General features: G+C 31.1%; 9 protein-coding genes and 3 long non-coding RNA genes across 17 annotated transcripts; 4 read left to right on the forward strand and 8 right to left on the reverse strand.

Moving 5' to 3' along the window:
* Positions 1-16,988: 16,988 nt before the first annotated feature.
* Positions 16,989-18,751, reverse strand: LOC121118661 (uncharacterized). Its single transcript, XM_040713252.2, has 2 exons — positions 18,376-18,751; positions 16,989-17,951 (listed from the first exon to the last, which is right to left on the reverse strand). The coding sequence occupies exons 1-2, from the start codon at positions 18,699-18,701 to the stop codon at positions 17,492-17,494; spliced, it is 786 nt and encodes a 261-aa protein (XP_040569186.1). The 5' UTR covers positions 18,702-18,751; the 3' UTR covers positions 16,989-17,491.
* Positions 18,752-24,486: 5,735 nt separating this feature from the next.
* LOC121117603 (uncharacterized) lies at positions 24,487-46,008 on the reverse strand. 2 transcript variants are annotated; one of them, XM_071888894.1, is made up of 7 exons: positions 45,901-46,008; positions 45,547-45,661; positions 35,678-35,993; positions 33,687-33,870; positions 32,999-33,355; positions 32,167-32,485; positions 24,487-25,934 (listed from the first exon to the last, which is right to left on the reverse strand). In XM_071888894.1, the coding sequence occupies exons 5-7, from the start codon at positions 33,347-33,349 to the stop codon at positions 25,333-25,335; spliced, it is 1,272 nt and encodes a 423-aa protein (XP_071744995.1). In that variant the 5' UTR covers positions 33,350-33,355; positions 33,687-33,870; positions 35,678-35,993; positions 45,547-45,661; positions 45,901-46,008; the 3' UTR covers positions 24,487-25,332. The 2 variants fall into 2 exon arrangements, with proteins under 2 accessions (XP_071744995.1, XP_071744994.1); XM_071888893.1 differs by having other exon boundaries at positions 35,673-35,993.
* Positions 46,009-62,813: 16,805 nt separating this feature from the next.
* On the reverse strand, positions 62,814-64,370 carry LOC121118146 (inositol monophosphatase 3). Its single transcript, XM_040712688.1, has 2 exons — positions 64,062-64,370; positions 62,814-63,997 (listed from the first exon to the last, which is right to left on the reverse strand). Exons 1-2 carry the CDS (start codon positions 64,272-64,274, stop codon positions 63,173-63,175), a joined length of 1,038 nt encoding a protein of 345 aa, XP_040568622.1. The 5' UTR covers positions 64,275-64,370; the 3' UTR covers positions 62,814-63,172.
* A 4,842-nt stretch (positions 64,371-69,212) lies between these two features.
* On the reverse strand, positions 69,213-69,531 carry LOC121117729 (uncharacterized). Its single transcript, XR_005864230.2, has 2 exons — positions 69,394-69,531; positions 69,213-69,327 (listed from the first exon to the last, which is right to left on the reverse strand). It is a non-coding gene; the product is annotated as an uncharacterized lncRNA (long non-coding RNA).
* LOC121117727 (uncharacterized) lies at positions 69,291-82,492 on the forward strand. 2 transcript variants are annotated; one of them, XM_040712208.2, is made up of 10 exons: positions 69,291-69,466; positions 69,641-69,835; positions 69,906-70,055; positions 70,113-70,256; positions 70,326-70,614; positions 70,677-70,880; positions 74,946-75,238; positions 75,301-75,553; positions 76,875-77,130; positions 82,194-82,492. In XM_040712208.2, exons 1-10 carry the CDS (start codon positions 69,404-69,406, stop codon positions 82,258-82,260), a joined length of 1,914 nt encoding a protein of 637 aa, XP_040568142.1. In that variant the 5' UTR covers positions 69,291-69,403; the 3' UTR covers positions 82,261-82,492. The 2 variants fall into 2 exon arrangements, with proteins under 2 accessions (XP_040568142.1, XP_040568143.1); XM_040712209.2 differs by having other exon boundaries at positions 76,878-77,130.
* On the reverse strand, positions 82,475-87,730 carry hpo (serine/threonine-protein kinase hippo). 4 transcript variants are annotated; one of them, XM_071888896.1, is made up of 9 exons: positions 87,589-87,730; positions 87,267-87,528; positions 86,957-87,214; positions 84,094-84,489; positions 83,822-84,035; positions 83,633-83,743; positions 83,406-83,569; positions 83,165-83,339; positions 82,475-83,106 (listed from the first exon to the last, which is right to left on the reverse strand). In XM_071888896.1, the coding sequence occupies exons 1-8, from the start codon at positions 87,591-87,593 to the stop codon at positions 83,181-83,183; spliced, it is 1,569 nt and encodes a 522-aa protein (XP_071744997.1). In that variant the 5' UTR covers positions 87,594-87,730; the 3' UTR covers positions 82,475-83,106; positions 83,165-83,180. The 4 variants fall into 4 exon arrangements, with proteins under 4 accessions (XP_071744997.1, XP_040568145.1, XP_040568144.1 ...); XM_040712211.2 differs by having other exon boundaries at positions 83,406-83,743; XM_071888895.1 differs by lacking the exon at positions 82,475-83,106 and having other exon boundaries at positions 83,111-83,339.
* On the reverse strand, positions 87,651-90,489 carry LOC121117726 (uncharacterized). The gene is made up of 2 exons (XM_040712207.2): positions 90,213-90,489; positions 87,651-90,095 (listed from the first exon to the last, which is right to left on the reverse strand). Exons 1-2 carry the CDS (start codon positions 90,370-90,372, stop codon positions 88,027-88,029), a joined length of 2,229 nt encoding a protein of 742 aa, XP_040568141.1. The 5' UTR covers positions 90,373-90,489; the 3' UTR covers positions 87,651-88,026.
* Positions 90,490-92,756: 2,267 nt separating this feature from the next.
* Positions 92,757-94,697, forward strand: Prp19 (pre-mRNA processing factor 19). The gene is made up of 3 exons (XM_040712251.2): positions 92,757-93,413; positions 93,476-94,132; positions 94,223-94,697. Exons 1-3 carry the CDS (start codon positions 92,901-92,903, stop codon positions 94,592-94,594), a joined length of 1,542 nt encoding a protein of 513 aa, XP_040568185.1. The 5' UTR covers positions 92,757-92,900; the 3' UTR covers positions 94,595-94,697.
* Positions 94,698-96,477: 1,780 nt separating this feature from the next.
* On the forward strand, positions 96,478-100,984 carry Polr3A (RNA polymerase III subunit A). Its single transcript, XM_040712217.2, has 2 exons — positions 96,478-96,747; positions 96,812-100,984. The coding sequence occupies exons 1-2, from the start codon at positions 96,619-96,621 to the stop codon at positions 100,856-100,858; spliced, it is 4,176 nt and encodes a 1,391-aa protein (XP_040568151.1). The 5' UTR covers positions 96,478-96,618; the 3' UTR covers positions 100,859-100,984.
* On the reverse strand, positions 100,919-102,345 carry LOC121117738 (ribosome biogenesis protein NOP53). Its single transcript, XM_040712218.2, has one exon. It carries the CDS (start codon positions 102,343-102,345, stop codon positions 101,017-101,019), a length of 1,329 nt encoding a protein of 442 aa, XP_040568152.1. The 3' UTR covers positions 100,919-101,016.
* A 493-nt stretch (positions 102,346-102,838) lies between these two features.
* On the reverse strand, positions 102,839-105,047 carry LOC139905512 (uncharacterized). Its single transcript, XR_011780353.1, has 2 exons — positions 103,905-105,047; positions 102,839-103,779 (listed from the first exon to the last, which is right to left on the reverse strand). It is a non-coding gene; the product is annotated as an uncharacterized lncRNA (long non-coding RNA).
* A 21-nt stretch (positions 105,048-105,068) lies between these two features.
* Positions 105,069-107,319, forward strand: LOC139905513 (uncharacterized). Its single transcript, XR_011780354.1, has 2 exons — positions 105,069-107,031; positions 107,098-107,319. It is a non-coding gene; the product is annotated as an uncharacterized lncRNA (long non-coding RNA).
* Positions 107,320-144,179: the final 36,860 nt, after the last annotated feature.

The raw sequence follows: 144,179 nt of genomic DNA on the forward strand, positions 1-144,179 counted from the left end.
TTTTAATATATTATTTTAGTTCACAAATTCAGTTCACATAATTTATTCTGATTCCAACATTATGGAGGAGACTTCTTACATCCCATTTTTATTATATGTACTATATATATATTATATTATATTATTTTTTGTTTTTTTGTGTAATTTCATGTTATACTATAATTATCAATCACAGTTGATAAATTTTTTTTTAAATTTAATTATTAACTATGATTTATTTCCGTAAATGTTTTATTTATGTGATTATAAGTATTTACTTTATGCTGACAAACTGTAATAAATATTAAAATAAATGCTTGAATATAATGAATGGCAATTTTTACATGTTTCTTCATGTTGTTTTATGTCTAATACTACCTTGTATCATGTCTTTTCCTGGTGTATCAAGTATCCTACTTTTGGTTAGTTTTGAAAACACCAATAAATGTCTATTAATTATTTCACTACATCAAAATACTTTGGAATTATTTTGCCCACAAGCAAGAGAAGAGTCTCAAGAAGAATCCTGCTTTTGAGAATATAACTAATATTTGTCCTCTCTGGTGAGAATGTGTTTCGCGTGAATATAATCCTAACATCGTAGTTACCTTTAAATACGCCCCAATGCAATACATGGACTTTGAAAGAGCCTTTAGCATTTCCAAATATCTTCTCACCAATAAGAGGAACACATTAACATAGGACCACTTGATTATTCAGTGGAATAAGGGATAATAAAAATTCATAATTTGATAAAAATATTTTTACCCAAAATAAACCCTTTAATTGCATTTTTATTTGATTTTTTGGCCTTTTCCTGTTTTTTTTTAAAATTTGCATTTCCAGTTTTTTTCTGGATTTTTATTTACTTATTCAGCTCAATTTTTATGCCTTATTTGTACATAATTAGTGGTAAAAAGTTTGTGCGTAATGGGCATGTTAAAAAAAATAAAAACCAAAATCAAGATGATAACCGTCACAATTTGAGGAATGTTTTAGAGGATTCTATTTTTTTCTAGAATAGTAAACAATTTCATTTAGGCTTTTATCAAACTCTGGTAAATATCTTACATTAATATAAATTTAAATAACGTGATTATAATTTTATTGGCCTCCACAATGACAAGGGAATTAATTTTTATTGTTCATCATTATATTGAATCCTTGATCCTTTTGCAATTAATATTAAAATGAATACTTTCGATTTAATGTTGCATAATTATATCAAAGGCATACTCTTATTCATAGTAAAAAGATCTATTTGTATTTAAATCCTCATTACCCTAGACATCAAATGACTTAATAGGTCTTCTTTTTTTTTATTCGCTCCTACTAAATTTTCAAGTCCGTTTTTTTTATTACACATAATTTTCTAGTATACTTTTTAAAATTTGGTTACAAGGGTATTTTTTCTGAAAAAATCACCTAATTATCACTTTATTTGTATGCTTAAGTAAAAAACAAACGTACTTACAAATTTAAGTATTCACTGTCAAATCGTTTGGCTGTGAAACGTTAACAAACACACAAGATAGGCTACAATTCGTATAAATACTATTTCGTCCTTTTATTTAACTAGTAAATTGTAATGTACGGATGATATATTAAATACAAATTACGATTTTTTCTAAAAAAAAAAAAATAATTTCAAAACTTTAGGTATATTGAGCTAGCTCTAAATATTCATATAAATTATGCAAACATTGTCAATCATATTTTTTATCAAATATGAACACCTTCATATCTTTACTCTTTCATAAAAAGTGAAATAATTGGTAGCCTATTCATAAGACACACTTTAGTTGAAAATATAACTGAGTGGCCAATATTTATACCCTAGCAATGCCCTGGAGAATATAAGGTTGAAAATATAGAAAACTTTTTTCTCGTTATTATTTTGTCATCATTATTACATAGCTATAGAAACACTTGTCTTTGAGGATAAAATAATTATTTTCCCCATTAAGCTGATTAAAAAAATATAAATTTACACGTCATTCATAGTTGAAATTTAAAAATGGCGGATTGAAAATCTAGACTGACAGAAAATTTACGAGAGCAGAATTTAAGAGTTTGAATGACGCATTTGCTTATATTCACGACCAAATGATGATCTGCAGCCCCATGATTCATAATTAGAGAACTGGCAAAGTTCTTATGTTCGAGTTAAGGTAGAGTACTAGAAACTTTCAGGTTCAAAAGAGGCACATCAGCCAACCTTGCCCCCCACTCCCACAAAATAGGTCTTCCCTGCGTTTGTCTTTTCCTTATAAGCTCTTCAAATCATACTAAAAAAAAAGTACAAATCCATAAATTTTTATTTCTTAAAATTTTTTTGAAGTACTATTGGAACGGAACGCCAAATCATATTTTTAGCTTTACAGCTCATTAAATGCACGTTGTTCAATTTTGCGTTCCGTTTACAAGCTTGGATGTATCCATTCCAAAATTGTAATTAATTCATTGATAAATAACTTAGAAAAAATTATTCCTAACTTTAAGGTATAAAATTTTGGATGCAAACTTAATTTTAGATATTTTTCTTTAATAATGTTTTTAAAGAAAACTGTCTGTAACGGCCAAAGATCTAAGCACTTACTTAAAGTAAGTTTTTTTATTGACGATATATTTTATCCTTATTTTTTTAAATTTATTGTTTTAAAAGAGACATTTATTTAAACATTTGACTTCAAATTGATTATCTGATGCTGATAAGTTAGCAAGGGATGAATTGGTAGAATCAACGATTAATACTAACAGGTATAGAAAAGGGATAATTTTGAGTCATAAACCTATAAAATATGGACAAGGTCCAAACTCTAAACTTAAAAAAGGTAATTTTCACATTTTATGGTTAATATATTTATTCATTCTCCTATTATGAAAATACAAATATAAGTAAAACCGCTTCTAGAGCCATAAGAACCTACATAAAAAGTTTCAAGAAAATCCCTTCATTGATTTGGCCGTGATTGAACACAGACATTCACATATAATAATTGTTATATTTATTTTTTCTTGTTAAATGCATAATATTATATTTAAAAGATGTTTAAATTCAATGAATCTTAGAATAAATACACTAAAAATAAATTAAATCATCTTTAATATATGCATTATATTTTATACAAATGGAAATGTGTATAAATTTTATCTTACATTAAGGGAGACAAACTTTAAAATTAACATAAGTTTTTATATTGAAATCTGAAATAATTTTTTATCAAAATTATGTAATATCCATCCTAATTATCCATTTAAACAATTTTAGTTGTCTTTTTTTTTTGGGTCTTGATGATGAAAATGGAATTTTTCTTTGATGTTCTACATAATATTGAATCCCATTCTTGACAATAACAACTTTTAAATTAAGAGGTAATATGATCTCAATATTAAGAGGACATGACAGTTTAATATTGTAATATCTTTCCATGTCTTTATTCAGAGCTTTAACTCAGAAGTTTAAAAAAAATCTTACAAACGCCCCTGCACTTACAAGAATAGAAGTTTAGGCTTATTTCTTTCTTTTGTAGACAGCATCATAGATTTTCTAATACTATTTAGCGTTAATACATTTTTTCTCGGAAGTGATATATTATGGAGGCCTAAAAAATAAAACCAACTATCTATCAAGCATTAAACATATATATATAAATAATGATTCAATCTCAACTAATATGATATTTAAAAAAATTAAAACCAAGTTAGAGCACAGATCTTAAAGAAAAATGCTAGCAATGAATAAATAATAAATTTAAAAGTAGGTACAATTCAAGAAGTGATCGTTTCAAAACTATATTTTATCAAATTATTGGAAATTTTTATGTTATTATTTGTAATGACATTTTCCGAGCGCCTCCTATATTTGTAAAATATAATACATTTAAGAAAAATAAAAGAAAACTGAAAAGAGAAAATTTGTTTTAAAATGTGTAGAGGGCGTTAGATGTATATTTAATTAATACAGAATCTATATGACGAATTATGTATTATGTTATTATGTAAAATGGAGTATTTTTAATAAAAAGGAACCCGGTCTGCTTGTATTGACTGGGCTACTGTACAGCACCCACTCGCCAGCGAGATCCCACTACTGCTTGCCGCGGATACTTTAGACTGCTGGATTTCTCCCCTAGATCTATTGCATATCTCGTTAGACAACCTGGATGCCTCGGACTCCTCCAAGATACCCATGTTGACGCCAAGCTTAGTGCGGACGCCGGTTCAACGTGTAGCACTGCACAGCAGAACTCCCAACCTCAAACCATCCACAAATTCTAGCCTCCCAGTAGCTTGGATTACAGGGCCCGCCACGGACCCCAGCTGAAAAATAAATATTTTTTATCATATTTATTTTCTTATGAATTAAAAATAGGTTACTTTTTTTTTAAAAGAAACATACTCAAGAAAAGAACATTAATATCATTTTTTTTTATATACACAATATTAAAATGTATATATAACACTAATGATATAAAAAAATTAAGTTCAAAATGAATTTTTTACTAATTCAGAATGCTACGATAAATTTCATTTCATAAAACACAATTTTTATTATTTTTCTACTAAAAAATAATGTACTTACTAGACAAAATTATATAACAGATAAACTCCGGGGTTCCGATGCTAAAATGGATCCCTAAACATACATTAGCCTAATAAATAAGCGTTGCTTCTGTGCAAAGTTATGAAAAACAGGCTACATAGCAGAATCCAAGAGCCAAACTCGGAGAAAAAGCTACTTACTTCAGATATCTGATTTTGTTATTAACATACACTCTAGCCTATAATTGATTAAATTACAAGGAGCTTCTTTTATAAGGAATTACTTATAATTATTTAAATGACATCCTAAGAAAACAAGTGAACCCAGTATTTGAAGAGTAATCAATAACTAAATTACATATATTTGGTACAAAGTACTTTTCTAAGTCTTTATTCAACCTCAAAAAAGAAAAAAAGATGGGATCAACAAGATGATACATTATTATGTATTTTTACGTACTCTCCATTCAGTAAATAATACTGACTAATTACAATTTTTTTTTCATGAATAAATCAAATAATCTTTAACTCAAAAATATATGTAATTTTTGATGCTCAATTGAATTTATTAAATATTGAATTTAACCCTGAAAGGACCATTTGAACACATATTTTATGTTTCATTTAAAAAAAATATGGATAAAAGCATAGAATGAAAGTTTTACAACTGGTTATTAGCCTACTATTCCATATATAGGTCACGCAATCATTTAAAAAAGGGCAAAATAGTGTCTTACATAAGTGTTAAAATTTGAAGGAATGCCGGTAGAGCTCAGGTGCACTTTACTCACATAATTTGTCAATTTACTTCACTTTTAGGTAAGCTATGGGCAAGAAAACATTATAATAATATGTAATAGCATTAGAAAAAAATTATCTGAGCTAGTCATTGGTTCATATATATTCCTTTAGAAGGGAATGCTTTTATCATGTATTCAAATGACGTATATTAATGCTAAAAACATATTAAAAAAGTATCAAAATTTGGCAGAAAATAATTTGGTCCTTATAGGTTCAGTAATTTTCGGAGTGGCAAAATAATATATATGAAAATTTGATGGTGAATATTCATATTTAACGCAATATTTAAAATATTAAGTAACACTCAACCTTTCTTTAAATATCTCATTAATTATAGTAATTGTCCATTGATGAGTTTGATTTTATTTTATTAATCTATATAAATCTAATTTCCTTATTAATATGTACTCTTGAACATCTATTATAATGTACAGAGCTGGGAGAGCCCGTATCAAATGTGTATTTTCGAACCGGTACGTAATCCAGAAATGTCATGGACATACAAATATAAAACCGTCTGAAAAAAATGGTACAGACCATTGATACGGACTTAATCAAAATTTAGTCTTACCCCATACTTTTTTTCGATTAGAAACTTTGTGGCTTAGTTATTTTATGTTGAATTTGTACATAAACCCCTTGTTATTCTTCTAATATATGGGCAAGTGAGGATACTTGTTACAGAGGAGACATGTTACACTGGCAATAATATAAAAAAGTAAAGTAATCTAATTATTCTGGTCATATACAATTTGAATAACTTCCTTTGTTTATCAAATAAACATAAAACCCGGGTTGCCAAATGCTTAGAGTAATAGAAAAATTCCAACATTGATATTTTTAACACAAAAAGTAAACATTTTAGTTAAGTGTTTTTTGATATAAATCACATGTTATGATAAAACATGAGATTTTTTTTTTCATTAAATGTGATAGTCTAGCATGTTGTTCAATTAATTAACATGCTTTTAATATATTATTTTAGTTCACAAATTCAGTTCACATAATTTATTCTGATTCCAACATTATGGAGGAGACTTCTTACATCCCATTTTTATTATATGTATTATATTAAATTATTTTTTTGTTTTTTTGTGTAATTTCATGTTATACTATAATTATCAATCACAGTTGATAATTTTTTTTTCATTTTATTATTAACTATGCTCTATTTCCGTAAATGTTTTATTTGTTTATCTTATTTATGTGATTATAAGTATTACCATTATGCTGACAAACTGTAATAAATATTAAAATAAATACTTGAATATAATGAATGGCAATTTTTACATGTTTTTTCATGTTGTTTTATGTCTAATCCTACCCTGTATCATATCTTTTCCTGGTGTATCAAGTATCCTACTGTTGGTTAGTTTTGAAAACACCAATAAATGACTATTAATTATTGCACTACATCAAAAATACTTTGGAATTATTTTTGTGAGGTAACTATTTATGTCATGTGGACGGGCGTTGAATTATCTTTTAAATTGTGAAATTTATTTGATTTTTGTAACGTGTATGTAGGTAAGTTTCAGCAACACGAGTTCGTCTCCTTTGAGACATTGTACCTATCAATTTTATTCAGATACTGAAATAAAGAAGTGCTAGCTTTCAATTACTGCGTTTAATTCCGGAGACACTACATGTATCCTCACTCTCCCCCATAGTATACGTATATTACAAATTCATTGCATTATTTCACTATATTTCTTAATATTTATGAAAAAAAGTTTTTATTGTTATTAAACTGGTTTTTTAGGACCCCAAAGGACTGAAACTAATAATGTTGACGTCATGTGACAATATTTTACTCAGTTTCACTCAAAATAGCAATATTTAGTATAGCTGAGTTGCTTACTAAGCAACAATTTAGCTCATATCTATGTTAATAGAAATATGTAATTCTATTAACCTTGTCTCTTATGAACATTGGTACAGACAAATTTTCTGTAAACTTTTATTTCCCCCTATTATTGACATTTACGCTATAATGATAAGAGCAGCTGCAGGATATTCAGCCCTTTCTATCAAAATTCTTCTCTCATCATCTTCGTCGTGGGCATGAACCGGAAAAAATTTAAGCTGGTTAAGGCCTCAATTGTAGTTACATAAGACTGACGCAAGGTGGCGCTCAAGTGTATTGTTGCAACTCTTATTATCAGAGCCTTATAATAAGAGTCACGTTCGAAAATTGCTCCAAAAATTTTTAGAGACGCAAAATAATCCATTAGAAGACGTATCATTTCGTAAGGATATCAGACTGGTCCAATCACTTGTCGGCTTTTCTTCATCAATATAGAATGACTTGCATTCATTACAAGTTCAATCAAATTTAATGAATATCTATCATTACTGTAAAATATTAAGGTAATTAACATATAGGTGTATATTTACTCACCATAGTTGTCAGATAATCCAATCTAACACCTATCCAATCGATAAGGTTTTGTATTCCACGATTTCACTCTTAATGATTTTTTTCTTTTCAATATGGCGAGCATTAGATCCAAAAGCTCGTTCATAAACCTCATCTAAAGTACATTTTTTATTTCTTTTTTAGAATGCCACGCTGAGCTATAGCTGCTACAAACGCTTGTTGTTAAAAATGAGTCATTCGAAGATAATCAAACAAAAAAACAGACAATTTTGATTCATTAACATAGATTTGATAAAAATAAAAATAATTATGTTACTAACAAATCACGAGGGAACACAATTCATCATTAAAATAGAGGAGTAGAAAACATTGATATAATATATCACCTTAAACATGTTGGTTGTCACTTTGATTATGTTCTGGGGGATTTTTGTGTAATGAAGTTGGGCCTTTTTTCATTAACACACATTAAAAAAAGGCCTTTGCTACATACGACCAAAGTGTCACTACCTTGAAAATATCTGCCATGTCATCCTAGACCGTAAAGTTGGTGTACTAAAGGGTTAGGAAAAGGGATAAGAGATGTATTGCTGAAGAGTACGGAATTTTTTGAAAATAATACCTCTATATATGAAATTTTACGTATTATAAATAAAGTGTCTGGGCGATATTGAGACGTACTGTATCACTTTTTAGTTACATTCATTTATAATGTGGGATATTTAATTATTTACTTAATTACCCCTTAAAAGATTGATTATTCGAAATAGCCATCAATTACACATAAACATTATTAAATCTAAATTAGGCAAATTAAGGAAAGGGAAAATTTATAAAAAAATTAATCCACGGAGAGTTTAATAATCTAAAAGGTTTTTTCAGAGGCTATATTCTTCTTTAAATCTTTTTGAATCTCACCATACATTTTTATTAATATGCCTATTTAAATGATATTAAATCGGTATGAATTTTTAGTACCTTAATTTTTCAGCTTTTTTACAAGTTTCTGAATTATTTGTTAAGCTAAAAATTATTATACACCCTAGGATGACTGAAAAAGGATTACTTTAGGTTGCACAATTTTTTAAAAGCCCACCTCTAACATTGAAGCTCTTGAAAAAAAACTACTTAAAATGTGATGATTTTGTTGATATACTCAAAGTAAACGAAAATGGACTATATTACGGAATTCTAGAAACATGGAAGACTCACGCTTTTAATTTTTCTTTTTTTTCCTTACAGGTTAGGTAGGTTTTGGTGCTTTGTTCTTTTATTTAGTTTTTTATATTTTTCTATTTAAATGATATTAAATCTTGGTATGTAATTTTTAAATTTACTCCATAATTACTTTTTTTAACTATTATTATTAAATTAATGTAATTTATTAGAAGTTATTTGATTGTTTTTTCATACACCAATTATTTGTTAAATCGCTGGATAAAAAATGCATACCCTACCCTCTACACTCGTTCTCTTATGATGAATGCTTAAAAAGGGCATGCCTTAAAGCGATTACTAGGCAATCTTGTGGAGTCTAGGCACCTTCTAAGAATTCACGAGTTGCTCTCTTTATTTACAAGACGATGATTTTGTTACAAAAAGTCAGGATAAGATCTGGAAGAGTTGAAAAAACAGTCAAAATCGGTGGATTTCCTCTCCCTGTAATGGAAGAATCCTTCATTGTACAGATACCCCTTCTCATCAAGGTCTGTCATAGTGACTTCTCAAGAATACATAAATTCCTAAAGATCTTTCTATTGAATCATCGTATACTTCTACATAATGAACTATGGAGTTCCATAAAACGACAAAATAATTAACTAAAAGATCCAGTGAGGAACAGAGAGAGTTCTCATCCACCATTGAAGTTCTTGATCCTTTTTCTCTTCAAGTCCTCTTTACTTCTTCACCTATTCTAAGAACTCTATTTCATTGATAAATGTTCTTGATGTAGTATATAATGCAGAAATAACTCATCTCAATCACATTGATATCAATTCAATTTATATAGGTGGAGTTTGAGATGTATTGTCTCTATGGATAATTATATAACCTGGACACTTTAACCCTCATCCCTAATCAGTAAATTATTTAATAGTTGTGTGTCTCTTTTGTGATTGGGAAACAATGGAAGATGACTCTAGACTCGCCTCTCTTTTCTCGATAGTTTTGTCTGGAAAGCATTCTATTCTATTCTGCTATTACATATAAATATCTTGTTTCAAATCATCCTATATTTATATTATTGAAGTGAAGAGTTATACAAAGAAAAATAGAATGGAAAATACAGTGAGGAACAAAGAAATTTTTCATTTGCGACCCACAAATCCTTCATTGTAACTCTTGTGTTGAATCCTCCTACAGTCAACTCCGCTTCAACTACTACTTTAAGTAAATGTCTCCTTGGTAAGAGTCCTTTTGTGTCCTAAATGCCTATAACGCACGAATCATAACTAAATAGTCTTTATCACAAATATCCATTCCATTTATAAATTTTAATTCGTGCTATACTGCAAATATGGACGATTATACATCCTCAACACTTCAAGCATCACTTCCTATTTCATTAGTACTCGTAAGACTAGTTTTCCTTTGGAAAACTAGTGGAAGATTATTTTAAACTCTCTAAGATAAGATTATCCTCCTTTCTCCTTATTTTAGTCTGTAATGCATAACTCATTGATCCTACTAAAAATAGATAGTTATTGGGAACTTGTAAGTGACTATTTGCTTTAAAAAATATAAGTGACTTCTTAATTTTAATAGATTTCTTTTGGAATATCTAAATGTTGTTACAATTCCTAAACTTATTGACTCGGGAATCTTTTTCTTAACATCTAAATTGCTTGTTAGCATATTGGAATATTATTCTGTCGAAGATCTAGAATCTTTACAAAAATAAATAAATTTCTAAGCGTGTGCCATACGACCTAATTATAAGTTCCTAGATAGAAGACCATATAGTTAAAATGTATCAAAATAACAATACGATTGTTGGAGTATTAATTGAACAAATAAAAATAATGAGAACATCAATTGTATTCTCTAAATTTAAATTCCCTATTTATGAGTTCTCCATTATCTTATTTTTTTATCTTATTGATTGATTTGGTTTTATTTTGGACATGGAAATGATATTTTGTTATTGAAATTTAGACAACCGTCTTACACCGTAACACCAGACGTCCATATGTGCTGTAACTTTACCTTTCCCTAACCATCTTAAAAAACTTACTTATTCGTTTACAGTCAATGTGGGGCTATCATTTTCATGAAGAAAATACTTGTCAGCAAGATCTAAGTCATTATCATAAGTCCAAAAGTTCAAAGAGTGGAGATTTTTTTTCTTTTTTTGACGAAAATTGACGGGATAAAAAGGATGTCAAATAAAAAAAACTCTGCTTGTGTTCATGTTAAAAAAACTCGAAAGATTATTTAACTATCTTTTATCAATAAAATTTAGACTTATAAAATCTTTATTTATTTATTTATATTGTTGTATTCTACAGAGGCAAGGAAACCAATCATCTTCATTTTAAATCTAATAGAAGGTTGATTGTTCTCATACACAAATTATTTTTAACTTCTGAAAAACAGAAAGTATTCTTCTTATCCTGCAACGTAAAAAAAGCGCGAGTCTTCCATGAGTCTAGAATTCAATGACTATATAAAAGTAATTTTTTTGAAGACACCGATTCCAAAGCAATTTTGTACGATACATTTGTAAAAAAATAGATGTGTTTGTCTATAATCCACCATGCACAATTATCCAAAAAAAGTTGAACATTCTGCTAAGAAGATACCATAAATCATTCTTGACTATAATAAAAACAAAGTTGAGTGGATTGTGCAAAATGATGGACAAACATTTTATTACTCATTCTGGTAGATACTGATGGTCAATCACAGTTTGAAGCAATTTGCTTGATATTGCTGGAATAAATGAATCTGTAATTTTTAGTCCCTCAAGAGTAGAAAAACCTGCCTGGGGAAAAAATATTATTTGGCTTGCTGAACAACTCGTATCAGCGTATGTAGAAAGAAGAAGAATGATACAAAACTTGGGAAACAACGAAAAAACTGTCAAATTGTTGAGGGGTGTAAAAATATGGCAATCACAGTTTGAAAATAACTTTATGTAACTGTAGTAACTATTAAATATTTATTGATAATTTTTATTTAAAATATTACTAGAATAACTCTATATATATACTATTAATTGTAAAATATTTATAATATTGAAAAAGAAAATACACTAAATGAAAAAAAAAAAACTTTATAATTTACATTTATTAAAAAAAAAAAAACACTGGCTAAAAGTCGTAAACGACTTTGTCGTCATCCTAGGATATAATTTTTTCAGTCATCCCAGCGTTGAAGTGAGATTTTAAACGTCATACCTTCAATTTATTACTTGTCACTCGGATAAGAAATATCTTTATTGTATATATACATGGATACATATAAGGCTAATGTATATATATATAGGGTTGGGCAAAAGATAGAGTAAAATAACCGATATATGATTAAAAAAAGGAATAACGGTTGGTACTATTTATTCTTTTATGCTCATTCTTAAATAGATCATCGTGATGTTGGGTATCCTGTATAAGTTTGCCCGCACTCTTTCTATCTCGAAATTGGAGACAGTGACAGAGGATAGTTGAAATCCAAATCTCGCAACCTTTTAATAATCAGGAAATAACTTCGGTACGTCAAGTGAAGAAACGCGAAGCAAAAGAAGGATCTCAACTTTTTTGAGTTATCCGGATAATTAGCACAATGATGCCCATTACATTAATCCAAGAAGAAGAAGTATATCAGAAATAATATTCCCTAATTGGACTATTTCGATAGCTTTGGATAAAAACATTTTCTTTTGGAAGGATTGTGAATTAAATTTAAACGGATTGGAAATTATGACTCCTTTAATTTAATGTTTTCAATTTGTTTTAGAATGCTTCTTTTCTTTATTTAAGTATGCCTTTCCACACAATGAGACCTCCCATCTAATTTTGTGACCCTTCGAATAACTCGAAAAAGTCGCGATCCTTCTTTCGCCTCTTGTTCCTTCACTTGACGTACCAAAGTTATTTCCTTATTATTAAAAGGTTGCAAGAATTGAATTTCAACTATCCTCTGTCGCTGCCTCCAATTTCGAGATATAATGAGAAAGTATGACTTGCAGGAAAACTTATACAGGATACAGAGGTGTTTACATCCCATTCTGAATGATGAATTTCCTTTTATTTTTGCATATTTTTTCAAAAATCCATAAAAAAATTTGTATCTACAATATTTTCTCTGCATTGGTACTAATTTAAATATTAAAGGTTCTCCTCTCTATAAGAAATTACCTTACCTCGTTGGATATAGACAGAGTAATTCCAATTTATCCTGGCACAAAATTAAATCTTTTTATTACCCGCAAACGTCACACTTTTTCATTAGTTTTTTTTGTTTAGTCTGTGGGAACAATAGATGGCGTATCGAATTTGAAAACATTGTTATAACAAATATAACAACGCATACTTATTAATACTAAATAATTTATCTTGCTATTGAAATTATGACTATTGCAATTCAGTAAGACATTATAAAATTTAGCCACTCAATAAATAAAAGGATATAATTTACCTCATACATATTCAAATATTCCTAAGATCAAATAAAGTGACTCGGAAGTCGAAAAATATCAAACATATCGGGGACAATAATTTGGAAACATTATATTAAGGACAAAATAATGTAGTTATAACTCACGAAGTTTTATTAATTTGCTGGACAGCGATGTAGTTGATATCTTTAAGAATACGTTAAATCTATTATACTTTAGGTCTAAATCTATTAAAATTTATGAAAATTAATAATCAAGGTACTAAATAGTAACTAAATCGCTGAATAACTAGTTTGAAAAATAATCATATTATAGAACTACTTAATCCGATTGTGAAATTTTTTTATAGAGGCGCCTTCTACGTTTATAACATATCTATTTGCTAATCAATATTTTTTGTTCAATACTCATCACGTCAATACACTATTTATGTTAAAATTTACGCCGCTATTGTTCTATAAGCTGTCGATTTTTATGATTTTTTCTTCTGTTCTTTGTTTTGAACGTTGATTCAGGTCAGCTTTAAGCGACTAGAATTAACGGACCATGATCTTTATTACTCTTCCCATATTAATTATTATTATGAATATATTTTTATCAAATTTGTTAAAAAATTTAATGGAGTAACTTCTCAAACATAACCATGTACACTGTTAAATATTATATATATTTCAAAAGGGTAGTAGGGAAAATAGGAATAAACCGGCTGATAAATTGATTGACGATAATCCAGCCACTTTGATTGAAGTGAGTCCCAAGATATTGCGCTAGATTGTAAAAAAATAAGATATTTATTTACCAAAAATGGTCATAATAAAAAGAAAAGGAATATTACTTTCCATTAAAAGCACCCCTGCCATTTAATGAAATATGGGCACATTTTATTTAAAAGGTCACAAAAAGGCTTGGCCTTTCACAAAAAAGGTTGTTTTTAAAATAAAGTTAAACATTTATTCCTAAGAAACGTCACTCAAATCATAATACAAAATTTATATAAAAAAAGGCCGCTGCAAAATATTTGTTTCCTATATAAAAAAAAGAAAGCATTGATTAATGGTTCAAAAATATGAAAATATTTAAGAAAAATAAAATTTTCATAGTGGGGCTTAGACCTTGTTCAATTGATTCCAATTGAAATAGTCTTTGCTAAGCTGAGAACAATTTGAACAATTGTTATATAGTAACTCCATAATTGGAAAGAATTGGCAAACAAGAAACTGATATTGGGTTTTTTTCTGTTTCTTTTTGGTGAAAAAGAGTCTGAGATAAAATATGCTTAATTATTTAACCCAAATTAACTAAAACATTATACCAAATATTTATACAAAACTATATCAACAATAGTAATAAATTAATGAAGAAGCAATCTATTAATTTCTTTAACAAATGATATTCTGAAATCAATATTCCAAGAGTTGTTCATGATTCATTTTTAATGAGTCGAAAATATAGTCTTGAGTCTAAGAGCTCGAATCCAAATGGAGTCCTAAGTTTATTCACTTTGAGTCTGTGTTGAGTCTTAATCATAGTTTAATGTGGCTTTAGTGTTAATCTAGTCAATGTCTGGACTCTGAGCGTGTTCCTAACACAGTAACACACTGATTTATCCTGTTTATCCATCCATGATGCAAGCGAGTATACTGTAAAATTCTTTGTGGCTCTTATATGGTATATGTAAGTACTGTTGTGTCAGTCCTTATGTACGACTAAAAATTGAAGTCCCGTCCAGTTCAGTTTCGGTTTGATTCAGTTCAGTACTGCTTATCAGTGCTAAAACTTATTCAGTTTCGTCATTTGGGACGTCACTCAAATTTATTTCTTATTTTTTCAAATATTTCAAGTATTTCTTAAGGACCGGCCCAAGGACTAATAGGACCGGTTCTAGGGCTGAACTGGACCGAATAAATAAAGACTCACACGTCACTATGTGTAAGTACCCCACAAAAAAGTTACATTAAAAGATAGTGAAAATATTCACATGAAAATGTAAAAAAAAAAATCAAATCCGTTTTTTCAAAGAAAAAACCCCGCATACAAAAAAATGTTGATTACATAATATGATTAGAACATATCCGTAGACCACAAAAGAACATTTTTGAGCAATAACGCTTTTTGTTTTTTGACTCAAAAATAATTATCAAGAGACAATTAGTATTTGAACACAAATCAAAGTTTAAATGTCTAATTAAACATTTTTTAATTACTATTATTAACTAAAAACAATCTGCTGTCCAATAACCTTTTTTGCTCAGACATGCAATGTTTTAGTACCATGTGTTTAAAAGTCACAACTAAATAAAGTGACTAAGGACAAGGCTACTCGAGTCAATTACGTTTAAATTTCTCTATAAGTAATTAATTTTCAAGTTTTTGTTGTTGTTGTGGAAGCTTTGTAAATTTCTAACAAATGTTTGTCCCAGAGTGAAGGTTTTCTTTGGTGAAAATGAAAAGTAACTAATGTTTCCTATAATTCTAATATCTTAAAGGGGACATCCGGCCCAAGAAATTAAGACGACAAAAGTTAAAACAAGGGTGTGTTTTGTATAAAAAGGTTGAGACCCCCTGTTCCATATTGGTATTTAGAGTAAAGTCTACTTTGAGAAAATTAATGCATGAAATGCCCAACCCATGATGAGAAGCCTTTCCAAGGACAAATTCCCATACTTATTCATGATCATTATACTTTTTCATAAAACAAAAAAAACAACTTTGTCCTGGTCAATTCCGATCATTTCTTTCTTAATCCAGAAGAGTATATAGGTACACGGCAAATCTTAGACAATGAGAAAGATCTTAGGGCAGTTTTGAAATCATTTAATAATGTATGAACATTAAATACATTTGTGGTTGAGCAGCACTGCTGGGACGTGAGGTTGATACAATGATACGTTACGATATTTAAAGTCCTTGACTTTATTTAATGACTATGTGTGTATTGTACAATGTACAGATATGTCGATATTTCATGGAAATGAACTACATATCTATGTATAGGGTACATGTTTTGTTTTTTATTCCTTCCAAATAATTTCACAAATAAAGTAGAGATAGCCAAGTAATCTGTAATTTGTAAGATAATTGAGATGAACCATAAAATGTATATTTTGATTAATAAATACTTTGTTAAAATATTACAGGGCGTCCGCAGGGGGTGGGCTGGAGGGGCTGTAGCTTCATCCCCCAAAAAATAAATAAATAAAGGAATTTGGCTTTTTGATAGAAAAGTTAATATTTGAAATTTTTTTTTCAAAAAATTCAAATATTTAAAATTGAATTGAATTTTTCAATTTTTTTTCCAATAAAATTAATATTAGAAATTTAATTCTTGAAATTTTTTGAGAATAACTATGATATTTTGAAATTTGTTTCTAAAAAGTTTAATTTCTTATGAATAGCTGTGGATTTCTTGAAATTTAATTTTAGAAATTTTTTTCCAAAAAAAATAATTTTATAAATTTTTTCCCAATAAAATAAAATATATAATCCTCTATTATATATTAATATAATATTATATAGATATATTTTAAGGAAGTTCGAAAGTATTTCATTGCTTAGAATTTAATAATGAAGCAGAGGGAGTGAATTCATTTTCCTCTTTTGAATTTGTCCACTCTATTTGACACAAAACTAAGTGTAACAAAAAAAATATGTAATACTTTTTAAAAAATATGTATTTATTTGAGACTATTCAAAACAAGGTAGACATTATAAAATAATATTATGTACAGATAATAAGTTACAATTCATTATCATATTAAAGAAAGATATCTGAAGGTTTTCAATGTGAAATACAGAAATTATCTTATTTTTTTCTACAAAAAATCGTAAAAAAAAAATAGTATTGCAAGTTGTAAAGGATATTTCACAACCATGTAGTTTATGTATTAATCTTAAATTAATTAATACAAAATATGTAAAAGATTGGATAATGAGTGAACAAAAGGTATTTATGTCCTTATTGTCACTTTCTTTTGAGGAGTTTGCAGAATAAAATATTTTCACTTACTTTGTCAAAGAAAGAAGAAATGAATAAAATAATGGATTATGGGAACGTGGGAAAGGATTGGAGCACAATGGGAAATGAGTTTCACAACTCTGTATTTCAAGGCCTCCATGTAGGTAGTTAGATAGGTACGTAATAATATGGCCGGCCAGGAAAACGAGCCTGCCTAGTTCTGAACTTGTTCACCATGCCCTTTATGATTCAGAAAAGCGTTTTCTTTCATCATTCCATTTAAAACCCTCTCCAAATGATCGCAAGAGGCCTTTTTAGTTTCACAGACACGATGTTCTTCAGCCTCTTTCTTTCCATCTAGGATCTCTGCGGCAACATTGTATCTTTCTTGGATATAGGGTAGATACTCCATCCCTTTTTTGATGGTTTTGCCCAAATAGCCCTCTCCAAGTACGTCATCAGGTCGTGAGTACACCTCACAGACTAGCTTTTTTCGACATTCCGGCTCGCGAAGACTCTCATCAGCTGCGTTATAGATGTCATAGGCAAGATGGATGAGTCCCATTATTCTGCTCTCGCTCTTGGTTATTTTTGTTTCTTCTGAGGCTTGTCGGCGGCGGCGTCGAGAAGATCCTTCATAAATGTCTTCATAGGTGCCTGCTAAAAGGTCATCCCTGTAAAATATGACAAAAAGGATTCATCAATGAACAAAAGCTATTATATATTTTCATTTTGAATGAAAGTGAAATAATTGCTCAAAGCCAAATAGAGAAATTTTTGAGTACAAATGGCATATGTGTTAGTAATAACTTTCATTATTTGTTGTTAATTATGTGGAATTTTTTTGGCGAAAATATATTTTATAATTAACTTTTCAGTATTAATACAGAACATACGTACATAAGGTTACACAGCATGCCTCTAAGTAAAGTTTAACGACATTTGTAGTCTTATGTAGACTGAAATTAATTCAACAGATGACTATTAAATTATGCAAAGAAATACACAGTTAGTATTTCTCAATGAATAATTAAAATGGTCACCATTAGTCTGACTCCAAGGGGTTTTATTCTATATCAATGATTCAAGAGTACTTACGTATCTTGGGATGCATAGGCATGGGAGAACCGTTCAAAAATCTCAGGACCAAAGGAGTCCACAAGCATTCTATCAATGCGGGATGTGGCATAAACATCCAAGGCATAGAGAACAGCTGAGAAAAGGAGTAAACTTCCAATGATGAGAGTGCCAGTGATTGCAATGGTTGAGTTGAAACCTCCGAGAGTCAAATCAAAAGTTCGTGGCTCCAAACCCAATTCCTCCTCATTCACTTTATCCTGATGATGGTCAATTGCGCTGATCCCAGGAGAGAGGGTGCCTATAAGGACTACGACGGATAAGAACATTAGACTATTCTTTTCCATGATGACAGTCTGTTGTATTTGAATGCTGAGGATCTACTGTTTTTTGTTAATGTGCTCCAGTCCTAAATATTAATTTTTCCCATATTATTTTTCTACAATTTACGGCGTTAGTGAACGAAGGGGATGGTGCCTACATACATGCATGAATATTATACTACGAGAGAAAACTCAAGGCACCCTCCTCCCTACTGTCTAAGGATACACATATTCCTATCACTGTAGTAGGCAAGATACGCATTTGAATGGTTATTTACATTGAAGAAGAAAAAAAAACACGTCTCAGAAAGTTGATCGACGTACTTTCAAGACATTATTTTTTTTTTTTTTACTTATTAGCAAAAGTTATATCCTGTCCCAAAAGATGATTTCAACAGAGTTATTGCTTTTTACTCTCTAATTATACTATATCTATATATGTGATATGAAATCGTTGAAAGTGTTTGTTCATCTCAATGTTAATTCGTGGTTTCGAGGTGTCATTAAACTGTGTATTGCTACGAGTTATAACTATTACAAAAATTGTTTACAAAGAATTATTACTTATGTGTCCTATTGAAGGATAATACTTATGTACATATGTAGAGTTTGTTCCTACACGTTTGTAAAAAGAGCAGAAAGCAAGTACTTTTTGCATAGACATTTTCAAAGAAATGAAGGATAATTATGAATCAACCTGTAGATTTTCTCAAATCAAAAAACTTAACATTTAAAAAGAATCCAAACCCAGATAGAGCACATCCACAAAAAAACAATAAACCTTGAGGGTAGTCCTTGATAAACAACCACATCTGATATCCTCATATTATTAAGAAGAACCCTGCCTTATATGTATATAAAAATATCTACATATTATCTATATAGAAAATGGAAATAGAACTTAAAAAGATATATTTACATCCTTATATTTGAAAAAACTTGTGGACTTTATGTAGAACTATAAGTCCTACCCAACCTACAAGTTTCTTGACATACAAATCGTGGTGTTTTTGGATTATATTGTGAGGCTGGTATGGGCAGCAAATAATTTGCAATCAGGCATGAGCAAATTAGTAAACCATTAAAAGATGAAAATTCATCCTTTTTGTTCAAAAACTAATTAATGGTCCTCACACAAACTACAAATAATAAAAAAGATGGACTTATTATATAATAAAAAAAGTTATTTGACAAAAAATAAGGAAAATTAAGATCAAAAATATTAAATTAAAGAATATTAATTTGAAAAAGGTAAGAAAGAAAATTGGGCAAAAATGAGGAAATATTTATCTTTTGTTAAAGCCCCACATTTGCAAAAATCAAGCCTGTTCCTTAGGGAGTCTAAAAATATTTTAAAGGGTGTGGCAAATCAAAAGATGATTTGAAATTTATTTTGTAAAAAATTAAAGGATCCGAAATTCCTAACAAAGGCCTAAATTTTTGCTCATTTGAGTCATATCTTATAACATTAATTTAAATAGGAAAAATTGATTGGGTATATGAAGTAATTGAGTAACAAGCTCGGTCACAGAACAATGCTTCCACGGGGAGAGGGATGAAGGGGCCGTAGCCCCCCAAAAAAAAAAAAAATTAAGGATTTTTTTTTTGTTACTAGAAAATTCAATATTTGAATTTTTTTTCGAAAAAATTATTATAAATTTAATTAATTTTTTTCCAAAAATGTAGTTGTCTGTATAGCCATGGATTTTTGAAATTTTTCTCCTAAAAATTTAATATTTAAATATGTTTGAAAAAAAAAATTATATTTGATATTTAATTTTAAAGTTGTTCACAAAAAATGAAAAAAAAAATTATTTTTTGTGAACAACTTTTGATTTTGAAATTTTTTTTTCAAGTTTAATTTTTTTGAGAATAGCCTTGAACTTATGAAAAAAAAATTCTAGTTTAATTTTTTTTGAGAATAGCATTGGAGTTTAGAAATTTTTTTTCATTTTTTTAATAGATGTTTCAAATTTTTTCCGAAAAATTTACTATTTGAGATTTAATTTTTGGATATTTTTGAGAAGAGTTATGAATTTTTGAAAATTTTTTCCAAAAAAATTTATTTTTCTGTGAACTCCTGTGGGTTTTTGAAAAAAAAATCCCAAACAATTTGATATTTTAAGTTATTTTCTAAAAAAAAAATTTCAAAATTTCAAACTTTTTTTTTTTGCAAAAATATTCCAAAAAGAAAGCCCAAAAACCCCAAAAAACTATCTGGAGACCGGATTAAACTCTTATGTCCAAGTACCAGTGTATCTAAATTAGTGTTAGGAACACTGCGAGATTATAGAAACAAAAAATTTCATTAGTTCCATCGTCTAAGATAAGAGAGTATTTTATAATTTATGTAAACATATTTAGGCCTAATGAAACAATCTTTCTACATCTACCCTTTGATAAACAGGACTTCATATTACATTAGCTAGATCTTTGTTATTTATTCCATTAAAAAAATACGGATCTTAGAATTCTTAAACGTTATTATTTTGAATATTAAACGTTGACAAAATGCATTGGGATCCCATTACAATTGTTTGAAATCAGTAAAACAATCATTGGTTAAAATAGACTTACAAAATACTTTTGAGGTCTCAACTCATATTTTAGTAATCATATCCTATTTTCAGACCAATGATGACCTTAAGAACCACGTCACTACAACACAATTTTAATTTGTATTACAACTAACAGTCTCGCATATTTACGATTTAAAATGTTCGGTCAACCAACGGAACCAAATACAAAGACGTTTCGGGGTATTATTGTGCATACCAATGTCTCTAGAATTAATATATAATTATTTTTCTTGTCCATAGGAGTTGTTAGAAAACATTAATGTTGGATTTGAGTATTACTCGAACTCGAAAATACTAATTTTCTGAAAATTTTCTTATTTCGTTTGAAATATTGTTTGAAAAGCTTGACTAAATACGAATGATCCAAACAGTAAACATTCCGGTATAGATTAATCTCATATCCAGTTTCTACGTTTTTATTGTGTAATTCTTTTTAAATTTTCTGGTTATATTTTATACGGAATAATTGTTTCTACATAACGCAAAGTCTAATACAGTCTAATTAGCTCCTAATTCTTTGATATACAGAAACTAGCTACATTGATGAAAAGTGATTTTATCAAGTGAATAACAAATTATTTTTCTTTACCTGATGCCTTTACTGGTACTCGATTGGACTCAATTCTCAAAAACTCAAACTCGAAACAATATTCAATTGTTCAAACTCGATCAAACTCTATATTTATAACTCAAATCGAACACTAACACATATTAGAGTTTGTTTTTGGTATAAAAATCCTAGACTGGTTTGATACTGATCTGATTTTTAGTGGGCCAAAATAATTCAAGCCTTTAAAGGAGTTGAGTGGGGTCTAGATAGGTCTTATTTAAAATTCAGGTTAGTCCGATTCAATAGATGAATTGTTGATAGCTATATATATAATTTAAAATGCAATAATGCTTAATAAGTTTAAATGTGTTGCATATTTGTAGAACACTTCAATCCTAATAGGGGAGAAAATTATTGCATAGATTGAGACCTAAAAAAAATTATATGTGTATTGAGCCCGAAAAAACGATTATATTTCGGTTTACAGTTTGATATCGCGGTCTGGACCGAAATATTGTTCCAAATCGATCAAGGAGTCTCAAAATTTGTAAATATCCTAACGAGGGAAAATGTATAACCTTGATAAACGAAATTTTAAATTGATATATTTACTTTCGAATTTTTTTTTTTTTTCATCATACTCATGAATTCTTACAAAGTTGATACCAATAAAAGGAAGAAAAAGTTGTCTTTATATGGATTTTTTTACATCGTAGGAAGTAATTCATATATTAAAAAATTGCTATCTCAGTGTACGTTTACTATAAACGTATTTTCTTATATTCGGATTTGCCTGTATTTGTATATAAATATTGATAAAAAGTGTCTAGCAATCATAAGGGGTGTGTTGAACGGACAGTAACCCCTCCAAATTTAGAAATTCTTGCATTTTACTAGAAAATTTAATATTTCTAATTATTAAAAAAAAAAATTTAATAATTGATGAAAAATTTAATTTTTCTATTCTTTTAAACAAAAATTTAATTTTTTAATTCTTTTAAACAAAAATTTAATTTTTCCATTCTTCTAAACAAAAATTTAATTTTTCTATTCTTTTACACAAAATTTTTTATTTTTCTACTCATTTAAACAAAAATTGAATTTTTCAAATTTTTTTCCAAAATATTTTATTTTCTGTGAACAACTATGAATTTTAAAATTTTTTTTCACAAAATAAATTAAATTTTCCAAATAAACTTATTTTTTGTATGACAGCTGTGAATTTAAAAAAAAAAATTCCAAATAAAATAATTTAATTGATGATAGCTGTCAATTTTGACATTTTTTTCAAAACATTTCATATTTTTTGAACAACTCTGGATTTTTGAAATGTTGATACAAATAATTTAATTCTTTGAGAATAGCTATGGATTTTTGAAATTTTTTCGAAAAATTTAATATTTGAAACTTTTTCCCCAAAAAATTAAATTTAAAGAGGATAAATTCCAAAACCAATCCTCCCCTAAAAGAAATATCATCCTGCGGACGCCCTTGAGCAACACCACTGCTTGAACTGAAACATGTACCTATGTATAAACATATTTTATATCATCTACTGTTGTTGATCAAGTATTATATTTATTTATTTTTGTCAGAGTTTTGTATTTTACTTTGAAGCATTGTAAAGATACAAACATAAGTATTGACTCTAATGATAAGTGAAAAACACAATTATTATCGATAATGCACTTCAAAAAACAAACAATGTAAATGAAGAACAATCAAGGAATCAAGGTCATCCTATAGATATCCATCCTTGAAGTCCGCTTTTCTCTATATACTACCTAAATATATATATTTTTTTGTAGTTGTTTTTAAAACCATAACTTTTTCTTTGGAGCATAAGGAGGGTCATCGTTAAGATTTTTTCTTCTAAGGACTGGAGGCTTAAAACTTTTAGTGTATTTTGTTTTTTGGATGACCTTTCTGAAAAAAGTATTTTTCCTTAACCTTTTTTTTAGAAAACAAGAAATGACTTTTTTTTTAATTTGTAGAAAATAAATATTTTGGGATTGTCAAAACTTTACAAACATCAAATTTTCAAACAAACAACGAATAAGATGAAATATATTAAATGCTAAATGTACCGTGTACTTATAATTACGTGAATGCAAATATTAAAGAAATCCTTCAAGGTCAGTATATTTATGGTGGAACTTTTTTACTTGTCTGATTTATGAGGCCCATACTAACAAATAGTCCGACTTAAATTACTAGCTAATATTTATAAACTGTTATGTCCCGAGTACAAAATATATTTCGTGTTCAAGCTTCCTACAATGTGAGCCTTGACTACAGGGGGATCCTACACTCCCTTTGGCTGACATTTTCTTGTCAAACTTGTCGTAAACACTGCGTTTTTTGTCAAAAAAAAGTAATGTGTATGGTTATTTTTTTTTTTTTGTCAAAATTTGAAATCTCAGAAATCACTAATCATTAAATAATTAACATAATGAAATTAGTTTTTCTAAAAAACAATCATTAAAAAAATATTTTGTCAAAATAATCCAACAGTTCTAGGAACGGCCCTGTCCATAAACCTGAAATAATATATCAAATAAATGACAATAACATCTGATGAAGCATGAATCTTGATACAAAATGTGAACATATTATGTATGTAAATGAAAATCTACAGATCCGATAAATGTCTTTCCACTTGGAATAATTGCTTTCTGTGTGGTTTTTTGTGTGATTGTGTATTTCAATTAAGAGTGAAAGGCTACCTATGTATGTAAATGTTTCATTAACTTTATATAAAATAAACTCTACTGCATAACTGTTAAATATACCTATTGAGCAGTTGTCATATTATTGTTTTTTTCTTTTCTTTTTAAGTATTGCCTTTGACCTGGCTCATATGAGATAAGGAACAAAGCGTTTTCACTGACGTCTCAAGTAAACAGACATTGCAAAATAAGAAAAGTACATTTTCTCCAGAGCTGTTTGTTTATTGTAACGTCATTTGAAAAGGCTCTATACATGAAACGCACACTCTTATTTTCCGTTCCCTTTTTGAACCAACTTAGAGGTTTATTTTTGATATCTTACTTTTAGTAGAATAGTTTTGAAATGAAAGGGAGAATTGTATTAAAGCAATGCTTTGGTATTTTTTTAAAGGAATTAAATGAACTTTGTTAATAAATAAATTATTATTCTAATAATATCAATTAAATAAATGGATAAATAAAATTATTTTAGTTTCTTAAGATATTGATTGTTTTAATTCAATTCCCTCTTATATCTCAAAATTATTATACGTACTCATAGTACTCCTTAGTTTGTCAAAAAAGGAAGAGAAAATTGAATAATGTTCCATGTATGGACTATTCCTTGTATGAGCTTATTAATGAACAAAAATCATGCCAAACTTGTGCACTATTAAATATTATAGTCGTCATAAAGGACTAATTGCATATATATATATTATCCTTCCTGTTCTTATTCTTCATGCCTCCAGAAGACAAGGGAGTCCGGAGTCCCTTAGTTAGGAGAGAGAGAAAGAAAAGAAGAGTCGAATGAATCCTCAAGCAATATTGTTCTCAACTAAAATCAGCTCCTGTTCATCCTTAACGACTTTTTTTGAACGAGGTGAAGGAGGGTTCCAAATGGGAACATTCCCAATCTCCGTCACATACTTTCCACAACACATCAGTCGCATGTGACCATCATCTGCGACATGAATGAATCTAGAGCATCCGCACATGTATGTACAGCTCAGAATCAAGATCCCTCCCGGAACAGCAGAGAAGAGTATGAGAAGCATGAGAGTTTTATCCGGATCAAAGTTAATCACAACAAAGTCCGGATCAAATGGGTCATAGTAGCAGGGGTAAATGGCTCTTGATGTGTAATTACGACCATCCTTCCCATAGTTTTCGTAAAAGTCCGTGCACTCTTTACTCAAAGTATTGACACAGCCCTCAATGTTGATTTTTAATTTGGTTCGATTAAGGAACGTAATGTCTGGCTCATACTCAATGTGATGTGCACGATGCTCAAAAATTTCTCTTCTGAAAGAGTACTCATTCACGAGTTGAGAGTAGTTCACTTTTCCTCCGTTGTAATTGTCTTCTAACCATGTTCCATTCACACAGTCCCTCGTGATCATCATATTTGACTCCCGGTCTAAAATAAAAAAAATATATTATTAAAATCTGAGTGCATCACATTGTATGCATTACTTAATAGTTGGTACACTATATAGCACCAAGAGGAACGTTTTTATTATATATCACTATTAAATCAACCTTCTAAAATATAATTGAAACTTAAAAAATATCAAAAATATATAATTTTATTTAAATACAGGAATTTTTATGAGTTTTAAGCATCTGGTCTTATTCAAGTTTGAATTTCTTAACCGCCGTTACTTTTATTGTATCTCCGAACCTTTCCTCCAAAAAGAACAACAAAAAAAGAAAGACTCAAAATCAGTTGGTAGTAGTAAGCTCCTTCTTCCCAACTATAGAATTATTATTCAATAATTGTGAGACATTTTTAATAGCTTAACAAAAGCTAATTCAAATTCAACCAATCAACGTTCAGAACACTGATAAGAGGAAAATAAGGAGAAACATTTGAGTCCGAGTCGAGTCTGAAGTCGTATTTTAATTAAACTGGATTATAAGGCCGGATAAACAACATAAAGTTATTATATTATTATAAAAGTATAAAGATCACTTCATATTTTCTTTCCTTATAATAATAAATTTGATTGATTTACTGCCCCCCATAATAACTGACATGAAATTATGCGACGACAGCGCCTTTAAGCAATCCATAGTTATCTATGGTCGTAGTTGACCAAAATATTTAAATTAAAGAAGTAATAAATAGGTATATTAACAACATAGTGGACACTTAAAATATTTTTAACTTCGATCCTTACTGTATTTTAAATTTGATTAGTTTTTTCTTTATGAAAAAGTTTTTATAGAACTAGTGAATGATTCCATACAAGATCCGGAGTGATTGATGTACAAATAAATATATTTCCCACCATTGAGGTCAACTAACTTTCGGCGTCAAAAAAAATACCTTGCTTTTTACTCAACGTAAACACTCCATGTATATAATTATTTCTATGGACTGGAGTCGGAGAAGTGAATGCATAAATCAATCAATTTCCACCTATTGGCTAAATCTTGTACTCCTTGAGATGATTAATAAATTATTAGGTATACATCATTTAGTTTTGAGACCATTATATATAATTACTTTATTCATATGAATGTTAATAATTAGTAATGGACCAGTTATTCCTAGAAAGTGAAATTTTTTCCGTCTAATAACAATAATATTTTGTATTATGACGAAGGGTATAATTTTATTACTTTATTGTTGAAAGTTTGATTTGACTTTTGAAACCTTTTCTTCTATGTATTAACTTAGAAGTAACATATGTAGTAGTCAGGTTTAATCCAAAAAGAAAATAGTCAAATTGGAATAACGATTTAATGTAATAAATATATCAAAGGGGGTTCATTTAAAAAAAAATCAGTCTTAAAATATAAATATATTTCCCTTAAGCTTCTCCACTTACCCTTCCGGGCATGACCGGAAGGTTTCTGTATGAAATAAAACTATGAAATGAATACTAGCCCAACATTTCAAAACATGTGGCGTAATTAACTGAGTTAAATTTAATTATGTGTCCTTCTTTTTTTCATAGAAAAGGTTTAGATATACAATAGATATTAGATTATAAATTCACTTTTATATTTCTATCAAATTATCATTATTTGAAGTCAAACAGGATATATACTCTTTTAAATTGAACGAGTTATATTTTATTGTAAATTAGGATTTACATCCTTATTAGTTCAATTAGAGACCTATGATTAAGAACCTACATATTGGATAATTGGTCCTTAGGACTGATGCATGGATAAAAAGAACGGACCAATTAGAAAAATGACCAAAAGGGAAGCAAAAAATGACTGATTAGGAATTCAGTCCTAGTACCGATCCAACACTAGTTAGTAGTAGTAAGAAATTCTTACCAACTATGGAATTATCATTTAATAATTACTCTCAGTTGCTTAACAAGGACTTAATCTAATTCGACCAATTAACGTTCAGAACCCTGATTAGGTAAGAAGAAACAGAAACATCGACAAATAATAGACTGTAGATTTTTGTATATCTATACTACTAGAATCGATCACTCCGATCGATTCTAGATTCCAAAGACAAAAGAAAGATCGTAGCCGACAAAAATACCAATTTTTATGTTAGAAGTATTAGTTAAATATCGTGTCACGTGCAAATATATTTAGATGTTGCCTGCTTGTAGCCAGGAATGTAAGGAATTCTGTATTACGGGTAGAGGAATATATATGATATTATTTCCTTCAATGTATGTTATGTATTTGTGGGATCTTTTAGAAGAAAAGGGTCTTATATGTACGCACAACAAATTGTATAAATATCATTTAATTAGAGAGCATCAAACACCCCATAATTTTTAAATTTTTCATGGATTTTCTTACCTATTCTCTCAATCGAGACACTTTGTGATAGAAACACGTATGCAAAAATCAACCAAATTGGAACGGGTCTCGAGTGTATAGATGGTCATACCATAGCAATCCTTAACTTCCATATTTTTCCTTAGATCCAGTCATATTTGCTTTAAAGTTAAAGCTCTTGCAGTGGCTAACCTGAATATAAACATATTATGCAAGTTTACCAAATTCCCAATTGAAAGACAACTACAGAGTTGGAACTCAAAACTTGCAAATAATGAATAAACTAGGGGATTTTTATGGACTCAAGAAAGCACAACAAGAAATAAATTTGTGATGTATTTGTATTCAATGTTTAGCTTGATTCAATATGTCCTTTTTCACAAGCAATAACAGCCTTGACACGCCGGCGAATAGATTGGCAGCTTCTTGGCAATGTAGCCCGTGGTCAGGGATTACCACGCAGCTATGATAGCAGCTGGGAGCGAATCCAAATTTGGATGAGAGGTGTGACATACATTCTTCTCTAAGACAGTGCAAACTACAAAGTCCAAGGGGTGGAGGTCAGGACTGTACAAGGGCCATATTGAGGCAGACGATAGGTCAGTTATATTGTAGCTGCATAATTTTGATACTTCTTGGCTGTATGGGGCTGTAATGGACTTCTTGCTGTTGTAAGCATTTCCGATGGAGATGCCAACATTCTCTGCAGTCTTCTCACCACTGACACCGGTACAGAGGAGATCAAAAAAGAGCTGCTTTTTTTTTGGTGTTACTCCGACACTTAGTGATGTGGGATAAAAACAAAACTTTTTTTTTGTTTCAGCTGATATTTGGTTGCCTAGTGAACACTTGTAATTAAAAATATCCTGGGATAAAATGTTGATTACATGCTAGTGGAAGTTTTGTGCCCTGACTCTGTAGGTTAGTGGTAGTCCAGGACCACCTACGATTTAACCAAAACGTGGACTGTTAATCAATGTTAATTTTCTCATTAATATAGGAAGGTTTAGTGAATATTTTTTGACATTCTATTTCAGACATTCCATTTGAATGAATACACATTTAGTCATCATAAGTGAGCAAAAAGTCAAAAGACAGTGCATTTCAGATCTCCTAGATGCTGGAGTTGAGTTGGTAAGGATTATGGACATCGTGAAGTACTCACAGAGCCTGATTTTCAAAGTGGACAAGATGATGAATGATGGAGAAGGCCCGTCCAGGAAAGCAAGAAGTAGAGTGCACAATTTAAGGAGGGGTCCGGAGTTCTTGTCTATATTGGAGAAAAAAATCAAGGATGCCCCCACCAAATCGATTTCATCGACTCACCAACGACTTCTCCGTGGCTGCTAGGACCATCAAAATGGGCGTACAGGGAGACTTGGGATTGTCTTATACACGAAGACACCACCCCACCTTCTTACAGAGGTCATAAAGGCCAGGAGGCTCGAGAGTCCACGCTTTTTGCTGCCAGACCTTGCACATGTTTCTATCAAGATATGTTATATTTGAGGTAATAGGCATATAAATCCAAGTACCTACATAGGAACAATCGGTTTACCCTAATATATATATATATATGTATATCTGTGTTCCTATCATTATAATAATATGTAGTTCACATAATAACTAGAGTAGATATCCTACATAAGAAACCTCATTTTACATTACGAGTACGTTGTAAATATCATTCTATGGTATACATTGATACATAATACTTGTCCTACTAGTAACTAGTAAAATATAATATAATAATTGTCTTTATTTCTCCTTTCTTTCGTGCATGCATTTATAAACATTACATACTAGTTATGTATGTTTTTAAAATAGCTTAATAGCCAATTATTAGAACTCGTTACATACTAAAATATCCATGTTATAAAACTAATTTTTAAATTTACATAAGTACTCTGTACCTACTATGTACTCCACGTACTTCCTCTCTCCCTATTCTCATCCTTTCCTCTGACCCTTCCGGCACCTCTTTATTATTCATGATTCATAACTTATTATGATGATACTTCTTGTATTCTATCTCTCAACCTTTCTTTACACAATAAAAGACGGAAAAAGAGGCTCCAAAATTAATTATTTTGTACTTACAAAAAACAAACATGGTAACCCTAATACTTTGTGGAGTATTTAGGAGGAAAGCATCTGTCAAGAAGTTTCATTAGTTTAGCTACAATCAGCTGTGGCAAGGGAGAAGGAAATAAACAAGGACAATGGTAATAATTACTCTGATCATGATCCTTAATTTTACTCTGACTGCAATAAGGACTTACAATTAAAACTCTGCAACAAATCTTTAAGGTTACTCTCCCTCTTTTATGCACACAAACGAATGTGCAACGTTGGTTTTGAATATAGCAGGAAAGTAAGTTCAATACTCAGAACTTAAATAATGATGAGAACAGCCGAGAGGAAAAGAAAACTCATTCTTCAGACTACTAATTCCAAAAAAGCGGGCCAGCTAAAAAATAAACATGATTTACCTCACTAGTTATATTGGTCCTTAATATAGGACTTAAAATCGGTCCAATCCTTTAAAAAATGTTTCAAATTTAAAAGCGATCTCTACTAGGAATTATAATTATGTTTATTAACCAATGGGATATGAGCAAAGTTTAAAAAAATCAACATCTGCAAGACGACACAGATCTACAAAGTTTCCGTGATAAACAAATAAGTAAAACAAACTACTAATAATTCCAAAATGGCGCCACTATCCTTGGGTACGTAAAAACCCACTAATAAGTAAATAAAGCTCTTTACTTAGTTCGTCATTATTCTTGTTTATGCACAATTAAAGCATTTATTAATCTTATGGAAATATTGGATCCTCGGTGGTCAAGATTGATTGATGATGAGGCCACTGGCAAATGACGTCATAAAGAGTAAACCTCACTCCAACTTTGTCACCAACAAGGTTAATAGAAGTACTAGGTTAGACCATCATGTAATTGGACTTGCTAGAATTTTCTATTTGATGTACCGTACTAACTGCTCAGTAAGACACTGACAGATTTGGTCGTCATAGAGTATAATAGTGGTACTCTAAGAGTAACAGTCAAGAAAGACGATATATAACTACTCTTGGTAACAAATATACTCTAGGACTTTACTATTAAAAAGCATGGTGGAAGTCAATCATTAGTAGGACAAGCGTTATGCTCTTGGTAAGCAATGGATGCCTACTTATTAAATTTTTTTTTTTTTTTTTTTTTTTTTTTTTTTACCAAGACTAAGGTTATCTGCGTTATTTTGCAGTTATGAATTATACCTTGAGTGCTATTGAATTTTTGGGCAAAGGTCACTTTTTCAGGGAGATCAAAATAGATAATTCAAGGTTAATAGAAATATAAGGTTATACCATAACCCGTGTAGAACTGATATTTGACTTCCATAACGCATAAGTTTAAATACATTTGTATATTGACCTCAAAAGAGAATTACTTGGTCGGATGGAGTAATTGTAATACTTAAATGTTTACAATATATTAATTCCAAGCAATTCCATCTGACCAATTAAAGAAAAAAAAATTAAACACGTTTATTTTATTTAAAATATTTACTTATATCTGAATATAAAACTCCATCTGACCAACATATGGAGAAAAATATAATGTCAATTTTAAAGTAAGATAACGTTGTATTATTATTGATTATGAGGAAGATGCCATAATAAACGTCTCAGTCACCTAACAATACATTCTGATTAAATAAGCAAATTTTGTAGTTATGTATAATAGTATCTATTTGTAAAATGTCTTGAAAAATCAACATTTGAAAAAGGAGATACTAACTGAAACAAAAAATAAAATCCCTCCTTTTATCCCTAAATCGATGTTTCTATATAGATACTTAATAGCACAAATAAAGTCACTTACCAATGGATATATTGGTACAGGCCACAATCAGTGTGTTCTTTCCTGTCTGCCCTTCTACTTTGGATATTTTAGCTGTGGATCTTTTTCGACAATAGGCCATGATGATTTTCTCTCCATTAAAGATGAAGGAATTTTTACCTGTGGTGTTGAACTGAAGGTCATCACATCTCCTTTCACATTTCAAGTCATAGATCTCTGAACAATATCCGTGTTCGCAGGTATAGTATCGTTTCACGGGATTTCGGTAAATATCGGTGCCGATGATGGTGGGATCCCGACGTTTCCGGAGATCAAAGCAGAATTCCTGATCTTGGCAAATCTGAGGGCACAAAAAATATTTAATAACAATGAGGAAAGGAATGGGGAATTGGGCGTCGGTGGAACAAATATTTATGATGGTGGAGAGTAGTTATATTAAAATGACGTCACATACATATTAATGCCATTAAGTGGGAGAAGTGCCGATCACTACAAACCTTCTAATAGGTCTTGTGCTTGATTGAAAAATAAGAAATTATAAATAGTTTGTTCGAGTGAAATAAGAAAAACTTTTTCTAAAAAACTTTATTTGATAAATATTATAATAAATTTTATTAAAAAGGCTGCGAAAAATATTTTTGTTTGCAAAAAAAAAAATAAAAAGATATTTATATTTTTTTTCATGAAAAAGGGATTTTTTTTTCTTCAAAATATAATATTTTCAGATTGAAATTTGGACCTCGCACAGTCTGTTTGGCATAGGGGCTTCACAATAGCTCAAGATGGGACTGGGAATATCATGGCCTATTGTCTTTTCTGTTTTTGCGCCATTTAATAGGAAATACATACGCACCTGCTTGCAAGATGAACATTTGACATCAGAGCAGGCGAGTCGTTGAGACTCATTTTTTAAACTATCTGGGACGGAAGTACAGTTAATAATATCTAGAGGGCAATGCTCTATGAGAGAGGTTATAGGAGCCTTAGGAGTTATGTGAGGCGAGAGAGAGACATCCATATCACAGCGGTTACAATTACAAACACCATCTTGGCCCAAAGTTGGATCTCCTTTTGCACTGAGATCAAGAAGTTTGGATTGGAAATCATTTATAGACGGCAGTAATATTTTTACAAATCCCAGCCTCACAGGATATCTGAATATTATTGAAGCGAATGCATCGATTCTTATCACCAGTGTTTCCATTCGTATCTGAAAGGAGAATAATTAATTAATAGAATGAGTTTGCTATATATTAATAGAGTGATCTTAATGAGTCTCAAAGAACAGAGTGACGACAAGCATATCAATAGAGAACAAATAATTGCACTAAGTTCATCTTTGGTTCTGCGCAATTGTTAAGGATACGATTTTAGAAGAGAACAATTACGGTTTTATTCTCCTCGAACTCTATAAAAATCCAATCCCAAGTCATTGTTATTCTACTTTATGATCGAAATTACGTGAATGGATTAACTTAATTTAGAAAAGTGTTTCATTATTTTTTCTATGGTCTTGTCTGTGGTACAAGAAAGATTCTTACCTTTTTCGTAGGGATACAATTTGCAGTTCATTTCTGGAAGATCCTCGAGGACGTTACATCGATGGTTAACAAATGTATCCAGGGATTCTTCTTCGTTGTCGTAAATTATATCACAATCTGTCCAGTCTATTTCAGTTCCAAGATTCCGTGCCGCCGCCCAGACATGAGAGCATTCCTTATTTGACTAAAAGATAAAGATGACAGAATGATTTACTTTGCAATATCCCTAGAGTTAAGGAACATTTATTATTTGAATGAACATGAGCAATGTACATAGATTAAGAGGAATTAAGAGTGTCCTATCTCCTCCTTGATTTATGAAGAAACCACTCGGCTATAAATCCACTTGCATAATTAACTAATTTAGGAATTCATTTTTGGATTATTTCTTGTCTTTAAAGATAAATAAATCCGCGTTAAGAAACAAAAACAGAAAAATAAAAGCCCAAGTTTAATATTTTATCAAAACTTTCTAAACAATCTCAAGTGATAGGATTTTTGTTCAATTTTCCGAACAACTATTTCTCAATTTAATTTCGAAATATAAATAATTATTCAATATAACAGACATTGCTAGCCAATAAATCCGATAAACGAGAGTGATCTACGAATATTCTGGAAGTTCCACCCACGTTTCTTTGATGACATTGCAGAGAAATGGCAAAATTTGGTAGGAATGAACTTTAACCCTTGAATGGAAATATACATATACATAATAATTGAGGGGGTTGAGATCTGGACTCAATGAAGGCCATATAGATTTTTACCAAAACGGAATATTTTTTAGCCATTCCTGAGACTTTGGACCAATATGAATTGAAGCTCAATTATACTGGAAAATATATTCTTGTTATATGAGGAATGTTCTTTAAAGCAAGGAAGGACAACAGTTTTAATTTTTGATCCATATCCCATTTAATCATTGTTAATGTACTCTTATTTATCTTTACCACCTTGATCGATTTTTATATCTTAAATTTTTAATCGAATAAAAAACAAAAATCCAGTCTTTTATTATCGATATCATTTCCATTACCATGACTATAGACATTGGCTTTTCTATCTTTCTTTTTCTCTCTTCTGTAAATACATACGTCATTCACCCTTTACCATTTCATAATGTTTCTCATCCATTCTTAATACATCTTTTACTAGGAATGAACGTGAAAATATATAGAACATACGAGTATATTATTGCTACGACTCTGTCCAATATTGATTTTTGTCAGTTTGGTAATAAGTTCGGTCCTTCTAGATCGATTTTTACCAATATTTCGGTCGAGACTCGGTCTTAGACCTTGGATCAATATCATATCGTAATCAAATCATGGACAGGGTTGGTTTTATGGTGAGTGAGGCCTGAAGTAAAAATAATATGTACGGTTCTTTTTTTAAATTAGAGTTTAAGTTCGAATCTTGGTTGTTTTTTTTTTCAAAGAAAATAGTTTTGCTCAACGTCCTTACTTTTAATGTTAAAGTGCGGGACTTTGGGTAAATTCCCCCTTCAAAACCCGCACAGACCAATATTTTATCCATTTTAGAGAAAACTTTATGGGTGTCACATGGAAATGAGTCAGTGTCAAAATTTATATTACATCGTTGAAGCCAAGCTCATTTTTATTTGAAATCAGAGATGACTGCTGTTAATGAAAGACCAAAGTTTTAGATTCAAGAGAATGACCTCAAATGTTGTATGGGATCGATACAGATCAATATTTTTCTCAGGTCCGGTTGAGAGACGGAATTAGATTGACTCAAAAAGGGTATAATGGTTTTACAAAGGTCTAGAGTGTTTGAATCGAAATTTTAAGAAGAATCTAATTTATTTGTTTTAGAAATGAATTGATTTTTTTAAATATTCATTGCTGTGTTTTCAGTACAAAGATTAAGGTGATTTATAAAATATCATTTGCTTGACTTGAGTGAGGAAGCCTCTTAAATATTTTTAGTTTGACTTAGGAATACATAATAAATAAAACCACAAACCTTACTTAGACACCATTCCTCACAGGAGGACCATCCAGCGCAAGTATCTATCCCAGAGAGATTCCGATCATTTGAAAGCGTGGTACACATTTTAGAGTCGAGTGCAATGGTGGACTCTAGCACTGTTTTGGAGGGTATGTAAATAATAACAATGGAGTAGATAATGGCGACTGCGGAGATGACGCTTAGAAGCATGGTGCAAAATAGGGTGAAGCAAAGATGTTTTTCTCCACCCTGAGGAGGATACTTGGTCTTGGGCATCCTTGGGACTTTTTTTAAAGAGTCTTCTCAGATCCTTCCCTCTTGTAAAAATAATATTCCCTGCAATTCAAAAATGAAAATGATTATGATTTGTGTATGCAATTTAACAGAAAACGTATCCGCAATGTCTTTTCTTTTATTTCCTACTAATGCCTTTTACTTTGCGAATTAGTTCTGCATTCTTTAACTTATTTATAGAAAGGTGGTATATTTTCCTCGCAAAAAAAAAAAAGTAAAACAAAAAATAAAATGGACAATATCTCTAAAATGAAGACTTGTCAAGCACAGGTAACAACTTTCTTTCATCCAAAACGGATACAAAAAACACACGGATATACCTACATCAGTCCCAGTCTTAGAGGAATGGAAAAAAAGAGACGTAACAGACTATTAAATTTGTTCAATTTAAAAAAGTTAATCATATAAATTAGTGATGGATAATATTTTTTTAATAGAGGGCAACATAAAAAAAGAGAATAATATTAAAAGTTCACATTGAGAAAAGTACATTTTTAAAGTTTTATTAATTGGAATAGTAAATTTTGCATTTTATCAAAAATTGTGATAAAAAAAGCAACATATTTTTGACAATGAAATTCCCAAATCATCAACAACTCTTATGAACTTTGTTGGCTGTTGATGATATCTAATTTTTATTAGCCCTTATTAGTGTTCTGAATAACGTTGATTGGTTAAACTTGGATTAGCTGTTGTAAATAGTCCACTACAATTTAATAAAGAATGTTCCAAATAGTTGGGATGAATTGGCCATTATATGCTCCTTTCTGGGCTTTTTTCTACTTCTTTTTTGGAGTAAGGTTGAGAGATACCCCTGTTATAAATCTTAATTTTACTTTTAAACACGGGGCTTATATTTTTTCTTCAGTAAACTCCTCCGAAACTGTCACTAGACCAATAAGTATAAAATTCAGAACTATTCAATAATCATTTCTTAAAAGTCCAAATAAAATCTTTTAACTCGATTTATAGTCAAGTTACGAGTTGGAATCACACTTGGATTCTGAGTCAAGTTTAATGAAACTTACAAAAAAAAAAAAGGTCCCACGTTGTGCGTTTGAGATTCCATTCTAATTAATAATATTATTTATTAGAAAAAAAGGGTGCTTGTGAGTCCCTTAAACTCGAGTCTAATTTAAGCTTGAAGTTTTCAAGTCCAAGTCAAATCACAAGAATTTTCACTTAGAATCATGTCTGAAGACATTGAAGCTTAATAAGTATGTATAATTGTTGAAAATATAACTTGTAGGTATGCTAAAATAAGCAACTGAAAAATGACGTGGTAAGCCTGACCATATGTAAAATGTTTGGGAGAAGAAAAACAGTTCAGCTATCATGACGTTTTAAATAACTTTTTTAATGAGTTTTTATTTGCCCAAATTTTTACTCTAAAATAATAAAAAAGTTGTTTGTCTCTTCTAAAAAAAATTATTCCCCTGGACGCCTTTGGTAGATGTAACGAATTTTTTTTTTTTTGCAAAAAGCAATCTGTAAGCCAAAAAAACAGAAATTTTATGCTATAATGATCCTTTTTATATTAATAGGGATAAAACAATCACAAAAACACGATCTCAATCCAAAAAAGGGGGGGGGGTATGAAATTTTGTTGACCAGTGTAATTAATTGAAACTATGTATTGGGAGCATCATTTGCATATAGTAAAAAGGCTGGTATGAACAGCCATACAGTATGAATCTACTAGGAACAAAAAAAGGGTAGTAAACAATGGATTCATCATATCTATTGTGCATACAAAATAAAGAAAAAAAAATCACAAGAGCCTGATTGCTATTATTATGTAAATAAAACCATTTGGACATTGTAAACAACCATCTTTGTGTTTTACTAGCTACATAATACATATGTATATATATCTATGGTTGTATTCATAGATATACGTATTAGTGCTGTGTCAACTCGAACAATTGTACACTCAGTTAGCCTCGACTTGAGTCGACTTAATATATTTTTTGAGTTGACTGCTTTTTATCAAAATCAAACTGGTTAAAGTGAAAATTTTAAGAATGTGGTAGAGGAGAGGAGAGAAGCTTAGCTGTCATGACGTTTCAGTGGATCAACTACAAGCAGCTGTTACCAAGGGAGGGGAGAAAAAATAAACAAAGACAAAACAAATCCTAGGATTACTCTCCGTCTTTTATGAGCACATCCAAAGGTTCGAAATCCGTTTTTGTATATATCAATGAACTTGTTTGTAGTAGAAAAGGAGAAATTCAACAATAATGATAATAATTTAGGAAAGAAATGCACTCTTTATGTTGCCAACTAAAAAACAAATAATAAAAAAACCGTCGAGCTCAAAAATTCAATAAAAATTAGCATCACTGTCAATGAACCTCATCCAATATTTTAAATTTGGGCTCTGCTCTCTTTGAGCGATTTTTCAATTAATCACAATTTAACCTATTTATACAGAATGGGGACCCAAAACTTGAATTAGCATATCATTATGACTTTAACCCCCTTATTTTTAATTATAAGCTTTCATTCCGCGACCAAACGACAGCTTAAACAAAAATAAACAAGATTTCTTCATATCTAATTTTAAAAATGTCGGAAAAACAGCAAAAAATGGAACAAGTGTACGATCTTCTCCGTCCGGTATCATTGCCGAGAAGGCTGTTGAGACCGTTGGCATCCCCATTCACAACATCAAAATGTCGATAATAGCTAAGAAGAACCAAATCATATACAGCAATAATATCACTGACTTCTGACCTCCTCCAGCGCTTACCTCAACCCCCTGGACTTTGCAGATTGAGGCGTCATAGAGAAAAATGTATGTACACCTCTCATCCAAATTTGGATTCGCTCCAAGCTGTCATTATGACATTGTGGTACAATATGGATACATCCTTCATCGTCAAGGGTAACTAATTTGTTCACTGGCGCGTCGGCGCTGTTATTGCTTGTGAAAGAGTAAATATTGAAAAAAAAAAAGCTAAATATAGTATATAACATATCACTAATTGATTTTGATTTGTTTTTCTTGAACCCATAAATATCACGTTTTTTGTAATTAATTAATTCATCAAGTTTTGGATCCCACTCTGTAGGCACAAATTTAACCTTATAGATAATTATGAGGTTTATATTACATTTCCAAGCAATTTTAAGGATTAAGTAACATTGTAGCTAATATGACATGATGATAAAAAGTTGTCCCTCAATAAGGTTCACTCACTCGTCATAAGATGCAATTTCTAAGATATTATATGGAGAAAATTAGAGGGATGGTCTGGAATCTTTGAAGAATCAAATGAGTTTGAATCGGCAAAGGGACTCCAATTCTGCATCAGAAATATGGGATGCACTGTCTTCTACAGAAGTTGACATTGCCAATGAACTTTGCACCCAATGCCGTACTTTTTTACATTGAAGGCTTCATTGCTCGATCGGTTTAAAAAAAAAAAAGTCATAGCTGAAGAAAACTACTAGTCAACGAGAGATTGAAAAATAGATACAAAACATTTCCAGGCTTCCTGAATCAATATAAATAGTTCATCTCATGGTTCTATTAAATATCCTCTCGAGATATTTCTGCTCAAATCCTTATGTTATTCAAGGGTATAGTTATTGATTTCGTCAAACAGAGAAAGCATTAAAATATTACATTGCGAGTTGTCCTCTTCACTTATTAAATGACCAATCTCATTTTGCTAAACTTGAAGTGAAGTGAAGATAATCGTACATATTTTTCTGTTTCGAGGAACTGCCTCACAGTGATACAAAATGTTTTCAATATTTTCTTTTAGCAAATAATTTTTTATCAATGAAACACTATAACAACATTAAAAGAATATTTGTTTTATTCATAGATGGAGGAGGGATACTTGAACATAAACCCATTGTGGCATGAGACTTGAAACTATTAAAGGTCATGAATCATGCTAGATATGTAGATATATGTGTATAAACCTCACGCTATACTTTTTGTATGTATATTCAAAATATTTGGTACGAAAATATTTTAAGACTTAATAAATACAAACTTTATACAGCTCTAAAAAAGTAATAAAAAAAAGAGTTATGAATATATTTATTGAGTAGGTATAAGTATTGTCATAAATAAAATGATTTGTGATAGCTACATTACTATTACTTATTCAAAACGAGATACGTATAGAGTTGTATAAAATATGACCTGTCGGTGTGTCAAAATTATAAGAAACCAAAATGCAATCCTGATGATTTGAAGTATGATTGGGGAGATAGCTGCTTAGCTGTTATGACATTTTATTATATCAGCTGCACGCAGGTGTGGAAGGAAGGAAATAAACACAAATCCCACTCCGTATATAGGAAGGGCTATAAGAAAATATAGACAGGAATAACTTCGAAGCCGATGCTTAATTCTAATCGAATAATAAGTCCAACTAGGACTTACATTGAAAAAAAATAATCATAATACTTTCCGTCTTTCACGTCAACACGCAAAAGGGATAACTTTATGCTTAGATGCGTCAAAAAATTAAATACTAATGATAATAGATTTGAAAAATAAATAAAACTCTTCCGATTACTAATTAGAAAAAAAGTGTGATATTTCATACAACTTTAGGTGATTACATAGATAGGGGTACAGAATTTGAGACCCATAAAAAAAATGACTCTTAGATTAGAGTTTCTATTTATACAGCACAGTTTTAATATTCCCTTAAATTTAGCAATATCTGATTTAATGTGCTAGCTTTTGTTCTGAATAACTTTGGTAAATAAGCCTCGTGTCACCATCAGTGACACAAACATTTTTCATGAGAAAAAATACAGTTACGTGATTAGAAAGGGAAAAATGGTTGTTGTTACTGGTTTTTTTTCAAATTATATTCATTCTTTGATCGTCAAGGTTTAATCTTTGAAAAATAAATTTTAACATATATATTTAAATTAATTAAAATACTCTTCTTGTTCTATGTTATAAGTAGGAACGTAGCTAGAAGGGATGGGCTAAAAATTTATACCCGTGCGAACATACTTTGTTCGTGGCAAATAATCAGGGGCGTCCGGAGGATCATATTTTTGGGGGCTTGGTTGTTGTATTTTATTTTATTTTTTTCTTAATTTGAAAAATTAAATATTTTTAAATTTTATGGAAAATTTTCTAAAATCAACAGCTATTCTCAAAAAAAAATTCAATAATCCAGTACTGTTAAAAAAAATGAAATTTTGAGGAAAAAAATTTCAAATATAAAATTTTTTGGAAACAAACTTCAAATAATAAATTTTTCAGGGAAATATTTCAAAAATAAAATTCAATAATCCAGTACTGTTAAAAAAAATGAAATTTTGTGGAAAAAAATTTCAAATATAAAATTTTTTTAAAACAAACTTCAAATAATAAATTTTTCAGAGAAATATTTCAAAAATCCATATCTATTATCAAAAATTATATTTTTTGGAAAACAATTTATGAAATCCAGAGCTGTTCAGCAAATAGGAAATTTTTAGTTTCCAAAAAAATATAAATTTTTTTGGAAACAAACTTCAAACAATAAATTTTTCGGAGAAATATTTCAAAAATCCATATCTATTCTCAAAAATTAAATTTTTTGGAAAAAAATGTCAAAAATCCAGAGTTGTTCAGAAAATATGAAATTTTTGGGAAAATATTTCAAAAATCCAGAGCAATTTACAAAACATAAAATTCCTTAATTTCCTTAATTCCTTTTTAAATATAACCTTTACTCAAACCATTCTTGCACTTCATTTGTAGAATGGACCCATCCAGCTGAACATTGCAACATTTCTGACTTGTGGTACAAAAACTCTACACAATCACCTCTATTAAAAGGTTAAAGTTAATTAGACACTAATCCTGGGCCACCCTATGTATATATTATTAAGATTATGTGGGGTGTTTAAAAAAAGAAACAAAGCGGAAACAACAACACTTGCTTTGAGATCAAGCCCAGTGCCAAGAAATTGATATTAATAACATCATTATATTCAGTGCTTCACTCATATTTGGCACTCTTTTTTGTATGGTTTGTTGTATACATACGGTACAATAGACGTACGTCAATGTTGACCTCATGAGATGATTCTTAATATGGCTTTGGATGATTAAATAATGAATATTTAATTTGGATACAGAGTAATTAGGATTTTTATTTATTTAAATATGATTTTTTATCGTGTGCAGAGATATTGCCGAAAGCCACTTTACTAAATGCCATTTTGCCGAAAAAAAAATCATATATACTTTGATGATGATTCATACTCCAATACTATGCATTCCCAATCATGTTACTCTAATTTTAAAAGATCAGATGTACCACATTTTCCGAAATACATTCTTTTTTGAGATTGAACGACGACAACTTTAGGGAATATGACTATTTGAAATTTGGTGAACACCATAGTTTTTTTCTCAAATTTCAGAAATACATAAAGAACTCCATATCTCGAGAACCAAGCATTTGATTGAAAAAATAAATTAGATTTGGAGTTTACATGTAACAATTAGTGTTGGGGTTCGGTCTGGAAATCCTAAACCGGTCTGAGACCGTTATATTTTTTGTCGGACCGAATTAGTTTCGTCCCACGAAAAAACTCGTTCTGAACCGGTCTCATATAAAAATATTTGGTCCAGATCGTTCCAAAGGAAAAATTCGGTCTAGTTGGGTACCAAAAAAATCGGTCTAGACCGATTTTACAGTTAGATTGTTTATAACATGGCATCATATGTTTTTCCAAGTACACTGACGTTATACATATGAAGTTTAAACAGAGAAAGCTAGGATTAAATTTTATCAAATTTTGAAGCAGCGATGTGAAAAGATACCCTTTTTTTGGTGATTGGATATGGATTGACACAACCTTTACACAAATATTAAAAAAATAAAGTTATTGATAATAACTATGGTAATCCGTAACTAGTAGAATATAAACCTAATATTTTGTGTTCTCGAGTACTTTTTATTTAAATATTCTTTGAGATTTTGATGATTAAACTTTTCAAAATCAATATATTTTTGTAAATCCACTCGTAGTTTTGACAAAAAGTATTCAAAATTTTCTTATAATATTTTTCTAGTATTGAGGATAAATAAGCTTATTAATGAAAACTGAAAAGAATTTACAATTTCGCTCGCGGCCAAGGACATGGTGTCGAAGCAGGTATAAAATCCATGTGTCACATACATAATGCGTGGAAAATGCTAACCCTGAGCATATTTAAATAGATTATTAATCAAATAAGAAATCCTTCCCATAGGTTTGAAGATTGATCTATCATATGTACCAATAATGATACATGAACATATTATATGTCCAAGAGTTATCCTTCAATAGTTAGAAGAATTACACCAGATCAGCAATAATAACTTATTTTTTATCACATTAACTAAATGTAATTCAAAAAATCATTTTCTGGATTTTTTGACTATTTCATTGGCACATATATAATTAATTAATAATATTTCAATGTGTCTTTTAAATTAGCCAACTGGGTACAGAAGTATGTTATTAATAACCAAGAAAACACATTGCATCAGGATTGTGCTAGTACAGAATATAGGAGTGTAAATTGGTCGGGACCCTATAATAATTAATGAGTCCTTGAAAAATTAACAAAATTTAAAGCACCCTCTACAGCAAACTAAAAAATATATCTTATTCGCAATATGGTGGCAAAGTATAAACCTAAATAAACTAAAAAGAGTATTCAAGGCTGTTCACAGGGTTGGGCTGTAGCCCCTTCCCCCAAATTAAGGAATTTCGGCTTTTTATTAGAAAATTTAATTCAATTATTTTTTTAAAATTGACAAAAGATTTAATTTTCCTTGAACAACTATAGCTTTTTGAAATTTTTTAGAATAGATGTGACTTTTGGAATTTTTTTTTGAACAGCTGTAGATTTTTGAAAAAAAAAAAAAAAATATTTGAAATTTAATTTTTGATTTTTTTTTTTCAAAAAACTATGGCCCCTGCAACTACACTTCTGCAAACGCCCCTGGTATTCCTTTTCAATTTATTTTTCTTGCCGCAAATACAATTTTGAATTTACAAATAATAAATATTTATTAAACAATATTATCATTCACTATTATTCATCTTGTGTCCTAAACTACGCGCAGGTGAGTATGGGAGAGCAATTGTAATCCGAATGAGACAAATTCTGAATATTAATTTGGTATATAGGGGTAATTTATACTTTTAATAGCCATAAATGACCAAAATATAAGTAAAAAATCAAGGAATTCTTTTTCTCAATAATAATTTAGTAATAGAAGGTTCATTTATAAAAAAAGGTCATGAATATTAAAAAAAAATAGTATTTACCTATGTTCACTTAAATTGACCCAAATACTAAGAAAATACTACCCTCCAATTAAAGTTCTATTGTGACTGCATATTGAAACCAACAAAAATGAGAGTTGTTGGACAGAGATATCCAACAAATAACTAGGTTTATCCAAGGTTAATAGAAATACAAGGTTATACCATAACGCGTGTACGACTGATGCTTTACTTACACCACACTTTTTAATATTGACATCATAGTGTATGAGTGGTTGCTATGTTGTCAAAATCCGCTTTTCTTGCCCAGCAGTTGGTACGATATATTAAATTGAAAATTTTAGCAATAGTGACGTCATAAACTATGAGCGGTTGCGACTTTTGTCAAAATCTGCGTGTCTTGCCCAGCAGTCGGTACGATACATCAATTGAACATTCTAGAAGCCCGATTACATAATGTCTAACCTTGTATTTATATTAAACTTTATATTGGTCAGGGAATGATTGATATCGACATATGAACAACGTGGAAATGTTAGAATGGGAGAAGGTGTTATGTTTGATTACAAGATATATTACCCCCCAAAAAAAAAAAAAAAAAAAAAAACAAAGACATCTCAGTTTTTGCAGACAGTGTGAGAAGATAGAAGAGGAGGATGCTATTCATTGTATCCCTCCAGAAGTGTCCTTATTACCAAAATGGACGAATGAGACTTAGTCAATAATTAGAAATTATAGATGAGAGGGATATTTACTGGTCGTCGGACTTAATTAGAGCTAATAGTATTACGTTGAAATGTGTTTCTAAAATTTGTAAATATTTGTCGATTGAGGAAAAATATATAGCTCTGGATGGAAGTTTAATTGACAATAATAAATGATAAACGAATTTTAGATTTGGAAATATTTTATTTTTGTCATTTTAACACATTTTATGTTGCTTTAAACATATGTAGCCTACTCTTGTTTTTTTTCTAAGGAGGTAATTATGTTTCTGTTATGTTTTATGTATTTACTTTTAAGGCAATAAAGGGCCCATATTCCGGGCCAAGAAAAAAAATTATATAAAATTAGTTCAGTCTGGTTTAGAGTAGTGTTAAATTTGTCAGTTTTAACTAGACGAAATGTATACGTCAACAAATGCCTTTGCCTTGACAATGACGAGACGAAGACTAAACAAAACAATTTTTTTTTAATGTTTTGTATTTCTAAGAAATCCTTTCGTTTATTGACGAAATAAAGACGAAACTAAATTGAATAAAATGAAGTGTAACGAAGTAGAACAAAATTACCACTCTGGATTTGGAAGAAAAAAGAATAATCATAGTGAACTTACCAACATCCTGGATACACCAGCAACTCTTTGTGCCCCTTTCCCAAGACTATCACGTCCTATACTTCCAAGATTCTTGAAGGAAATGTATGTTTTCTTCCCCATAAATATGAAGGTTCTATTCACATAAAAAAAGCATATATATGTTGTATCGAAAAATGAGAATCGGAAATATAAAATACAAACAAGAATAAAACTAGGGAAACCAAATAAATATTCAAAAGTGGATGACCATATTTTTTTTTTTTTTTTTCTGATTTATGATTTTTGCTACACTATGAGAAGTATACATTTAAAACGGCCTTATATTATATTGTAGCCCATGTAGTAATTACAATATCCTATGTAATCCCCTACCTTGGGAACCACGGAGCAAATGATGCAAAGGATCACATTACATACAAACACGTAGAGAGATTGTGAATAAAAAGGTTAACTAACAAATGTTTTATTTTTTTATATCTAAATGGAAGGAACAGAGATAGAAGAAGGACTATGAAGTATTTTGTATCCATGTAAGTCAACTGCTTTCCAAATTATGGAAAAGAAGCAGCAAATGTTGTCCCGCGTACGCTTCTTTTTCTTAATGGTTATTTCTATCTATGGTATTTTAATAATCATTCCTCCTGATACAAGAGATAATATTCACATCCCATATCTAAAAAAAAAAAAAAAAAAAAACATTTACCTAATGTTATTCTGTCTCTAACATTTTATTCTTCTTTTTTAAACAATTTTTATGAATGATTTATTCGCATTACCTATTCCTAGTAGTAACTTTGAGAATTGATTTTCTCTTCCGTTCTTATTTTACATGTAGTACAAATTAAATAAATAAGGTAGTTTAATAATATCTTGGCTTTTTTTAATGTATAAAAAGGGCATTACAGGACAGTTCATTGTCAGGTTGGTACATATACCTGGTTTTTTTAATACTGCATTTACTATGCTCTAAATAATAATTGCCCTCCATAATGTATCATTTTTGGTGATGGAAGTGGTGCATATTTATAACCCAAAATATACGTAATTTCATCAATTATCATATTCACTGATATATTTAGTGATAGAAAAATACACACATTTTTTAGCCTTCGATGAGACTTCAATACACATGTTGGTCGACATCCTGCTTAATTGATAGAAAATATTCCTTCAAACAGACGTTTTTATTTTTATTTGCACTTTCATAGCGTTATGTCAATAGTAAATAAGCTGACTTGAATCGTTACCATATCATTTTTTGATGTCAGTAAGAGAAGAAATTCATTTTTAATGACTAAATGCCCTCATGATCCATTCTCTAAATGTAATAGTAAAGCACTTTAGTTTACCAATGGTATATGAGTCCTTTTTTTTAAAAATATTATCAAAAAATGGCGCCACTGTGCTTAGTTATAACAATACACAAATAGGTAAACAGGTTACTAATACAACAAAACACCTTATGTTATATATTTTGTTTAACCTCTCTAGTTTCCAGTCTTCCGTGTCTAGTAATGTCACAAATCCTTACATGGTAGTTTACAGGTCCTGTCAGAACTTTATTAGAAGATTTCCAGATCTTGCACCAAAGTGTTATCTCATAAATACAAAAATTTACTATTTATTTTTTATCAGCTGTTGATTTGTCTGCTTCTTTTTCTATTTAAAGTGTTCTTACCGTTAAATGGTTAAATCTGAGTAAGCTCTCGTATAGCTAACTCATTTCCAACAATGATTATTTGCTAATAATTCCATAGTTGATGCAAATACAGAGCTAACGACTATATTTTTTAAGATGGTTCTAATCCGCGTCATATCTTTGGCGCGGTTTGCAATTTTTGCCTTATTAGAAAAGTGAACTGGGATGTCGTCAAAAAAGTCTTTGTTTCTTATTTCACAAGAAACGAACGGGGAACCCAGTTGCAGTTCTAACTTGGTCATTTGCGAAGCCGATTAGAACTATAACTCGTGAAATCGCCAACTAGGACTTTGCAGTAATTGAATGAGTCTCACTAAGATGTATTAACTCTTAGACGTATAAAAGATAATAATAATACAATGTGAGCATTCTTAATTCCCGCAAAACAAACTTGAAAGTTATATAAAAAGCTTTATTTTCAAGATATTTATTTATTTCGAAAATGTCATTGTAAATATACCAATAAAAAACCAATATATTCGCCCTGATCATCTATGACGGTCAAGAATACGAATCTGTGGCCGACAACAGCTACTGTCGATAATGTTAATACCCAGTTTGGCACAGTGCTTTTTAATCGATGCAATGAGGGACCTCTGGAAGTATTGGAGACTCGAGAAACAGGTGATCCAAGTTAGCCCCCGACAAAATAGTCCAATGTTCTAACATTCACTGAGGGTTGATTACCAGATCGTAGCAGTTAGGCTCTAGCCATTCCATGGACTTTTTGGAGACCCAAGGCCTCTCCTTAACTATTTACTTCACCTAGGGCATCACTACCTCCTCTAGGACCTTTTTCACTCTCACTTCTCACCCCCCCCCCAACACTTTAACATCCTAAACACAGCTACCAATTCATTTGTGGCTTCGCTTGCTCACAGACTCATTCTGGAAAAAGTTGTTCTCGCCAGACAAACAAAAACCGAACCTTTTCAAGTCTTAAGATGCTTCAGTATGTTCAGCAATTTTATGGACTTCAATAGCCTCCTGATTTTATCTTTTTCTGCCATAATTTGTCCCATCTGTAGTATTTAGGACATACAGCGAATGTTTATTGTCACACAAACCTGAACTTTATCCATACTGTTGTCCCATTCACAAGCCATCACTCTCAAGTACATGTGATGATTCTCTTATTCCATCTTTTCGACCTTCTTGATTAATTCCCTGTAACCTACGGTCCTGATGTCTCCCTTCATGTCCCTTGACTCCTCCAACGCCAATAATATTGTTTTTATTATAATTATTTCCGACTTAAGTTGCCTGAGAGAATACATTTTTCTCCACTAGGAGGCACTGAGGGTGCAATGGACATTACTCTTTACACGGAACTCTTAACATATGAAAGGCTCATGATCCCTATCCTAGATGAGGCCATTGATCATAAATCAAATAAACTTAATCCTATCCCATTTTTAGTCAACCGGCTTTTTAAAATAAAGATAAGAGAATAATGGATAGTTATCCTTTAAAAAAAAACTAGTAGAATAACAGAAAAATGCATTATACTAATAATGTATTGGGTTGATGTTTTTTTAGAAAAACCTTTAGGTTAAAATTAGACGGTTTTAGATTTATAGCATCATTAAGTTGTTTAAATAATTGTTTTGTATTTATATCAAACACTTGAATAGATATGTGACTAAATAAATTACCATTTAAACATTGATGGTATCCTTGAATAGTTTCATAATCAATTTTAAATGAAAAAAATTGAGAAAATATACTTACAAGATTTTGTCATCGAAAAAAGATAGATTCATATTTACTTTCTTCATGATGAGGCGGAAGATATTATATATTTGGACTTCTGGAGAAAATATAAAGTCACTTGTGGTAAAGAGTTTTCCTCTGTTTATTTACTCTAGTAGTTTAATTTATCACTTTGAATTCACAAGCTGGTCATGACAGTAGGATCATTTAGTTTTAGAGGAATTCAATTTGGATACATATGTTGAAACAAAAATTAAATTTTCACTTGAATTGTAATTGCTCCTTAAAAAAGATTAGGCTTTCCGATAATAAGATTCAAGCTCGGACGGGGAATTTACATACAATTATAATCCATGTCATTGAGAATGTGGTTAATGTTGTCTTGAGTACGAGGAGACTGAATACTTTTTATATGTGCAAGAATATTTTAAAGGTAGCTAATCTCTGTTTCTTTTGTTGGACAAGCATGGAACATACTTTGTAATCTTTAAGATACAGGACAAAAGACAGATACAATTTAACATTGACAGAGTAATTGATCTCAATAAAGTCTACAGACGGTTCGAATTCAGGCTGTAAAACTATTTTTTCTTCTTTTGAAATGCAAATTACCTGAAAGGGTATCAGTATCAATTTTCATTCAAAAATCACTGAAGTCCTAAGAATATTCTTATGGAAAAAAGCTCCCACTCCTTGAATAATGGCTGCATTGTCATTTGATATCCTAGCACATGAAGTGGATTTGTACATTGATCTTTTACATTTATGCAATGCCAGATATTCGGAAGATTTCAAAATTCCAACTGAACTGCTGAAGGCTTCAAATAACGCTTCTAAAAGTTGATTATTCTCTATCTTGTATTTTCGAAACTCTCTCTCTTTGTCAGCCATCTCACTAACGAAATTATCCTTACAAAAGGGGAATTAGCACATTCTTCAATACTTGGAAGGTGCCAAAGCTCCATAGGATTTATGTAGAATTCCAACCCCTGACCTTTTGAGGATTCATCTTAAGGAAATTAATGCTCGGCAAGATGAGTGATGCACTTTGCGTGATGTGAAGCAAAATACTTTCTTAATTTTGAAATAAATAGATAATGTAATAACTAATACGAATAAATCCTTTAGCTTGAAGTTGGATGCTATCATGCTTCAGCTTCTTGTGATGTAATCAAATTTATTACTCCATATAGATCCTAGGATATACAATATATATACCATATAGGATATACTAGGAGGGACAATATCAATAATAACACGGGGGAACAATTACGTTAAATTTTGATAAGATAATAATCTAATTTGTTTATGTACAGAGAATTTAAAACTGATCTCAGTTTTTCTCTCAGTCAACTGAATTCTGAAATATCTGGGATTATAGTAATTTGGGACTATTATTGTCCAGAGTCATTTTCTACCCTTAAAACAATACCCAAATTAAAATTACCATTAATACTACTTATGTAAAAGTGTTTTTATGGTTATAAAGTGTTATTACTGAGTCTGTATCTTGCTCTGAACTCGACATATTTTCATTTTTAGTCCGAAAAATGATGAAAAACGACACTCTTCCTTTGACCCTTATAATGCATAGTGATTAAGAATATCATACCTTATATTATAGAGAAATATTCAATGTATAATAAAAAAAAAGATCTATTTAAAAAAGTATTCCTCATGTATTATGTTGCCAGTTGTCAATGTTTATGCTGCTTTACTTCTAATCAGTTCTTTGTTATCTGTAAAAAGATCCTAACCATTATTAAAAAATAGTTCCAAGGTTTGAAAAGAATTGGCTAACTACCAACTATTTTTGGACCATTTTATCCTGTTTCTTTTCAGATAAGAAGTTGCATTAAACAATAAAGGTATTTACGTGTTCTTTCTAATGAAATTCAAATTTCAACTGATGAATAAGCTCTTTCTTTTTATTTATCCCTAACTATCCTAAGCCTCCTAAATCTTTTTCTTGTTTTTTTTTGTTTAAGGTAAGGGTTATAAAATAAAATATACTCATTGATATTTTTTTTTCTCTTTTCCCTAGCGTGATATATGATCTATAATAAAATAATATAAATTCTGCAAAGGAAATAAAAAAATGCATACGTCATTAGGGAAGGGGATAAAATAAAGTCCTCTGTGGTAACATACAAAGCGACATCTTTCAGGAGAAAAAGTTTTGTTATAGCCAAAGAAATATCCTCATACTAAGAAATGTGTATTGATACTTTGATTTGTAGCTTTGTATATACCTTGACAGGTATAAGTAAATGTTTGAAAGGATATTTGCTACGAGTACATATTTCACAATTACATGTTTACAAGTAATATATAATTCAAAAGATGGTTTTATTAATAAATATAAGGATTAATTATTTACATACTCTCAAACGATTGTTATATAACAACTGCACGTCCAAAATGGACGAAGCTTTGGTAAGTAACTGTCAACAGAACCTAGATAGATTTGACTAGCTTTTATTTACGAGTGCTGCCATCTTCACGTTGAGGTTGGAAACTTTTCAAGCTATCCTTGTAATTATGCAACTTTGATTTAAAAAAAAGTCTTTATTTTCTCATTCTGAATTCAATTATCATTTGATTCTCAAATTTATTTTTGTATTATGTTGGTACATATGTTCACAATGTATGTGTATAATAACAACCATTATGTATAGTTTGTTTTTGACAGATGAGAAGATCAAAAGTCTTTTGGTATACCCTTTTATTTTCTACTATTGAAAAGAAAATTAAAAGGAAAAATCAGTTTAGGCGAAAACTCTTAAAAAACTTTTGAAAGATTATTTATTCTTTTTAATTAGTTATTTTTTACAAAATGCTAAATTTCCCCCTTAAATTATTTTTTTCTTACACATTTTTAACAATATTAGAAAATAGAAGAGCACACCTAAAGACGTTTGACCTTTTTATCTGTCAAAAAAAAACTAAATATACAAAATGGTTAATATTAAAATGTAAAAACAATTAAATAAGCTGTTATCGTTATCATAATCAAGACCAACGTAACTATAATTAATAATTTTTTTTAAATTATCTTGGTTTCGGATAATGTAGTCTTGATTACCAGACTATATATACCTACATTGGTGAATCAAAATCACCACTTGCATTATTTCTCCAAATTCAATTATTCGTAAGAAGCTTCAACTCATTCCCACATGACCGTGAGCGATACGAGAAAGGTTTAACAAAAGATCAATACAGGGAGATGAGAGATTAGCATGTTATTATTATTAAATTCTGCCTCTTTTACTTAATTTTTCCATTTTTAGATTAGCGGACTTATTTCCCAATGATAAGTTTTTAAGATTTTGAAACGATTCAAGGAGACTGTTACCCAAACTCCAGGACCAAGAAAATTTAGAATGAGACTGAAAAGGACTCTCGAAGCGATAAAAGAGGTTCAAATGAGGATTCTCTGAAATCCATCAATATCTATTTAAAAAAATCCAAAAGATATTAATATGTCTCGAGATTCAATTAACAAAATCATCAAGCAAGATCTCAGGATAAAGATTTAAATGCCTAAGATTCGGCATTGTCTTAAAGAATCCAATCAGGCGAAGAGATTTAGTGGAGCTCCATCGCTGCTTGAATAAAATCACACAGTCTCATTGCGTTGTATTCTGCTATAAGAAACTTTGTATTTTGGAAGCCATCAAATATCACTTTGGCTTAGGAATCACATCCAAAGACATCCACAATGTCCAAGATGATAAAAAAAAATTGGTATTATAAAATTAAAGCCCTATTTGTGATGGTTTGGGAGGAATATTCGTCGGACTGAATGTAAAATGTTATGGAATAGCCCATAATCAACCAATAAGTAGTGTAGGTATTTTTGTAGAGTAAAAGTACAATTCAACTATTAGAAAAAGAAAAATGGGGGGAACTCTTTCTTCTCTTTTGTTCACTTTTTAAAGATCATAGTGGTGTTACCCCCCCCAAATCATATAACAAGGTTGTAATTCAGTAATGCTATTTGTCTCCCTCCCGCCTTCTCCTCGCACTATCCAAAAATCCCATCCCTATCAATGAGTATAAAGACTTCAATCATTTGTTTCAGTTATACTAAACCAGTAGTTTTCAACCGTTTTTTTACCCATGAATTCCTTTTTTTTTAATTATCTTAATATGGAAACTTAAGCAAAAAAAAAAACCTATTCACTAGTATTAAAAAAATATATTGAATCATTAATACTATTTAAAAGCTAAAGTTTTTCATAGTGTAGTTATTATCTTTAAAATTTGAATGATCTTGGTTTTAATAAAAAGTTAATATTTTTTCAGTGAATTTTGCTGTCAGCTGTCGATGGGTCTGTTTATGTTTTATCTTAGCAAGTGTTCTAAACGTTAATTGGTCAAATTATAATTTATTATTTTAAGCTACGAACAATTATCAAGCATCAATTAACAATATTTCATAGTTCAGAAGAATTGGCTGACTACCAACTGACTTTAGACCTTTTTTATGTATCTTTTTGATGGAGAAGTTGCGTGATACAATAAAGGCAACGGCATGGGAAGGAAATGAAAGAGTGCCGAGGCCCAAGGATGACGACAACAAAGAGCCAACTAAATCCATCTTGAGAGTGAAATCTGGGATTGGTATTCATCAATTGAGAAAAAATAGGAATAACCATTATTTTGAAAGATAAACATTGCACTTCAACCAATAGCTATAGTTTACATATGTGAAGAAGATCTCTTCAGTGTCTATGTAAAAAGTGTATAAGGAAAAAGTTAATTTTATGTACAATAGACTTATATTTGTATTATGATTCGTCCATGTTTTTTGAAAATAATTTTCTTATCTACCTACTTCGATACACTAATATAACTATTTTTAAACATTTGCTTGAAAGTATGGTACGTATAAAAAGAGCATCGTTATTATACAGCGTGCGATATTAAATAGTGGAAATGACTTAAAATCAATCTGTATTACTTTAGGGTTAACATTTTAAAATTTAGGTTACATTATTTAAAGTAGGGACTACTCCGGTTACCAAAAGTCCTACCAAGTTGATGAGGCAGCATCCCAAGGCTCTCAAGATCAGGGATTGGATTTGAGGAGGTATGTGAAGAATTTGGGAAAGGCTTCTTATGTATGATGGAATCAGCAACAAAGGCTTATTGGTTTATGAGAGGCCATAAATTTTGGAATTGGTTAAAGCATAATGGGTCAACATTTTTTCGTTTTCTCAGAACAGAAGTTTTTTTGACTGTTGACCAGACTAGGAAAGCTTAAAATGACCGGTACTTAGCTGAGACAACCGCCAAAGTCCTTCCAGTCAATAGGAGTATACAATTTTAAGGTTTCATGATACTAGGCGTCTTGGCCTTTGACGGGAAGTATGGTTCCCCAGTAAGGAACTCAAAATCGGACAAAAGAAGTATGTGGAGGTTTTGTAGACGGTTATGAAGCCTTAAATGGATGCCAATTACAAGGATGTCAAATATTTATGGCAGCTAGACGGAGCACTGGACCACACGGCCAATAAATTTCAAGGATGTTGTGTCACCAATTTCATACCTTTCTTTCCGTTGTCGGTTTGGCCATCCTCTTCTCGAGACTGTCGAGAAGAGAGCCTGTGGTACTCCTCATCGAAATTTGGTTGACCTCAAGGTCTCTGTCGAGAAGCACTGGGGGCCATGTCCGAGGCCTTCATCTATAAGTGCTGTGGCGCCTTTAGGGCCAGATTGGAGGCCATGGTAGCAGCTAAAGAAAATGATTTTGAAAAAAAAGAAAGATGTATCATTCAAGAATTCTGTGGTAAAGCCTCAATGTTGTATTCCTTTTCATTCTTGAACATGCTTACCTACTTGTTCGTTATCAAGCTGTGTACAGTTCTCAATAATTTGTTGAATAATATTGCCATAGTTATGAAGAATTATCAATTGATTTTGGATCTTGTGTCTTTCTTTTTAGTAGAGGTTGCAAGATACATTAATGCGGATAACATGTCCTTTTAAATTGTGTACGGAAAGTTCACTGCACCCTTTTCAACCCGGGAAATTTACTTCCCTCTTTTCACCATAAAACACAAGTTATCATTGATACCTGGAAAAATAATTCCGAACAATATATATAAAAGTTCCTTTTTTAATAAAAACTTATGCTTTACGAATCACTATATGGTATGTAAACCTTAATGAACGATTACAACAAACTTGCTCCATAACTTTAAGTTTTTGTTATTTTCCATCATCAATATAGAACTATATATTGATTCTCACTCCTTGTGGCGATTGTTTCAAATTATCTAGACTTTTATTTTACATTTGAAAATACATTTTGAGCTTGTACAGCAAATTATTAATATTCTCTAATAATAATTATACTATAATATTTAAAAATATGTTTTTTCCTCGGAATGAACTTTCCTTGCGATGAGCTTGTCTTGGGCGAAAAGAGGAAATGCACATTCCAAGGGTGAAAAGAGCCTCGTGAACTTTCCTTTAACCCTTTCATATATGAACCTACACCTTATTTTTTCATTAATACAAATATTAAAACTATGAATAATTGTTCGAGGTAGGAGAAAAAAGCTGATTCCTTAAATATTTATTTTTTGATTCGAGTGTTACGGCTTTTCTTGAGTTCAGTATAAATTAGACATACCGCGTGGTCTATTGAAATCTGAACACTAACTCATTCAATAATTAATTGAAGTTGAGTGATTGAAACTAATCATATTTTGATATATTTAAGCATAAACAATTAGTTACAAAACAAAACAAATCTGAGCTCTCTAGCTTACGTACAAGTTGAGAAAATAAAAATAGAACGTGATCAACGAATTTATATTCGTGCACTCCAAGCAGTTGGTCATATCCAACCCGTGTCTACGCCGTCGACAAGTTTGAAACGTTGGAGAGGAATAATTGTTTTGTAAAAAGGCCAAAAATCCCAGAGGAGTTAAAGAAAACAGCCCAGGAAAATCCCCCCAAGTCCATGAGGGCCCATGCAAGAGATTTCGGGGTTTCACACCAGACGGTCGAGAGAGGTAACGAGGAAATAATTCCACGCAATTTTTTTGCCTTATTTTTCATATAATAACTCATAAAATATGATCAAAAACTTTATTTTTATTAGATAATATGTGAATAAATCTTTTGAAAAAGGTCTTTGGGTAGATAGGGTCTATGTTTTGCTTGAAACTGGATGAAAATCATACCCCCTAACCATACATGTGTCTTGAGTATTCTGTGCGTCTTTCAAGATCTCAATCTTGAATTCAGGTTCTTCAGTGAACTTTCTCCCATCTGAAGCACATATTCCTAATATATCAATTCAAAATTTATGTATTTTGTATCCTGACCGAGCACTGCAAGGTTATAGTGAAACAAAAGAAAAAAACTTGTCTCTAAAATCATTGGAAGAATCATAGAAAATAGAAAATAATTTAAATTATTTGGTAGTTTGTAGTTCTAATATGCAATAAGAAGCCATCATACAATGCGTATTAATATGAAAAACTCAGTTAATGGAAGCTTGTTAAAAAAATCATTGATATAAATACACAGCGAAAAAAACCGGATCGAAAATATTTCGGTCTCAAACCGACTCTTAACATTTATGTATACCTCAACATCAACAACTTCAATGTGTTTTTTGTTAGCCGCCGATTTCTTAATTCTCTTGACCCTTATAACTATTCTCAATTCCTGTTGTTAAGTTGTGAACAATTACTTAAGTACTATTGAATAGAGTGACCATATTTTGATTTCCAAAAAAGTAGACATGACTGAACAAAAGAGGGCACATGCTCAACTTTTATTAAGCCTATAACGCCATATCGGGTCTTACAAAAAGTATACATACATCCTCAATAGAGGGTCTGAAATGTTTAGCAACGGTCGTATTAAAAAGTATATAAGTTTATAGTTTTTGCCTGAATTATCCAAGGAAAAAGTTTTAAACAAAACACTTTTTTTATAGGTTTAAGAATAACTTAGATTTTAAACGATTAAAAAAATAAAACAATAGAAATGGACAAGGATTGCAATTTCAAAAATCAGAACATTGTGACTACTTATTGGGCAAGATAGAGGTAAATGAATAGAGAGTGGGGACCCAAAACTAGTATATAATTAAGATTGTATCCCTGTTATTTTTAATTACGAGGTTTCATTACGCAACCAAACGATAGCTGCAACAAAAATAAAAAGCTTTATTTATATCTTATTTCCCAAGTGTAAAGATCAACAAAAACGGCGACGCGTGTGCAATCTACTCCGTGGAGGTGTCAGTGCTGGGAAGGCTGCAGATACTGCTAGCATTTCCATCCTGACTCCCTATTATATCAAGAAGTCCATTACATTCCCACACAGCCAAGAATAAACAAAACTTATGCAACAACAATATGGCTGACCTGCCTCCATTTGGCCTTCCTCCAGCCCTGGCCTCAATCCCCTGGACTTTGCAGTTTGAGGCGTCTTGGAGAAGAATGTCTGTTGGACTTTCATCCAAATTCAGATTCACTCTGAGCTGCAATCATGATAGCGTGGTACGCCATGGACACGGGATTCATTGCCAAGAGGTGCCTATCTGTTCGCTGGCGTGTAAAGGCTATAATTCCTCGTGAAGAGGACATAGTGAATAAAAAATATATCTAAATATAGTATTTAAATTGGTTTTGAGTTGTATTTTCTTGATTCCATAAAGATTACTTTTTTCGTAACGTAAAACCTACTGTCTAATAGTTCTATAATTCGGAAGAATTGGCTAATTTTATGTTAATTTTGGCCTTAGTCATTTTCTTTTTGGAAGAAGGGTTGAAAGATACAGTTATCAAGTGACCTACATAATATATAGAATATTAAGCTAATTATAAATCATATTATGTATGATAGTATTTGCACGTATAAATAAGTGTGTGCGTAATATTCCTACTTATGCAGTAAACATCAGTAATAATCAATGAATGTTTAGTCACTTTAATGCCTTTATTGTCGCATTTTAAACCGTAATAATACCTTTGATAATAATAATCATAATAATATATTAACTTCCTTACGAACACAAGCATAATGTATATTTATTCCATATTTTGTTAATTTCTTTTAGCATAATTTTGATATAATTTATACAACTGCATTGAATGGTGTATCACCTGTCGTCTCTGTTGAGTAATCACTACTACAAAAATGTTGATAGATTCACATTGTCGCCTCGTGGAATACACGGTGGAGAACCCTTTCACAGTGTCTATTAAATCAAATTCCCTCTTTATACGAATTTTATGGATGCACGTCACTCCAACATACATGTCATATTAAATAAATGATTTAGCTTTAAAAAAGTAATCATTTTTAGAGGGACAACTTCAATTTTGCACAAATATTTATAGATAATATTAAACGACAATCCAACAATTTTTTTATCCATATGAAAATTAGTTTATTCATTGCAAAATATGTTTTGAGCTTATATTGTATATGGAATACTCAAAATCCTAAGAAAATGGAATTTAAATGAAACAAAAACATCATTGGATTATAATTCAATAAAAATTTGGAATATAAATTTTTTAAATGCAATTGCTTATGATCAATTATTTTTATAAAAACGTTTCTTTGAACTACGTTTTTATCTGGCCTTTTTTAAAAGTAGTAATTTAATAATTAATTACTAGAATATAAATATAGATACATTTATTATTTATGCTCTGAGCCCAACAAGGACTTACAATTATAACTCTGTAAAACTCTGTAAGAAATCCTAGGGTTACTCTCCCTCTTTTATGAGCCATCCCAAATGTTCAATCCGGTTTTGAACATATTAATGATAACTTGTATTAGTAGAAAAGGAAATTCAATAATAATGATAATAGCGTTGGAAATAAATTCACTCTGAGGGTTGCCAACTGCAAAAAACAGTCGAACTGAAAAAGGCAAGCAATTAGTATCACTGTCAATGAACCTCATCAAATGTTTTTAATTTTGGGCTCTACTCTCCTTCGGTGATTTTGCAATTAATGACAATTAGACATTTGTATGCACACACAAATGTTCACTCAGGTTTTAAATATTATTGAATGTAGTAGAAAGGGAAGTTCACTCCTCAGGAATTAAGTAATAAAGACAACAGCTTAAAAAAATAAAAATAATTATTCAGTTTTCCAACTGAAAAAAACGGGCGAGCTGAAAAATACATCCGATTTTCATCACTACATACTCGATTAAGTATGTATTGTAAGCACGAGTGTCTAAGCTCATTAGCGTTATATCACTCCTAGTACTGATCACCTTATCCGTATTTTTCCCTATCCCTTTCAGACTTTTTTTTTTTTTTTTTATACGTCCTATCTTTTTTAACATTCAACAGTCCTAAGGACTGATACATCGATCTTTCAGTTCTACGGTCCTAGTTAAATGACGTAGTTAGTAGTGACTAATAATTTCATTGGTTATAGTTTCTACAAAAGATCGATAACGTCCAGTCCTAGGATTGACAAATTTTATTAGGATCAAACTAATAGGACTGCAGTATTATTTATTTTTTTTTGACCGACCCAACACTAGTGCTCATAAACAAGGTTGTCCCCTAGCGGTTCAAGAGGTGCTGGTTCTTGAACCGCTAGAACTGGGATCGACAAAGTCGAACCGAGACCGCTATATATTACTTATCAGTCTCGATTCTTGTGAAAATATAATATATATTATAAAAAATAAATTAGCTTTAATAAATAAGTCAATTATCTGAGTTTTTTATGTCGCCAGGGTGATACAGTTGTATCTAAGTTCCGTATTGCTTAGGGTTTTTATAGATTTGAAAAAATGGTTTTATGCACCACAAGGTGTAAATAAAAGATGGAAAGTGGGGGGGGTAGATTATGGAGCCAGGTCCGCTACTAAGCTTGCAGGGTTTCCCAAACTTAACTATGCCAAGGCCCCCTACACTGATAAATTTTTAGTTGAAGACCCCTTTATACGAAACATGTGTTGACTGAAAGCAATTCCCAATTCTCCATCTTCCTGCACACACACTACCGAGCTTCCCCTAACGGCCCCACTTTGAAAACTATTTTCATAAGCAACCTTAGTTTTTGGGGCACATGCTGGAACTTACGGTACTACATATAAGGTAGCTGCGGCCCTGTTTGTATCTAATATCATTTCCCGGGCCCGAATTTTATATCGACTTACCTTTTTTTAAGTGCCTGTTAACAAACTGAGCCTGTATAAAAAAGAACCCAGACCGAAACCGTTGAAATGAAATAACAAATAGAACTGATGAACCTGAACAGGGCACAACCTTGCTCCTGAATGACGGAGAGTAACACTGAGGAGTTATAAGTATAAGTCCTTGATAGACTTAGAGTGTCATGTATTTTATTTGTTACCCTCATTCGATGGCTGGGATAATTATCCCGGTCTTACATTTCCTTGTTTTATAAATGTACTTAGTTTTATCCTTTTATATACGTACGTAATCTTTTTACTTTTTAGTACTGAATTGCTCATATCTCGAGAATATACCCTTTTCCTACATAGTCCTTCACGACTCCCTATTTATTCATAAATTGGCAGCGATCTATTTTACGTTCCACCTTAATACATAACCCAGAGTATATTTGAGGATTGACAATGGAGTTACTCTTGCTTATGCCCTTGTTTGTTACAGAGCGGGACTTGTATTGATTTCCTTCATCTCAAAGCTGGTACGAGCTAATTTAATGAAACGTCATGACAGTTAAGCTGCTCTCCTCTAAAAGATTCTTCAGATCGTCAAGTTTACCATGCTCATTTTCGGTTTCTTTTATTTAAATAACAGCCGTTGACAGTTGACATCTCTATCCATTATTAAGAGTTTTAATAATTCACGCAACTTTGATAAAAACTGAAATAAAAATAACTAGAGCTGGAACTTTTGTAGAGTGCAAGTTTATAAAGTTATAGTTTCTATTTAAAAAATCCATCCTAATAATAACAGAGTCTAATGATGAACTTAGAGCCACAAATAAATTTAAGCCGATCAGAATTAAATGTGTTATTATTTTTTTTAGACTTCTTGCCTCTTTTCCTAGAGCATTGGTTCTTAAGCTGGGTTCGATCAAACCCCAGGGATGCGGTAAGTCAGTCTCAGGGGTTTGGCGGAGATAAAGGCACACATCCAACTCATATGGTTTTTGATGAAACCAAGGTATTATTACGGGGGGCTCCATGGAGTATCCGAATCGTAAAAAATAGGTTGCCATTCGGAAATTACATGGAATGACTTGAAAATTTGAAAACAATGCTCTTTTTTTAAAAAAATACCTTTTTTTGTTTTTAAATAGGACTTTGTTATATGTAGATAAAAAGATTAGTCTTTGAAAGGGCCCATATTCATTTTCAAAAAAAAAAATACCTCTCTCATAACCATGACAATTTGAAGAATGTTTGAAAGGGTTAATCTCTCATTACGTTTTATTATATTATCTGCAGGCTGCTATGAGAAGGTTAGGAAGGATTTATATAATTATTTATATTTAGAAATGTCAATTGGGTAATACAATATTTTTGAACAGATTATTTTATGAAGAATATTAATATTTTATTCCAAATTCAAATATAATTTTATTTACCTTTATAAATAATAATTATGGATTTGGGAGATTATTTTGACTCTAATCAATTCATGAATCAAAAGCTATTGCTTCTTAAATTGAATAAGATTAGTTAGTATGCTCACGAACTTTGGTTTGGAAAATAAAAGACACTCTTCAGGTTGCAACTTAAAAAGTCCTGCACTTGTTTTAGCATATTTTTTACAACTTTAATTATAAAATAGAGATAGTAAATATTTTTTTCAAAAGATATGCCAAAATGCTAGGCATTGTTTATCCCTTCAAATTGATCATAATTTATTAAAAAGTAATTTTTTGAGTTAAATTTATATCTGGTCTTTTGAGCAATTTGTTAATTATGTTGATTTAAGATCTTTTTGATACAGGTAAATATGTGGAGTGTAGACATTATTTTGTATATGCAATCGTCTAATTAAAAAAAAGGAAATACATTGACACATGCAAATTATCACGGATTTATCAATAAGCTATAGGAATCTATAAACTGTTCAAAACAGCTTTATGTCTGCAAGGAAAGGACGTGCATGAGTTGATAAAGCACTATCTCTATTGAACCATCTAGATGACCCTCTTAACTCTTACTAAAAGTTGCAAAGCACTCTGTTTTTAAAAATAAATCATATGAACTCATCCAATTCAATTACATCAAGGGCCCCAGAAATTTATCATAGTTTTCATTCGTGATGGAAAAATAATTATTTGTTTAAATGAATTGCTTATTTTTATTTAAAAAAATAGCCCAATTGTCCTCAACTTTTGCCTATCTATATCAATTAAAAGTAAATTAAACAGAATATTAATTTACCAAAAATTGAATAACACTGTAATACGCAGACATAAAATGAATTTTCTAAAAACGCAAATTACTATATTTTTTTCAAAATATATTTATTTCAAAAAACGCAAAATAGGGACTCAAGTCACTATTTTATTAATTGAATTAAACCTAATTTATTTGAGATTTGACTAGGACTTGCGATTTTAAGTTAAATACTCGGACTTGACTGGACTACATGCACAAATAAACTGGAAAATCCTCAAATTGTTCAAATAAGATTCCAATAAACCGACTAGAGTTGTCAAAAAAAAAAAAAAGATTGTGACTTGCAGATGGTGGGTGACTTAGTCCCATGACTAGAGATAGAAACAAAAATTAGATACATCGCGTTGCACATTTCCACTAATATTTTATTAACCTTAAATTAGAGTTCTCTGTTGGGTTGTGTGAGTACTCGATACTAAAAAGTATAAATGCAATACCTATATTACTTCTGTACTTGAAAAAAATGATTATATTTAAATAATGTGGACGAAATACAGAGATTCAGTTAAATGAAGATTTACAAATATTATATAAAACATTATCACCTTCATAAAAAAGTTTCACTGAAATAATAATACAAATAATGAATATTCACATTTATAAAGATCAAATATCTCTTAATGAAGAGCTTATATGATGTGGCTAATAAATAATATTTATCAAAATATAAAATACATTATTTTTTTCAATAATAAAATTATTAAATAGATGAATATTTAAGAAAAATATGAAACAGCACAGAAAAGAATAGGTGCAGAAAAATATCACATTACCAATTGTTTCAAGAGTACGTTAAGTGCACCATTTCGATTAAGGATTCTTGTATTCCCGAAATGCACGAACGTATCGATCATGATCATGAAGAGCAGCCAAAACTCCACCCTTATTTTTTTCATCCTTGTCAGAATAATTAACTTCTTCACCTTTTAAGGTCGTTAGATTCCCTCCCAATGCCCTTAATAAAGCATTACCTGGACAAATATCCCACTTTTTTATTAGAGTTACATGAATATAAGCATCCTGATGCCCTTTTATTACTTCCAAAACCTTATAGCCAGCTCCACCAGCAGGAGTCGTAACTGTGTCTTGACCAAATACCTTTTTCGCCGTTTGATCAACGTCCCCAGCATGCGAACGCGAGACAATAAAACGATTATTTTTAGAAGAATTGCCAAGCTTTGACTTTAGGAAATCCTCCCTTAATACATGATTTACTTTATTTACATCTTCAGCCCATCCCCAGACTAGAACATCCTCAAATGGTTTATATATCACACCCAAAACTGGTTTTCCCTTTATAGCAACGCAGACCATGGTTGTGACATATTGATTAAGATTCTCAGTATATTCTTGTGTCGCATCAAGAGGATCAATCCAGACATCAATGTCCTCGATAGGAATATCATAAAAACCGTCAGATATAATCTCCTCTACTTCTGTATTCCTCAAAGGAGGCATTTGAATTTTATCCAGATCATAGGGCTTCGGATCGCTTTCCTCAGACACGATGTGTATGTTAGGAAAAGCCTTGAGGATTCCATTGTACATTGCTCGGTGAGAGAGCATATCCCCATCGGTGACAGGGTTATTAGCACCTTCATGTGTTTCTCCCTTAGACTTTTCACCAATGTCTGCCTAAAAAGTATTCGTATAATTATTAAAGTACTCTTCAATTTGAAATAAAATAATAATATCACACCTTTTCCCTAACTTTCTTCACTTCGTATCCTCCACGCCGAGCTGCTTCAATGGAAACAGACAAGAGCTCCTTGAGATTCACTGTTCTTGAATTCGTAGAGCGAAGTAAATGTATGCCATATAAGAGACAAATTGTGAGAATAATCCATAGTAATGTTGATTTGCGAGGTAGAAAAATGGAGGAAGACTGTGAGCCTTTTCTTCCCTTGGTCATTGTCAAACTATCAATCAAATAATAACCATAGGGTAAAGAAATAAAATAATCAATAACTCAGCGTTTATATATTAATTCTTATTATTTTATACTTTAAACACAAAATATGACGTGGTAAACAAAATTTTCTTTTTTTCCTATACGGAACAATACTTCATAGCTAACGCAACCTTTCAAACGTATCTTTCCGACTCTTTAAAAGTTATTTTTATCCTTGAAATGTATAATAATTATTCATACAATATAGAGGAGAAAAAAAAAAGATTGGGCGATCAATTGTTGCCTTTTTTTTCATATATGGAGAGTGTACAAAAAATATAGAATATAGAGAAACTCCTACAAAAAATGAATGACAAAATTTTGGCTGGACCTTTAATGATTATTAGGGTATCAATTTTAATTTATCAACTATTTGATCACATTATGAAATTATTTTTATTAATTCTAACTAATCGTTCTTTGAATACGTATTATATCGCAGAATGTACATACATGATGATCGAGGTATTCTTTTATAAAAACATTTGTTAAATCACGCAAGAGTGTGAAAATATTTTATTGAAGGATTTCCAGTTTGTATTAATTTATTTAGAGTGTTATTTATATATTCGTTTAAAAAAAGGAGCGCGTGCTAGATTTAAGCATAAAAAGATGAAAATATAGAGGTTTCAATTGGGTTTCTATTGGAAGATTAGTATGATTAACCAATAATATATATTTAATATGATGTCTGTGCATATTATAATATTATCCTAATTTTAAAAAACTAAATATTATTGTTGAATAATTAATTATCGACTTGTGTCAATGATTTTTTTACTCGATTCAAATGGTGAATAAATTTTCAAATTTGAAAAAAACAAAACATTTAGACTCCATATTTTATTGAGTTGGCTTGATTTTTATAACTAAAACTCATCAAATGTTTTGGGTTAGTTGTCACTCTCCCTAAGATCAACCACAATTTCTTATAAGGTTCCTCTAATCTCTAAGAGACAAAAATAAACATAGATATACTCCAGACAATATGGGCCGAGTGCCCAACTTGTCTATATCCATTAGTGATAAATTGAGTCTCCTGTGTAAACTAGGTGATACATTTTCATTAAAAAATTATTTTTACTCCAGTTCGTGTCTAAATATCATTTTTTTAGTTCATATTAATAAATTTTTTTGTCACATAAAAGCTTGTTTCATGAACGAACTGGGGCGTCCACAGGGAGAGGGCTAGAGGGGATTTAGCCCCCACCCACCCAACCATTACGGATTTTTGATTCTTAATAGAAAGTTTAATATTTTCAATTTGATTAAATTTTTCAAATTTTTTTCCAAAAAATTTCCCTTTTTTCTGAACAGCTCTGGAATTTAAAAAAAATTTTTTATTGATATATGATTTTTTATGAATCGACATGAATTTTAGAAATTTTTCTTCGAAAAATTGCATATTTCTAATTTAATTATATAACTTTTTTTCCAAAAAATTTCACATTTTGTGAACAGTCCCTGGATTTTTCCTAGTATACCTGCAATGTTTTTCTCTAGAAATCATAACTTGACACGACGTTACTTAGCTAGAAATATATTTACAACATACTATGTTGTCAGCTGTCTATATTTCTGCTTCTATACTCGATTGTGTTCAGAACGTTGATTGGTTGAATTAGAATAAGCTCTTGTTAATCTGTAAACAATCATCAACAATTATTGAATAGCTTGGAAGAATTGGCTTTCTACCAACGGATTTTAGACCTTTTAAATTCTGGTTTTTTTTTTGTATGAAATGTTGTTTGATACAACGACGTTTGAATAGGACCCCTTTGTGAGTTAAGGTTAATAAGGAGTTAAACTAGAAATTAATTGAATTATAAAAATTTTATGACTCATTCGATTGGCAGAAAACTGTTGTTTCAGATAGGGTAAAGAGTTTTTAGACAGTAGACTATAAACGATATACTGAGGATATACTGACTTATGATATGACTTTTCCTAAAATATTTTCACTTCTATATACATGGACTATTAATACAAAATTTCACGCCTCACTTCTGCAAATTTAATCAAAAACAAATAAATACGCAATGTATTTCTATTAACCTTAGAAATACCTACTCTTCTGGGTCTTAAATAATTTTTCAGTCAATAAATAATCTTATAATTAGCAGGTTTATCAAAAATGTGTATGTTAGAGTGACCAACTGTCTATTTTTCCCAGGACATGTCTGTCTAGAGAATTGTCTATAAATTTATTAAATATCCGATTTTTTTGATTTTTTTTTTGTACAAATAGTTGAATAAGGACTTTTATAGAAAAGTAAACTTTAATAATTTAAATTTTGGTATATGGAACAAATAAGATTAATAACATATTTTATTGTAAGAAAAAACCCCTTACCCCAAAAAAATATACTAACAAAAAACGGTCAGGCCTAGAGTTTAGACCTAAACTTGCATTATGTCGAATTATTCATCTGCTAAAAGTTACAAAAATTTATAATATTTATAAATCAGTTTGGGGTAAATTGAAATGTGCTGTTTACCAAGTATGAGATGAAAATACATTAAACTTCTCATTATTATTAATCAAAAAAGGATATTTATTCATTTAATAATGGTATATATACTAATAAATTTGTAGATAATTATACTTATGATGAAAATCTAGTTTAGAATGGGTATTTAAAAAAAAAAAAAAAAGAAAATCAACATTGCAATCCCGACAATTTGAAGAATGTTTTGGAGGAGAGAAAGAATAAAGCTCATGACGTTTCATTAGATCAGCTACAATCAGCTGTGACAAGGAAAATAGGAGCAGAGAATATGAACAAACACATTTGCTAGAATTATTCCGATGTTGATCCCCAATTCTACTCTGAGTCCAACAAGGACTAACAATTATTACTCTGCAACAAATCCTCAGGGTTACACTCCGCCTTTTATGAGCGCACACGAGTGTTCAATCATGTTTTGGATATAATTAAATCTATTTAGTAAAGGATGTTCACTATTCAGGAATTAAATAATAATGAAAACTGCAAAGGAAAAAAAAATAATTCTTCAGATAACCAATTCCAAAAAAAACGGGCCAGTTAAAAAATACAACAGGTTTTCATCATCGACACGGGTTAATGCGTAATCAGATTTTTTTAATTCTTTGAAATTAGAATGATGTAAATTTCTAAGAAAAAAAAAGTTTTGTTTTTTCGAAAATCGTCCAAAATCGAAGATTTTTGTGTTTTTGGTCAGAAATTGAGAAATTTAACTTAAATTAACTGAGTTACTGTTCTAACTAATGTTTTTGTTTTGTTTTTTAATAAATGATTTTCTCCCTATAACACCCCTAAAATTAGATTTGTAATTTTTCCAAACCACGTGGGTCTTGCACTTTTTCGATGAGAACATACGTTTTTCTATTTATGATCCATTGATTATATAAATATTTGTTTGAGCCAAAAAATTGTCAAACTGCTCCAATCAAAGATTCCAAATCTCATGTATCAAATAGGATTTGTAAGGCGTTATAGAATTAAATTTTTTAATTTAACCATTTTTAAATAGGACTTTAAAGTATCGCTGGGCTAATTTCTGATAGAAAATACAGTCAAATTAGCATAAAATCAACTTTTTCTTATAAAAAATGTGTTAATTAAATAAATGACTCCACAGCAGAGCAACTTTTTAACACTTAGAAGTTCATTAAAACCACAAATATATATATACAAAAATAATGACTAATTATTAGACTATTCCTGCCCTAATTTGTCTACCTTTTGGCTATCCATTATAACCCAATGTGGTATAAGTTATAGTAATATATCTGCGAACTGGACCCTCTAATCTCACCATTGGGTTAAATGGGAAGTTAACAATCTGACATTAAACTTCAGTTAGAAAAACAAATAAAAATCTTTATTTTGATAGACTAAAATTAAAGCCATAAATTGAATTAAAAACTAAGTGGATATAAAATCAATGAACATATTTTTTAGTTCAAGGTTCACTTCAGGCAATATTAACGTTCAAATGAAAGTGTTGCTATTTTCTAAATTTGACTGTTTATTTTGGCTTACAAAAATGCAATGTAATTTTGTCAGTCAGGACTTAACGAAAAGTATTCGTCAACGAATGTTCTTTGCAATACGATTACGAAACGAGACCATTTTTGTAAATGTTTCGTTTAACTATAACTAATCTTTTATTCTCCAGACGAAATAGATATGAAGCGAAATATGACGAAGAAATGTGAAAAAGGAAGACGGAATCAACACTCAAAAAAAAAAAAAGGTGTGAAAACCAAGGAACAATTGATCAAAAACTGTAAAAAGTATTTTACAATATATATGTTTTTAAGGATATCAAGGGGGGGAAATGTTGATAATATTGATATGGAGGGATTCATTATCTGTGACTTTTGAATCTTTATCACTCCGACTTCTTGATTAGAATGGAGAGTCCTAAGTCATATCAATTCAATATGTAGTTTTCACCAATACTTCAAATTGAGAACAGAGGCGTTATTGAATATTCTTCATATAGATTTACATTCATATTTATTTTGTTGGGATTAAGCTTTTGGAGTGTTGTAATAATCTTTAGTAATGCTATTTTGTAGGTATGATTACTGTTCACATAATCGGAACACAAAGGTGCTGATGATGGCCTTATCTATATTTGTCAATATTTGTTATAGATATAATAATAATACATTCACCAGAGAGGAGGAAACAGACAGTTCTTAAACTAGAACGCAGATCCAGGGACCCCTCAAAATAACGATCCTCTCTTTTTTGTAGAAGCCATATTGGCCCTGGACTTTGTCCAGTAACTTTTTTTAAATTTTTGATCCCCCGGGGATGAATATTATTTTTAATTTGTCAAATAAGTGTTTAAATATAGCCAGGTGACTGTAATTCTATAATATGTAGGCTAGAAATGGCTCTCTAATGTAATAATTTCTTATCTTTAATAATAAGTAATAATAACAAAAAACACACAAAAAATAATTATGGAAATATAACGGCGTTTGATATTTCGGGCAGGCTTTCCTTCTTTCAAACTAAACTTGGAAAAAAATATTTGGTTAATTAGTGTCTAAACTTTATTTAAATATATATTTTTCTACTCGACGCTTCATGGAAGGCGAAGATCCCAGCAGCTCCTCCAAGATTGAGAATGAATCTCAATCCAAAAACATTGTGAGACACTTACAAAAAGGTTTTTTTTCTACATATCTTATCGTTGTTTCCTTGTCGGATTTTTGATATCCTATCTCAAAAAAAAAAAAAAAAATTAAAAATATTGCTTTGTATTATCTTTTTTTTTACAAAAGACTTGATAATAACAATAAACTATCATGCCTCTTGTTACAGGATTCACAATCTCTTCAACGAGTGTCATCTCCTCCCATATCCCTAATCAATTCATCATCTGGAGTGACTACTGAAGAAAAAAGAATCAGTGAAACTCCACTAAAAGGTGAAAATGAAAGTTCCAAAAAGGAATCCCCTCCTTCAACTCATGTTCCTTACATCTATTCCACCGGAGCTCCAGAGGATGAACCAAAGGTAATACAGGATGCTCTTAATACAGATTAGATTTATAAATAAATTTATTCATACACCCCTGTACCCATAGCTGGAGTATTTAGGCTCTGCAGATGTGGGCTATGTTCAACTTTCAACAGCTGAAGGACCTCCTTCGTCTTCAGATAGAATTATGATCATCCAGGACCCCTCCATTGTATATACAGGCTATGATCATTCCCCGTATATTCATCCACATGTGGTAAATTTAGCTATTACAGATTAAAATCATAATTTAATGACATATATTTGCTCCTAGGAGGGAATGCGATCTACTGATGCACTTCAACAAGCCGTTCAGTCCGCCGAAGTCGATAAACTCGACCCTATACTCCTCCATTCATCTAACGACGTTTCAGGAGGAATCAGGGATACTATTTACGCAGATTCACATCACTTTGAGGTACCTATACTAAGCCTTTTGAAATTTGCTTGGTTTGGTTATTGAAACCAATGTTTCCCACCTTTACAGAGTACCCTTGCGCCGATCAACTATGAGAGATCACACAGTGACTCCCCCACCTATACAAATCTTGAAAACGCAAACAGTGGGAACTTCGAATCCAAGCATATTCAAGCTGAGACATATGATATTTATGGTCCTATAGGATTCAATAATGGACCATCTATAGCCCCTACCATTTACGGAAATAAGATCTCCAAAACAAATCCATTAATGTACGAAAATATTTCAAATCTGGACACATCCTGGTCAAGCAATGGGATTTTAACTTCTTCATCTATCAACAAAGAATACGGAGGTGAGTTTCTTGCCATTCAAAAAAAACAATCAGACAATATCGTCATGTTGTTGATGTTTTAGTGCCAAATGATGGATACTCTTCTTCGGGTCTCAAAAAGCCCAATTTGGGGAATTATGCTCATTATGTTCCGACTGCAGCTACTTCAAACTTTTATCAGGCACCCCCCTCTTCCTCTAGTCTCATACCCCAACATCAATCAACGCCACCTTCTGCCCCTCCTCCAAGTGGATCTCACAATGACGAAATTGCTACTCGACTTCACTGTAAGTTACTACCTTTTTGAAATACTCTTCCATGTAGGAAGGAATATTTATATAGTAGGTTCTAGTAAAACAGGAGGGAAGCGTTAAAGTCTCTGAATATTTGAAAATGTTCAAACAATAATTTTTATTCATAATATTCAAACTATTTTACTATATAAATATTCGTCTTTTTCATGTTGGGATTTTGTGGACCGTACAAGTACCATTTGTACGTTTCATAACGTTTTATTTATTTACTAACGGGAGTACCCGGCATTGCTCAGAGTTATGTCTTAAACGCCTTTGTTACCCACATGCATTGTATGTGTAATTATGATAGTTTCTCACCATTTTTTATATCTATGAATAATGAAGGATTTTTTAAAAAATTTTAAGCAAGTATTTACAAATTATCATTATTATTATTTTTTTTTTTTTTGAAAATTAGAAAAATATTTGATATAAACTAGAGTAGGTATGTCTGGTGATGCCCGGGGCATGGATAAATCAAAATTAATTAAGAATTCTGCTGTTTAATGTTGCGATTGGTATCTATCATTTCCCCTTTTTTTTAATAAGGAGATAAAGTAGGTATGCCCTGCGTTGCCCGGGACATTAAGAAATTAAAATTAATTCTGAACTTTTGTGCTTATTTGAGAGGAGATTATAAAGTTTAGAGAAGAAAAAATATTCAAGCTGAACTATCGTTCGTTCATTTTTCATATTATTGTCAAATATCCTTTGTCTTATTCCCTCCTTCCTTTTTTTTTCTTCTCTAAATTTTATCATCTCCTTTTTAAAAAAAGTGTGCAAAGATACATACCAACATGAAGGGAGAATCATTTTTAAAATTTTATGGTCCTTATTGTTTGTTTTATATGAAAATTTTAGAAAAAGGCTATTTTAAGACTGTCATGGCCTTGAAGGGCAAAAAAATTTTACGAGAACCATTTTTTGAGGCTTGAGAACCTACATGAAAATTTTCAATGAAATCCATCCATTGGTTTGGCCATGCTTCTAGGACTCACACAGATATTCACATTTGATATACACTGGCCAAAAAAAGTTTGGATTTTTTTTTTTCTGATTACCTACGGCTTTATCATCAGTTAACACAGTAATTAGGCTATTGAAATGAAGAAAAATTAAGGTTCAATATGGGCATCATTATGTATTTGTAAAAAAATCAAAGTATTTTAGTATAAATTTTAGCTTAATCAAAAAATCCTCTCTTTGCCGCTATAGCCGCTTTACAGACTGTAGACAATCTTGTTTGTTAGTTTTTCTACATAAGCAGGTGTAATATCATTCCAAACAATCTTCCAAATGTTCCACTTACTTGTAGGGTACTTTTGCCGATCTTTTCTGTCTAGGTGTTCCGACAATAGCTCTATTGAGTTCAAATAAGGAGATTGAGCTGTCCATTGCATAATAGATAAGATGTAAGAGGCTTCTTGTGTTGTTGAAAAACAAACTTCCTTCCAATTAATCTCTGTCCAGAAGGAATGGCTTGCATCTTCAGGATAGAAGGATAACCATTCTGAAGGAATTAACTTTCAGAATGGTTATCATTCTACCATACATGCCAAAGAGAAAAATTACGTATAAAATTAAGCCTGGCCAAAACAGCTGGATTTTTACAGGCAAATAATTAAAAAATATTTTATGCATCTATTTTTTTCATAATAATTGTTATTGTGTTAAAGTAAGAATATTGACCAAGTCATAGGCAGTGATGAACATGACGAAAAAGTATTTTTTTCCAAACTTTTTCTTCTCAGTGTATGCTCTAAAAAACTATATTCTAAAATGCAAACACAGATACTAAGGACTTCTTTTTAAACAATATCTTTAGTGCTTCCGTCCTCCATTAAAATACTATAAACCCTTTTTACTATTAACTCTTGAGCATTTTTATACATGACCATTATATAAATTATTATGACGGGCTGAGCTTTAGATACACACACTCGCTGTTATATTGTTATCTTTTTTAAATCCCCAGTTCTAAGATATTAAGTGCCACTCAAAAATGACACCTTCACAGATGGACAGCCAAACTTTGCTTTTTTAATATAGATTATAAAAATGACCATTTCAATTACCAACTATAGAGAGTTTTACTAACGTCACAGATTGCTTAATCATAAGCCAAAACGACGCAATGTTGGAAGAGAAGAAGTTGTTAAACAAAATTAATATACATTTTTAAAAGAAATCTGAAGGAAACTTTATTTAATGTCTTGAAAATGAACCAGAAAAAACACACCAAATTGTTGCATATAAATGAGTAATGGCTTTTATTCTTAAGATGATTTGCACATCTATCGGACGTGTATTTGGAAATACACTACTTATTATTAATATAGTCCTTAAAAATACATATTAGAGCTTTCATACCTCTGCAATTATAGTATTCAAAATGAAATGATTAAATGATTTATAACGTAACATGCTTCTAAGGGAGAAAATGCCACGAAAAAATAAATTTGTCAAATATCGTGCATTCAAAATTTAATTTATCAAAGTATTTTCTTGCCTAATAACCAGAAACGCCTCAAATTTACCTTATCAATAAGTACCTAATCTTCACCCTAAAAGTCAAAAATTAAATTAACCATCGAATAATAGAACTTCAATCATTTGTATTATACTTTTCACAGGTAGCCTGTAAATTCTCCATTTGAAATTTTAATTTCATTTGTTGGACACAACTTTTTTCACCACTCTGCTTATAGCTACAAATTGTATACCTCGTATCATATTTGATCTCATAATATTTATGGAAAATCCATCAAATTTTTTTTAGGATATAATATTAATTTACGTATTATGTATGTATATAAATAAAAAAATAGAAAAAACTCTAGAACAAGCTAACAATATCGATTACATTTGTTCTCCTCGACAAATTATCGTCAATTTTTATCAACAAAATATTCTTATTAAGTCTTTGGAGGTACTTCAAATTGCACTTAGTATAAAAAAATCATCGCCACTATCAGAAAATTAAAAATTAATACATTTTTCTTGAGAGGGACCAATTGGGGGACATATAAGCTTCAAACTATAATGAACATTCTTGTGTTGATCAACTACTACCAGAAATTTGACTACAGTTTCAGTATATTTTAACAAAATATATCTATGAAATATTAGCTTGTGTACCTATATGATATAAAAATTAAATTGGGCCCTTCTGCTTTTCTTGATTTTTGTTCAAGATTGTTTTTATGTTAACTCAAGACAGATGTACATATTTTTCATAAATTGAATATATTATGTACATACTTGGATTTTCAAATATAACTCCTGTTTATTGGAGTAGTTATTTTTTTTTTCGTTGATTCTTACTGTTGACATAGTATATAGATTTTTTTTCCATCCCTGTGTATGAAAAATAGATAAGAAACAAATTAAATAATGTGATACTCAAACAAAGCCAAGGATTACTGTTTACTTTTCTGTAAAGCCACGTTTTTTCTTTTTTGTTATATAGATTTGTCGTGTACAAGTTGAAACATTTATTAGAAAATTGTACAAGTTGCAACCAAGATAATGCAATAATAGAATATTCCAGGGATAGATGCTATATTATGGTATCATTTTTGACTATTTCAATAATAGTTACTAATTATTCGGCTTGTTATACCTACAGGGTGTGAGAACATAACTTCCTTATTCCAAAAGCCAATAAAACAAGTATTATAAACCAAATAGTTTAATAATGAGTAGTGATGGACGATTAATCGGAATCAATTGAGTTATAGGTTTTTGAAAAAAATTATATATAAGTGCTGATTTTTGAAAAAATTGGAGATATGAAATTGTATATAGGAAATTTTCTTTAAAAAATTTAATATTTGAAATTCTTTTACAAAAAAAAAATAATCATATTTGAAATTTTTTCCAAAAAATTTATATTATATTATAATACAGTATCTAATAAAATACTATTTAGATTTTAATCATATGTAATTCATTTTAAAAATGATGAAGAAAATATGACAGTTATAGTCGTGCGTTATAAGAGATAAATTGTCGTAGGTGTGATTGACTTATTTGACTTAATTATTTCTATTACAGATAATGGGGAAGGCTTTGTCCAGATTGATCCTCAATGCATGAAATGCTCTGCAATATTGGGACCAGGCCTATGGAGACGGGATGGAAGAACATCCCCATACTGTGACAATTGTGCCAACTATGCAAAAATGAACGGAATTCGAGGTCTTTCCTCAACTTCAAATCGACCTTCCACATCTGTGAACCGGCGAACCTCATCTGCCCCCTCTAATAAAATCACCTCGAGAAGACAAGGGCTTGTTTGTGCAAACTGTGCTACAACCAAAACCACACTTTGGAGAAGGAACAATAACGTAACAATAATTAAACTGAATTCATTAATGAGTAATCAATAAAAAATAAAATGTTTTCACAGGGAGAGCCAGTGTGTAATGCATGTGGTCTTTACTATAAGCTTCATCGTACTCCAAGACCATTGGCTATGAAAAAAGACGGTGTCATTCAAACAAGAAAGAGAAAACCAAAGAGTATCGTCAATCATGAACATCCAGTAAAAGTAAAAAAGTCCCAAATGCCCTCACCTAATACATTAGAGTTACAACAAGCATCTAATCAGCCGACCACATTGGACTATTCCTACAACCTTCCAAACAAAGAGCTTTTTGCAGGTACATAAATAGATATTATGATCTGATTAGTACAAATCATCAAAGGATATACTTGAATTGGGGTCGACTCTGACTCGAGTCCTACACAATATGACTTGGAATCAAAGTTAAGAGACTCATGACTCGACCTTAACCCAAAGTTAAAAACTAGTATGGTTACCATATGCTCAAGACCATAGATGAAAATAATATTATCCACCGGTTTGTAAAAAAAAAAGTAATTGAAAATTAGTGTGTTCCCTCTGATAACTTGAAGAATGTTTAGGAAAAGAGCAGTATAGCTGTGATGACGTTTCATTAAATAAGCTGCGAGCTGCTATGACATAAAGGAAATAAACACAAACTCCAAGTACAAAAAGACTTAAACTTTTAACTCTGCAACAAATCCTCAGGGTTACTTTACGTATTTCACACACTCATGATTACCTTATACTTATAAGTTACTGGAAGTTGTACTAAACACCTCCGACTTCTGAGTTTTAATTCAGTTGTGATCCTCCCATTTTTTTTTTTACTGTATTTGTATATGATATATGTACATCCCCAAGCACTATATACAGTCCACAGTTTTTCGTAAATACTTACAGAACACTAAGCTTTATTAATAAGAAATGTTCTCTCTTCAAGAATATATTATTGATAATGACAACAAGTTTTGAACATAAAAAACATATTTAGGTAGAAACTACAAAAAAGCCGGCTCTAACTACATTATAATATTATTTCCATCTATGGTCAACGCCACCATATCTTAGATTATGACTTTTAAGGATTGAGATCAAACCCGATCTCGAAAACCGTATAACTAGTATTTTAATTGTGGATTGAGACTCAAATAGGAACCGATATGCTAAGATTCCGAATTGAATAAAACACGCAATTTGACACTTGCAAACATCATTTACTTCAAGCTGAAAAATAATTCTACATCCTGTAGATCCACTCTCTATTTGTAAGCCACAAAAGCAGAAATTTTGGGCTTTAAAGGTCATTTTCATGTTTCTCGAGTTTGTGGTAATAAGGGAAACGTTCCCTCAATCCAAGAACAAAGCAAGGATGGATTTTAGTCATCTAGTGTCATTCAAGCGCCATTTATATTTTTAAATTATGCTAAACTTATGCTACTATTCATGTGGCCGAATCAAAGTTGGACACAAAAGTCGGACTTACTTATTTAACCATAATTAAACTGCGACTTCATTGTCAATAGACTTACAATTCGACACGAACTCGTAATAATTGACTAATGAACAGTTCTGCTCAATAGCTACTTTGAATACCTTTTTAAATACATTCTTAATTATTTTTTTACATCCCATAGTAGATCCAAAGCAATTACCTTCACCTAGCAGTGGTAAACGTGGTCTTATGTTACCTGAATATTTTATAGATGGAGAGGGAAGCAATTCCTCTTCCAATGGTGGACTGAATAACGAAATGATTTTTTCTGCTGCAAGTGGAAAAGACAGAATGTTAAGTGGAACTTATGAAAGTCCAGTAATAACAAGCAACCTAAATAATCTAAACTCCGGCGGAACCTCGGCTCCTTCCTCTACGTCCTCCTCCAACATGGTTGGGTAAGAAGACAAACAAATTAAATTTTAACTTCAAAGAGTCATCGCCTTCAATTACTTGGGAACCATGCATAAGGCTTTATTACATAATTGTAATGCACATTAAATAACAGGGACAATAATAATAATTCGGATACCTGGTTTCATCAAGGTATTTGATTTATTTTATGCGACCAGGTAGTTTTATATTCAATATCGTGATACGTGTATCCAGTAGCGCCGGAACCATAGGGGCCATTGTCCCCAACCCCAAAACTTTTGCAGAATTTTTATAGTTATAACAATAAGAAAATCATTTTGTATAAAAAGTTTTAAATGCCATAATTTAGGGTGAAAAAATTTCAATTTACCTCCTTTTTCTATTTAAAAATGAAAAATGTTAACTCTCAAAAGTTTTCCGTATCAAATTATTACTTGCTCCTCTGATGACGTCGCCATGGTATAATTTGGCCTCACGTAAAAATAGATTCCCCCACCGGAACAGGGATAGGCTCAATGACATGTTTAGAAAGTAAAATATGTCTTTGAGATAGCTCAAAAAATACTCATTCTTTTTCCCTATTTTTTTTTTTTTTTTGCACAAGCAAAATACTTTATATATATAAGTAATTATAGTTATGAAATTAATTTAAAACAATCGTATAATGTTGTTTTGAGGAATTAAAAGAACCTTTTCCATTTTTGGTTAATACAGTTGTTACACGACAGTTTTGATTCAATTTCCTCTTTCATTTCAAAACTCTAAAAAAAATTGCCCATAATGGTTCAAAAAAAGGAAGGGGAGAAAGAGTGTTTGTACCCTGCATAGAGTATCCCTTGAATAAGCTAAGGAGCCATTTTCCAATGTCTCGCCACCATATTTAGAAAAACAATAGCTATAAAAGACTATGGAGTATCAAGGGCGTCCGCATGGGTGGGATGGAGGGGTGTAGCCCCCTCTCCACCAGCACCATTTGAGAAATGTCTGCTTTTTACTAGAGTTTTTTTCTAGTCAGGATGAAAAAATTTGACAGTCAAATAGGGGTAAAAATTTTTTTACAAAAAATTTAATATTTGAAATTTAATTTTATAAATTTTTTGTGAACTGCTGTGATTTTGAAATTTTTTGAGAAAAACTATGGATTTTTGAAAAAAATTAATATTTGAAATTTCATTTTGCAATTTTTTTTTCCAAAATAAATGTAGTTTTTGTGAAGAGCTGTTGTAGGTTTTTGACATTGTTTTCATCAAATTTTAAAAAATCCCCCCCCCCTAAATATGTATATTATAATCTCCTGCAGACGCCCTTGATTATGGTCCCATGTGACGTCATTTTGTAGGTAAAATCCGGTTATGAAATGGTTCCGACGCTCCTCTATGTAACATTTGTACTAGTGCTACGACTCAGTCTCGAATTTCTGAATTGGTTCAAGACATCTATTTTTTTTCCTTTTTTGTCTCTGAATCTATCGCAAAAAAATTTGTCTTGATTGTTCTCATTTAAAGCATTGTTCAAGTGTCTGCGCCGTCGAATTAGAGGGACCAGAGGAGATTTGCCCCCTTTCTGCAATAATGCTAAAATACTAACTCTACCCTCTTTTGAAGGTCAAATGATATGTCATTATACATTTCATATTTGCGATTTTGTCCCTCCCAAAGTTTTAGAACTTACAATTCCTGTGAGTGTATTTTGAAATAGTCGATCATCGCTATGAGGATGTTATGTTTATACAGTGACTATGTTTTTGTTTATCTTTTTTAATAACATAAAACCTCCAAATGCGGGTTCTTTAATCAGTTTTTCTTCGCGTGTATACTTTATGGGCAGTATCACAGTGATGCTTTAATTGCTAAATTACAATCACAGAGGCTTCTGCAGGATAATAATTATTCTATTCTTTGGTGTGTTGCTTGGTTTTTGGATTTTTTTAGAAAAAATTCCAAAAATTTAAATTTGTGCTCTGCTGCAGAATTTGCTTTAATGACTTCTATTTTTTTAATCAAAGAAATCCTTAAAAAAAATGTTTTACCTCCTATTTATGCTTCAAATTTTTTCATCCTGAGGAATTTTTTTTATAATAAAAAATCCATCATTTGGGATGAGCCGGCTCCTGATTGGTGGGAGCAGCCTCCCGTTGTTCACTTCAAAGAATCGTCTCATAGATCCGTTACCTTCCCAAACGACACATCACTTCTGTATCATGGGTTTTTCTAACATGGTGTTAGAAATGTTTCCAAACATTGGATATTTTGGAAAAAAAAATTGGGAAATGAGACCAATAATATAAATGTTCATAATGATTAGCAGCAAATAAAATCGAATATAAATGACTTTAAAAAAACTAAGTAAACAACATTATTAGAAAATATTTTATTAAATGGTATAAGACATATAAATATAATGTTGTAATATCGATGTGTTTTTTAGCTGGCCCGCTAATTTGTCTTTGATAATATAAAGAAGGAATTTTCTTTTCAGTAGCAGTTGTCATATATATTTAATTCCTGATTAGTGAACATCCTTTCCTAAATAGATTCAATTATATTCAAAACCTGATTTAACATTCGTGTGTGTTCACAAAAGCCGGATCGTAACCCTGAGGATTTGTTGTAGAGTTATAATTCTAAGTCTCAGATTAGAATTGGGGATCGACATTGGAGTAATTTCCTAGTTTATATCCTTTTCTCCTTCATCTCTTGTCACAGCTGTTTGTAGCTGATCTAAGGAAACATGATGAGCATTATTCTTTTTCTTCTACAAAATATTTTTCAAATTGTCATGGTTACCATCTTGATTTTCGGTTTCTTTTTTTTTAACATTCCTGTTCCAAACTGGATTTTCATTATTAGACATATAATATATATTAAGGATATTTACAGGTCACTATTCAAAATTATAACATTTTTCTTTGATCAGGAGTATATTATTCCCTATCAACGTTTTTCTGCTTATTACTATGGTGAGGATTATCCCCCATGCGTAACAAAATTAATCATGAATACAGAGAGACATTATGCAAGGAACGATGTTGGCTTTGTTGCAGAAACTATGACCAAATCTGCATTATTCTTGAATATAGGTTTGTCAAAATTTTCCTAATCCTCGTCAAGGGCGTCCGCAGTAGGTTGGCAGGTTGGAGATCCTGTAGCCCCCCCCCCCAGCCAATATACAAATTTCCAAAAATTAATTTTTGTTAACTGCTTTGGATTTTAGAACTTTTTTTCGGAAAAATATAATATCTGAAACTTTTTATATAAAATTTAATATTTTTAATTGGATTTCCGAAATTTTTTGCGAGTAGCTGTGGATTTTTGATTTTTTTTCCAAAAATTCAATATTTGAAATTTTTTTTGAAGAAATTTATTTTTTTGAATTTTTGAAATTTTTTTTAAAGAAATTTATTTTTTTGAATTTTTGAAATTTTTTTTTTTTCAAATAAAAATTTTCGAAAAAAAAATCAAAAATCCATTATTCTAAAACTATTCACAAAATATTTCAAAAACTAAATTGTAAATATTCAATTTTTCGAAAAAAAAATTTCAAAAGTGCATAGCTATTCACAGAAAAATTAATTTTTTTTTCTTTTTTTTTTTTTTTGGGGGTACATCTTCCAGACGCTCCTGTTTCTTTTCCCTCCATTAGGAGAGGAGTAGGAGCAGCAAATAAAGATTAACTGTTTTCTGAATTAATTTTTATTTTTCGGCGAAATTGATTTACCAAAATATGTCTTAATAGAAATTACTTAGAAATAAACCAAATATATATAATTTATTATGGTGCACAGGCTATCCACCTATATTACATATCTTAAGGAATTCCGCATTAGAGGTTTCTTAGAGGTATTTGAACTTATCGGCCTTAACTTTTTGATGGCCTTGATCCATTTCTCTCTCCTTGAGATTCGACAGGAACTTATTTTAACATAATATATTTTTGGTTTTATCATAGCCCTATTTACTTATTTTAGATCCCGGCACAATAAAACAATCTGGCATTCTCAGAAAAATTAAAATCTAAATTTTAAAAGTGAAACAGCTCTTAAAAAGAGTATATTAAGTTATACATACATAAGTCATAATAAATTCAAGGGAGTGAGTTTATCAAGCTACATAGAATACAATATGGAATTTTATGACGACTAATGTATAGCACGTGGAAAAATATTTCATGTTGTTCATATTCTTCTCTGGTTCATCTATGATTGCGACAATGCTCAGTATTAGTGTTGTGTCAGTCCTTATTTATTTAGTCAATTCCAGTCTTAGGACAGGTTTTATTATTCCTTGGGACCGGTCCTTCGGACTGTCAGTACGATCACTGATTAAATAAAGTATAGTGAAGTCACCAACGACCAAACATTATCATTTTTTGGACTGAAATGCAGGACTGAACTAGGCGAGACTGCAGTTATGTCCTAAATAATTTGACAATAATCAGTTTGTATAATGGTGTTTATAAATAGTGTTTTTTTTTCTTTCAAAGTTAGTGTCTGATCTTAAATCATTCAGTTAATGCTTAATTTGACTTAAAAATCAGCTTTGAATTGTCATCATAATATATTCAATACAGAGTCTCTTTTTCCCATACAATTGAAGTTACTTTCAAAATTTCGATTCACCGTATAATAGCAGTAAAATTTACAATCCACATTTATGAGCAATTAAATGTCCATTGAAATATCTGTATAGCCTAGTGGTTATTAAATTTTTAACGGTGAATACTACATATCAAGATCTCAAAGTACCACTATTATGACCAAACTGAAAATACGGTCATTTGAAAAAAAAAAAAGACCCCAGTAAAAAAAAGAAACAGGATACGAAATTCTTTTTTTCAAAAAAACAAAAATTATTTTTATAAAAAAGAAAACAGCCCGCAAATTTATGCTTGCCCTACAGCAAAATTAGCCCTGCTCACTGGTTTAGACATAATTTCATAAGATCGAGCCGAGTCTCAGCGCTACTTGTAGACCATTGGTTGTCCTTGACTCTTGAACGTTTGTGTCTCTTTGTTCGAATTTTTCTTCTAATAAAATTTTTTTATTACTCCATTATTTAAATAACCCTTTTAATTTTTTTTCTTCCAGAGAGTCCCTGAATACAACCTGCTATCACCATAGGCAGACACCCAATAATGAAGCCTACATCTACTGATCCACTCAAGTAATCACATGAAGCAATATGACCTTCAAATATCATACTACTACGAATGAATTAATAGACTTTAATGTACAATTAATTCGCAATTTAATCTATATTTTGATAGAAAATATTATTTGGTATTATCTCACATAAAGGAGCATCTTTATTCTTTATATATTTTTCTAATTTGTTTCTACGAAATAATAAAATATTAAATAACTATTAATTAATTCCTATATATTAATACATCGTTATGCGTTATTTATTTTGGTATTCAAGTATTTTATAATATAATTTATATAAGGATTTGATTGTGTCCGCCCATTTCGACTTGTTTCTTTTCAGTTTCAAATTATAATAACAAAAAATTGTCATATACGATCAACGCCAACATTATCAGATGTAATTTTTAATTTTTTTCAAGATTTAATGATAACCTATGTCCTAAAACCTGCGTTGCGCCAGTATTTGTGCGTTTTTCAAAATCTTGAATTTAGGGATATTTACTTTTTTTAAAGGAATAAATATCCTTCTTCCTTTTTCAGGAAAAACTTTCTCATCTCTAAAATTGATTCCCAATTAATAAATAAAGTATTTATTTTGTATCCTAATAAATACATATCGGTGATCTGAAAGGTGCACAGGAAACCGATGAGTGGTAGGCTTTGGAGCCTAGGGTTTCATCCAACGGCGTCAGAAAGATGGATTTTAAACTATCATCCACAATAAAGACTTTGTTTACTCTAGGACAATAAAATATTGATTTTAAAATGCTTATTAGACTATGAAAAGTCGCTGAAATGAGGCTTGAAGGGAAAAATACTCGCTGAAAAGAAACGCTCCGCAATTAATCCAAGCCTAATTTGATATAATATGAAGTTTATAATTAATTAATCTAAACAAAAAAAAAACTAACAACAATAAAGTGAAGTCTAAAAGTTTTGTTGTCTTTTTCTTTTGTGGTCCATGGCATCTAAGATTGGCTGTCTTTTTGCGTGATATCTAATTCTTAAATCATCTATTTCTTTTTCCATATACTGGTCAATATTTCGCATACGTGACTTTAATTCGTCATATGATAAAAAATTGAGCTATTCAGAAAATTAATACATTAATTGATGTGGAAATGAAATTTAAAATAAACTCAATTATATTACTAATTCTAAATCGTCCAAATTTCCAATCCCTCTTTGCGCTTTTGCTCCTCCCAAGGAATTCTGTGAGGCAGCCATATTTTGAGATGAGTCAATAAATTTGCCTCCTCCTATAAGTTTAAACTGTTTTTGCAATGCAGATTTTTCTTCTGCTTGTAGTTGGTTGTCTGAAGGAAATTGTCTTTGATTAGGATTATTAGATGTGGTATTAGAAGGCAAATTGGTTTGACCTTTAGGAGGTATCGCAGGAGGATGGTCGTCATTTTTATCCGCACCATCACTTTTCTTATCAAAATGCTCTAAAAAAGCTGGACGATAATCCTCAGTAAGCGTATCATGTCCTATATAATATATGCAAATGTGTGTAATTAATATAATGAATAAATACGTAATTTTGTACTTCATTGATAATTAATTACTTTTCATGGTATCGTCCTCATCTTCATTTATAACCATGGTACCAAGATTGGACTCTAATTCCCCTAATGTTTTATTGTCTGGAGTAAGGGTTGCATGTTGAATCATTGTTCCATGATCATCAGTAAGCGTATTCCCTGAATCAATCTTATCATGTCCCCATCGTGAATCCGGGAGAAGTGTTCCCCCTTCTGTACAGTTAGTACCAATGTCAACCTATAAAAAGAGAGTTACATATTTATTTGAGTAAATAATCCAGCCAAGACCCTCGAACCATTTCAGATAACCGCTCTCTCATTTCTTGAGCTTCTCCAATTAAATCAAACAATAGTTCACAAGATTTTGCACTCTTTATAAATTCATGTTCAAGGAGTTCGGATGCTGTTGCTCTCTCCTTTGGATTTTTAACCAAACATCTGGATACGAAGTCAATGATTTGTGGACTCCATTTCCCCGGTTTATTAAAAGTAGGTGCGGGTTTGGCAGGAATCATAAAAATAGCTCTCATAGGATGTATTTCTCCGTAGGGCGCCTTTCCCTCAGCCATTTCAAGTGCAGTTATCCCTAAACTCCAAATGTCGGCCACACAGTCATAGCCGATTTCTTGAATAACTTCAGGAGCCATCCAAAAAGGAGTACCAATGACAGTATTTCGTTTAGCCATCGTGTCCTGAGTAGAAAGATAGACATTTAGTAGACTTATCAACTAAATTTTACTTTTTAATACTACATTCAATAGGTTAGATACATTATAATAGTTAATCTTAAATATGCAATTAGTTTTTCACTATCAGATCTAGTTTTGAAGTATTTCAAATCTCAATTTTTTCGTTATTTATACTCTTTTACATATTATGTTTGATAAAAGTTTCGAGAAAGAAACAAAAATTGGCTTATTTACTGCAAAATTTTATAATCAGGAGTAGAAGGAACTCGTTAACTGAACCATAACTAATAGTGGAAGGGTGTGTGAAGTATACCTAGAGGCAGTTATAGGAGGGGCATTAGCCCCAGACCCGCATTTGATTATAGGAAGTATTAACCCTTTTTTTTAGAAAAAGAGTCCAGCTTTTGGCCGGAATTTGTAAAGTTACGGAAAAAAAAAAAAAATGAAATCTCAAAATTGTCAAAAAATCAATTTATCTTTTATAATATGTATTTAAGTACTAACTCGATTTTGAATCTTGATAATCGGTCAACAAATAAATGAAATATCAATATTAGTATGAATATTTTACATATTTCGCTTCAATAGGACAACTCCCGTACTTTTAGCATATAAAATTCGTTGGTGAATCACTCTGGGAAATACATTTATCACACACTTAAAGATCCGGATTCTATTTAATGAACAAATATGACCAAAAAAAATTGGGACATATGAAGTGTCATACATGCTCTGAAAGTCATATTTAATGGTGAATTCATTTTTATATTAATTAATTTAAAAAAAAACTAGTTTTGGCAATCTTTTGAGAGAATTAGTACATGAAATAAGGGTTAAATGAATCCACTTCAAAAGTCAGTCTATCGATATGTCCGTGTAAGTTTCATTAGTTATTTTAGATTAATATGTGAAATATTATACTACGGAAATAGTATTTTATAACTATTTGGTACTTAAGAACCAGATACCAACCACGATATTTACTAAAGACAGACAAGACAAAGAAGTATGTCTATTTTTGGATTTTATCAGCCGGTTTATGTATTGATCATTTTAATAAAAATAAATTCTGGGAATGACCTACATACGAATACATTGTGACATATAAAAATATCATGAATAATTTTAATCAGTTCTAGTACTAACAGTCCGAAGGACCAACGATCATAATAACCGTTCCCAAGGACTCTTAGGACATACTCAAGACTGAACTGGATCGAATAAATAAGGAGTAACACAACACTATTTATAACCACTGTTTAAAAAAAGTCTTTCAAAAATGAGTAGAGATATCAAAAATCATATTCATATCATAGAAAACTTAGACCAGTGGTTCCCAACCTTTCAAATAGACAAATTTAAGAATAAAATATAATATTCCTCATCGGAAATAAGGACCACTTATATGTAAAACCAAGTCTTTATCCGTTAGAAATACTTGTATCAAAGTAATTTAAATAGTATTTTGTAAATAACGTGAACATGTATACTTGTTTGAAAAACTCAGCGTAAAACGGGAATGGGTACTTGGTAGAGTGCAAAATCTCCGCCTAAAATCAAATTGAGTTATCTATTTCAATTTGTTCCAATGTTATGGTCAATCACACATTTTTTACGTTTTGTATTAACTTTACTTTGAACTCTCAAAATTTAAAGTTTACTGTGACCATATATAATTTTCGTACCAAGTTTGATTAAAACCGATCTGTAACTTTTACTGTTATCCTCGTGACTAACAAACAGAGGCAAAAACATAATCTCCGTTCAACTTCGTTGTGGAGGTAATTATATCAAGAAAAACAATAGATTATTTTACAGATATAATAAAATTGAGATTCGAATTAAAGAAATATTTGCCAATATTTTTAGAAAATAATATTTAATGAAAATTTATTTAAGAAGTTGTCAATAGAGAAATTGGATATGTGTAAACTAGATCCTATTGAACTAGTTCACAAACTTGCTAATACTACAAAATTCAAATGGTAAAAAAATATTGGGACATATACATATTTCGAAATTTAATTATTTTGACTTGCAAGTCATCTCAATTCAAAGGGATACAATGATTTCGTTTTTCTTCTTTAAAGTACTATCTAAATCATTTAATCTACTCTAGTTTTGTTTAATGTCATAAAAATGACACCATAGCAAACCAGCAATGATATTCATAGACGTATCTGAATACATCTGCATTTCTTGCATAGGCGGATGTTTGAGAAGAAATGTGAATAGGATTTTGTACATTATTTTATGGAGACGAAAGACAGAAAGAAATAATTGAGAGAGTCGATTCTTTTCTACTAAAACAATAATAAGTTTGATAATTGAGGAAAATATCAACTTGTACGCAACATATATGTCGGTCCATTAAAAAAAATGAAGTTACTATTGACCTTTTCTGCTTTCAAAAATTGAACACACACTAAAAAAAAGTAAATGTATACTGATATCAAAATGTGTGCCTTACTGTAAGTTGTCCTGCTACACCAAAATCCGCAAGTTTTGCATGGCCCTCATTATTCAACAATATATTCCCCGACTTGATATCCCTATGAATTTTTTTCCTAAAATGAAGATACTCTAAGCCCTTTAGAGTATCACATAGTATTGTAGCAATTTCATCTTCAGTAAGAGGAAGAACCTCTCCTTTAGGTAAATTATTATATAAACCACGCAGTTTCATTATATCAAGTACGGATCCAGTTCCACAGTACTCCATTACTATCTAAAAAGTAATTTTTTTAAGTGATTAACACCTCATATCTCTCAAATCTTACCCACAAATCCGTATTTTTGAAGTAAGAACCGTAGTATTTTACGACATATGGAGAATCACATTGTTGCATAATGGAAATTTCCTTAATTATTTCTTGCAAGTCCGTATCTACAGGCACTTGTTTGATGGCTAACACTTGGGACGATTCTTTGTGAATGGATTTATAAACGGATCCATAGCTTCCTTCTCCTAATTTACAAACTATGTCGAAAACTTCTTCAGGTTGTCGAGTCAAAGACTCTTCTGATAATTTGTTTAATTTACTAATGAGAATAAGAAGATACAATATATATATTTTTTATTTATAAAAAGAGCAAACTAACCTCATATTTCATCCTTGGTACATTGACAAAACAGATGAAAACTGAAGGGTGATTCGCAGTACCTTTATAAATAAAAAAAGGAAATGGAATCTTATAAGATAAGAAGCAAATAATACTGTGTTACAAACAATAGGACTTCTTTTTTTTTTTTAAGTAAACAATATTTAGACATAAAAAACAATATTTATAATAATTAATTAAGGAGACGACAATAATAAGGTATTTTTCAATCTAGAAAATGCATAATTATAATTGGTCAATTAATCTACCCGTTGAGAAAATATTCACATTAATAATCAAATTTTATAATAGAAATGAAAATAATATTTAAAATTAACTATGTCATTAAAAGCTTCAGTTTATTCCGATATTCACACATTCAAAAATAAAGGAATATCCATGAGATCCATTTACCATTCCAATAATTAGGATAAAATTCTAATTGGCACTGTTTAAGTACTCTAATTCCTTTAAAACAGACGAGGCTCTATCTGCAGTAAAATCCAAATATACAAAAGTTTTTCTATTTTTGCAAAAGGATAGCTTGTCCTTGGCAATGAAAAATATTAGTTTTGTTTCTGCGAAATACGTTTCAACACGAGGATACACAGAGGAAGATTCTTCATGATATATTGGTGTAAGGATTCGTGTTGATTTAAAATCGAAAAACATGATATAATACTGATATTGATCTTGAAGCTGCGTTCCCTTCTCAATAAAAAATAACATGTCCTTATAAAAAGTCAAAGACTCGTGTAGACAATCATCAACTTCGGAAGAAATATAACCCTCTCTGACAATGATGGGATCACCGCTCTTGGAATAATCAATCACAAGGTAGTAGCGTTTATTGTGAGTATAAATAATAAATCTATGCAAATCTGGGTCATCGTCAAAAAGTGCCGAAACGGATGAACGACATAGATCCGCTACATTATCAGCCACATACGTGTACAAAATTTTCCTCTGTGACAAATCAAACAATTGAATCACATTTCCATGATCTCCTCCTTTACTAATGATTAATATTTTATCTCCTTTAGCATCTTTGATGCATGACTTTTGAGGGAATGATTCCGTAAAATACACTTTCTTAGAATCCTTGTATACAAAAAGTTTTGAAAATTCATTATCAATGGCGTACATTATAACTGTTAGTTGAGCTCCATTCGCGGATATTATTGCCTGAGACACAGAGTTGGGTTTGTATTTAAATGAATTGGGTTCAACCTTGAATTCTTTTATTACGGGAGACGAATCGGGTTGAAGTTCTTGTTGTTCTTCATTTGTTAAACTAAGATTCCATTTGTATGTAAAAAATATCAAGTTATCAGAGGTCAAACTAGGGAGAGTAATTGCTACATCTTGACCACAAAATGAGATTAAATTATACCCATATTCACAACAAGAGATATAGTCAACCAAAAGTATGTGAGTATAAATAATAGCTTCTAACGAATTGGATAGAGCATTCCAAACTACGAATCGAATAAAGATATCCGTTCCGGATATATACTTTTGCAGGAAAAGAAAGGTACCATTCAAGTGTTGGTTAGGAAAAAACACATTGCTTGCATTCCAAACCGGAGATTGAGACTCCGGCATGAAAAATGAATCCCCAATGCCCACTTGTTCAACATCACACAAAAAATTTCCATGTAAATTGACGGTTTCAAATGCGAAAATACCATGGTTCATTTTTGTTTTCAAGTCCATGACTTCGTTTCTCTTCTTTAAAGTACTATCTAAATCATTTAATCTACTCAAGTTTCGTTTAATGTCATAAAAATGACACCATAGCAAACCAGCAATGATATTCATAGACGTATCTGAATACATCTGCATTTCTTGCATAGGCGGATGTTTGAGAAGAAATGTGAATAGGATTTTGTACATTATTTTATGGAGACGAAAGACAGAAAGAAATAATTGAGAGAGTCGATTCTTTTCTACTAAAACAGTAGTTTCCTGGAAATAAGGTTGATAATTGAGGGCAATTGTATCCCTCGGATTTGCAGAGAAACGCCAAATTTTGAGCCATAATTCGTCAGGTAGTTGGCGAACAATATCAGAAGGTATAGAGCTCAAAAATAAAGCAAATCGAATATCCAAAATACGGTTTTTAATTCCTTGGATTTCTCTATAGACTTGATAGAATTGATCATATTTTGGGAAAATAGAATAAAATATCCGTGTGGATTCACAATATTTCCTTTTAGAGAGAGCCGCATTTGTAATGAGAGACTTTTGAGGTCGTTCTTCGTCCGTGTCAGAACCTGTGGTATTCTCATTATCCGACTTGAGATGGATTGTGAAGCTATGAGTTGTTCGCCTCTTCCAAGTCAGGAAAAACGTTTCAAGTTCTTCCAGGAGGAAGAAGAGGGCTTCGTAGTGCCATTCCTTACTTTCGGGATTCTCCAACTGAGAAAAAACAGAGGATTCCGCCACATTCGAATCTTTCACTTTGAGAAAAAGCTGTTTTCCATCCCCACAACGCCAATAATGGTCTGCAAAAATACAAAATAATAAGGGACGCATTTCCTTTCTATTCTATCATTCTTTCAAGAGATCCGAGAATGGAATAGAAAGGGAATGAGGGAGAAGCAGGTCTAAGAAATAAGAACCATCATAGTGATAGGAGCCCAAATCATCTTCATCGTCTGAATAAAACTCATCGCTTTCCCCATGGATCTCATTCGAAAAATCAAAGAAGGAATCTTCGAGCCCCAAACTCAGCTCGGGATTGTCGAATTCAAAGTATTGGTACAAAGGATCGTTATCCATGAATAATGATGGCCGATATAATTCCTTAACTGAGGAATATTTATGTATTTAATTGTAATTTAATAAAGAGACCTCTTCAAAGAATGACGTCATTTACACTCTTCTACCGTACGTCTATTATATATGGGCGCGCTTTACTTCAATAAAGCGGTTTTACAAAAGCGTTAAAACGCTTTAGATTTTACTCACGTCATAATTAAAGACGAAGACATCTTCGGGGCTCATAGTTGTTTTTTTACGACATAAGATGGACACATTTCCAATATATCTTGATTAAACTACATTAAACGGCTTTATAAATAAAAAAAGACTTAACACCTACATTTAATACTACTTAACGCCAATAATAAGTAGTGATATTTCAATTAAATCAATGTAATATGTTCTGAAAATGCCTATGAAACCTCTAAATTTGTACATGTTTTTTGAATCGATTAGGTTAAATCTACAATATGGAAATAAGATGGTATAACGATGCAATAACATATTTGTAATACGTTTCACATGGTCAGAAATATAATAAAAATAGGCATTAGAGAGAGATATTTTTGATAAACAGTAAGGTTTAAATTATTTTATTTGTTCGTCCCATTTTGGTATCCAATTGGTTTTTATTGTTATAGAACTTGGGCCCAAAAATGACCACTATATTTTGACATAATCAAATAGACATAGGGTAAGTTAGCTGTTTTAATTAGTATACGATAGCTGATAGTGCTGATAAATAACAAGGTGACTAGTATATAAGGTGTGTCGATAAGAAACTTGCAACAGTTTGGTTGATGTTAGTTGACAACTTTTTTTCATGACGTCACAACGGAGCTATATTCAGTGTTACTTATTACTCACAACTAGTAAAGTGTTAATTTATATTTAATAATTATAGATAAATACTAGAAGCCGAAGGAGCATAAAACAGTTGTAAACTGCATGAAAAATACATTTAATTCATAGGGATTTGGATGGATCTTTCGTACGAAGGATTCGGATATATTAATCCGCATCCACTCATCTTTTCCGTTCCTAGGAATTCATATTTTTTCCATTTGGATATCCAATAGGCAATACATATTCTGATCCTCTCTTCAACTTCATGTTGAAGGGATCTCGACTTTTAGTATTTGTGCCTCACTTGGGGGATATCATCTTATTTAATGGAAGAATCCTGCATTGTGGAAATACGCTTCACATCAAGGTCTATGATAGTTACTTGTGACCTCGTCAATCATTGCGTCTATGCTCAAAAATACATAAATTATTCAAGATCTTTTACGAGATCATCGTATACTTCTACATATAAGAACTATGGAGTTTCTTATAACGACCAAATAATCGACTGAAATATCCAGTGAGGAACAAGGAGAGTTCTCATCCTCCATCCACTGCTCCTTAATTGAAGTTTTTTAATCCTTTTCTCCTTAAGTCAACTCTCCTTCGTCTTCCACTCCCATATAACTATTTCATTGATAAGAGCACTTGATACATATAATGCAGAAATGTATGGTCTATATGGATAATTGTATAACCTGGGCACTTTAAACCTAACCCTTAATTAGTAATTTCTTTATTACTTGTGAGTTCCTATTGTGATTGGAAAACAAGTGGAAGATTATTCTAGACTTTAAAGATAATGTGTCTCTCTTTCTCGATAGTTTTGTCCACAAAACATATTATGTTATACTATTGCATATAAATAGTTATTGAGAACTATTAAATGAGTATGCGTTAAAAAATATAAGTGACTTCGTTGCAATTTCCAAACTTATTGACTCAGGAATCCTCTTCAAAGCAGCTAAATTGCTTGTTAGAATATTGGAATATCCCTCTCAAGGATTTTCACAAAAATAAATAAATTACTAAGTGTGTGCCATACGAGCAAATTATAAGTTGTTTAATTGAAAACAATAGTTAAAATGTATCAAAATTATATTGCGATTATTTGATTCATTCGGTTTTATTTAGGACTTGCAAATGCTATTTCGTTATTTTAGATTCTTGTCAGGCGAGTAAAGACTTCAAAATCATTCCTATTATTAGCTAAATAACTATTATTGGTTTGTCCTAATAACTATTCTTTGCTATATAAAACTGGGGATGCTTTAGAAAACTTTATTTCCCTTGTATTAATAAAATATACCTACATATGTATTTATATATATATATCTAGAGAGAAGAGTCAAAATCACAAGGCAAAAGGCTATTAATTATATGATTTATTAATACAATTAGCTATATAAATTTGAATATCCTCCTAAATTGTATCCCCTGTGACGTCATCAATTGTAAACAAAAGCAAAGAGATTTCTTATCGACACACCTTATAAATTATAAGTTATAATAGCTAGGGTGCTAGCTAGAAAGAGAAGCAGAAATAGCGCTAGACCGGCAGGAATGGCAAACTCGGCTGAGTTAGAGTCTAGTCTTGAGCTGAGCTACTATTACCGCTTGAATTTATTCTCTTTAATTCTCCTCGTTGACTACTGATCCCGGCACGGGATTTTAGTAAACGTAGTGAATCAGTTATCGGGATGACGACTTTCATTTGTTCCATAAGTAATGAGAGCCCTGAGGTGCCCGTCATCAGCCCCAAGTCTGGACTGGTCTACGACAAGCGGCTGATTGAGAAGGTGTTGGAAAGCAATGGTGGAGTGGATCCCGTGTCCAAGGATCCTCTGAGTGTGGAGGAGCTGATTGCCATTAAAGCGAGTCCGCTTGTGAAGCCCAAGCCTCCCTCGGGCACGTCCATTCCCGCAATTTTGAAGTCTCTGCAGGACGAGTGGGACGCCGTGATGCTGCACTCCTTCACCCTCCGGCAGCAGCTTCAAACGGCGCGCCAAGAGCTGAGTCATGCCCTCTATCAGCACGATGCGGCTTGTCGGGTCATCGCTCGCCTCACGAAGGAAGTCACTGCGGCTAGAGAAGCTTTGGCCACACTGAAGCCTCAAGCTGCAATCCCCTCCGCTCCTGCTACACCTGCCACACCCTCTGCCCCTGAGCCTTCCATTGTGTCGGAAGCATTGGAACCTGTGGGAATGAACAAGGTAAGTTCCTTCCTTCTTCTTTTCCCATTGAGACTCATTCCTTCTGTCTTGATTCCCCTTAGGACATCATTGACAAACTACAAGATAAAGCCACGATCCTCACTCAAGAACGTAAGAAGAGAGGGAAAATGGTTCCAGAAGATTTGGTGTCTGGTGAAGATATACGAGGTAGCTTCCGTACCCTTGCATCCCATCCTGGTCTACACAGTGCCTCTGCTCCTGGTATTTTGTCTCTGGATGTCAATGCTAATGATACAAGTAAAATCCTTACTGGAGGTGCAGATAGAAGTGCCACTGTTTTTAACAAAGACACGGAGCAAATTGTTGCCAATCTCAAAGGACACTCTAAAAAGATATCAAGAGTCATATATCATCCATCTTCAGACGACACTGTCATTACCGCTTCTCATGATACAACTGTTCGTGTCTGGCATGTGCCTTCTTCTCAAACCCTTAAAATTTTACGAATTCACGATGGACCCGTCACTGGATTATCTCTTCACGCTACGGGTGACTATATCTTGTCCACATCCACGGATCGCTATTGGGCATTCACTGACTTGCGAAGCGGTCGACTTATAACTAAAGTCACAGCTGATTCATCGGCCGGAGGAGCTTCTTCCTCTGTTGCACTGACTTGTGCACAATTCCATCCTGATGGTCTCATTTTTGGCACTGGCACATCAGATTCAGAAATTAAGATTTGGGATCTGAAAGAAGTGAGTCATCATAAGAATTATAATTGTTTTACTGACGAGTTTTTCAGGTTTTAATTTAATTATTAATTAATTGATTTTTAACTCTAATAGCAACAAAACGTAGCTAACTTCCCTGGACATAATGGTTCAATCACTGCGCTTTCGTTTTCTGAAAATGGTTACTATTTGGCTACTGCTGCAGATGATGCTTGTGTAAAATTGTGGGATTTGCGTAAATTGAAGAACTTCAAAACAATTGCATTGGAAGATGGTTACGAAGTACGAGATCTATGTTTTGATCAAAGTGGTACCTATTTGGCAGTTGCTGGTACTGATGTTCGTATTTACCAATGCAAGCAATGGCAAGAACTTAGAGTATTTAACGATCATACAGCCATGGCTACAGGAGTCAGGTTTGGAAAGCACGCAAATTATGTTGCATCTACTTCTATGGATAGAACTCTTAAATTATATGGTCTCTAATTTAATTATTCTTTGTAATTCTTAATGATTTTTTTAAATTGTATGCACTCTTGAATTACGTAGTTAAGGAATAAAGTGAAATATAATCAAGGGTTGAACATCATCCTGAGTTTTGGCTTCTTTTGAAAATATTTACTGTGACAGCAAGGTTATAATTAGGCATGCGACTAATCAAATAATTATTTGAATAATTCTTATTGTCTTTCCTCAAGACCTACATAATAATTTATTTCTTTGTTCACACAGATATTCAAATCAGTTATATCTTGTATAGTCCTTCATGCAAAGAACAGACTCACCTTCAAGCATTCATATTCCCTATAACCATTTTCCATTTCCATGTAACAATTTTGGAAATAAATCAATTAAATTATTTCTTATATCATGAAATAGTTATGATGAAAAGTATGTCATCATTAATAAGTGTTACCTTTTTTTTTTAAATCTTGGTTTATATATATAGAATAGTAAAATTATCGATTCATCTAACCAATTAAATATTTCATTGGTCTAACATGTTGATTTTGTTTCCCTTTTTTAAAGTATAATTGAGCTCAAACACATTAAACCATTACATATTTGAAGCCATCTTTAGTTATTATTATTTTTTAGAAATTGAGTCATATATTTATCTAGATACATGCAAGAAGTTCCTTAGTTTTATCAATGGTCACATTTTAAAATGTGTGACCTGTCAACAAAAAAGCAACTCCATGATTTTTATCAAAATTGAATATGGATCACATATATACTATTCGACGAATTATCGTTAATTTCTATTTATTTATTTTATTTGAAAGACTATATCAGGGTCAATCTAAGTCTTTCAAATCTAATAAAAGTTATACACAATAGCTGAAATATTCCTTTATATTCTTTAGTATCTTAACTCATCCAATAAATTAGTCTATGAAATATTGAGCTGATGTATATATGAAGTAAAAAATAAATTGGAATTTTCATCTCGTTTTATTTTTGTTCTAAGTTTGTTTTTATGTTGACGCACCACATAGGTCCTTGATTAATACAGGGAGCATTATATACACAAGATATGTATTTATGTATGTAAGACTTCCTTATTATTATAATTTATAATAATAAATAAATGATTTATTAAGATATATAAAATTTGTAAAAAAATAACGGAATGTGGTGAAATACTATAAGATGACCTCACAGTTTAAATGTGATAAAAACGAAAATTTATTGGACTACAGAAGAAGAATCCTATTCAGAAATTGTTATCGCATGATTTATAAATATCTGGAGTGGCACCAGTACAACTGCGCAACCTCATCCATGGGTAAAATAACATTTCATGAAAAAAAAGTGGGAGATTCTTAGTCAGTATGGACAATTTGTTTTCTTTGTCAATGCATCATTGAACTCTCCTTTAATCTTAAGTCACGTGGCATAAACTGTATCTCCACCGAGCCATCAAAATTGAAAATCAAAAATAAAAACATTTTTCAATTAAAATAGATACTTTATATTTAAATTGATTGTTTCTACCTATGCTTCACATATAATCTTCAATAAAGATTTTTTCATAGTTATATGGCATAAAATTCGCAAAATAATGAGTTTAGTAGCAAATTTTATTTTTATCCGATGAATTTGATGATAGATTTTTATAGTACGTGATGTTACAATGAAGGGATTTTATAACTCCTTAAATACTGTGCAATAGAGTCAAGAATATAAAAAGGAAATACTTAAATAGCTTAATTATGTCTGATTTTCAATATATGTAACAAATGTATACGTTTTGTTTAAAATCTGACTTAACGAATGTCATATATTTCATATTTGACAACGACGAGGTTGCACAGTTAGAACTTGTCCCACTCCAGATATTTATTGCTAGAACTCGTAGTATTAATGTTGAGCAGTAAGTAAACATACACCGTATACTGTGTACAGTACACATGATTGCATACACAACACGTACAAATGACGGATCAATGAGTTGTTGCTGCACGTGGAAATATCAAATATTACAAATATTGATATAATTTATCAAGATGAAGGAGCAATATCGAGAGACGGATGTGATCCGTAAAATTTCTCACGTTTGCTTTGGGATGCAAAGTTCCGAAGAAATGGAACAATGCGCCACGATTCATACAGTTGCCAAAAACTTGTATAATCAAGTGAGTATTTATATTTATTAATATCAAATTGATATTAATTGATAGTATTGATGTGACTACATAGGATTCATCCCGAACCCCAGTGTCGTACGGAGTTTTGGACTATCGTATGGGCACTTCTCAGCAAGATAAAAATTGTACAACATGCGGGAAAGGCCTTCCAGATTGCATCGGACATTTTGGATATATCGACCTCGAATTACCTGTATACCATGTTGGATTTTTCCGATCTATTATACAAGTTCTACAGTCCATCTGCAAGTCATGTTGCCGAATTCTTCTCAAACCAAAATCCGCGAACTCCTTCCTTAAAAAAATCCGGTCCAAGGATTTAGGCTACTTAACAAAAAAGAAATTGCGTAAAAAAATCCTCGATGAATGTAAAAAAATGACACATTGCCCATTCTGTCATGCCCTCAATGGAGTTGTCAAAAAAGCTGGGCTTCTAAAGATCTCTCACGAAAAATATCGATACATGAAAAAGACGAATCAAATTATCCTTGATACAATCGAGGAATATGACTTTGCGTCTAAAGACAATAAAGAAATTGAGTCTCTAGTTTCGAATCATCATGCTCTTGTACATTATTTAAACCCGCTTGAAGTCCTTCATATGTTTGAGCGCATTCGGGATGAGGACATTTCTCTTCTTCTCATGAATTCTGAATCTGCTCATCCAAAAGATATGATTCTAACACGTATACCCGTGCCTCCACTATGTATTCGCCCTTCTGTGATATCCGATCTAAAATCTGGAACAAATGAGGATGATGTGACCATGAAGCTAACTGAAATCGTTTTTTTAAATGACGTTATCATGAAACATCGTCTTTCAGGTGCTACTGCTAAAATGATACAGGATGATTGGGACTTTTTACAATTACAATCAGCTCTTCATTTCAACAGTCAGTTATCGGGAATTCCAGCGGATAAGGCACCCAAAAAAACTACTCGTGGTTTTGTTCAGAGGCTTAAAGGAAAACAAGGCCGATTCCGTGGGAATTTATCAGGTAAAAGAGTAGATTTTTCTAGCCGAACTGTAATATCTCCAGATCCTAATCTACGCATTGAACAAGTTGGCGTTCCTATTCATATTGCAAAAATTTTAACGTATCCCGAAAGGGTTCATCGAGCAAATTTAGGTCTTATGAGAAAATTAATTAAAAATGGACCAGATATTCATCCAGGTGCTAATTTCGTCGAACTGAAATCAAAGGATGGAACCACTATTCGTAAATATCTCAAGTACGGAAAACGTGAAAGGATTGCACAGGATTTGAAAATTGGGGATTTAGTTGAGCGTCATATGATGGATGATGACATCGTACTCTTTAATCGACAACCTTCTCTTCATAGAATTAGTATTATGTGCCATCGAGCGAAAATACTTGAACATCGAACTTTTAGATTCAATGAATGTGTTTGTACACCCTATAACGCGGATTTTGATGGTGATGAAATGAACTTACATTTACCCCAAACTGAAGAAGCACGTGCTGAAGCACTTGTTCTTATGGGCAATAAATCTAATCTTGTAACTCCCAGGAATGGAGAACTATTAATTGCAGCCACTCAAGATTTTATTACCGGAGCATACTTGCTTACTTCAAAAGAAACATTCTTAGATCGTGGAAAAGTTTGTCAGATAATATCACAAATTCTTGCTTCATCTCCGGACGACGATATCAAAATTGATATTCCTCCCCCTGCAATTATGAAACCAGTCCAGTTATGGACAGGGAAACAAATATTTAGCTTACTTTTACGACCAAATAAACGAGTGCGCACAAAGGCTAATCTTTCGGCTAAAGGAAAAACTTATACAAAGGATGAAGAATTTTGTGTGAATGACTCTTGGGTTTTAATTAGAAATTCAGAGTTACTCGCTGGAGCAATGGACAAATCTACTGTCGGATCTGGTACAAAAAGCAGTATATTTTATATATTACTTAGAGATTGGGGCCAAGATATTGCTTGCACTGCAATGTGGAGACTTTCTCGAATTGCATCTTGGTTTTTAATGAATAGAGGATTTTCCATCGGAATAGGAGATGTTACTCCTAGTAAGAGCTTGCTTGATAGTAAAAAAGATCTCGTTGAAAAAGGTTACAACCGTTGCGATGAGTACATTAGCCAATTAAATGCTGGAACGTTACAATCTACTGCAGGGAATTCTGAGGAAGAAACACTTGAATCACTCATCTTAAAGGAGTTATCAGCCATTCGAGATAAAGCTGGAAAAGCTTCTTTAACTGCTCTCCATAAATCAAATGCACCACTTACAATGGCTCTATGTGGCTCAAAAGGTTCTTTTATCAATATATCACAAATGATAGCATGTGTTGGCCAACAAGCCATAAGTGGAAAAAGAATTCCTGATGGTTTCGAGGATAGGTCTCTACCTCATTTTGGTAGGAAATCAAAAATTCCTGCTGCCAAAGGGTTTGTCGAAAATAGTTTTTACTCCGGTCTTACCCCAACTGAATTTTTTTTCCATACCATGGGTGGGCGTGAAGGTTTAGTTGATACTGCTGTTAAAACTGCTGAAACAGGGTATATGCAAAGAAGACTTGTAAAATCACTTGAGGATCTCGTTCAACATTACGATAATACGGTTAGAAATTCAAGTAATGAAGTAATTCAATTCGTATACGGAGGTGATGGGCTTGATCCCATGATGATGGAAGGTAAAGATAGACCAGTGGATTTTCAGAGGGTTTTAGATCATATTAAGGCCATTTCTCCATACTCTACTGAAGATCCTATGGATGCTGAGACTTTAATGTCTGCTACTGATGAGTTAATCAACGATCTTATAGGCCCAAGTCAAGAATTCAAAGAAGAGCTGAGAAACTTCTTAATAGAATATTCTAAAAAAGTAGCTAAAGTATGGAAACTATTCAATTTGAATGCAGGGAAATTTAGACCAGTAGAGAAGCATATTGAGCGACTTACACTATCTCAGTTGGTTGAATTTGTTGAAAAATGCAAGGAAAAATATATGAAAGCTGCAATTGAGCCCGGAACTGCTGTAGGAGCGCTTTGTGCACAGTCCATTGGTGAACCTGGCACTCAGATGACTTTGAAAACGTTTCATTTCGCCGGTGTTGCCTCAATGAACATTACACTTGGTGTACCACGTATTAAGGAAATTATTAATGCTTCGAAGAAAATTAGTACTCCCATTATCAAGGTTTTTCTCGAGGACGATACAGACCCAGAATTTGCAAGAATTGTTAAAGGTCGCATTGAAAAAACCACTCTGGGAGAAGTTACCGAATATCTGGAGGAAGTATTTTTACCGGATGATTGTTTGTTGCTTATTAAGTTAGATATAGAACGAATAAAACTACTTAAATTGGAAATTTCTGTAGAAACCATTCGATATTCCCTGTGTACATCAAAGTTAAAAATAAAGCCAAGGGATTGTCAAATCATTGGAGACTCTGTCATAACTGTCAAGCCTGGAGTAAGTAGTAAAACTACGATGTACTATCAATTAATGTTCCTCAAAGAAGCTATTCCAAGTGTTGTCATTATTGGACTGCCTACAGTCGAAAGGGCTATTATTCACATGGATGACTCTTCGAAGGAAAAAAAATATCTACTATTTGTTGAAGGAGACAACTTGAGAGAAGTTTTGGCAACCAAAGGAGTCAAAAGCTCTCTTACAACATCCAATAACACATGTGAGGTTGCCTTAACGCTTGGAATTGAAGCTGCTCGTTCTACTATAATGAACGAAATTCAGTATACCATGCAAAGTCATGGAATGTCAATCGATCGACGTCACATTACATTACTAGCTGATTTGATGACGTGTCGCGGTGAGGTCTTGGGCATTACTCGTCATGGACTTGCCAAAATGAAGGAATCAGTTCTCATGTTAGCGTCTTTTGAGAAGACTTCTGATCATCTCTTCGATGCTGCCTATCATGGCCAAAAAGACGCTATAAGAGGTGTTAGTGAGTGCATTATCATGGGGATCCCCATGCCAGTCGGTACTGGATTAATGAAATTACTATATAAACCTGACAAATTTGAATCCCCCTTGCAAAGAGAAGTTTTGTTTGACTCAACTGAATTTCACATTCCTGGCTACGAAACATAATATTTCTTAAGTGCCTTGATTACTACAAAGCTATGGTTTCTAATAATTATTTCAAAAAAATATATTATATCATATTTATTCAATAATAATGTTATTATGACAATAGAAAATACGAGATGCCAAAAATAACTTTATTTAAACCATACAATGAATTTAACTTATTTCTTTTCCCAGTCCATTTTGTAACTTCTCTTCTGAAGCTTCTTCTTTCTCAATTTCATTCCAATGGGTTTACGTGTTTTCTTGCTCGCAACACGAGTTTCAACAATGTTACGTTTCTGCATGCTATTATATCTTTCTTCCAACAAATTACCCTCGGGTCGGAGTGATCTCAAATTTCCAGTTAATTCATCTGTCAACTTAACGGGCTCCTCCATTTTCTCGAACCTATGACGACTCAATCGCAAAGGTTGATATTTACGTTTATGTTCTTTATCTTCTAGACGCTTCTTCGACTTTTCTTCAATATCTTGATCCAATTTGTCAAGTTCCTTCTTGAAGGTTTTGATCCTGAAGACTCCTCTTTCCTTGTCCATTTTCGCATTTTGAATTAATCGACGCTTCTCAGCCGCCTTAAATGCTTTTTGCTTTCTTTTCTGTTTTTTAGTCTTGGGTTTAGACGTTGATGACGATAAAATAGAGGTTTTAGCATCTTCAACATTACTATTCTCCACCTCTTCTTCTTCTTCCTCAGATTCTTTATCCAGATCTGAATCTAAGCCGGCGAGTCCTTGAGCCAATTCTTTAAATTCTTCTTCTTTTGTTTGACGCCGTGATGGATACATCTCCGTGGTGTGCTTCTCTATTCTCCGAACAGCCTTTTCTCTCTGAATTTCTGTGAGAGCTGTGTGCCATAAGAGATTCCTATGATCATTTAAACTGGGATTATAGGAGCTTCCACCCTCGGGTAATTCAACCGCAGGCAATTCAGACGTTTTTTCATTTATCGTTTTGGGATGCTTCACATTTGTGTTGCCCAAAGCTTGCTTTTTACTATCCGGTCCAATCCATTCATTCTCAAGGATCTCGGAAGACTTACTTTTACCCCAAAGATCAAAGTCGAAGTTAGTTCGTCTCAGTGTCTCTTTGGACCGGGAATTTTTCTTTTTCTCATGAAGCTCTCGATGTACTTTTCCAACTCTGTCCTTGAGCTTATTTTTGTTGCGAAGATGTTTGATGAGAGGATTCTCTCTTTCGACCAAGGATCGGACGCGATTACGCTTGCGGACGGGATCTGGGATCTTGGAGTGATTTTCAAGGGATGAGAAACATTTAAGAGGTTTGTTTTTCTCCTTTGGCTCAACCTTGGGAATGGCATGATCAATGACAAAGAGCTCAGAGTCATCTCGCTCATTGAAGGATCCACCAAGACGCTCTTCCAGCCGTTGATCCTCTAAAAACTCTTCTACTGCTCCAATGTCAGAGTTGAGACGCCAGGACTTTTTGTTCTTTTTTGAAGTAGACTTCTTGGGCTTGGGTGCCTCCATGTTAATGCTATTCAGGCCTTCAAGACGAATAAAATACAAAATGAATATTCAATCAGAATCAATCCGCACGTGTTCCCAGTTCCACACTTCAATACCTTAAAAACAATATAGCTATACAATTTTATAGATAAATGTTATTGTTAGATTGGCGCCTTCCAATGACGTCATACTTTTGGCTACTCAAATATACAAGGCTAGGACTAAATAAAGGGGGGGACTAATCACATATTTTCAATCACTTAAACCTCTCTACAGTTGGAGCCCAAAAGATGGAATAGTAGTAGTAGGTACATTACTTAAGTTCCTATTGCAGGAACATTACTTGCATGACTTCTGTCCTGTTCAATGTTCCCCTTTCTATAATATATATTCGATCATAAGAATAACACAATAAATTATTAAGTAGCATGAAATTCTCAGGCACAATGAATCAATATTCAATATCATATTATGCATTCCAGTAGAACACAATAATTCCAGAAACAATGTGATGTTATGTTTTTAGAATAATATTTATTCTTAATATATTATTGATTTCTTCGCTATATGGTTATATTTATTTTAAAATGTATTTGCTGAATTATTTTCTTAAATAAAAAAACAGCTTTTAATCTATATTTTCAAAATTTAGCGACAAATACAATGCCTTCAGTGGTATACTAGGTATGCGCCTATGAAAGGAGACTTTTGGCAATTGGTCCCTAGTTTTCACGAGTTAGACATTATAAACCAGTCCAAAAATCTAAATGCTTATTTCAACATGTGTCAACAATATTGAATTCATTGTTTGTATAGTTAAATTCAACAACTCACTTTTTTCACTCGTAAAAATGTTTAATTTTGTGCTTACAAACTACGATGTGAGGACATCATTGATTTTCTGTTACCAATTGAAGAAAACTGCTTCTCGAGCCCATCAAATGCCTGTAGAAGCTTACGGTGGACATGTTCTAAGCAGAGCACAGTGCTTCAGGGGGTTTGAAAAATTCCAAAGTGTTGAGTTTGACGTGAGAAATGACGCTTCGGAAAGAAGGTATGTTCTGAGACCAGTGCGGTGTCTATGGTATGACCTTCTACAACCTGATCAAACCGTTAATGGTGATTGCTACCAACAACAATTGACCGATTTGAACCAGGATATACGCCAAAAATGCCCAAAATATGAAGCCAGGCAACACAAGGTAATTTTCATTGATGACAACTTACATCCGCATCGCTCTATAGCCATCCGACAGCTTGTTGAATCGTACAACTGGGAACCTCTTGCTCATGTTACTTACTCACCAGATCTGGCGCCGACATCGCTTCCATCGATGAGCCTCGCACTCAATGATTTACGCTTCAATTCACAAGCTGAAGCCAAAAATGGATCGATGGCTGGCTTGCAGCCAAAGACGAACGATTTTTTTTTTTGGAAAGGCATCCATAAATTGCCTGAAAGATGGAAAAAATGTGTGGCTAGTGAAGGCGCATACTTTGAAAATTAAATTTGTAACCATTTTCTTTTTTTCAATAAACGTTCAAAATTAAAAAAAAAGTCTCATTTCATAGGCGCATACCTGGTACATAGATTCTGGATTGAGGTCACTATAATTATTGGCGGTTTACAGGGTGTCCATGATAAATTGGAACCATCTTAAAATTCAACCTGCTTGATAAAAATGGAATTTGGAGTGTATTTGTTAATATGAAAAAGTTAGACATGATATTAAACAATAAATTTATTCAACATGTCCTCCCTCAGCAGCCACCATCGTCTCCATCCTGCTCCTAAAGAATTTGCATGCCCTGATGACTTCCGCGGAATCGACAGCATTCCACTCCCTCGTAATGGAGCCCTTCAGGGCCGCGATGCTCTTGTGGCTGACCTTGCACACCTCCCTCTCCAATTTCCCCTACCAGTAGTAATCACACGGATTGATGTCGGTTGAGTTGGAGGGCCAGGTGTTGCGATCCCAGAAAGTGATGTCGTGGGAGTTGAAGAGGTTAGTGGTCCTCATGGCTATGTGTGCGGGCGCTGAGTCTTGTTGGAATATGAACTCCCTCCCAGCGGCCGTATCCTTCATCCAGGGGATGACGAACTCCTCCATGATTTCGTAGTACCTTATCGCGTCAACCCTTTCCTTGGGATTGAAGAAGAAAGGAGGCATTACCTCACCGGTGCTGCAGATGACACCCAGGGTCATCACGGAGGCCGGAAACTTTGTAGTGAAGACCGCAGGGACCTCTTCTGTCTCCTTGGCAAGCCACCTGTCATTCTGGACGTTCTAGCTTCTGTTGACAGTCCAGTTCTTCTCGTCGGAGAAGAAGATGATTCTTCCTCCATGGCTCTTCAGGTCATTGAGGAGACGCTTACCGTTGGTGAGCCTGGCGGCCTTCATGGATGCCGTGAGGATGTGTTGTTTGGCCATTCGGTATGACCTGTACCCGAGTACCTCATTCACAGCCTTGGAGACCAGCTGCTAGCTCACTCCACGGTTCTTGGCCAACTTGGACAAGGAAGTCCCCGGCGAAGCCTTGATGGACTTCCACTTTTCATGTTGTGGGCCTTGCGGCAGACCTTCCCCTCAACCTCCCAGCCATTGAAGACCCGGTACACCGTGGTCTTGCGGTAATTAAAAAGCTTGAGGTTAGCAGAGGGCTTGTGTCCCACGCGAGCCAATTCGAGGATGGCGTCTCTCCTTGCTTGTTCCATGATGACTATTTTTTGCTGTCAAAACAATTGTGGTGGAAGTTATAGTGTATTGTTCGCGCAACCTTTTATATTAGTATGATTTAACTCCGAATATCCACATTATGGATCTGGATGAAGTTTAAAGTAGTTCCAACTTATCGTGGACACCCTGTATATCTATTTTCCTTCCTTGTTTTTGAACTATGTATAATTAGTGTTTGCCAAGCTAGCTGATTTTGACTTGTTTTGCTAGAAAAAATATCATATAGCTGATAATCGGAAATCTTAGATGATCCTTGCAAATGTTTAGCCATTTTTTTTAAATGTCAGAAATATAAATTAGAAAATATAGGTTCAATTTTTGAGGTTGTAAATTGATAACATTCCGTAGGAATAAAAAAACCTACGGACTCTCCTGCACTTTCAAAAATAGAAGTTCAGGGGTACTTCTTTCTTTTGTATCCAGCCTCGTGGATTTTCTAATATTGGTAAGCAATAATCAAAACTGATTAGAATATCTAATTTATACGAAGGTGCATGCAAGCAAGTTATCTCATAAAATATGAAGTTCAAAATTCATCATTATGAAATTCTTGAATAATGATTGAGTTTCTATTCGAAAAGAAAGAAATAGCAAATACAAGGCAAAGTTTTTAAGTGATATTAATTTACACCAGTATGTCAAAAAATTTCTTTAAAATTTTTTGCCCTGAACACTAAGATAACAGAGAAGTCGTTTTCGACATTAAATCATAGCTTTATAATTAATATCCCTGCGTAAATTACTTTAAATCCGTCTGAAATTTTTAGTAGCTTAATATTTAAGCTTTATTAACAAGTTTCTGAAGTTGTTTTTTTTATTTATCCAATTATTTGTTGAGCTTAAAATTATTATACACCCTAGGATGACTGAAAAATTGTTTTCGACTGTTTCTACTTAATTAGTTTTAAAACTGTGAAAAAAAGTCATTTATTATTATTCATAGGCCGAAAATAGTATATGTAAGTTTGAATTCTGAAATTAATGTGATAATTTATGGTCTCTGAGGTTTCCAGGGGTTAATTAAGGTTAGACAATTTCTTAACATGCCTACCTCTAGTGTTGAATCTCTTGGAAAAAAGAAAAACTACTTTAGTAATTTTTTGAAGGGACCGATTCCAAAGCAATTTTGTACGACACCAAGGTAAAAAAATAAATATGTTTGTCTATTATCCACCATGCACAATGATCCACAAATAGATGTACATTCTGCCAAGAAAAACCAAGAGGAACCAAAAATATTTTACTACATTATAAAAAATTTCGAAACGTTATTCATTATGTTTTCCTTGGTCCTAGTAGCATAGCACTGGTAATACAGAATCTCAGACAAATCACTTCAGAGCACCAAAAAATTGCTAGATTACATATTATTTACAAGTATTCCAATTACACCTGGTTGATTTACAAGTTTTTTCGAATTTCGTTTACGGCTTCTGTAAAAAAATGTCATGTGGTATGAAATTGACCTATGCAAAATTTCATTTTTCTACGACATCATCTTCAGGTGGGACATCTTGTTCAAAGTTTAAAAGGAGACAAAAGTTCTTTATTTCGTCAACAAGGATTAGAGTACAGCATTTATCGTTATTTTGCATTAATTAATTTTGTTAGATATTATTATCAACAATAAAAAATATTAACAAAGTTTTTTTTTCTAAAGCTAATGTAAAAAAAAAAAACAAAAAAACGATGCGCTCTACACACAGATCATCAAATTTTCCTTACTTTTTTTCCCTTTTTTTTTGTTCCATAGGACAATTAAAAAACAAACTTTTTATACTCTTCTAATCCCCACTAATTTGACCACCTTTTCTTAAATTATATTAAAATTTTAATAAAATATTTAGCAATAAAAATTAAAAATGAATGTACATATATGCCACTCTTACCTCTCCCAGAATACCAATTTCCTGCAGGACCATTCTATAGTCCAGTAATTTGTAATTGGTGTGCTGTGAGATATTTCATAGTAAGTAATCAATGTACACATAAAATCAGATTAATAATTTTTTAATATATATTAATTTTATTTTAGGGACCCCCAAAGATAATAATAATTATATCCATAATGGAGAAAACAAAAATGTAGTAATATTTGGGAAAAAAATAGTTACATAACGACCCCTTAGAAACAACTCGGTTCATCGTTCAAGAGTAAATGGAAAGCGTGAACACCGTTCATTTTTCCGTTCAATCTCCAAGTCTAATATTTAATAATTGTAAAATATTTGACAACATATGATATAGAAAAAGAAAATACTCTAGCTAAATGAAAATAAAAAAAAATACTTTAAGTTTTGATTGATTAAAAAACACTGGTTAAAAGTCAAAAACGACTTTGCTTTCATTCTAGCGTGTAATTTTTTCAGTCTTCCTAGTGTTAATCATGTAATATTTGCATAATTATATGTTAAAATATACATTTTATTGATAATGCTAAGGTAAAAGCATTAAATAAAAAGTATATATAATGTTTCTTAGGTCAGTCAAAGGGATTCTCATGACTATCGTTCCAAGTTTTAATAAGTTTCAACTTTTCAAGACATACAGTAATAAACAAAAAATAAATTATAAGCGTAATTACTATAATTTATAAGTTATAGTAATTATACTCATAGTCGATGTGAAAAAGGAAACACAACTTCCTGAATATTAGAGCATATAATATCTAATACACACACTGAGTTAGCTAACCATCTGTATTTTTCTTTCTGCCAACTATTAATAAATATTAAGAGAATATCTATTAATTGTCAATTGTATACATTGAATTGATTATCTTTTTAATGTTGGTGTATAGAATAAAACAAATTCTGAGAAAAGGTTCTCGATTTATATTAATTAATATAAAATCCAACTCCTATGTTATACCCTTTATTATTTCATAATGCGTAGAGTCAGCTGCTTTAAATGATACAATTAAGGATAGTTTATATAACTCCTTGACATGTAGCAAGTCTAGTAAGAACTAGAGTTGACATGTTTTGAATGAAAAAACTACTTTCAAAAATTAGAAAAGGAAAAACGATTGTTGTGTGTCGTCCTTTTCTTCTTCGTTTTTGTTCATTATTAATTTCTTCTCCTCTGAAGTAAGGATTATTGCCTATCAAAGGCCAGAGGAAGACATTTGTTAGATTCCAGGGACTTGTTTAGTATTCGTGTCATTTCATACTCAGTTATTCGTAAGATTATCAATTCAATGTATCGAATAATTTATTACTATTTTCTAAGTAATTATCAACAGTTGGCAACAAAAAATTACAGAAAACTAGCTACCGCATGTTTTTTCCTTTCCCGTTTAACGAACGAGATTGAGGGTTTGAAAATAAACCTAGCCTTGTTAAATAATGAACAAAAAAGTAGAGAGAGCACACACAACAGTCGTTTTTCCGTTTCTAATTTCTAAACTAAGTTTTGTCCTGATAAAAATGCAGATTCTAGTAATAACATAGTGAGTCTTAGTCTAATTATCGTTTATTCGCAGACGTCCTTCTAGATCCTATACTTGGAGTATTCTATATAATTTCTTACTTAAATATTCATTAACATTTTAAAATACATATATATATAACACCTTTTGATATTTACTTGTTAATATCCATATACTTATTCTGCATCGTTCAACTATCTTAGCTCTCCATATTTCTGATATAATAATTTTTGTTTCAATGAATGCTTCCACTTAAACAATTTATTATGTAATATGTATTTGAATTATGCTGAAATACAAATGGAGTGCTGGGAAAGGGAGGTAGCAACTGCTCCTGAAAGCCCTGTTTAGGGCTGTAAACTAATATTGAACTATTTGTACATTCCCTTGATATTTCAAATGAACAAACTCCTGAGCAGGCATAGAAAGGCCAAACAAGAAAGACAACGGGCCAATCATACTATCAAAAATTATATGCCTTCTGAGATGTAACGGACATAGACAATGGAGAGGGAGTTCCTTTTTGTAGTTGCTCCCTCCTGTAAATATTTCGACTATTTTTAGTGGAGTAACAAGCAAAGTAGAACAATGCCGCATTACACCATAATGCAAAATACTAACTTTTTTACTGATAAACCAAAAGATCACGCATACAAACATTTTTTTTAAATATGACACATTAAGGCTTTATATAAGTCAAACAAAGATGTACAAGAATATATAACAGAATAATGAAAAAAATGCATTTCACATTATTTGGATGGTGAAATAGTATTTTCTTTGCAAAAAGGGAGAAAGTGTTTTATTTATCTTCTTCCTTGTTACTATCAAGTTATAACTTTCTTTATCAAATGATGCGCGCGCGAGCAATTATTTTGTTTTTGATACCCTTAGAAAATCCCTTGACAATTTTTTTTAATGAAATAAGTATTCGTTATATGATAATACACATATTTTTTAACAATATTATTTTTTTATATGATGCATAACAATTTTTTTTTACTTTTTATGGAAACCTTTGATCTCAAAATGGGATGAAGGGGGGGGGGCTAGGGGGTCTGGGCTGAGTCCACTCAAAATCTATTTGTCTACGTTCATTTCTATTGTCAAGACGCATCGTTTGCATGTGTTAAACCTTTACGATCTCCATTTTTATTTTTGTCGATACCCTTTACTGGTGATACATAGTAAGAAATCTTCTCCTTAGGATTCATTTTTCCCCCATTAATTATGTGCACATTTTGAAAAATGCATTCTTAAGAAGAAGGAGTGTTTTTTAATTCAATTCAAAGTTTCAATGACATATCTCATTAGTATGACATAATATCTACATACATACATATATATATTAAATAAAAGGTTAATTAATTGATTAAATATTTCTTTGTTCATATACCGAGTGGTCCATTTTAAATCTGAACATTTTGCATTTTAAACTTCAACAAGATATAATTTATAAATTAACAATAGAGTTTCAACAAAATTAATACCATATATAAATGGGTGTCTGAGCTCTTGTAATCATTAATATAACCGTCCATAGCGGCAATGATGTCTTCTAGGCGGTGGCAGAACGCCTGGCACCAACTACGGATGTAGTTCTCTGTCTTGGCGTCCCAGTGGTGGCTGACAGTGGTTTAGAGGGATTGGGTGTTTGGATGACAGATACTGTAGTGATAGACAAATTTCCATTCGCACACTCCAAGTAGTTGGGCATGTCCCTTTTACGCTGTCAGCAAGTCCGAAACATCGGAGAGGAAGAAGGACTCTGTCAAAAAGACCAAGACCAGAGTTTCACACCAGACTGTCCAGAAAGCTATCAAAAAGTGGTTGGAAAGAGATTTGTGAAGGTAGAGAGGTGACTTTTGACACCAGCAATGAAAAAAACCAATCCCCTCCGTTGCAAGACTCTTTTAAATGAGACTTTTGAGTTTTGTTTTTTTACACTTTGGCCTACAATAGAAGTGGGTGCCAGTCCTTCCGCCGCCGCCTAGATTCCATCATTGCCCAAAAGGGAGGTTACATTAATGATTAAGAGAGCTCAGACACATATCTCATTATGGTATTAATTTTGTTGAAATTCGATTATTAATTAATATATTATTTCTTGTTGAAGCTTAAACTTTAAAGTTAATGAACCACTCAGTATAATGTTTCTAAAAATGTGTTACAAAAAAAGTGATTAGCGATAAAATAGTATTGAAATCTCTTGCTTTATTAATTATGCCACGATATAATTTTGAGTAATAAATTACTTGTCATTTTCACATACTTGTATGTAACTAATTGACAAAAATTAAAAATACGGATAGTGCCTTATTTTTTTTAATAATGTATACTTGATACTTCACATTGGAGATGTTTCTAATTGTATAAGTATCTAAAAAAGAAAGAATAAGAAGTACCACGAAACCTCTTACATTCAAATTACATTAAGAGGTGAAAGAGGAATAAACAAAATTATTTATCATTTTTTGTGAAAATAATTCGTATTATAAACTCTAGTCAGAATTGTGATATATACATCAAATTAATTACTTCAAAGACAATAAGGATGATTTGATCAGATCTTTTTCACTGAACATTTGTATATATGAATCTGCGTTCAATCATAGTTCCATTGAATATCATATCTGTTTCAGTTTATGACATTCGTATATCCTTGATGTTCAGGAATCTCATGTCTTTAGAAGAGGTAATTGTGCCTCACTCGGTGGATCTATCTAGCATTTATAAGCACACAAAAATGTTCAATCCGGTTTTAAATATAATTGAATGTAGTAGAAATGGAAGTTCACTCCTCAGAAGTTAAATAATAATGACAACAGCTCAAGAAAAGAAAATTCACTCTTCAATTTCCCAATTCCAAAGAAACTGGCAAGCTAAGAAATACACTCGATTTTCAACACTAATAAATAATTATAAGTAATCTCATAACTTCAGTAGACTTATATTGGTAAATATGAACTTCGTTGGGCATATTTCATTGTTAAACCTCGAACAATAATGTTTTTACCTCTCTTAAAAGAAAGGTCATTTGTCAAATTCAGGCTCATCCAAAAAACAGCCTACCCTATGATAATAATCCTGCGGACGTCCCTGAAATTACTTGTCAACATATTTGAATGTCACTCTCGTAAGAATTTAGGATCTCCACATCTATATTCAATAAATAAATTACCAATCACACTAAATGCCTACAATGTGACATAAATGTATATAAAAACGATTATTTCCGTGTTAATTGACACTAATTAATAATTTAAGTGTCTGGAGCATATTTTTGTTGCAGGCTTTTTCTCATTAGTCTGATGTTTATTCAGAAATTAAAAATAACATAGCTAGATTCAAGAAAATTATATCTTCAACAAAAAAAAATAAAAATCGCTGGAGTATTTGCATCAATCATAGTTTAAAATTAATAGTAAAATTTTTTGACGTTGAATGCAATAAAAAGCTTCGTTTTATACCACTGAAATTTTAAAATACATGGGAAAAAAAAATTTCTGAAGTAAATAATAGCATTCACTAAAATTTAAAAATAACAAACATTTAAATAAAAATTATAGAATAAAAAAATTCAAAAATTGAATGGTTGGGATTAAAATTATGATTTATTTCAATAGGATTATAGACAATGTGCTTAAAACTATATAAAAATTTCACTTGTCTAATTATATTGCATTATTATTGATATTTTTAAATTGACCAGGATCTACTCTGTTTTAGAATTATCAAATTAGTGAAAGAATAAATTAAAAACATAAGATATATACACACACACTTTATCTAACATTTAGTTATAGTATGAAATAATTAATCGCATCTTCTAGAATATGATCGATCAAGGACATTTTATATAAGAAGTCCATGATAGGTTATACCAATTGTCAGGGGTGTATAAAATATATGCTAAAAATCGGGAACGGCTTTTTTTTTGGTTGGCAATCTGAATAGTATTTCTTATTTTCCAAAGCTGTAATCATTACTGTATAATTAATCAAGATAGTGGATTTGCTCACGAATGAATGAGGATCAGATAATTCATTACATCAACTACAAGTACCTGTGATGAGAGAGGAGGGGGAGAAGGAAATTAATAAGGGCATTGACAAGAATGACTCCGATTTCGATCCTCAATTCTACTCTGACTCCTACAAGGACTTTCGATTATAACTCCACTACATATATTCATGGTTACTCTCCAGCCTTTATCAACAAACACAAATATTCAATCATGTTTTAATACTAATTGAATTTAGAAGAAAAATAAGTTCACTTCTCAGGAGTTGAATAATAACGACAATAGCTTAGGAAAAAAATGGATCTTTAGTTTGCCAACTCAAAAAAAAAAAAAAAAAAAAAAAAAAAAAAAAAAAAAGGGCTATAATGCATCAATTTCGAAAATTCTATAAAAAATGTAGCAATTTGTAATAATGAGGGTTTGATCAGGTGTTATTAGTGTAAGCTCTTGTTTCAGTCTTATAATAAGTCGTTTTTCAATGACTTCAGTTTAACAACCCCTTGTCATAGTACCCAACTTAGTTCCAAATGGTGGTACTGAGAATGCTCATCTCGGATCCTGCTCATGCCCAATCATTGGAATTTGGAATCGACATCGGAGTAATGTACTCTGTGATCTAATAAAATTTCATAACAGCTAAGCTGCTCTTCTCCCAAAAAATATTCAAATTGTCAGGATTATCACCTTAATTTTCAGTTTTTTTAATTTTTACATTCAGGCAGGATATTTCTTATTCATTACTAGCAATTGTAATTTAAAAACTTTAGGTTAAAATCTAATAACATTACAGCATAACATAACCTTATGGTATAGCAAGTAGAATACGGTGGGTCTAATGGCTGTATTTTTGCACATAAAGGCTTGTCCAAGAAATCGGCGGAGCTTTTCAAATATTATCAGTGCATGTCTCAGCTATCAATTTTACCTAGGCTCCATTAATTTATAATTGAAAAAAAAAAAGTAAGCGGAGGAAGGAGTTTGGAAAGAGTGAAATACTGAGCTTGAAACAATATTTGAGGCACACCACATAGTATATAATGTGTAGTAATCATGCTTAGACATGGAAGATGGCACCCCTGACTGGAAGAGGGGCCAGAGGGAGTGAAGTAGTGAAAAAAAAGAAGGAAAATACAAAATAACTAAGTGTATTAACTTTAATTTTATATACCAAGTCTTGTAAAGGACCAATTTTGCACATATGTATATTTGGTGATGTAAATCTTGTGAAATCTTAGGCTGGTCCGTTTTTTTTTTGTGGAATTGGTAATCGGAAGTGCGATTTTTTTTTTAGCAGTTATCATTATAATTTATACAAATCCTTTCCTAAATAGATTAAATTATATTGAAACCCTGATTAAACATTCGTATGCGCTCATAAAACTCTAAGGATTTGTTGCAGAGGTATAATTGTAAGTCCTTGTTGGACTCATAGCAGAATTAGGGATCGATATTGGAGTAATTCTTTCAATATCCTTGTTTATTTCCTTCCCCCCTCCTCCTTTGTCACAGTTGATTGTAGCTGATCTCCTCTAAAGCTTTAATTTCCTCCAAAACATTCATGAAATTGTCAGGGTTACCATGTTGATTTTCGTTTTTTTTAAATGCTCGTTATACACAGGATTTTCATCACTGTATATATTATTGACATAGCCATATATTAATTTCCTTTTACCTGTATTGTCCCCGTTTGACCCCACATTAGAAAAAGTCATTTTTTTTTTAATGTAACTTAACTTAAATTAGAAAAAAAATCCTTGTAGTATCTGAAACTTTATGACTTAATGTATTGAATGAGTCTATATAAGAAAGTTCTGCCTAATTTTTTTATTTGAGTTTCAAGAATTTCAATTTGGTATATTTTTTCCGTTAATATTTTAAAACATATCTTATCCCCCAAAATATAGAGTAGATTGTATAAATTCGACTAAATTTTTAATGTTTGATAGGCCATATTGTATTGGCTACATTTAAGTAATTGAAAGAAAATCATAAAATATTTGAAACCAAACAGGTACGAACCGAAAACTAAAAATAATGCAATTTCACTATACCCTACCTTATTCTCAAAGGATCAATAATTGGCTGATTTAATTCAACTCATTGATCCATTGGACGAGCCCGAGTCTATGATTAGTTTATCATAGAATGTCATTAATTTGTATCATATAATATTTATATAACTAAAAAATGGTCGTGTAAACCTTGTTCCTATGACGTGTATATTTTCTACAGCAGCTATGTCTTTTTTCTTCTATGATGATTTATTCCCTCAAAAGAAGAATTATTATCTTTAACATAATATTCTTGATCAAATAGTGCTAATGTATTTATTGTACAAATATAATGAGTCAATACAATTTTACAAAGTAAATAACTCTCATATTTCAATATGTAATTTTTGTTCTTTTGAAATTAAGTAATTTATGAACATATATGCTTTTTATTTGAGTTTACACAAGTTGGTTCTTGAAAATAAAAGAAATAATAAATTATATTTATATAATTAGTATGGATCACTTTGTTATGCAAAAGGTGTTCATAAGAAAATATACATGAAATATTATTTACAGAGAAAATTTTCGATTACCAAAGTATATTACTAAAATTGTTGTTTAGCTTAAGCAGAAACCTTTCTTTTAATTCCTCCGTTACTTTTCAGTGGTCTTTAGAAACCACTATTAAAAAAAAAAATGTTTTTAAAAAAAATTTATTCTCTCACAATTTTCTTTACCTCAAATTCGTTTCCCTTAGAGAGTTACTACACTTATGAAAATACAGGGTTGTGCACTACATTTGGAACAAACTTTGACATAATTCATATCCGTATGAGTGAATGACAGCCTAGTTTCCTCCTCTCTCCCCCTCCCCCCCTACTCAAACAAGAGGTTAGGTGACTAATAAAATAAATTTCCTTTCAGTTGTCGAGATGGAGAAACACGATCACTCAACATGTTGTGTTTTGCAAATTTGAAAATTCTTTGAATGCAAATAGTTAATTATTCTAGAATACTATCTATAATTGGTGCCATCTAATTTCCCGTTGTTTAGCAATTCCAAATTAGTGCAATTGGTCCCGATCAGGTTATTGACACTAACTCTGGAATCGTTTATGAAACATTAAACTTTTTCTTTATGAAGTCATCTAGTTACGATCGTTTTTATGTCATAAATGAAAGTATTGACATCTAAGAGTTGAAATAGGAATAAATGTCAGGAATACCAAGGGGTTTAAATAGTATCATATGCCCTAATATACATAGTTTTGAAATTCGGATTTTTTTAATTAAGCGTCTATTTCTTGAAAAAGTACAACGCAGAGAAAAAAATTGAAGGCTAAACAAGACTCTGCAAACCTTTTTTATTTATTCAAAAGATGTACTAATTCCAAAATCATAATTTGACTGTAAATTCTATATTACCAACTCTGGACCGTTTATGCAAGATTATTATTATTCTTTAAGTAAAATGGTTACTCCTTGAGAGAATTGAGGTAGTTATTGAGGTCCACGGAGATCATATTAAAAACGAATATGCTATTACCAACTGTGCTATTAAATTTAATCCAAAAAATCTTCACAATGTATTTGTTCAGGATCTGAATGAGGTGAAAGTTTGTAGCAATTGTAGTGCCTGTAAATATATACACTACATGTATTTTCCGAGTATCCCCTCCCTACTTGTGCTTCTGGACTTTTGTTCCCCACATAGCTAAAAAGAACGATATTGGAGGATTAAAGAAAGAGTAGTCATACAAGTTCAACAGGCTCCAGATTATTTTTTATTCTTAAAAATGATTTTACTACGTCTTTAGAAACATCAAAAACATGGATTTTGATTCGGAAGACGTTTCGACAGAGGAGAACTCTACGTGGATTAGGAATACCCCAAGAATAGAAACTCCAGAATTGAAGACTCCAAAGATGTCTTCTAATACCATTCAAATCCATTAACTGCTTTTGTACATCTAGCTCGATTAGCTGGTATGACTTTTCCATTGTTCCCCTTCGACTCGTTAAACATGAACTTGTCGGAGGGAACCATTTTATAGAGTTACTTTGATATAATGAGGAAGGCCTTCGCTTCAAAGCAAAATACGACGTCATCAGATACGAAGATCCATGTAGAGACTGGCTCATGCGTGGGGGAAAATCCGCTTAATTTTTTCCCATTCGAGGCATTTTGGATTTACTCCAAAAGGAATTAAATGGACGCATAATTGAACGCACTGAATCCTGAAATATTCTGCAGAGGCCAGAATGAATTACTGAACTCCCAGATATTACATGAATAAGAATGCTGGTTCACACATTTGGGAAAATCGAGATTTGGAGATTTGCACAAATGCATCACTCTCTGGCTATAGTATAACTGCCTCAATATCAAGGAATCAATAGAACATATAGTTATGTGGGAATTGAGAGCAGTAATTTATAGTTTAAATATAATATATCAAAAAACCTCCATTGTTTATTTCGTGGTAATACAACACCTTATACTCTTTCAAGTCCATGGAAGGAACAAAGAATAAAATAATGTCAGCACTAACTGTGAAATTCTGGAAGATAATCATAAAAATGAATGGCTGAGCGATATTATTTTGGATAACGAAAATGTGGAGGCAGATTTTCGTTCTCGACAGGGTCAATATATCTAAAATTTCACATTATCGCCTCTGATATTCCAGAGATTCACACGTTTATGGTTCAAACCAAAATGCAACTAAAATCCTTTTCGTCTGTGGTTTCACATAGAACAACCATTGTAAAATTTCAAAACTGACCCAGCAACTTTAACTAATTTCTCTAATCTTAAGATATTTATGAAAGGGTTATTCAATAAATGTCTACCTTTTCCAAATACAAAGAAACTTGGAGAGTCAAACTTCTTCTGATGGAAGTTTAAACCTGGGATTTAATAAATTCACACGATTTAGAAAAATAGTCTCAAAATACCCTGTGTTTGACAGCTTAGGCCTCAATTTCTAGAGTTTCTTCCCTGAGCATTTAGGTTTTAATATCAATAGAAACAGAAATGGCTTTTTATTTGTCCCACTCTTAAGACTATAGAAAAACTCAAGCTTTAGATATCTTAGAGGAGGGGTAACAATAGGAAAATGTGAAATTAGATCACGTATTTTATATCTTAAAACTTTTATCTTTTCAAAAATCTGTCGAAATCTATAACCATTTCCTGTTCAATAAATGTAAAGGTCCAGTATTATAAGCTTCAACAAAAACCTTCATGCACTTGTGAAAATTGATCAAAAACAGTACTCAGTTAAATAAATAATCCAGAGAGAAGATCCATATAAAATTTCTAATCCGAGAATGAGGAGCTACCTTGTTATGAAGATTTTAAGAGTATGAAGAATGCAAGGCAAGGTTATTCATTACATACAATTCCCAGATGTATTTAAATTATAGAATATCGTAGGGGGGTTTCTTTACATGGAAACACTTTAAAGATTCACGTTCTGTTTGTGCAGAATGCAACCTAACAAAAACTATCACACGTATATTCCATATTCCAAGGTGTTGAAAAAAAATAATGGAAACCGTTAGCAATTTGAAAGGTAGAGGGAATTGGAAGGAGTCCTTCTTCACCCCAACTCCTATACAGTTTTGGAGGAACACCTGAAAAATTTCATGTGGTCTCTAAAGTAATTATTAGATTCCAAACATTGATTTCTATGGCACGGTATAAAATTATTTATCATTATCACAAAATAGGAGAGGTAGCTCTTTGTGATTTTCGATAATATCAATAACAGTCAATCTTAATTTTATAAACTTCAACTAATTCACTGTGATATATTTTGTGTTTGTTTTCTATGTGTTTTTTATTTTAATTTCCCAAGAGATAATTTTTATTGTTTTTTAAGGTATTCTATAATTAGGTTTGCTCTGTAATGTTTGTGTGTGCATATTTTAACATTTATGTTGTGTTTTTATGTTTGTAAAGTATCGTTGTGACAAGTATTGAATAAATTAAAGTAAAAAAAACAACAACAAAAAACTCAAGCTTTATACATTTTAGAGGAAGTATAAAAATAATGAAATTTGAAAATGAGAAATTAGATCCTGTATCTCCTATTTTAAAACTTATATATTTTCAAAAATATGTCAAAAGAGATTCCACTTTTCTTTACTACCTGTATAAATCTGGTACCAGAAGCTTCCAAACCAACCATTAGCCGTCAGCTGAGGATTCGTTTTTAGAAAAATAAGAACTACACTAATTTAGAAATTAAAATTAATTTTATGGGTTCTTTTCATTCTTTTTCTTTGGGTTATTCAGACTCTAATAATAACCCCCCTTTGCTAGATACATAGAAGAAGAAAAGAGTTTATTGGTTTTCTCTGCTCAAACTATTTGTAGATCAATGTACTAATTTTAAAAGATACAATTGTATACCTATGGAAATAAAATAAAATATAGTATTTGACCTATTTTAAGTAATATTTCATAAATAAACGTAGGCTGTGAGTGGCATTAAAAATTGCCCTGTTCTTTTTTCGTTCAATTCACCGAGTTAGTCAGAAATTTTCTCGATTGAATGCGTATGACTTCTCCTTCCAAAGAGATATTAGACAAATTAGACTGCTGGCTCTCCTTATTTACTAATTTTCTCTACTTACGCATTTGAGAAGAATTTGTTCTATCTCATCAAACCATACACTAAAAATAGTTAAAACTGAGGTTGGGTGATAGGAAATAACCAAAATAAGGTGGGTTCCAACCACTTTTGTCGTATTTTTTCTAGTAGGAGGGGGGAGGTAAAATTGCAGTCATATACTTACGTTTATTTATGAGCTACTACTGAACTACAAACAATAGGTAATTTTTACTTTAATAATAATTTCTGAACCAAATCTTACTTATTATATGTAGATGTATGAATAATTTTTGTTTTAATGAAAGAATATATTATTTATAATGAGATGTAAATAAGTAATGTGAGAAAAATCTGCTCTAAAAATCCTTATTTCTTGTAAAATTTTTTATTGTTCACATGGATTTAATTTTGTTAATCGTGACCAAAAATATCAACAACTATTTACTTATAAAATTAATGCTCATGTTCCGGAATACTTTACTTACTACATTGATCATAGAACAATAATCCTCATCTTTCTTAAGAAAAAACATCCAAATTCATTGAATTAAGAATATAATATTAAGTATAACAATAAATACCATATTATTTTAACTAAAAGTATATTTGAATCAACTATATATTTTTAATATTATTATTTCAAAGTGTAAACCCATTACTTCTGATTTTTCCAATTCTTTTGCAATGTGATCCTCCCTTACAAATAGCATTTTCTGTAATAAAAAAATGCAAGCTTCTGTAACTGTAGATGTGATAAATTTATAAATATATAAAAAAAGATAAAACATTTCAGATGGAACAATTCATTATTCATGGGAAAAAACAATACTCTTTTCAACCTATAAATTTGCCCTTAGGCATCATATCTGATTGGGATTCCTTTATTTTTTTAGAAAGTTTTTCCAAGGAATTGTAATAAAACAATAAAACGTTTTATCTTCAACCGTCAATTTATCAAAATTAATTAAATAAAGGACAATAATGATAATATTAATGAATTGAACTCAGAAGTAGGGGCTTTGCTACCGTTCATCATTTTAAGGGCCTTTAAATCCTTGTTGGACTCAGACTAGAATTGAGAACTTAGATTGGAGTAATTTTTGTTTATGTCCTTGTTTATTTCCTTCTTCCCCTAGCTGGGGGCGCTGTAAGAATAATAAAAAAATATGGAAGAGCGTTCGTCCTATATACATCTTCCCTCCCTTCACTTCCCAGGACCATGCCGCAGTTTTCTATTTCCAAACACTTCGTTATTTTCCCTATAAAATCTTACAAGTATACTTTCCTGAGCTTTGAAAACCTCCCCACACAAAAATCCCTTTACTACAAAAAAAAAAAAAAATTAAATATTCGTCACTAGATATTCCAACTCAAGATATATATGTATTGATGAACAATTCAACACTTCTTTTCTAATTTATATCTCATTTTTTTATTTATTAAAATAATTATATGAATATCAAATTTAACTAGGAATAACAAATAGTATAGAGACGTATAAAAAATAGTTATTACGATTTTTATCTTCTTTATTTACACATAACGGCATCACTCATGATTTAAAACTTTTGAATGAGGAATTATACAAATTATTATTTTACACATACCGGGAAGAAGTTTTTTTTTACATCTCTAGTCATTTAAAAAGATGCACCACAATCAATGTGTACATCCTTTTAGTTGCATTATGATGAACCCACAAAATAACAAAATATCAATAGAATATCAAATATTGTATAAATTTATGGGCTTTCTCTTACTTATTTGTACTTTTTGTCAGAATGAAGTTATTTTGATTAAAGCTGCATAGGCACCTATAAATATACCATTTATCTACCATAGAAGTATAATATTCTATAGCTTGTCTTATTCCTTTACATTCTTGTTTTGATGATGGATATCATTTATCTCTGTCAAAATCCATTGCAGGAGAGTAAAACTAGGAAATGTGGATTGATTTTTTCCATTATTATAATGATTTTTTCGAAAGCATTATTATTTTACAATGATTTTATACAAAAGAGTGTGTACACGTCTATTGATGTACGGATTAGGGGTTTCTAGAGACCACATCCCGCAATATTTTATTTAATGATAAAACATTTGACAAAAACGGTGCTATGAAAACTTTTAAACTTCATGATGAAAAATAAAACACTTAAATTCGCTTAACTATTTATGACAAAATATTTAAACATTATTTGTTTGTTCTGTCCCCAAAGGGAGTACATTCAAGTGTTCATTTATAAAATATCTAAATTTTCAATTATATTATGCTTACCTAAATAAGAATTCAAATTTATTTTATTAATCAATAGAAAATATGTATATTATATAAAATACGAGTGTAAATATAGAATAATAATATTATTATACTTTAAAAGTGGCTCTAAATACTTTAGTAAATACTCTCACTAAAAGTGATACCATTAAGATCCCACTCTGAATATGGAATATGTTTAAAAACTTGTATAGAGACATGTTTTACCAAAATTTAAAAAAAAATCGGTTTTGCTGCATGGTAAGTACGTTATTTTGAAGGCTGCACCAGGGCCCCAAACTTTTATTTTTGATTCAAATAAGATTGTGAAATAATATAAATTATAGTTTGTGCTCTGTGCATCTTTTAGGATAATTTTTGTTAAAATCAAGCCACTATAAAAGGAATTATGACCTTTTGAACAACAATGGTACTACACATTATGCCAAAATTTGAGTGGCCTTAGAATGGCCCAGGTGAGTCACAGGTCCCTAATATTTCATACACTTTTTCTTTCATATAGAAAAGCCAGCTCACCAAAAATGATCAAAATCAATTTTGGCGATGCTGTGAGGGTGTGTACTAGGGTGTTACGTTAACGTATTTTTTTTAACCATGCAACCACAAGAGGTATCAAAATTTGCATATTTTTACACAAATTACGAAAATAGTAAATAAAATAAAATTGTACATCATTTGGAGAGTTATATCGCTCTTCAAAGTTTTGTAGAAATTTACATTTTCACCGATTTAAACCGTGTTTCTAAAAGAATACAAAAATGAACTTTGTGGGCTTTTATGATTAAAACAAGAATGGACACTCAGTAGAGCGCAAAACCTCCACTTATGGTCATTTTTTTGGTGTGACCTTTACCATGGACGTTGACCTTGACCTCTCAAAATGTAATAGCCTCTTACTGTGCCCATATATAGCGTCAGAGGTAGGATGAAACGTCAATGAGAGAAAAAAAACATTTATGTTTAACTTAAGGATCGGATTTTGTCTCAAAAAATTTCCATAATGATTTAAAGAGTAGATTTTTTTAGGAAACGTGTCCAATAATAGGTTATTTGCCGTTGCCAACATTTGCAAAAGTCTTTGATAGATATGGTTTATCGATACGATCTGTTGCTGCTGTAGTATCTGCAAGTTTTGACTGACATTAGTTAGTTTTTCTCAAAAATTCAACTCTATTTATTGATAAAAACAAGATTCACAGAGCTGTATCTAAAGCTCGCGTAGAAGCTTCAAAAGTTTTTGAAGGAGTTGTCATTAGAAGTATTTCCTTTAATGGACGAAAAGACAAAGCTCAGGTTAATAAGGACATAGGGGACCGTTACCATCGCAAAGAAGTTATAGAAGATCACATCTCAGTTTTATAAGATCCTGAATCATTTTATTTTGGACACACAATATCAAGTCGTGTTACAAGTAGGGCCATTTTACAAATTTATTTGAGGGACAAAGTTGGAATTTAGATGGCATAATTTCCGTTGGATATGCCAGAACTGCAACTTAATATCGGATGGATAGGTGGCGTGATTCAATATATAAAGAGACCGTTACAATGTTGCATTTTAATGCTTCATGCCAATGAGAACCCCTTGGTCATTTATTTTTTAGTTTAAACGGTGGCAATTTGGATCCTAAAGAATATTCCAGACAAATTGGAAAACGATTGGATGGCTGTGAAAATGAAACTGTCGTTCCTTTTTCTGCGGTGACTAGTAATTTGCCTAACTTGCCGAATAATGTGGTCGATCAGCTAAGTACAGATCAAAAATATCTGTATAAAATATATCAATCCGTTTCAACTTGCTCCTATACTTCTGAGCTGGCAAACTGTAAACCTGGAAAATTGGCAGACTCAAGATGACTTAGTACTGCTAATCTTTTACTCAGACTTTATAAAATTACTCATAATCCATCAAAAAACTTGCAAGTGTTTGTCAACTATGTCCTTAATGTCTACAGTCCAGTGTGGTTCCTAATCAAGCAAAAAATGTATTTTAAGGATAGACCAAAGCATTTTTTTGAACTGATTGTTTGCTCTAGATTTATACCAGAAAATTTTAGGTCTGTTGTGGATCCTGTTATTGAAAGAAATGATTTTTTTGCACACCCAGAAAACCTACTTGTCATTAAGTTGTTTGATGAGCGAGACCACATTCGAGAGTTGGGATTACAATGAATAATATAAGCTGGAGGAACTGAAATTAGCACTAAAAAAAGAATATTTAAAGTACCAAAAGTAAACTTTTATGCAAGAAACTACACCGAGATTGTTGTGTGGCACGAATGTCAAGTTACAGCACCCCCGGTTCTCCAAAATATTTCTTAAGAGGACCTTCAAATCATGGCTAAAAATTAGAAATTGTTTATTTTAATTGTCACACGCAATCAGTGAAAATATGTGTTAAACTGGTAACAGATACTTCACAAAGTGTAGATAACGCTAGATCTAGAGATGGTTTTATAAGAAATAGATTGCAATCTCGAGCAGAAATAACAAATTTGAACGCAAAAATAAGTTTAAATTCTGAGTTTTCGTTCTGGATTATAATCTCTAATTTACTTATTTCTTTTTTCTATATTTTGGATAATTGATTTTAATAATAAAATAACATTCAATATTCATTTTTATATTATTTTAGGTCATCAGTATAATTTTGGAAAAACATAAATTTTACAAAAATTCGGAAACCGGAAGAGCCCTACAAATGATGCAGAATTTTAGAATAATTGATTTTAATAATATAATAATAAAAGTTAAGGATTGATTTTGATCAAACTTGGTACCAAGGCTATATATGGTCATAGTAAGAGTCCATTACTTTTTGCGAGGTCAATGTCAACTTCCAACGTCAAGATTACACCAAAAAATGAACATAAGCGGAGGTTTTGTGCTCTACCGAGTGCTCATTCTTGTTTTAATGATAAAGTAATGATAGTTCATTTTTGTATTATTTTAGACAAACAGTTTAAATCTGTGAAGATGTAAATTTCTAGAAAACTTTGAAGAGCGGTAGAGCCCTCCAAATGAGGCACAATTGTATTTGTTTTACTAATTTCACAATTTGTGTAAAATTACGCAAATTTTGATACATCTTGTGTTTGCATAGCTCAAAAAAATACATTAACTGGACACCCTAGTGTGTACACTTGACGTGGAATGACCCATATATATAAGAGACGGCTGAATCAAAATTAATCCAATCTATCTCTATTTAAACTTCGTATAACGTTGTTGTACTTGAAAAAACATATGATGTGATGTTAAAAACAATTTATCTGTAAAAAGACCGATTTTTTTCCTTGGGAACGATCTAGATCGAACTTTTCCTTTGGACCAATCTAGACCAAATTTTTATATGGGACCGGTAAAGCTCGGTCTGGACCGGGCCCATATAAAAATCGAAGATATAATGTATACAATAGGGTACATCTCACTTCTTTGCAATTTATATGGTTAAGACAATATCTTTGGAAAAGCTAATAATAATACATAAATTTTTTTTGGCTTATACATAAGCTCATAAAAATAAATATACATCGTCTTATTGATAACAGCTATGAACCACCACTATAGCAGACAAAAACTGTTTAACTCAAGGTTAATAGAAAATACAAGGTTACACCATAACGCATGCACGACTAATGTTTGACTTCCACCACGCTTTTAATATTGACGTCATAGTAGATGAGTGGTTGTGTGTTTTTGTCAAAATCTGATTTTCTTGCCAGCAGTCGGTGCGATACATTAAATTGAAAATTATAGCAATAGTGACGTCATAGACTATGAGTGGGTTCGTGTTAAATTTTTTGATTTAACTTGTGATAAATTGACCTATTTTGTGCTCTTGACCTTTTAATATGACCTTAAAACTACATTTTATTAAATGAAATTATTATATAACTAATGCTTTAAGTATAAAAGGGCTTTAATTATCACGACATTTGTGAGTTTCTTCTTATTACATTGAAAATAGATTAAAAAACACGCATTTATGGTAGAAAAAAGTAATTTTCGGATAAAGGGGGTGTTTGGCACCCGATTTTCATTTTTTTTATAACCAAAATACTACCAAGATATGTTATCACTAGTAAAAATTGGACTGAAATTGAATTTGTTCATTTTCATAAATTAACACTCCTGGTAATTACCTATTGGCTAAAACAGATACCATTTAAATAAATAGTGATTGTGCTCATGAAAGACAGAGATTATTACTCAGGATTTGTTGGGGATAAGGATAAATGTATGTTCTGGTTGGTATTAATAAGAATTAACATCGGAGTATTTTCTTACTAAAACGGAGTTAAATTATGTGTACTAGAAAAATACAACTTAGTCAATTAATAGTTTGTGACGTCATATGTTTTATTTTTCTTTGCTAATTAGTAATTTTTGTATAGCAATCCTCAGAAAATACTTGGCACTTGGAGAAATAATTTTGTAATACTAGTAAAGTAGACCATTAATTATCATACTTTATTCGTTAATTAACTATTTTTCAATGGAGTAGATTTAAGTGTCTATTTAGTGAGCTTCAAATAAAACAAAATTTTTGCACAATAACAAAGATCTATCCCCAAGAGTGAATTAGTTAGTCATCCTTACATAAGAAATTAATTGTATGACAAAATACACTTTAAAAAAATTATATTTCTTATGGAACCACTGAAATCTGCTTCATTGATCTCATATTTGAGCAAATTATTTGTATATCAATGCAAGAACTACACTTGGTCCCCCTTTTCATAATTCGAAAAAACTTGATCACCCCCCTCAAAACGACTCACACTAAAATGCCAAAAAAAAGTGCTTGGCAATGAAGATATTAGTGATGGGAGACTTAGAAAAGTACATCAGGGGTTTAAACAACCTTTCCATTTTTTTTGTTCCATAATACATCCTGAATTAAAATCGACGTCTCCATTCATTTGATGCATAAAAAAATATCTTCACAAATCAATTCTTTTTGTTAAAAGTAACGATCAATAAAAATTACTAAGGTCATTGTAAAAGATAGTCTCACAAGCCATAAATTACTTAGCATCTGGATAGACACTAGACAAGCAATCTCGTTAATAGAGCCTTGCAAATAAATAATTATTCCATTATATAACAATTGTAAAAGGGGAGAATTAGTTTTTGAAACAAAGTAATTATTCATGAACGGGCAAATAGGGACTTATCCCATCGTCCATTGAAAATCCTCATTTTATGATTTAAGTAATTAATTATAGGGCAGCGAATAAACGAAATTTTTGTTGTAAACATTCATTTTTTAAGGGGTGAAATTTGAAAGATTCCTCCAAAAGCATTGATCAAGTATGATTAAATTTGGTTAAAACTATTTATATAGAATTTCTTTCTATTCCTTTCAGATCTAGCTTCTAATCCCATATCTTCTTTATTAATGAGGATGTAAAAAGGATATTTAATTCCCTTGTTAGAGACATTAACTATCCGGCCTCTTGTTAGGGATTACAGAAGCTTCCCACGAATTTCGATAGACTTCACCAGGTCAATTAAATATAATAATTGTTATAATAGAGATGTTGTGTGATTTTAAAAGTGAATAGCTTTTCCATATGTTAAGTAATCCATATACTAGTTGAAATTTTATAGTATTGTATAATACATTTGTAATATGCTCATTGTTATTTATTTTCATTTCTCATTTATTAAATTTATCATAAAAAAATAGAAAAATGGTTGTTATAATTGGTTTTAAATTACAACTTTTTTCTAACCATAATTTTTTGATTTATGAGGGGTATACTTTTTTGCACGAATTAAATGCTGTAAGAAAAATAGATACTTTAAAATCTATTTTTGGCTTTGCAAATGTATTTTTATTCCATGAGAAAAAAAAAAAAAAAACTTCAAATCATAATGCATTATTTATGAAGTTTGAAATATCATTATTCTTCATTTTGTAGCTCTCTAAAGGCTGGCACGTGTAATACGTATACATTAGGGTGTACTGTAATGACAAAAGTTATTTTTTGTTTTATTCCCATAAACAAGAAATCAATCATCAAACGTCCAAAAAAATGGACCTTTATGGACACATTTTGATTTGAAAATCTGTAAAATGTCGAAATAAAAGATGCTGTTTCTTTAAAATTATCGATTGGAAACCAGTTATAGGATTTTTATTATTTTTTATTATAGATGAAATATATTTTTTTCTATTCTTATGCGACGACAAGGCTGCCCCAAGGTCACGAAAACTCCAATTTAATGCAGCAACCCGTGCGAATAGCATAAACCCCAGAAGTTGAGGTATATTTCATATCAAAATGCAATCATCACATTGTTAGAAATAAAACAAAATCCCAAAGGGAACACTTATATAAAAGACATAAAGCAAACACCACTTCCAAGCCAAAACATGAACTACAAATAAATTAAACATAAACATAAACGTACCATATTGAAAATAAAATCCTCTCTTAAAGTAAAAATCAACACACATAATGACATTTCACGACAGTTGGCGATTACTGTCAAAATGACAAACTTCTATAAAAACATCTCCAAAACGACCAGTGGCAATAATTCTATCAATAAAAAATAAACTGTCTTTCTTGTTCCATTGCAGATCTCGACTAAAACCCCATATATTTCTCCTCAAGCTTTCAAGGCTATCACATCTCGTTATAAGAGAATAAAGGAGATTTTGTTTCATCTCCACACAATCTGCATGAGTATTTCCTCCACCAAGCTCATAGATATTTCTTCAAGGGAATTTGACCAGTTACAAAACATAAAACCTTTTTAATTGATGTTCTTCTCTCTTTATATATTTTCTATCCCTCATAAAGACAAGGAAAAAAGTACTTTGTTGGTCGACAACTTGAATCACCACGCTTTCAACCAGACATAATTAATTTTTTGTCTTATTTCAGTTCTTACTGTTACCAGTGAGACTTCCATTGTAGATTTTTCAGTCATTTTACCTCCCATTTTAGCTAGTGCATCCACATATTCCTTGTCCGTATTATTATGTCCCTTTACCCATGACATGCTTACAGAGTCTTTCAATCTGCCTATCTCAGCCAATATCCTCTCTTGCTGTCTAGTAAAGGTTCCACTTTTTTTTGACAGAAATCTACGGCAGCCATACTATCAGTATGAAAAACCAACAGACAACCGAAATGCTTTTCCATCCCAACAAGAGTTCGCAATGCTTGAAAAATTCCTTCCAACTCCCCCTGAAACACTGTGTCATACCAATTTAAATTCCCATAACCGTCAAGAATAGATTCGTCCCCACACGAAATATACCAGCCATACATAACCTTATCTTCAATTTTTGATCCATCAGTGAACACATTGAGGATTTGCAGATGTCTCTTCCTTCATAGTCCCAAAAGTAGGACAGTTATAAGGTTTTATGATTATGATTTTTTCTAAGGGTGCATCAAATTTGTGGAGTATTTTGTCTAAATCTTGTTGGAGAAGTGTTTGTCCACCTTTTGTTCCGGACTGTGCAATCCATGTGATTGGAACATCATCCATAATTCTTAAATGAAATATATATTTTACACCAAAATTTAATAATCTTTATCTAACTTGCCTCTTGTTAAGAGTATTTTAGTTCCAAACATTCTGGTAACAAATATTCTTTTGACGTTTATCTTCATTTTTATGAATCAAATCTCGTTTTTGGATGCCAAGTGTATCATATATTATTATCAAATATACCTCCAGTTCATTTATGCCAAATGAGATAGCCTATATTACCAATTTTGGACTACGAAAACTCTCGAAAAACTTCGAAAATACGAACTTTTATTTATTATTCTAGGGTTGATTTATTCTTATTTAAGCATATATTCCATAAGTTTGATATTTTTCATTTATTATGAATATTTAATTCCTTTTTTTTTGATAGCCTTTAAAATAAACAATTTGAATGAACAATTGGTTCTAATTATTTTTTATTTTACTAATAAGGAAAATCAAGCCTAATTATAATTTTTTTCTGATATGTCCCATTACTCTCATTTTTGATATCCAGAACTGTCTATCTTCTTACTTAGTGCTTGATAATAAAGATAGTAGAATATGCTTAGGGTCCAACTGATAGCGAAACTTTTGGTCCAATCATTTGGAATCTATAATTCCTTATCCTAGTAAATAAGTAATTTCTCAACTTTAACGACATTTCTTTACCCTTTAAATTTATTGTGCTTAATATTTTAATGATTAATACCAAGATTATTGAATTTAGAATCAACGATAACAAAACAAAAATGAGGTAAAAATTATAAAACATTAGAAAAAAGTTGCAGAAAATCTATTTCTACATTTTTAATTTGTAAAAACTAAGTATATTCCTTTTATAACCTAAGGAGTTATAATTGTAAGTCCTGATTGGATTTGGGCCTTGGAGTTGAGGATCGACATCGGAGTTATTCGGCCGATATGTCATTTGCTAATTACAGAGTGGGATTTATGTTTATTTTCTCCCGCTAACGGCTGTTTGCAGCTCATAGAATAAAATGTCATGATAGCTGAGCTCTTAAACATTTTCTAAATTTTCTGTATTACCAACTTAATTTTCTGTTTCTTTTATTTTTACACTCTGGAGACATATTTTAAGCACCACTGGACATTGTACATTAATATTTTGACCTCAAATCTTTTAAACTTCTATAAATATATCTTTTTTCCTTCAATGGTTCTTTTTCACTTTGGAAAGACAATCCTCAAACTCAAAGGAACAACATTGTATTTCACCTATTTTTTATTATTAAAGCTAATGTCCCAGAAAGTAACTGAGGTAGGGACGAAATTAAGGAATTGTTTAGTTCTAAAAATATATATAAAAATTAATAATTAATGAAAAACTCTCAGTTTTATACGGCAATATTACAATAATTAATGCTTAGACAAATTATATATTTTTTAATCTGTCAATTTATGAGTCATTCATGCTGAAATCCAAGTCCAATTTCGTGTTTTTCAGTATTTCAGTCTTCAAATCATCAAAGGTCTGACTCAAGTCCACATCTCTAATAGTATTTCATTTACAGAGTATAAACTTGTATATGGAACAACGTTTGTACCTTTAGTCAAAAAATACTAAATGAAATACAGATAACTATCTTGATACCGAGGCAGTACAAAAATAGTCGTATCGTGGTTCCATCACTAGTTCGTGAATTATTGGTTTTAGAAAACCGATTCTCCTTTGTGACCTTCGTAACGAGATGTTTCTTCTTCTTTGCTCTTGATTTTACCCCCAAGTCATCTTTAATGATCTTTCGGATTGTAACCTCGCTCAGATTCATTTTCTTAGCGATAACACAAATTGTCCTCACTGGATCTCCAGTAAGGCAGTTTTTGACAAGAACAATAATGGTATTTGTACTTATTTTTCGTTTCTTACCCTGCAAAAACTTTCTGGGGACTGTTCCTTGGGGTTCATTATCTTTTAATACTATACACAGCCGCCCGGCTGATCTTGAGGTCACTGGCAATATGTTGGGGTATTTTTGTGGGTGAGTATTTCCACCACGTCTTTGAAGATACATACATTATGTATAAAAACAAATAAACAATTGCGAATAATTATTAAAATATAACACTACTTCACTTTTGTAAAAATTCTTATCAAAACTTGAGCATAACTTTAAGTGTAAACTTATATACGACGTATGGGTCTGTTCATTAAATGCCCCGTTATTTTTAAGCTTTTGATGAATTTTCTTACCTATTCAATTAAATGTAGCACTCTGTGATTAAAATATTTTTATAAAAATCAACAATATTGGAGGTGGTTCTGTGTGGCCACCAAGGGTTTATGTGTATATTTGTAAATGGGCCATAATACATATATCCATATATTTTTTACTTGAACCCAGTTATCTTAGGTATTCTTGTTTTACATGACTATATTTTTGCTGTTCATATCTAGAGTTTTCAATTGATACAAAAAGCAAAAACTTTCTATAAAAAAATAGGAAGATTATATATTTATATTTTATGGTCGAAAGTACAAACTGATATAAGATCTCGGTAACTACACAATTTTTTTTACATAAAAGTTTCTATCACCATTTGAGAGACAAGTTAAGAGCATAAGGGTGTTTGATTCAGGGTAATGGTCACTCTAATTTTTGCAATGTATGACAATATAAAAAGTATTTTTTTGGTAAAGTACTATTAATATGGCAAAAGAAAATCTTATCAATGAAAACCATTAATACCATTTGGATGTATTATATATACAAATACTTTTTTATTTGACTAAGAAAAAATCACATTGACGAAAAATAAATATATATAATTTGAAAAATAGAATTCTATATTTTTTTTTAATGTCACATCTTTATTCCACATATTGACAAGGTAACAATAACAATGGAATCAATACTAGTGACTAATTTTTTCTTTCTTTCTTTGAAAGTACAGGCTTTACAAGTACAACAAAAAATGAAACACCAATGGAAGCAATGGTGCTTCATCAGGGGCAATTATTTAATTAATAGGTTTTATACGGGGGAGTATCGTTTTAAAAAACTTGAATATTATCTAAAAACTAAGATATTTATTTTTTGTTCAATAAAACTAGGTCATGGCGTAGGGAGATCATTCCGACATCGTATGTTTGTCTACATCAAATCATCGGAGGCATTCTCTAAGAGCTCTCTCGTCGCCACCTTCACAAGTCCTTTTTCATATTCTTTCTCTTCACCATCACCGCAGCTATCATCATATGCAATTTAACAATGCATTTATTAGTTAATGCATATCTCTCATTATCTACTATTACCCTATGCCTTATTTAAGCCTCTGTTACTTTATTCAAATAAATGCCTTCACGCTCGTCTTAAGTGAAGTAAATTGTGTTTTAATGCGTTTATATTATCCTAAAAAGAGGCCATTTGATTTTTATTGCTTCCCCACATCCTGGACACTTGAAAATATTTCCAACATAGAATGATCCTGATGCAATTTTATATCTGTTGAGAATTTGAATCCTAGTTTTTTACTAATAAACCAGTTTGATTGTGTAATTCAAAATAATTTAATTGCTTTTAAAGATACTTAAGATAATCAAATAATTCATGCAAAAGTAAGGTATATCTTAGTAAATTTCTTGTTATTTGAATTTGAGAATAAGATACGGTCTAAAAATAAAGGCTGAAGGTAGGTAGCCACATCCCTCGTGCATGTACATGCAATTTATTTCAACAATTGTGCATATTTCATTTTTCAAACCTCTAAAAAATAGTTTTTGACAACTTTTTTTTAGTAGGGGAAGGGGGGTGTTGATTGATAAAAAGGAACAAATTAAATTTTAGCCCAACTTTTCTAGTGACTACATATCTTGATGGAAAAAAAATAAATAATATCGGCATCGAAATTAGTTATGAGTAAGGATGTACAATTTACATAGAGTTGCGGTCAGAAAACCCATTCCATAGTACAATACAATGAATTCCGACATACTTAGTCTATACTTTTCTTTTAAAAGAAGCCTTATTTATTATTGGAAGTAAATCGCTCAATCCTAACAATTTCATAAAATGTAACACTTTGGGCATGATTCAGAATGATTGATTGGATCCCGATGATTTTTACACATCTTTCAATGTCCAGGAGATTGATGATAAAAAAAAAGTTGCCATGTCATTATAGTATGACGATCACCATCAAGGAACTCTGATATTTTATTTATTGATGCTTTCATTACTTTGCCTAAGAAATCATTTGATATATATCTGAATTTCTTTTACTTTGATAGATTCTTATCATATCAAAATCTTCAAATCTAAAGTCCTCTGTCGATGGAATCATTTGGTTAGTTTAAGAAGAATAATTACTCTAAATACAATTTTGTTGAATTAATTAAAAGGCTGGCTGTCTGGGAAAAATCTAGGATATCTCAAGGATTTATTGCTTTTAAATTAAGATTAAGTTCTTTCATTTTAAGTACTAATTTATTTTTTGCAACAATTGTGGATGTTGCTAATTGTAGTAATGTACATACAGTGCTTCCAATCGTTTGAGTACCCAAAGTATTTCGTTGGCCTACAAGTTTGTTGTCTTCAAAATTTAAAAAATAAAGATTCTATTCTTATGTACCACTTGAGAAAAGAAATATTAATGAAATTTTGTAAATTTTACCATAATAACTTTAAAATTTAAACTTCTGAAATTTAGCAACAACATTTTAAAATTGACACTTAAAGAACTAAAAACGGCCTTTGAAGACTAAAACTTTACAAACATAACTTTTTCATGAAAATAAGATCGAACTAACAGGTCACCCTAAAAATTGGATACCTTAGTATTAAAAATTTATGAGAAGTTGACCTTTTTTGTGACCTTTGACCTAAAAGCTGTACTTTATAAAATAAAAATGTTATATACCTATTTCTTCTTATTACTTTGAAAATAGATTAAAAAAATATGCATTTCTGGGTGAAAAAGGTATTTTTCTGGATTTTCGCCCGAAATTAAGAATTATTTTTTCTTGAGTGCTGAAAAGATGCTCTTTCATCCGAAAAGTAGGACTCAAATTAAATTTGATTATTACAATCTCCCCCCACTTTTAATTGTTTTCTTTTTACATGGACAAATTTACTTTTTCACTAATGCCTCGCTAATTTTATAATTCTAAAGAGCTTAACCCTCCATAAGTACACTGGGCCATTATGTACCCCAAGATTTATACAAACGCTTCCTATTCCTTTGAATCTATATTTTATTACATATACTTTTCCGTATGCTCTTAAACCAATAAATTTTATTATTTGCAATTCTTTATTCATCTTGATAATGCCTTGTTTATAATATAATATGTATTTGTATTATTGAGCAATTCTTAATCGAGGCATAGGGAATTAAATTAAATTTTTACATCAAACGTTGTTTTTATATTTTTCCTTTAGATTTCTTGGATTCTTCTGATCTCAAAGTGAGGACTAAGGCGTACAACACTAGCTAAGTAATAATATTATAAGAGTTATTTTATATAATGCACGCAACCTCATTAAAACTGATGGATAAAAATTTGATCCCCAAAGTTCGTATAAAGTAATTAGTCTTTCAACTAAATTTTATTAAAAATAAATCTTGTTGAAAACCCAAACTTATCCTGTTAAGATTTTTTTTCAAAAGGGAATTATTTTCTCTAAATGTCTTATATTTATACAAGGGTTTTAGTATTTGATTGTATAATTATGACTGCAAAATGCATGGAATATAAAATATAAACGACATCATTATTATAATCGCTTAATCCAATGTAATAAAAAGTGTTTTTATTATTGGGATTTCTTTTATACCCTCTTCACTAACCCCGTTATAAAAAGGATGTTCAACAACGGAGTGTTCAAAAAAATGAATGTAAATTATGATATGAGCAATGACTGAGGTGGTTAATTAATTGTCTTTTAGGATATAATTATTTGTGTTGTTTTTTATAGATTATATAAAATTAAGCTATGAATTAAAGTATTAGACGGATAATAAATTATCAAAGCCTTGATAACTTGTTCAAAAAATTGCATTTAAAGAAATTGTTGCATTATGTTTTGATGGTACAAATTTGACAAATCATATTGGCTTTAATATTTACTTTTTTTTAATAATAATATCGTGATAATGAACGAAAAATTGTACATTGAATGCGACCAACTTATTTTTAATTGAGGACATAAAAATAAGGGAGACAGTTGTATAACTTTTTGTATTGTTCCCAATTACTCAGAGTTTGTTTGACTTAGATTCTTCAGAATTTGACACGACCTACATATGTATGCTACTGTGTGAATATACATATTATTCAGCAGTTTTTCTTGTCATTACATTTGAATGTGATCCGTCAAACGTTGCAACTTTCTTTAAAGCTAGTTTGATTAATAAATTAAGACAAACGGATTATAAAATATTTTTGAAGTCCTTTCAAGACTTTGAATCCTCAACTTTTAAAATATATTAGAAGATTAAATTATATATATGATTTATGTCATAAATCAATGATGAATATTATTGATTGGATAAGTTTACATGCACGAACCTCTTTGGAGCTCTTTTCTAACTATAAAAGTATATAAGAATACACACTTGTTGCAGCTTTCCATTTTTATACAATAACTTAAATTTCTCATAAAAAGGGTTTTTCAAATTGGAATAAAATTACATCAACTGATAGCAAAATAATCAATTCTTCAATGATAAAAATTGCAGGTAAATCCATGAAAAACTGACTTACAGTATTAGGATAATGTTGATCCTCCAAAAAATATACTTTCACACCCTAAAATCAGTTATCATTCAATCTCTTGAGGAAAAATTCATGAAAACTCATAAGATAAACCTGACGAAGGACACTATATTAAATATAGGTCAATTAATATACAAATGTCCCTCATAGAGTTAGAAAAATTGAAGCTCAAATTTTTCATGTTTTGTCTTCTGATTTTAGACAAATTTGAATAAAACCTTATATTCTTACATCTGACTTTATTTTTCAGTAAAAAAATCAATAACAAATATTGTAAATAAATCACTTCCTATTCCTACTAAAGGAACTATATGGAAAGAGCGATCAAGGGAAAATATACAATTCAATCGAAAAACAAGGAATACGAGGTATGTTCCTAACATCGATCTATAATACCGTGTTATTTTTGTGATGTAGTCGTCCTTATTCTCCTCTATTCAATAGGGGAAGACGGCCTGTTCAAACTGGCTACGTACCCGGAGGTACATAAAGCAGCTTCTAATTTTAAGAAAATAAGAATTAAAACTATTAAATCCTACCTTCCTTGCCTTGAGTGTCCACTTTTTGCCTAGAGTCCTTTAGTTCATGCCTGTGGACGTCCAGCTTAAAGAAGATGTTATTTTCTCGTTTTAAAAGAAACGGAACGCCGGACAGTGGGGGTATTGATTTTACGGGTTTTCTATATTTTTTAAATATATCAGATGTCAACATACTTTTGGTTTTTTCTTGAAAAGGTTCAATGATAGGAAACTTTTAAGACAGGAAAATGGGAAATTCTCAAAGTTTGGGAGACAGAGGGTGTAAAAATTCTTGGTAGTTAGAAGTAATCCTTTCTTTTATCTATCAAACTTTCATTCAAAAAGAGAAAGAATAAATAATCTAAATAGGTCATTTTTAGCTAATGGGGTATGAATTCGCAAGGGAAATCCATCTCGGAACAAGTTCCTTTCAAGGAAAGTTCATCCTAAGAGAAGTTTATCTAGAGGAAAAAACATATTTAAATAATACAATATAATTATATGAATTCTTCTATCATCCAGATCATGGATTTTATCAATGATTTCTAGAGTAGTAACTTCAACAAGGCGTTCAGAACGTTCAGTGTCACTTGTGCCCATATAGAGGAAATGAGTGCTGTTCGTGTATTAAAATCTTTCATTTAGCTCTTCATTTCTCTACTCTTTCCTTATTGTTCTCCAAAGACATTCTTTATCTCTAGAGTGGAAAACGAGAATTTTAAAAAGAGTAAATAATTAAAATTATGATCCATGTGTATCTACATGGACAACGCGCTCGTCATAAATGATATAACTTACCATCTGCAAAGTGGTGAGATATGATATATTTTTGGGGTATTCCTTTTAATTTATTGTTCTTGTCCCACAAATACAATTTCGAATTTACTAATTAATAAATAGATAATATAATATTATCATTCAAGAATTTTTAATTTGCTCCATTTATAAACAAATTAATATCAACTAAAACACTCATACTTTCAAATCTATAAATATTGTTCATTGATTTAATAGTTGCATATTCACAGCGTAACAGGTTGTAATTCCATTTCAACAAATCAGCTTTTCAGAACTATAAAATGAAACAGTCTTGTTTTTAAAGAGAAAATTCCCTACTTGCAATTGCCTCGAGCCTTGGGCTGACGGTGAAAATAAAAGACTCATTTTTTAAGATAATTGGCTGATATATAGTAAATAATCTTTTTTTTTCCTAAAATAAGATTACAAAATATAATTTCGAAAAAATTACAACAATCTAGAAATAACATAATATGTAATTGAATTAAAAATATTAATTGGAGTTGCACTGATTAAGTAAATATTATAGTATTACATTTACTCCATCAGCCCCAGGGATATTTTGGTCAAATCTATATACATAAAGTATATAAAGTATTCCGCGGTTTTTTTTCATTGATTTAAAGTTCTCTGTACTCAAATTCATCGTGTTAAAAGTTCACCGATAATTATAATTAATACTCCGTTGTTACCGTTGTTTTATCATGCAACCTTTACTCCCAAAATATTTCCTAGTTATTATCATACAATCATCAGATGATCACCATATGAGAGAACCACAGAATTCTAGATACATGGAAGTCCATCAACGTCATTTTCTTCTCGACTTGAGTCATAGATTCAATTGTAAACTTTATACACCTACTGTGTTAAGTGCATAATTTGTATTTTCATAATTTTTTGTTGGTAATTTTATGACATAAATATGTTCAAAAACAAATGATTAATTTCAATGTTATATACTTTCAAGAAGATTATTTGTTAACAAATTCTTATTGTTTTTTTTTGTTTTAATATTTTTCTTTTTTTCATCATAAGCTGCATGTTTTTACAATTCTTATATTAAGCTCCATTTAAAAGATTATTGAGTAAAATACATTTAACCTAATATATATATTTCTTCCTTTTCATATATTATATCAAACGCATAAAATATAATTAATTGGCGTTTTAAATCTTTTGTAATGTTCCAATAAATGTGGTGATTAACTATTGAATAAAATATACTAATATATTCTCAATAGACATTATGAATATAAAAAATATCGTTAAAATATACATATATACCTTAAAACATCGGAATATAATATAAATAATTTAAATAATATGTATGAGTACCAAAGTTGATGGTGCTGCAGTAGTGGATTATGAGTCAGCTGTTGGTGGGGGCAAAGTTATGAATCATGAACGAATCTTGTTATCTATTAATGCTAAATCGCTTATTAGTTATCATTAACAACTAAAATGTTTGAATATCGCATGGATTATTAATGCTATGCTTATGCAATTTTGTCAGACGATAGATAAAACATTTTGGTTGAATAATTTACGTTTCAAACAAGCGCTAAAAGTATTGTTGGAGAATGAATATGGTTATTTGAAAATTGAATAATACATCCATAATGTTATTTATTTTTGTCTCACAAAAATACCTAGAAAAAAAAATTAAAAAATATAATAAAAAGAAGTTGTAGCACATACATAAAAATACAAATTAAAATCAGGAAAAAATTTTTATCCAGTCGTAGACAAAAATTTATCATTTGTTTGAATGAAAAAAGATACTATTATTATGTCCATAGAAAGAAAGGATTGAATATCTCATAGATGTTTAATGCTAGCTTTATAAAATTTCGTCAAATAATACATGAAATATTTTAGTTTAGTAATTTATGTTTAAAAAATAAAATATGTAAAAAAAAAAAAGTGAATCTTTTACTTATTAGTTATTTAAGCCTTGAAAAATGGAAAAAAAAACCAAAAGCAGCACAACTATGAGCCATTTTGGGCACAAATTTGAATTATTTAATTCAATCACGGATGGATAAAGTACTCCTTTAAAAATATCTAGGCAATACAAAATTAAATAAGTGAATAGATAAAAATAGTATACATAAATGATAATTTCAGCAACGACCTCTTCATTCAAAATTATAATACGTCATAACTCATATGTACGTCCTACATAAAGTTATTGTACTATCATAAAAGTATAAAGCATTGTATGATCACTTCATGTTTTATTTCATTATAATAATAAAATGATTGATTTACTGCTCCCGACAATAGCTGAGATGAAATGCGGCGATGACAGCACCCTTAAGCAATCTATAGTTATCTATGATAATGGTTTATTGTATTGAAATTGGATATCAAAGGGAAAACAAGCTCGTCTGGATCTCCTTCTGACATTTAATTTAACATCTTATTCCACATTTTTGTCGGAATTGGAGGATTTGCTTACATTTCTGAGGATGAGTGCTGGAAAGGGTTCGTACGTAATACATGACGTAAGATTAAGTTTACTTAATTGACATTATAGTATAAGGGAAACAAAATTAACAAGTATTGTCTTGACTCGGAAAGAACGACAGCGATCCCTCTAGATAATCCGCCTGATGAGAGTATGTATGTGAAGAAGGGCAATGAATGAAAGGAACATTATTAAAATGAAGACAGACCGGTGATGGAAAGGCAGGGTGTATATTATGATAACAATAATGAAGAGTCATTTTCTAATAGAGTAAAAAGAAGTATTCAATGCAGTCATACCATTCCTACGGAAAAAATCTGGGGAAATTTTTTATTCACATTGAAAGATAGGATTCCATCCAGAATTAAAACACTATAAAAAAGTATTTGAGCAAATATCACTTTGTGAAGATGACCTGCAAAGAGTCAATGACTGTAAAAGTAGAGCAAGGTACTTAGTATTCCCGTTTAAAAACCAAAAAATATCCTCACCAGATTTTCGGAGGTAGTGGTAAGATTAGAGATAGACGATGGAGTCTACCTTAATATTAGAAGAATAGAAAATATAAGGAAATCACAAAACTCAATTGAACTTATTGTTAACAATGGTTTAGAGGTTGATTTGCCTAGACTTAGAGAGATCATGGCGGAATTTGGGAAAATAATTGGCAATATAGAGGACGTGCCACAAAATGTAACACCTGAAAGGGATGACGATATTGAATGTTCAACAGTTTTGAGTAAAATTATGTCCGGTATACTGCGAATAAAGTTGAAGCCCAAAAGAAGAATGCCAACCGTTCTACCCGTTAGAGGAAAAAAGTCAAATTAATATCTGATATGTAGCTAGTGCAATGCCTTAGGTGTCTTAAATCAGGAAGGCTAAATCAAAGTGCCAAGTAACTACTAATACTACTTATACAGATTTTGAAAAATATTTTAGGACAGAATTGGGTCTAATGGTGAGGATTAGGGGAGTGGAAAAAAGACAGATGACAGAGAAAAAGACCGTCAAAGAAGAACTAGATGAAGAGGTTTGCAATTTAGAAGACCAAAAAACAACAACAACATAGAAAATCAACTTTTGAGTCAAAACACAAATGCAAAAGAAGTCGATCAACTAGTAGCGACAATAGAAGAATCCAAAAGTTTGAAGATAAATGAGAACAAATTAAATCAAAATGAACTTCAATTTAGAGAGAATGTGAAAAAAGTATTGAGGAGAAGATCGGTAGAAGATAAAAATAACGAAAAGAAAACCCAATCAAAAAAAGAAAAGAAAAGTAAAATAACTTTGGAGAGCTCAAAAGAGAAGAAAAGAACAAGGGAAATTTATCACCCGTACTTTGAAGAGAAACCTCCTCACAAGAAATAGTTGAGCTTAATAAATTTAAAATCTATATCAACTATGATCATTTTATCCTTAATTTTAAATTCTATAGCCCGTGATGAGAGAATAATAATAATATTGAAACATGGCGAACCTTAGGTTGACGCTGATATAGTGGCACTAGTAATAAAAGACTCAAGGAAAACACTAACTTGTTTTTTTTTATAAGTAACAAATATAACTCAATTTACTCTTACGCTACTTTGAGATAAAAACATCCATCACAGAAGGTATTACTATTAATTGGATAAGATATCGAATACAATATTATAGTACAGGATAAGACTGGAAGTTTTGTTATTTGTGATGTGAACAGAGAAAGACGCTTGTTAAGAACAGTGCCACTTTATGGTCCAAATATGAGCGACCCTTTATTTTTACAAGACATAGCCAATAAATATTTGCATGACTTGCCTGAGTGGATGTCTGTTAGTATGATGGGCGACTTCCACGCTGTGAACGACTATTTTATGGACACAAAAATTATAAAAATGAAAATAATCTTTTCGTTGTAAACAAAATAAGGGAACTGATTACAACACAAGGAATTTTGGATGTTGCTGTTCACTTGAACAAAGTACCGCAATACACTTTTGAAGTTAAATCGAATGATAAAGTAATAAAATCGGCCAGACTAGACAGATTTAATGGCTCAGAAGATTTGAGATACATTGTTAGAAAATACTCTAACTTCCTAAAATTTACTCTGATTATTACCCAATTTCATTAACCTTGAATATCATGAGGCTCAATAATTTCAGTGCAAAAACTTGGAAACTAAATGTCAGCCTACTAGAAAATAAATTTACGGAAAACCGAGTTGCTGCCATAATAATATATATCTGCTCCAAATTTGAATCAGGATCAATTAAAACTTCTTCACATGCATTGAAATTAGTGCTAGACTGCGCCAGGAGAGAGTTTATAAATTGAGTACTAAGAAAAGCAGGGTGAGGAAACTGTTGGAGAGATACCTAACTTACAATAAATCTTTCGAAGGTTCAGGAGCTGTCATCGACTAAAAATTTCAAAATATATCCTCAATTTACAGCAAGGGTTGTCTAATAAGAACTGGCTTACTAAAATACCTAAAGAACAAGCAATTTTAAATGGAATAAAGAAATGGGAAAATAGTCAAATATTAAATAAAGGAACGTGTATGCTTTAAGGTAAAGATGGAATGGAAATAAAAAATCCAATGGTCATTCAACAAGTAATAATGTACTACTATCAGGACCTGTATCAATGTGAAGAACGATGTAATGAAAAATAGTTTGTTTGTTGCCAATGCAGACGTTGTGTAGCAGATTTCATTAACAAAATAATAGAGGATAAAACCTCAGGAGCCCCAAAGCTGTCAAATACTTTCAAGTTGGAATGAGCAAACTAAATACAAGATACATGGGTGGTAAGATGAGGTTTGAGATTAAAGAGGCTGCCGTCAAGGAGACCCAATATCTCACAGTCTTTAAATTGTGGGGATCGACAATTTAATTAGGAAAGTTGATAGCAATGAATGGATCAAAAGTTTCACTACAGGGAATTTAAAGCATAAAGTGGAAGCATTTACAGATGATATTACAGACTTGTATTCTGGTATATCAAATCAAATCCATAAATCTACGGAAGTGACTTGAAAAATATTTGAGAGATACAAGACTCAATCAGAACTTGAGATAAATATCAGGGAAAAAAAAAGTTATCACAAACCTGCCGGGTACCGAGAAGGTGGAAATGATTGAGGTGCTTCCAGAAATGAAAATATCGGAGACCAATATATCTATCAAAGAAGACAGTATGTCTAATAGCATGAAAGAAATAGAGGAAAAAATAAGAAAAAACGCAGCCAGATTTATGTATCTTATAGGGACAAACCTACGGAGCTGCATATATGTATGGATTTCTTTAATTAGTTCACTTCTTGAAAATCGCACCATTCAATGAGGGAGTCGCTAACAAAACAGAAGACATATGTGCCAAATTTCTGAGCACAGGAGAGAAAGATAGAAGGATAATCTGGAAGAAAATAACTTGTCCGAGGAAGAATGGAAGATTGGGACTGCTTCCGCCAAATACTTTTGGATATTTAAGGCATTCATGATCTCCGAAGTGGTCCTCCCGGTACGGATTCAATTGTCTATGATGGCTTTTTTGCTTCCATCGCGACATATACAGAGTTTCAAATAAAAAATTTCAATAAGAGGCTTAAATCTAAGCTATTCAAAAATACTCGGAATATTAAGATTTAATCAACATTCATTCATAACTGTATTTTTATTTAGTATCATTACTTTTTCTACAAAGGGTATATGTCAGTCCAAAAGCTGGAAGTAGTCCTCGATCTATAGCATCGCAATAATATTTTTTGATTTATTGGGTGAATTCTTCATATTCTCACAAGGCAAATGAATCCCGAAATTAAATATAAGTTTAGGTAATAAAACATGCACCAGGACTAATAGTAAATAGTCAAAAATATAAAGCGTTCTTACATGACGTCATCATCATGTCCGTCGCCATAGGAGAGTGTAGGATGTCAGTCAGTAAATGTTGATTATGTATGTAACTTTCTAAAAAAGTAATTGCATATTTGTTTGAATATTCTGATTAACTATATCAACTGATTGCAAAATAATCAATATTATGGAAATTACCTACAAAGCGAGTAAATACTCGTTACAAAATATTTGAAAGCAATTTTTTATATATATCGTAGCTCTATGTAGAGCTGAAATGGTCTTTTTTCGATTTATTCTAAGTAGGGGTATACCAATGCATCGAAATCGGCAATAATTAGTCTTGTTGGAAGTATGGGAATTGGTTTTCAGATTTGCCGATTCCACCGATACTTATTTATTTATATACATTATAAAGGTAAAAAAATCCAAATTTTATTATTGCAAATGGTCAACTATTAAAATAAAGTGAGGATAATAGTATATAGTAAATCCCCAAGACAAATATAATGATAAACACACTATTTAAATTTAGATTCTTTTTTCATAATTTATCAGAGTTTGATAAAAACATGAATGAAATGTTTTACTATACCTGGCAAACGGTATTATTTACCCATTTTGACACACAAAGTATTCAAGTGCATGACAAGATCCTGGGTGAATTAGGAAATAAGTTTATTATCTATTAATTACACAGGGGAACAAATTTTCTACCATTGAAAGGAATATAAGAATATAATTTATCTTTGAGAAAAAAATCCAAAATTGATTTCAATTTCTTTCTGGGTAGTCAGGTTTCAGAAATATTTGAGATTATAGTAATTCGGGACTATTATCGTTCAGAGACATTTTTTATCATTAAGAGAATCACCAAATTTAGTTTTAAGATGA

The sequence above is a fragment of the Lepeophtheirus salmonis genome, chromosome 5 (assembly GCF_016086655.4).
Source record: "Lepeophtheirus salmonis chromosome 5, UVic_Lsal_1.4, whole genome shotgun sequence".
Classification (NCBI taxonomy): domain Eukaryota; kingdom Metazoa; phylum Arthropoda; class Copepoda; order Siphonostomatoida; family Caligidae; genus Lepeophtheirus; species Lepeophtheirus salmonis.

Bases quoted from the DNA above. Each gene is read 5' to 3' on its own strand.
- LOC121117727 (XM_040712208.2), top strand. From the start codon at position 69,404: ATGGAAGGCGAAGATCCCAGCAGCTCCTCCAAGATTGAGAATGAATCT. The intron at 70,257-70,325 runs GTACCTATACTA...CCACCTTTACAG, and splicing joins CAGATTCACATCACTTTGAG to AGTACCCTTGCGCCGATCAA. The intron at 75,554-76,874 runs GTACATAAATAG...TACATCCCATAG, and splicing joins AAACAAAGAGCTTTTTGCAG to TAGATCCAAAGCAATTACCT.
- Polr3A (XM_040712217.2), top strand. From the start codon at position 96,619: ATGAAGGAGCAATATCGAGAGACGGATGTGATCCGTAAAATTTCTCAC. The intron at 96,748-96,811 runs GTGAGTATTTAT...GTGACTACATAG, and splicing joins CCAAAAACTTGTATAATCAA to GATTCATCCCGAACCCCAGT.
- hpo (XM_040712211.2), bottom strand. The intron at 87,215-87,266 runs GTAAGATTTGAG...ATTACTTTTTAG, and splicing joins TCAAAAATACGGATTTGTGG to ATAGTAATGGAGTACTGTGG. The intron at 84,490-86,956 runs GTAAGGCACACA...CTTTCTACTCAG, and splicing joins GTGTAGCAGGACAACTTACA to GACACGATGGCTAAACGAAA.
- LOC121117738 (XM_040712218.2), bottom strand. From the start codon at position 102,345: ATGGAGGCACCCAAGCCCAAGAAGTCTACTTCAAAAAAGAACAAAAAG.
- LOC121117726 (XM_040712207.2), bottom strand. From the start codon at position 90,372: ATGGATAACGATCCTTTGTACCAATACTTTGAATTCGACAATCCCGAG. The intron at 90,096-90,212 runs GTTCTTATTTCT...GTATTTTTGCAG, and splicing joins GGGCTCCTATCACTATGATG to ACCATTATTGGCGTTGTGGG.
- LOC121118146 (XM_040712688.1), bottom strand. From the start codon at position 64,274: ATGACCAAGGGAAGAAAAGGCTCACAGTCTTCCTCCATTTTTCTACCT. The intron at 63,998-64,061 runs GTGTGATATTAT...AATACTTTTTAG, and splicing joins TGAAGAAAGTTAGGGAAAAG to GCAGACATTGGTGAAAAGTC.
- LOC121117603 (XM_071888894.1), bottom strand. From the start codon at position 33,349: ATGGAAACACTGGTGATAAGAATCGATGCATTCGCTTCAATAATATTC. The intron at 32,486-32,998 runs GTGCGTATGTAT...TTGTGCCCTCAG, and splicing joins AATGTTCATCTTGCAAGCAG to ATTTGCCAAGATCAGGAATT. The intron at 25,935-32,166 runs GTAAGTGACTTT...TTTTTATTTTAG, and splicing joins CTGTACCAATATATCCATTG to ACCGGGAGTCAAATATGATG.
- LOC121118661 (XM_040713252.2), bottom strand. From the start codon at position 18,701: ATGGAAAAGAATAGTCTAATGTTCTTATCCGTCGTAGTCCTTATAGGC. The intron at 17,952-18,375 runs GTAAGTACTCTT...CATATTTTACAG, and splicing joins GCCTATGCATCCCAAGATAC to GGATGACCTTTTAGCAGGCA.
- Prp19 (XM_040712251.2), top strand. From the start codon at position 92,901: ATGACGACTTTCATTTGTTCCATAAGTAATGAGAGCCCTGAGGTGCCC. The intron at 93,414-93,475 runs GTAAGTTCCTTC...GATTCCCCTTAG, and splicing joins AACCTGTGGGAATGAACAAG to GACATCATTGACAAACTACA. The intron at 94,133-94,222 runs GTGAGTCATCAT...TAACTCTAATAG, and splicing joins AGATTTGGGATCTGAAAGAA to CAACAAAACGTAGCTAACTT.